The sequence below is a fragment of the Notamacropus eugenii genome, chromosome 5 (genome assembly GCF_028372415.1).
Source record: "Notamacropus eugenii isolate mMacEug1 chromosome 5, mMacEug1.pri_v2, whole genome shotgun sequence".
In the NCBI taxonomy this organism is placed as follows: Eukaryota; Metazoa; Chordata; class Mammalia; order Diprotodontia; family Macropodidae; genus Notamacropus; species Notamacropus eugenii.
This window is the reverse complement of record NC_092876.1, coordinates 320,189,900-320,314,453: the sequence shown is the minus strand read 5'-3', so window position 1 is coordinate 320,314,453 and position 124,554 is coordinate 320,189,900. Positions and strand designations below refer to the sequence as shown.

General features: G+C 36.6%; 1 protein-coding gene across 3 annotated transcripts; it reads right to left on the bottom strand.

Moving 5' to 3' along the window:
* Window positions 1-3,180: 3,180 nt before the first annotated feature.
* On the bottom strand, window positions 3,181-104,095 carry UGGT1 (UDP-glucose glycoprotein glucosyltransferase 1). Of its 3 annotated transcripts, none has more exons than XM_072613481.1 (41): window positions 103,842-104,095; window positions 90,906-91,035; window positions 76,773-76,855; window positions 73,719-73,849; window positions 72,576-72,688; window positions 69,238-69,412; window positions 68,069-68,165; window positions 67,039-67,117; window positions 64,627-64,727; window positions 63,406-63,505; window positions 62,042-62,102; window positions 60,607-60,698; window positions 59,116-59,266; window positions 54,372-54,491; window positions 52,883-52,968; window positions 47,843-47,978; window positions 46,278-46,409; window positions 44,221-44,385; window positions 42,343-42,463; window positions 38,241-38,339; window positions 37,531-37,554; window positions 36,941-37,035; window positions 34,860-35,066; window positions 33,947-34,078; window positions 30,071-30,201; window positions 28,205-28,300; window positions 25,417-25,519; window positions 24,188-24,267; window positions 23,338-23,527; window positions 19,894-20,052; window positions 19,283-19,368; window positions 15,945-16,029; window positions 15,359-15,447; window positions 14,830-14,934; window positions 11,993-12,077; window positions 9,983-10,165; window positions 8,404-8,564; window positions 7,672-7,786; window positions 5,800-5,916; window positions 5,055-5,223; window positions 3,181-4,007 (listed from the first exon to the last, which is right to left on the bottom strand). In XM_072613481.1, the coding sequence occupies exons 1-41, from the start codon at window positions 103,897-103,899 to the stop codon at window positions 3,982-3,984; spliced, it is 4,668 nt and encodes a 1,555-aa protein (XP_072469582.1). In that variant the 5' UTR covers window positions 103,900-104,095; the 3' UTR covers window positions 3,181-3,981. The 3 variants fall into 3 exon arrangements, with proteins under 3 accessions (XP_072469582.1, XP_072469580.1, XP_072469581.1); XM_072613479.1 differs by lacking the exon at window positions 103,842-104,095 and adding an exon at window positions 97,130-97,384; XM_072613480.1 differs by lacking the exons at window positions 37,531-37,554; window positions 103,842-104,095 and adding an exon at window positions 97,130-97,384.
* Between the last annotated feature and the right edge of the window lie 20,459 nt (window positions 104,096-124,554).

Genomic DNA, 124,554 nt, shown 5'->3' with positions numbered 1-124,554 from the left:
TTACTTTGGTAGTTTGGGCTGCCTTTTTCCATCAAATAGCTTATAAACTGTTATTCCAGACTTCCTATAAAGTAGTTCCATGAAATCCAGGTCTTTAAAAAACAAGTCACCCAAATGACAAAACAAACAGTGTTTAAGTGTGGCTTCACCATTCATTCTTATACCAAAAGACTACTACCAAGCGGTTTTTGCAACCATTGGACACTTCACCAATTAGTATGCTGCTGATACATTATCCAAACAAAATATACCAAGTGTTCCTAATTCTATCCTTTCAGGCTTAATTATCTTGAAAGACCTCATTCAGTCTAAAATGGATGTGGGCAAAGAAGTACAGAGATAGAACAGTAAACAAACGTGTACAGCTGGCATTTCAAACACATTGTTATAACCAGCAGCATCATTTAGGAAATGCTAGCCACCACCCTCAAACCAAATTGTCATCACTGTTTAAATTGGGGGAACTTAGTCCTCTTTGTCAGGGAACTACATCTGTATATTAACAATACTAATGACAATCATATTTATATAGCACTTTTAAGGTTTATGAAAAATAGTATCCCTGATTACTGCCATCCTTCTACTTGGGGCTCCTTACTCAATTTTTGGTCCTTCTATGAGCAAAAGTTGTTCAAAATCAATCAAATCCAGCTACTCCTAAGGAAACAAATACAGAGAGGTGAAATGACTTGCCCAAAGTCACAAAGGCAGTAGAAGTAGCATGGGAGTGATCTAAACCCAGGTCTTCTGCCTCCAAATCCAGTACTCTCTCCACCATACCACGCTGCCTCTCAAACTAGGATCATTGCCTTTGCTTTGCCTTAACATATTGATGTGTAGATAATGATGGGTAATCTAGCTAACCCAGTGACTAAAAAAAGGCAGTAGTATTTAACACATATATTTCTGCATTCCCATGGGGTGAGGTTGTATATCAGATAAATAGTGCCTTGAACAAAGTATTTGACCTTTGTTGATTTGATTTAAAATGTACTATTTTATCACATTTCAAAACTTTACCATTACTGTGGATAACCAACTTATTTAATTTTGATGAAAGGGGAAAGTGGTAGCTCAAAGTTAAGTCTATAATATGCACTAATATGAAATGCTCCACAGTCATCCGACATATATGCCACATGATTTTAAGATCTCAGTCAAATAAATACCACTGTTCATAGAACATAAGATAGTTATAAGCTAAATCATTTCTCTCCAGAACTATTCTGGAAAGAAAATTTTCCACATGTGGTATAACAATAGAAAAAAAAATAAATCAATTCCACACAAATGTTGGCTTTTCCTTTTTTCAAAAGCAGCTGCTGAACATTTCTATCACTAGTCCAAAAAAACCCACAAACCAGTATTTCCCTAACTTGAATGAGATTCAGTGTAATCAATCTCAATTTCTAAAGTGATCTATTTCCTAACCATTCTGCCATATCTTCCCCCTCCCTTTTTTTGGTGGCAAAGTCAAAGATGACTTTACCCTATTGTTCAAGTAACAGTAACATTTTCTGAGGTGTTGAGTATTAATCAAATATTTAAGCCGTGCTAAACAGCAAAAGAATGATTGGTTGGGAAGAACAAAACCTTTTCCAAGGCACCTTCTTGAATGTTAGGTAAACTATTCAACCATCTTTTTCTAACAAGGTGAATTATATACAGAGGTGATTAAGATGCATTTGCTTTAAATGAAAGTTTGTACTTCAGTCTCCTTTATGGGAAGCAATTATGTCAAAAGAAAACTTGGCTGGAAGACACTAGAATGAAACCTGGCACTCTTAAATAATCTTCAAGTGTAGATCCTCTCAAAAAAGTCATTACCATATAGAAGTTTTAAAAAATTAGTAACATGTTTACTTAATTATTTCCTACTGCCATACCAATTTTTTGAGGAGAATATATATATTTTTGGACATGATTTCCCCCCCAAGAGAGTAGGCTAAATAAAACTTAATGGAAGTACAGACAATTCTGCTTATTCAGAGCAAGAGTGATTAATCATTACCGGTCATAATCCTTCAAGTAAGTCTTCAGAAGCTCCAGGGGAAAGGGGTCATGTTGCAGCAACTTCTTGTGGCAGGTCTTGAGGACCTGGGTGTTACTTAATTAGGGTTCAAGTCATCAAATTCTCTCCTGCTCCTATACATTTTTAGGGGTAAAAGGAGGGAAGGATGCAAACAAGACAAACCAACTCACCCCAAAATGTTATTTTGAAAAGTGAATGGTAACTGCTAAATTCATTTTGATGGTGCAGATCCTTAATCCAGCTTTTCTTTCTGCACAAGGTAGGTAATGAGCTATTTTAGCAATTCTCCAAATTTCTATAAAACATGACTTTAATTTTTAGAAAGATTTCAAATAAAGCTGTGGCTGAAAATCAGCATCAGATTAGAGATGGCAGGTTTTCCATTTTAGAAAATAAAATTTAAAAACCTTTCTTAAGCAGGTGAAATATGTGCTTTTAATGGCAGGTCTGATAGCTCCTACCTCTCTTGGAATAAGCAATATGCACAACAGTGTCATGTTTGCATACAGCCCAGTGAGCTTCACCAGGAAACTTAAATACTGCCTTGCTTGGTACCCCACAGTTTATTCTGCCATGTCACACACGTGGCCCATTTGTCCCCAGGTCAATGGGTGGTCTTGAGATAGAGAAAAACACCAGGGTGATTCAGGGCTCTATAAAAATTAAGACATAGAAGGCATTAGCTTGACTGACCATGTTTAAGATTCTTTCATCTGATAATGTAGCCATGTGGATTCAAAGTCTTTGTCTTCTCAAGTATCATTTGCAGAGCATTAAAACAAAACAATAAACAAAAAGGAACACAAGGTAACATGCAAAGGGATGACAACAAGAATAACGAAGCTCTTGGGTAACAGACAACGAAATTTTGAAATGAACCTTTGACAAAAATATGGGCATCATCACTTAGTCTATTTAAATAAAATCCTACTGAGAAGTAGGGTGGATGAGCTGCCCAGAAGGCCTTCAGAATTCCCTCTTAATCCTATTATTGTAATAACCTGGTATATGATCATGGTGATTTCATGTACCTTGGTTTTGTTAAACATATCAGCTATAAGATTTGATTTTTTCCTCTGTCCCTGAAAACAAAACCAAAAACTATAAAAATGAAATTTATGAAACAATGGACCAAAAGGTTTACAGGGTTGGGGGATGGGACAACAACATTTTTATTTTTAAAAAGACACTGTGGTACTACCAGGTTAAAAGAGAGGGTGACCAACTTGCAAGTATATGCCACCCCAACCCCGAACCACCCCCAAAACGCTGGGTAGCCTCCCACTGAATTTAGCCTTTGTATGAAGCCAGTCCTGAGGAAACAGATGATCTGTGAATTCGGTCTCCATGACACAATATATGTGCTATTCAGAAACAGGGAACAAATCTCTGCAAACCTCAAACCACACAGATCATGTGAATACCACTCTTTCTTACAAGATAAAATCTGTTCAGGGCACAGTTCTACTCTACAGTACAGCTTGTAGAGCTTAGCTCCAGCAACAAACAAAAACTGAGGTAAGAACTCGTGCACTTTAGATGTCTTGCTCCCCATGACTAGGTATCGTGGGTGTTCTCTTGACTGAGGTGATGTGGATCCCAAAGAACATGTGTTCTGCTCATCTGCCGCTGTATTCTTCTAGTATTACTGGAAGGTAATTCTTCTAGGTTTCTGGCAGAAATCCCCAGAAGATTCATTCTCCAAAACTCTAGAATCTACAATCAGGTATTCTGCATCAGTACAAATCCAGTGAAATCTTAATTCCAATGATCTGGAGCCAAATAATTCATTTGGATACAGCAACCCAAAATTCCAGGATTTAAAAGACTTGGAAACATCCTCTTATCCAATTTATCAGCAGTTGTGTCGACATACCAGAAAAAAAACCTAGTATTTAATATAAAAATTGTCTTTCAAACAGTATTCACTTCATTTCTTCCTTTAGGGATCATAATTCTACATGTTCTGGAAGCCCTGTGGAAAAGGAGAAAAATTAAAATGAAGCAGGAAGTCTAAAGTCATCATTACATAGATCTGGCAGGCTCTTCAAATAGCATAATAAATTCTGATATATTAGGAAATTCCTCCAATAAAAGCTACAGCCCGTAATTTCTTATTTTTGCTTGTTATTTAAATCTTTAAAAGTAGGGTCCCAATTCTTGAGCTCAACTAATCAACAATTTTAAATTTTGCATTTATACATGTTGATAAAACTTCCTTAAATGGCCAATGAGCACAAAGTTACAAAAGCCACAGTCACAGTAAGACAAAATGCAAAGGCTATGTTTTGGCTGTGTATGGTATTTACTCCTTGGATTACACTCCATCACCTCTATGGTCCCAAGACCATCATCCCAGAGACAGCCTCAGCCTCACTATGCCTCTCCTGCTCTGACAGGACAACTGGAGGGTAGGGAAAAAGACTCCTCCCAAAGGCTCCCTTCCAAGAGGGCCATCAGCCCAACTATTTCTAATCAACTGCTCTCCCTGGATTCAACCCCATCACCATTATGGCCCCCTCCAGGTAGGCAGCTTCCTTCATTAGACAGTAAACACCTTGAGGGCAGGACCTTTCTTTTTCTTATTGGTATCCCCAGAATTTAGCACAGTGCCTGGTACACAGTAGAGGCTTAATAAATGTTTGCTAAATTGAATTACATATATGAATACACACATTTTTTTTTAAAGAACACTGCTTAGGGCAATTTTATACTGATTTGCAGAATTCTACTTAAATCCATTCATTACAATCTTTGGGAAAACAAAGAGGTAAAGCAGGTGCTCTTAGAGAAAATTTTAGATTAGGTAAATGCATCATTAAGTCAATCAAAAATAGCAACAAAAATTATAATATCACCATGTATTTATATAGCTCTTTATTCACATATAATTACTGCAGATGAATAGGTAAATTTTCATTATCTCTAACCACTGTAACACAATGTTCTAAATACTTAAAAGGAGCCCAAACATGAATCACCTTTAAAAGATTCTTGTCTAAAAGTAAGAGTATAAGATTACCTTCTATGCTTGGTTCTTTTGTCTCATTCTCTGGATGCCTGATTCCCATTTCCTTTTCTTTCTGGAAACGACCCTGTAACTGTTTGATTTCGAGATCATAGTCTTGCCACTCTGGGACAATCCGGACGGCCGCCTGCAGCTTTGGCTCTTTGGTCATTGGATTGTTACACTGGGAATGATGGACATTGGTATTAAAAAGAAGGAAACATAACATCTAGCTGAAAGGTTCAAAATATATGTCACAATCTAAAAAGTAGCTCTGTTTGGTCTTGAAGTTACCAAATATAAAACTTAAAATTGTGGAAGTAACAGGGTTAAGATAGACTACACAAAAAGAATGAGGCTATGGAATGGAGAAAGATAAAATTAACATAGGCCGAGATAATATGATGAAGGGGTCTGGTATCCAAGATAAAAGTCTTTTTTTCTGGGAAGAATGAAGAGCCACCTGGTTCAAATACTAAATCAGGGTACTTTTAGTTAGCACAGTTAGAGCAGTTTTCTCCCTTCTTCAGTAATCAATCAATTACAATAAATTATACTGGGTAACCATGATTCCTATCATCTCTAAACTGCAGGAAGAATAGTTATAATTGTAGTAAGACAGGCCTCTCCATACTGATCTGTATTAATACAAGTTATGAAACTATGGGAAAAAAACTGATCAAAAATAAACAAATTTTGTATTAAAACTATTTAGCTTTAGACAACATGAAATTAAAATGCAGTCATAACATCAGCTTACCAAATCAATTGTTTTTGCTTTTTTCTTGGAGGCATCATCACACCATGTTTCACACCAAAGCCATTCTTGCGGTAGTGATTTAATTGGCACCTGGTGTATCATGTTATTGGGTAAATCCTGTTTGGCGAACAAAATAAAATTTAAACAATTGCATCTAAACGATTAATGGAGGAAAAACTTAAAAACTTCTGGACCAGAAAACAGCAATAATGTTACTTGTAATTAACGTTTTAAATGATCACCCAATTGGAGATTCTTAAGCCTGGGGATGAAGGCTCTTAAGAGATCATCTAGTCTAACTCCCTCATTGATGATGAAATTTAGGATCAAGGTAAGTGAATTGTTCAAGGCCACAGAACCAGTGGCTGAGCTGGCTTACAGCCCAGATTAAGTGTGCTCAGTCAAATGCGTCTTCCATTATACCACAATTGAAGGTAAACTTCTTCATTTAGTAATCCCACCTTTAGATAGGGCTCAACTTAAGTCATCAAAAGACACAATACTATTTCAAAAAAATAAGCCCCACCAACCCTAGGGATAGAAATTCCATAAAATATCTATTAACACTAAACAAGCAGAAACCTAAAATTTAACACACACAAACCACGGAGTATCTTCTTGGCAGAACTTTCCTTTTGATTTAATGTGTCCACTTATAAGATATGTAGAGGTTTTTCTGGTACCTATAATTTTGTTCCTTATCCAAAAGTAGGAATTCATGGTTTTTTGTTGTCTTTTTAAAAAGAGACTTACACGGGTTTGTCTAGTTTTCTTGCTACCAGAAAAGACTGTACCCCATACCCATAAAGACACATATTCTACTGCCATCTCCTTCCGTAAAAATAGTAGTAGTAGTAGTAGTAGTAATCGTAGAAGTAGAAGTAATAAAAAATATAGCACTTTAAGATTTACAAAGTTTTCCTAACAACCCTGGAAGGAAAATAATACAAGTACCCTTATTCCAGCCTCACAAACTAGGAAATTAAGGTTGAGAAAAAAAACTGTAGGCCCAAGGCCATATAGTTATTAAGTATATAGGAGTCAGTCTTAAAAGCTAAGTCCCTCCAGAATCCCAGTCCCTCCAGAATTCCAGTCCACTATCTTTACATCATACCATGTTGCCTTTTAGAGCTATTTTAAGAATCTACCTCAGTAAACTGTTTTATTCTCAGGAATTACTTTACAGAGAGAAGTGAATGGAAGCTACTGTTCATGTACCATGTATCTACTAAACAATGACATGAGGTCTGGGACACTGACTAAAACACATTCAAAGCATAGCCTGACAATGAGCCACCTAAAGCTAGTCAACTGAAATTAGATTCCATTGTAAAGTACAAAATAGGAAAATTAAGGAGACACCTAAAGGAATCTGATATTAAATAAAAAATCCTATATTTTTATGACATAGGTAAAAAGTGACATGGTATCACATGCAAAGTCATTTAAACTGGTGATGGACCATATTTATACAGCTTTGCAGTAGATCATATTCCAAGAAAATAAATAATTTTGGGGGGGTAAACTAAACAAGCAGATGATCAGAAAGCCAACCTTCTCTCTACCCTCAATCCCCAACTTCAAATGACTCATTCTTGCCATATTGGAGGAGGAACACCAAGGAAAAACTGTTAGAGATAGCCTGTGATTAAAGCAACACTGTTTTCAGTCTCCTCTGTTCTCTCCTACTCTCATTCTGTTCCTTAAACTAAGACAACTCAGGAAGTTTTCAGAAAGATGTAACATGCCTCAACAAAAACCGGGGTAAAGTCTGGAGGGAGGAAAAGGGATACTTTAGCCTTGACCCAACATTCTAAGACCAAGCACATAGTTATGACAGAATATATTAAACCATAAAAAGAGATTATTTACCTGATCAAGATTTGAAAGGCTGTTGGGATCCTGACTCAGACCTTGGTATTGTCCCCGGAGTCTGTCTCCAGCAGCTATCTTCCTAAACTTCTTCAGATCCACAACATAGAGGGCACTAAGTACAGAAGACCCAGCTGTTAAAAGTCATGGAATATGTCAAAAGCACCAATTCAACCACATTCAAGAAATAAATGGCTTAGTGGCCAAACATTTGGACTTTGCTTCTGGAGAACAAAGATAGTCACAGGGGAGCTAAAGGTCACAAGTATTTATTATTTCAAAGGGGAATTTATTATTTCCAGAAGAAAAAAATAAAAATAATTCCCAAAGCAAAAAATTGTCACTATTGTCATCACTGTTGCTTATCATCATCATTGTCAAAAGACAACCAAACATCTTCAGACCAAAGATTTCTAGCAAGTATCAGCAATTCTGGTAATAACTATTGTAGTGAACCGAAACATAGCTGCTAGTCAAAGGTCCAAAGCATCGTGCTGATCGTCACAGTTGTGATGACATTGCCAATTCAGAATCAGAACAGAAAGCAATACAGTAATTCCTCTGATCTCAGGACAAAATGGAAGGATATTGGTTTCATTTTCCTACAGCAATATTTCTCTTCCTTCACATCTCTCCCCACCCCGCAAAAAAAATTCTTAGTCACCCTTTTGTGAGTATAGCAGCAGTTGCAATGGTGATTGAAAAAAATATGCAGAGTCACTTTCTCAGTACCTGATATGGTATTTCCGTCCAGATAAATGACTGGCCCAGTAGCCTGACTTCCAGAACCTGTACCCATTCATTTCTTTGCGGCTGTCACAAAATGGAGTATAACCATAAGGGGCACCATCCAAATTGAAATCTCTTAATTCCTTCAGATCTGTTCGAACAATCTTAAAAAAAAGAAAGCCAAAAGTCACATCTAAAAACACCTATAAAGCCGGTACAGATATCTAACAAATAAGTATCTTTGTGAAGCACAATCAATATTTGCAGGAGCCACAAACAGTTAAAAACTACTCCATGGTGGAGGCAGTGAACCTCAGAGGTTCCAAAGCGTTATAATAAGAGACCCCACCAATTCTAAATGAGGAAAAAGGAAGTCTGAGTTACTAAAACATCAGTATTATAGAATAACTGAAAATGAGTGGAAATTTTGCAATTTTCAAGCCTGTAAAATATCTCTGATAAAAATTAAAAGTGCCTCATGTTAACATGTAAGTTGTTTTGAAGTCTTTTCATGTATATATGCCAAGAGTTCTTAATATGGGGTCCATGAAATTGTTTTCAATCTTTTCATAACTGTATTTCAATATAATTTGTTTCCTTTGTGATTGTATCTATGTTATTTTATGTCTTTAAAAACATTCTGGAGGGGGTCCATGATATAAAAAACTTTTAAGAATGCCTAGAACATGCTGTGTCCTTAAGTACTATAATTTCTAGAGGGTAAGGACTCCACACCTTTTATTTCAAGACCTACAGTGGGTTTTCAATTACATACTGACCAAGTTTCCCTCATTTCTTTTTACATACCTCTGGCCTCTCCTCCTTAATCACTATCTATCCAACTCAAACAGAAAAAACTACATTAGCAAAGGAGGAGAGGAAGCAGAGAGAAGGAAGCCATGTAGAGGGTGAATGGGAAAGAAAAGCTCCATCATCTTTAGTGACAGGTTAAAGTGAGACTGATGGAAGTATTCAGAGGATACAGCAAATTAAAAAAAAATTTATGTACTGGGCTGCACCAGTAAGGGATTTAATATGACTCCAAAAGATGATAATACATGTATTTCATTCACAATTTTAAAAATAATTTGACTGAAAAAAAGTATGTTAATCACACATTAAACATTTTAGAGAACTCAAAAATCACTTACTATTCAAAATTCAGTTTTCCTTAATATGATAAGTTCTTTCATTTTTAGTTTCATTATTTTACTAGCAAATACTCAAATTTGCCAAAAGCCCCTCCTCCTTATGTTGTATGAGAAAGGCAGAGGGGTGGGGTGGGGTGGTTAATGGAGAGGTTGGTAAATAATAGTGCATTTGCTGTCCTGGTCTAAATTCTCTTTGGTGTGGACTCTTTTAATTGCGATCCAGAAAAATCCTCATTCTCTATAGATTATCTGCATCATTTATCAGTGCTCAGCAACCCAGCTGGGTAAGGTTAGGTTTTCATTATCCACACAAAACCTCTCCTTTACTAGAGTAGATAATCAGACTAGGGTAGATGATCAGAAGATGGTGGCAAACACCCTAAAACTCTTATTTCTTTCAATTTACCAAAGCTGGGGCCTCAATAGCTTACCTGATCAGCATCCACAAACAGGAATTTGTCAACAACTAGTGGGAAAAGTACATCCAGAAAGAGAATCTTGTAGCCCCAAATGATGCGCTGTTTTTCTGTCTGCTGATGAAGCCACCGAGGCCATTTATATTGAACAAGCTCATACTGAAAATTGTATTCCTTTGCCATGTATGGGATAAATTCCTTTTATAAGTAAAGGAAACATATTAAGTCATTTATTAGAATCCAGAATGTATGACTATTACATGGGTGAAACACATTTAACCAACAGAACTGTCTTCAAAATACTCCCCACCTTAATCCCCTACAGTTGTTTCAGGCAAACCAATTTTGGTCATAATTTGAAATTATGGAAATATCTAACAATTCTGAAGCCTTTTACATTAATTCCTTTAATACTTTAAGGCTGTACCTTTACTTTTCCAGTATGGGTATTTCCTCAATTAACACAGATTATAAGTCTTTTATAGTAGGCCATCTTAGTCTCTGCAACTAAAAAATTCATCACCTTGTGTTGGGACTGGAAGCTCAATTCCGTGTGGACAGTCTCGGGCAGGTAAAAGTGGGACTTCTAAATCTTAGAGTCTTACGAGGCCCTCCATGAACAGCGGGGGTTCGAGAAGGTCAGACCGAGCTAGCTCGGCTAGCTCGGGTATTTCCGCCTCTCCCCCGGAGATACCTGATGGGTGGAGTCTCCCTGCCCTTGAGGTCGTCCCGGATTGGAGCACACCTAGTTACCTAACAGCACGGTATTGAGATGCAAACTGTGTGGCTGAAGATTAAGTAGGATTGAGGAAGCCTAAAAGCTCTCTTAGCACGTGTGGAGCCAAAGAGAAAAGTAGGGCTCCGCTTCTTTTCTTTCCTCTCTCCCCTCCCCCTCTCTCCCCGCTTGTACTTCTACTTCCAATCCCTTAAGCTTAGCCTCCTTAGGAAATTTCCTCCTAAGGAAGACCCCCCTGCACTTGTAACTGAAACCCTGTAATAAAGCTCAACCCCTGTTTGACTCTGGAACGTCCTTTCTCTCATACGTGCATCCGGCGTGGCCAGCCGAAGACCTCGGGAGGTGAGGTAAGGAAGACTCGGGTAGCCCAATACAGGCCTCTAGGCTTGGCAACCTTGAGGTTAATCTGGGTGGCAAGTCAGTTCTCAGAGGGTAGACATAGTCTATTACAAGGCTTTATATTTAAAGCTTTGCCAGCTTAGTAAATTAATGCAAATTAAATTTAAATTATTTATTTTTTAGAAGAGTTATATGGTTGACTGAAATATGAACTTAAAGAAGGCATTCCACACTGGGAGATATTCCTATCTTATCCCCCAGGAAAATTGTGACTTGAATGGTTTTGATAAACATTAAGGTTTATCCTAGATCCAAGTCTGACCATGAGAGAATTACATGGCATTCCACATAATTTTTGATGTGGCAGTAAGTGGCCATGAAGGTTAGAATTGGTAAATTGTAAACAATTTAACATTCACTGGCACAACTACAGAGGTCAGATAAGTAATATGATTTCCACCTCCTGACATAAGAGTTTGTTTTGCTTATCTGTTACCAAGAAGGGACCAATAATAAGGATTTTAATGTTGGGGGGAGGAATGCAGGTTAGAGAACTGTGAGGGAAGAGGACTTCCTAAAAATGATGTACAGAACAGAACAGATGGAGGTTCAGAGCAAGATACAAAGAGGATATCTTAGAAACAGACAAGGAATTTATCATGTATGTTAAAAATGAAAATAAGCTAAACATAATGGAAACTGGTAGTTTCATATGCATTCTTTTTCTGTTTTTTGTATATGGAAATGCTCTTTTGGTGGAATTCCAGTAGAATGACAGAAAGTCAAAATTAAAGATAAACAAATAAACATATTTACTGGCCAAAATACCCTCTCCCCAAAAAAATCATGTTGAAAGTAAGTAAAGACTGAAGAAAGTAGGTAAAACAGCCCTTGGAGGTTTAGGGGTATCCCTGTTACAATAATATTTAGCTTTTCACTGATAAACAAACCTTGAATGTAGGTGACAAGTAATTCTTCAAGAACCAGAATTTCACACGCGTCTTAGTATTTTTCAGAACTGAGAGCATCATTATACTGTCAAACAAAAGCAAAAAAAACCAACAAAAAACACTTTATGCTGCTTTTGACATCAATACTATCAACTACCATTATCTAAAATAGACCATTAGATTTTGTACGAGGCGGTTATTTGACAGCTCAGTTAAGCAAAAGAAGACTGTTTAATCCAGAAAGCCTCCTAATCCCCCTATTAAATAATATCAGACTGAAAATGACTCTTATACTACACTAAACCAAACAGAAACTACCACCCAATCAAGTGAATAACCATTTTTCTACTAAAAAGAAAACCTCTGCAATTCTACTTGAATTATGGTATACTTTAAAAATACTTGTTTTATTCAAGTGGGAGGAAGAGATGTATAGCACAATACAAACATCAATCTCAGTGCCAAATTAGCAATTATCACAGCAACCACCCTCCACCAGATAAAAGGACAAAGCCACAGCAGCTTTTGGGGATAACTCAAACAATGGGCAACCACAACATAACTCTCCAAAAGTTTGCATGGAAAGAAGATTGGAAGGGAGCCAAATCTCCCACTCATTTGCATCAATGAAGAGCTTTCCCACATGGCTTTATAGCATTTCAACCTCCAATCAAATCTTGTGAGATGTTTAAAGAAAGTCAGCTCACAAACTTCAACAAGGAGATTTTTTTTTTAACTATTCAATTCAATTCCCTTCTTTGGCTTCAGTTTCTTCTTCTGTAAATTGATCTATAACATCCCTTTCAACTCTAAACAATTCTGATTCCTTTCTATGAAATTTAGCTTTTCTGAATGGTTACAAGGTAATGAGTATCATTGGACAGTATTCTTGTCAGCATAAACTGGGGAAGAAAAAAAAAAACCAAACCTTGATTGAGGTGAATGGACTGAGTTCAGGTCCAATTTTTGACAGTCACAATCTGTGTGACCTGGAGCAAGTCAACTTCTTTTCTCTAAACTTCTTTATTCATTCATAAGATGAGGATAAGAATACTTACATCATTCATCTCATGGTAGGAGGAACTTGCTCTTTGGTAAGCGCTGTATAAATTATGAGTAACCCATGAGCCATAGCATCTTTAATACTTCAATGACTGAACACATCTGATATTGATACTCCCCCTCCACCAAAGCAGAATGATATCCTTACAAAATTTAGTAGATAATTAGACTAAGGGTGAAAAATTCACCCAATATGAAGTGTCTATCGACCTGGTTAAGCTAGTCCTGGCACAACAGACATTACCAGTCCTGTTCAAAAATCTTTCCAGTTTGACAGGACCTATCAGAGCTCACATTCTAATATCAGAGTCTTTAAGAACCCTGGGTTACCTCCATGAAGCAATATGACATCAGAGAAGAATCCTAGTGGAAGTATTATGTGTATTATTATGTTTTTATTAAAGAAAAGAAGGTTTAAAAGACTTCTCCAATAACATTTTGATCATTTCAGTGCTAGGAACATTTGGAGCATGAATTAAGTTAAAATTAAGAATGACAGTTGGCATAACCTCATTTTCTAAGGCTTATGTGTTCTAATTAAAGCTCTCTAAAATAATATTCAGGCACACAGAAAGAGGGCAATCATTCTTCTAAGTTCTAACTATGACCAGCCTTTTCCCACTCCCTGTACCCAATCTTTCATACAACTTAGGCTTTGTAAGACAAGCAAACAGCATGTATAACATGTCCCAGGCCTCTACTTTCACCTCCCAATTCCTAATTTTAGCCAATACTTGGTAAACAGATATGTTAAGTGCTGGTGTAGTTATAATATGTATGTGACTATATACTTAAACTTTCCCTTACCTAAAGCAATTCCAAACAAATAAAATCATGCCTCACTGGAGATTTGAATTTGGGAAATGTTATAGATTTGACCATCTCCTCATCTTATTTAAGCCTACCTTAAAATTTTTGGTGGTTCCCAGTTCTGCATAACTCTTATGGATAGGTTGATTCATTTTTCTTGTCTCCTTTTCCATTTTTTTCAGAGATGAGATTCAAGTCTCTGAGTCCAATGAGGCTCCAAGCCTTGTCCTCTATCTATTGCACCATAATCACCCATTCCCACCCTTCTCATTTTAAAGAAGAAATGGAGCTCCAGAGAAGTGCTGCGAATTGATTATAAAACTATTAAGAGGCTTAATCTAGTTATAAATTTAGGTATTCAGACACCAAATTCAGCATTCTTTCTCCTATAGCACAATGTTTATCATGATCTCCTTAAGAGATGGCAACTGAACTGATGGAAAAAGGCTCCACCATGAATCACTCGAAGTAGTCTATTAAATGGTCTTATACTTGGTCCTCACCTCCACCTCTTAAGAGTCCCTAATAGCCTTGAAAGCTCAGATCAGAGATTACCTTTCACATGAGACATTTCCTCATCCCCCTGGTCACTAGAGCATGTTAAAAACTTACTGTGTATTTGCTTTGTATGTATTCCAGGTAAAATTTTATGTGTACAAACTGTCTCTCCTTATACAAAGTAAGCTGCTTGAAGAAGGGAATATTACATTTATGTCTTCTGTATAGCTAGTGCCTAGCATAGTGCTTATTACATAGATGCTTCATATCAGGTATGAAAGAAAAATTTATGGCCATAATCTCATAGTGTTTTACTTTACAGAAACACAAAGTACTAGTATCATAAAGAATTTGAGAGGTCATGTAGTTCAACGCATTGCCTGAATCTGTTCTTCTATGTTCTCAAAAGTATTCTCTGATAATCTATACACATGCACATGTACACACAAAAATCTGAAAAGACTAACCGAAGAAATCTTTCATATAGATGTCCAGATGCTACTGAGAAAATATTAATGACATCGTCTTTATCTGGTTTCACTTCTTCAGTCTTCTGACCCCCAGTAAAACCCCTAAAGTATAAAAATGGAGAAGAAGCAAAAAAACAATTAAGTTGCTGGTGCAGACATGCAATACACAAGAGAAATGATAAAGATATAATGCCATTTGAATGTGCTTTCCTATTCAACTTGCTTCTGGCTGGCAAGTTTCAGAATGGAAAAGATACTCAAGGGGATAATCCCCTAGAAGGCAGAAATCTTTCAATAGTAGAATAAACCATATAATGAGTCACCACAGAGGGAGCTGTCTATGTGGTACCATATGTCTCAAATAATCTTATGGAAAAAGAATCTAATCTAGTGGGAAAACATTAAATTATCCTACCTAAGCCCTAAAATTTGAGGGCAAAGAATCTGAAAGGCTCTACGATAGTAGTTTAGTGCACTTGTATAACCTGTTTTTACTTAAAAGCGGAAAAAAAGGGAAAAAATTTACCACTTAAGTGACTCCCAAAATCCAGACTCATTCTCATGATTTCCATCACTTAGTAAATCTTCATTCATCATGTCTGCCTTCTTCTGAACCTGTAAATATAAGCATATTATCAAAATTACTTAACCTATCTGTAAAGCAAAAAACTGATAATCATATTTTCCCCTGGAATAATTTCCAGGGAAATTATTTATATGAAATAAAGAGTGCAACGTAAAGCATTGGCTACTACATATGAACCAAAAAAAATATAAAAAGTTAGCAATTAAAATAACTATGGGTTCTCAGCGGGTGGGGCAGGGAGGGTAAAAATTTGGAACTCAAAATTTTTTTGAAAAAAACCATTAAGTAAATAATAATTTTGGAACAGGGGTTTGTCTTACATGAGACCTGGGTTGAATTAAGTACAAAATTCACAATGAATGTCTCCTAGTTTAAGTAAAAGAATGCTATCTATGGTATTTCTGTGGTTAACTTACAAGCGTCTGACTACAAGATGCAAGAAAGTCCTATCACATGTAAGACATAACCTTGTAACTGCCTCTGAAAGCTTACAGGAGAACGGCTATTTCTAGTTCTTCAAACTCACCTTGACTTTGATAATTTTGCTCTTAAAGTTGTTGAGAACAACCACAACTTCATCAGCATCAGGGGGAGAGTCTGTGCCATCGTGGCTTAAAAAAAAAGTTATTAAATATGGAAACATTCTTAGAACACAGAAGTATTGGGAAGGTCTTAGCATCTATATATTCCCCCTCCCCATATCTCTGCCTCCTTGACAACCTTCTAGTCCCATAAAAAATTCCACCTTCTAAAGGAAGCCTTTTCCAATCCCTCTCTAGATTACTCCCAATTTATTCTGTATATAACTTGTGTGTTGTCTGCCCCCATTACATTATGAGCCCCTTTAGAAAAGGGGCTATTTTTTGTCTTTCTTTCCATTCCGAGCACTGTGGCAGCATCTGGCACACTGGTGGCTGCTGATGTTCAGTCATTTTTCAGTCATGTCTGATTCTTCATGACCCCATCTGGGGTTTCCTTGGCAAAGGTATTACAGTGGTTTGCCATTTCCTTCTCCAGCTCATTTTGCAGATGAGGAAACTGAGGCAAACAGGATGAAGTGATTTGCTCAGGGTCACACAGTCAGTAAGTGTTTGGGGCTGGATCTGAATTCAGGAAGATTAGTTTTCCTGATTCCAGGCCACTGTGCCACGCAGCTATCTTGTCTACCACATAGTAGGAGTTTAATGAATACTTGCTGACTTGACTTGTCTAATTTCTAACGTCCCATTTCTTCTATGGGTTCTCAAGGAAGCCACTTATAGTACAACACAAGCATAGCTGTTATATTACTAAGCATAGTAACATATGCCGTATTATTGTAACCTGATAAGAGGCACTGAGTCCAGAGAATCTAATATGGATTTAAATATATTAAACAAACCTGTCTGTTAGGCTTACATCACTTCTTAAGTCTGTCACTGGTAAACTACACAAGTGGATTGCATTTCCCAATTCTGTTAGTACGTACAAACTATCCTCTTGGACTAGAACTAAGAAGTCATGTGACGTCGGTACTACATAACAGGAAACAAAATATGGTCTATGCATGGATGTATTGGGGAAGGAAGGAATAGGGCTTGGTTTTGCCTCCATGTGTCCAAATTACTTTCCTTATTGTCTTGTCTCAGTATCCAAAAATTCAGCCATTAAAAGTTTTTCCTTGGGTTAAGCTAGTTTCCAAAAGGATGACACCAACACAAGATCAAGCAAAATTTCAGTATATACGCTGTTATCTAGCACACAGACAGACCCTGAACAAATGGTACAGAGTGTAGGAAAAGGTACTATGGGGGACAGAGTCTGAAGCAGGGGACACTGTGACTAGGGGTGAGCAAGTACTGGGGGGGCACATACAGTAGGGTCAAACCTGGACAAATGAGGAAGAGAATGAAAGCTCTAGTTTTCCTGTAGAGGATAAGAATGGCAAAGAGAGACAGAGAAGGAAATGGCAAAAACAATCAGAAGGTAAACTTTAGGCTTTTTCACCATTTTTATATAAGTCTGGTCCTAAACTTTTAAAAAATGTGGTAAATATAAAATACTATATTCAGGCTAATTATATCTTTCTAATGATTAAAAATGAAGATATTCTTTACTGTTAGTGTCAAATACTATTTTCTATTCAGGAAATATCTTTATGGTAACACCTCTCAAATGCGTACTAAATAATACTACAGAATTTCTGAAGTTTAAAAAAAAAAAGCTACTTTCACTCTCAAGTAAGACTAAAAGAATTTAAATTAGACCTTGTGGAAAACCTCTCAAATATTCAGATATTCCTTGCAAAATACCTATTACAAACTATTTCCCAATTAACCAGGAATAAAGTACTTTTTCATGACATGGTATGGGTAGCTACTAGGTGCAGTGGATAGAGTGCCGGAATTGGAATCAAGAATACCTGAGTTCAAATCCTGCCCTGAACACTTCTAAGATGTGTGACCCTGGGCAAATTAAATTACTTAACCTTTCTCAGCCTCGGTTTCTCATCTGTAAAATGGGAATAATAATAGTACCCTCTTCAAAGTTATGAGGATAAAACGAGATAATCATCATAGAGTACTCTGCAAACGTGAAAGCGCTACATAAATAACAGTTAGTAGTAGTAATAGTAGCGGCTGTAACACCAGCAGCAAGAACAGAAACAGCAACGAGAACTCCAGACTCTTCATCAGAAGACTCAAGTGTAAGGTCTAGCTCTGCCCCTAATTTGCTATGCATGCGACACTGAGAAGATCCCCGAACTTCTGTGAACTTCCACGTCTAAAAAGTACAAGAGATGGTACTTACTACTTTCCTCACAGAGTTGTTATGGGGAAAATGTTTCAGTTGAAAAGGACTATATAAGTCTGAGCCACCAAGAGAAGTGGTCATTAAGATAAGTGTTAGAATTTGTCTTTAATTACGGCTCATACTGCACCTTAAAATGAACACCTAAATGTTGCCCAACGTTTCAAGGTTTTGGGGGCTCTATATTTATCAGATGATGGCTAATATACCCAATTACAATTCAGTCAAGCTCAGAGAATGCTGAGAAGCATGAAATAATTTATATGGACTGAGACAAAGTAAAGTTAGCAGGACCAGCAAAATAGTAAGTGCAATGACTATAATAATGTAAATGCAAAGAGAACAGCAAAACCGGGCAACATAATTATACTGCCCAAGCTCGGACGTAAAGAAGGGATGACAAAATGAACCTCCCTTCTTTCTTTGAAGAGATGAGGGATTATGGCTGTGGACCTTTACATATATTGTCAAGACTCAACTGACATGGTGAGTAGTTTTGCCGAACTGCCTGTCCCCCCACTCTGCTTTTAATTCTCTGCTACAAGAGATGGCTCTCTGAATTGTGAAGGGAAGAGGGATATTTTTTGTTTTAACATTCCTTTCATTTCAGGATATATCAATTCAATTCTTTAAAAAGAAAAAAAGTCAAGGGTATGTCTTATCTCATTTACTCTGTGATTTGCAAATTACATATTATAGAGACATGCTTTTCAAAGCATGCTTTGAAAAATCTGACATTTATTCTTTTTTTTCCCTCTTTCTGCTCAAATTACTCACTTCTCTCTTGCTAGTATTTTTTATCCTTTAAATACAATGATTATGGGATACTGGTAACATAGATGACTCTGTATGGAATGAAACCTGACTATGCCTACATCCCATGTCTTCATTTCACTGTGCCTTGACTCCCTGCATATTTAATTATCTGCTGAAAAATATTTAAACCTAGCAGGCAATATTAACTATAATATCTATTGATCAGCTATTTTTGTGAGTGAATGATAGACTACCTTTAAATAAATGTTCATAAGAATTAACTTCTTAAGCAAATGCAAATGTGTTCATAGGTCCTACCTATAGATTCTGTAAATGTCTTCAGATCGTCCTTTCCTGAGTCTGAGAATCCAGGCTCCTGGATTGGCTTTTAATTGAAAGTAGCCCTGTAACAAGAAGAGAAATCAATTATCAGTACACTTGGAAATACCAAAAGACCGTTTCATAGAGATATTTACCTCTATCAAAAACAGTAGTTTCTTATACCTTATTAGAGAAACTAATATGTATTAGTGCTAATCTCAAAAATCTACATCTAAGTAACTCATGGCAAAACACCCATTCCAAGCCTACAATCATCCTGACATCTGTGTTTCTGAGGAGAAAAAATACAAATAAACAAAGTTTGCCATTGAAAAGAAAATGGCTATCAAATGTTAAGAGCTGTGAAGAGGTAACCTGAACTTGTCTTTCTGAGTTGCCACAGATCATTTGTGAAACTTCAGAATCCAAAGTATTATTACAGCCCATAGCTGGTACAGTAAAAAATTGGAGTTTTTACAAGTTCCTGTGACATTCAAATTTCCTGAACAAATTTACCACTAATCTAATGACTGATAAGGCAAATTTAGCATTAATTATAAATTTTAACCATGCCGCATATTTCAGAAATTCTGATCCTTCCTACTTACCAGATTGGCCATAACTATGGTATCAACAATAACTGGGTTTGCCGAAGTTCCCAGTGTAAACTGGAGTCCCCGTGGAGGCTGTCCAGTTGTGATGTCATAGCAGTGTCCTTCCAATAAGAGATACTCTAGCTCATACTCTGCAGCTACTACACTATCCACCTGTCAAAAAAGGAAGGGGATCATTTCAACATCTTTAAATTTGCCGTTTTTTCTTACAAATTATGGTTTCTTTATATGATGCCTATATGTTTCTGAATTAATTTACATAAAGGTTGTTAAAGCTGAGGAGATACTGTGTCAAACGTTGGCAGTGAGTAAACAAGTATTAAACACCTAAGAAGTACCAAAAATTGCTTAGTCACTGCTACGAGAGGTATAATTTCTGCATTCAAAAAGTTAATAATCTAGTTATGGAAAGAAGTCAGAGAAAAATAACAACATGAGGCAGTATAAGTACTAAATGAGTAGTACATAAAATGAGTACTGGAAATACAGACAGCTCCAGCTTAAGGGATCAGGGAAGGTTTCATGGAAAGAGAAGGATTTAAAACTATGCCTCAAAGAATAGATAGGATTTAGACAAGTGAAAAGGAGAAAATGCATAGCAGCAAGAACAGTATTAGCAAGGGCATGGATGTGAGAAAGCCCAGCGCAAGCTGACAGTAAGCAGACTGCCTGGGTAGAAGCAGCACAGTAAGGCAGACAGAGCTGGAAAGATCGATTAGGGTCACATTTGGGAGGGTTTTACATTCTAAGGGAAGGAGCTTAGATTTGCCTTTATAGGGATTAAAGAGCCACTGAAGATGTTTGCGTAGGTCTGGGAACTGATGAAAGCAATAATTTAAGATTAACATAGCAACGTGCCAGGATATAAGTGGAAGAAAGCAGACGTAAGGAGCCAACGGCGGGAGGAGGTTATTCCGAAGTGATAAAGAGATGAGCTAGGAGGACAGGAATGTCTATGAGGGAGGAAAGGATGTATACAACAGACATACACTGTGAAGAACTGATGGAATTTAGAATGACCAAATATGCAAGAGAGGCAAAGGGAAGAGAAAGTGAATCTGCGGGAATTTAAGTTACATAAGAACACAAGACAATAAGCAATTAGGGAAATGTAGGAATTCTCTGGTTATAACTTAAATACTAATGATCTAAAAGATAATGCCCTGAATGTATTTTATGGTACCATAGAGGCCTAAAATCATTTACTGTCTTCACCAAATGCCTCACTTGCTGGAAGGATCTGCCTGAGTGTTCCTTGGAGAAAACTTTCTATGAATGCAAGGATCTCTAATTACCAAGTGGTAGCTTTGTTCATGAAAGAGACTACACTGTGTAACTTCAAGTGATGAGGTTCTAATCCCAGCTTCATTAACATAGTGCTCTGCGACCCTGCCCAATGTCAATGTCCACATTAGAGCTTAAAATTCTAATCGAATACTAGGATTTATTGACCACAGTATAATGTGCGATGTATGAAGTGAGAGGCATCAGAAAATAGTGGGTAGAGCTGTCCTCAAAACCAGAAAGTCACTTACTAGCTGTGTGACCCTGGACAATTCACTTAACCCTGACTGACTCACAAAAACAAAACAAAAATAAAAACCAGGAAGACTTGAGTTGAAGTCCCACCTAGTTGTGTGACTTCTCAGACCTCTGAACAACTTTCTAAGACTCTAAGTTGTAGAAACAGTGTTGACTTAGGATGCATAAGAGCTAAGTAAACCTTAAGTCTTCCTTCAGGATGTCAGTGAATAGAGTTTATACTGAATTAAATACTACCTACAGTTGGAGTCTTAAAATTTTAATTAGGAGGTAGAAAAATGGAGAAGGTTCAAAAAGGAGAAGAAAACTGAAAAAGTGAAAAATAACTTCAATCCTACAAACATTTATTAAGTGCCTACTGTGTACAAGGAACTGTTTGAGTCACTTGTGATACAAAGTCACAGGAGATAGTCCGAATCTTCAAAAAGTTAACATTTTAGTGAGGGGGTTACAACAGTAACAGGGGATACACAAATAAATATAGTACATGGAAAACTGAAACGCACTAAAACCCTACGAAAATGACTACCCACTCTAAGTTCTTCTGGAAATAGGGATCATGTTTTCTAGTTTTAAAAATATCCTTCATAAGATCTAGTAGAGTAAAGTATGTGTGTATACACACACACACACATTATAGATACACACATTATATATACACATACACACATGCATACACATATACATATATGCATATATATACATGTGTGTGTGTGTGTGTGTGTGTGTATAGTAAATGCTTAATAAATAAAACTTAAAGAATCTAGGTTTATTTAGCCTAATGAGCTAAACTTAGCAGTAAATTCCAGTACTGGAAGGTAGATACTGGTCTACTATCATGTACTTCCAAAGAGGATAAACCAAATATATTTCATTTGCGTAAAAGATAATTAGGTGAGACATAATCACAAATATTCTGGCAATAAAGATTGTTATATACAGTACTAGAGTGGACTGATGAGGGAGTTAAAGTCCTTGGGGAGGGAAGAGGAATGAAAGAAAGAAGGAAAGAGGGGAGAAAAAGAGGAATGAAAGAAGGGAGAGAGCAAGTGAGGAAAGAAGGCAGGGAGACAGTGAGGAAGAGAAGAAGCATTTGTGAAGCATTTCCTCTGTAATATGCTATGTTGTTGTTGTTCTGGTTCAGTCTGACTGAACAGTCATGTCTGACTCTCCGTGACTCCGTGGACTTCTGTCCATGGTGTTTTCTCGGCAGAGACACTGGAGTGGTTTGCCATTTCCTTCTCCAGCTCATTTCACAGATGGGGAACTGAGGCAAACAGGGTTAAGTGACTTGCTCGGGGCCCCAGAGCTAATAAATGCCTGAGGCCAGATCTAAGGTCAGATCTTCCTGACTTCAGGAACAAATATCATTTGATCTTCACAACAATCTGGGGCGGTAGGTGCTATTATTATATCTATCAAGTAATATATAATGATAACTGCAAACAGTTGAGGAAACAGGCAAAGAGAGGTGAAGTGAGCTGCCCAGAATTGCACAGCTATAAGTGCCTGAGGCCAAATCTGAACTCAGGTCCTTCCTGACTCCAGGCCCCAGTGCTCTGTTGAATAGAGCAGCTAGTGGCTTCTTCCTGAATAGGCTGTCTTCTTATTTGTTTGTACTCCAAAAAGGACTGGATGTATTGAAAAAATTTCAATACCTTCTGAATCAAAAAGAATACCCCATGTAGAGAAATCTAGGATATTTAAAACCATTTACCTTGGATGGCTGCAATATATAGAAGCCTTTTGAGATAAACCTTCTTAGGTCTTTTTTGGTTTGAATGTTCTACAATTCTTAACTTATTCAATGAGCTATTTCTTGTTTTTATTATTCTATTAAATCTTAATCAACTTTTTACATGCATGGTAGACATTTAGGAGTAATGAAATACTTACCTCTTCTAAGTAAATATTGTCAAGGTCATAAGGTGTTCTGACAGATTCTACCATCCAACTCTCAGGGGTATTTAAATTCAGAGTAAATAGAGGAGATTGAGGCATATCCAAGAATTTGGCTATTGGACCCTTGGCAAAGCTGCTGTCAACAGTGAAAGAAATCTCTGGTTCTAAAACATAACGGTAAAAGCTGAAATTACAACAACAACAAAAAAAGATGTGTAAGAACTCAATTAGTACACGGCCTTTTCTACCTAGGTAAATAAAATGTATTCCAAATACACAAAAACTCAAAGTACAAACATTCATATATATGAATTGCTATACTCTACTATGTGAAGATGGAGAAGGGTTTGCCATTCCACTCAAAAAGGGCAAACTCTTTCAAGATTAGTTTCATTTCTATCTTTTCATGCATTCAGTGAAAAAAATGGATCACATTCCAAAAGGCAGACTTAAAAACAAACTGGAAATACAACTTGTTTATAACTTGAGGACCTTCTGCAGCTTAAGCTTTGAATATTTTCTATACATAAACATTAAATCTGATATTATTAGCTGAATGAACCAAAGATACTTTTGAGTCAAATTATTCTTAAAACTGTACCAAGTATCACTAATGAAAGGAAAGAAAATAGATGGGAAAATTGGATCACTAACCAAAAAGAGCCTACTTTGGAAGCCTTTAAGTCTTCCAAAATTATACTGAATTCTCAGAACCTCTGACTAGTGGAAATTAGGTTAATCCTCCACAATATGATGGTGATTTCTACTGTTGCTTCAAGAGATGGTGACTGATTGTGAACAGTGATCACTGCAAGGAGTTCCTTTGTCAAAAGGCTTGACTTACCTCTTTAAAGGCATATCTGAAAGTTTAGATTGGCAGTTCATAAACACTCTTAGATTCATATTTATCAGCTGGGTCAAAACCTAAAAGGAAATAAAATGGCAAAACAAAATTCTTGTTACAGAAAACATCTCTGACCTCAGGAAATAGGTTTTAATTTTTATTTTTTACAAAACTTTACAAACTGAGAGACACATTGAGTGGCAGAATTTTTCATTTTCAATCTACATAAGGAATAGAGCTGCCATGGACTATCTGGCAGGAACAAAGACATTTTCATAAAAAATTGTATTTAGCCTGACTCCCGCTATTGTTTTTATTATGCACAGAGCATAACTTCAAGTCACAAGAGAAGGAATAAGGAGGTTTACAGAAGATGATACACATCCCCATACAGATCATTTAAGTTTTAAGTCGCTGCCCCATGCTGAAAGTGAACCACAGATTTTCCCCACCCAAAGTTTAAAGAAGAATAAACATGAACATCTGTCAACATCTTTTTTTAAACCATAAAGGACAGTGAAACACTTAAAGGAAAAACGCACATTTTAAAAAAAGTTAATTGTACTAACTATAGTTTATCATTAAACAATATGCAATAAATGCTAGCTGGACTCCGTGACAAAATTTCTGAAATTAAAATTAGGTTTCTTTCCAATTTAGGGTATATAATACTACAATAAAAATATAGTAATATAGTAATTATTAAAGAGAAGTAAATAGGCAAGTAGCTTTCTGCTTACTTTAACTTTTATATCATGCAGTAAAACATGTCACAAATTTAATGAATAGCTTTTACTATTGCTAACTTTGGTTAAAAAACCAGCATAATTTTCCCACATTTTTTTTAAAATGCATAGGATGCATAAGATGACCCAAATTCATATTAATTTCAAAGCCCCATAAAGTTCTTTTTGATCTTAAGTACTCTTCTACACTCCCAAAAGCTCTTTTTGGAGTTTTCTAATACCATTCTGATCAAAATAAGTTAATATAGAATGGCCAAAGTACCAAAATAATTATAGGATGTGGAACAAATTATTTTAGCTAAAGATTATCTTTAAAGCACTATTGTTTTCAGGCATACCACCAGGAAATGAATGAATGAATGAATGAATGAATGAATGAATTAGTAAATAAGTAAATGAATAAATGAATGAATGGAGAAGGCATTTATTACACTTACTATGTGCCAGGCACTGTGCTAAAGAATATGCAAGAAAAGAATATACCATAAGGAGTGGAGCAAGTCTTTGAGCATCTCTGGTGACAGGGTCAACAATGGCCACTATATCAAAATATGTATCTTTTTCCTTTGGTTTCAGTTTAACAGCACTAAAAAAGAAAAATTGAGGGAAAAATCATTAGCCAGAAGCAAAGAGAATATAACGTTAAATGTCTGGACCTTTACTTCACATATTGGCTTTTCCCTCTATGAATCTTTATAGTATATAAAACTCCCACAAGACTGGCCAACCGCTGGGTCATACAAATGAGGCCATGAGCCTCATTTGACCTGTAGGCCATAGTATGCCAACTGCTGATCTAAACCGTTGAGCCTCAGGGGCTATGTTCTTTTGCATGATAAGGTATCAAACCACCTTCTTTCTACAGGCATGCAAAATTCTAACAATTTAGACTCACTATAAGTTAGCTTAAATGTTTTCAACTAAAAACCATGAGTAGGACTCAGGAGGTAAAGGGATGCATTTTTAGGTTTAAGAAAGCATCTAGAAGGTCTGTATTTATGTAGAGAAAGTAGAACATATACAGAACAGATTATCTACATGTATGAAGAAAAAGGCAGTGAACACAGCAAAGAGCCTTTGGGATTAATAAACTGTGGAAGGTTATAACTAGTTTGACTCTTGTTTTAAAATCCAAAAATCCTTTACTATTTCATTGGGCAGTATCAACCCAATAATCTTCAGTAATCACAACAACCTTCAGTAATCACAAAGTTAAGGAGAGTTAGAAGAAAAATCTGTTTTAATAGTTAATGCTGTTGGTTCAATTAGAACCCTGTTTGGAGGGAAGGGAAACAGCAAAGGGCTTGGGTAGGAGGGGTCTGGAGTTGAACATTTAAGAGGAGTGACAGTGACCTGTGCAGAGGTGCAGAGATGGAAGAAGTAACAGTGTAGACATACAAGAGACAATGGCACTTTGGAAAACGTAATGTACTCGATAAAATGATAGAAGGTAATAGATGAAGAAATATTAAAATATTATAATAAAATAAGGCATTCTATATTTAGACTTTATTCTCTATGCCATTTTCTGAGAATGGGAACGAAGAAGTAGAAGTTTCACGCAAAAGTGGATTCTTCATAAAAGGTAAGTGTGGCAGTAATATGTGGCAGTACAAAACGTATACCAGAAGTGGTGTTCTTAATGTAGCATGATCTACTGTCAAATGGTCCTCCTTCCTCTAAGGATGCAAAATCCTAACATTTTGAACTTATTCAGAATTGGCAAATTTATATTCAATTAAAAACTTCAAGTATGGCAAACAAAAGGTGTTTTGGGGGACTAGGCTAGCATATGACATAACTGCATGATAGCTAAGCTATATGTTAGTAGACACCTATGTGTGTATATATATATATATATATATATATATATATACATATATATATATATGCATATAGATACTGTCATATAGAATATATACTGATATATACATATCTATATGCAAATATAGATATACAACATATTTATATCTGTAAATAGATCAACAGATAACAGAAAAAATTAGTAATCTTTGTGAAATACATATAATAGAGAACTATAACTGATCTAGTCCTTGGTTTATATTCTAAAATCTTTGATTTCTTATTAAATGCTGCAAGAACTAGGAAGACTTAGCATCTGGTGATGCTAATTACAAAATTATGAAATTATGTAAAAATCAAATTCAGGCTGCCAAAGAAATTAGCTACCCTTATTCCATATTCCAATAAAGAATTGAAAAGTCCCTCCCTCTCATGTTCATGATGCTCATCCACCATAAGCATCCTCACGATGCTTATCTATGAATGAACAGTTTTACCATTTTGTGTTTGATAGTTAGTCAGAACCACTGATAAGCAGTGATTTTGAAAGTCCAGATAAACTAGACCAAAATGGAGAACTATCACGTTTAATAACTGCTAGCCAGGTAAAGATAAAAAAGTAGCTAGTACCAACACCAAGGGTCCTTCTCCTAACCCAATCCCTAACTGTCACACAGATTTCATCATAAAAATCAATGCAGTTCTACAACTTCTAATTAATCCTGAAATTTTTCCTTGCCTCCCCTTTTCCCTAGGTCAAACCAGATGTTATCTCAGCACACACAGAATACTTTTCCAGGATGTATCCAACCTTATTTCATAATAGTCCCTTTCAATATTTCTCTATTTAACAACCAAAATAGGTAACTGCATCTTCTACTGCATATCCTCACCCTGACCTCTACACATACCTTTTGCCAGGTTATCTCCCATGTATGCAATGGCGATTTCATTTCCCTTTCTTAAAGCCCAACTATGGGGCCACCTTCTCTAGAAACTTTTTTCTGACCCTCAATCCTACTCCAAAGGTAAAAATGGTCTCTCTTTTACGCTTATTTTACTCTATCAGTTATTTGGGTATTTAATATTCCTATCATTAGAATGAAAGATTCCTGAGATCAGAAGCCATACTATCCTCAGTAATTGCACAGTGACATTAGACAAAGTAAGCATTTGAAATCTGTTGAACTGAACTGACCAGATCTTTTGGTCGATTTTACTAAATTCTTTGTATTTTCTATGGGAAATGATACAAAATCATTTAAGGACAACTTTTAGAGTTGGTAGATGCTGGTAGATGATTAAGCTGAAAAGTAAGCACTTAATGACTTTCTTTTTCTGACGTAAGTCTATTCAAAGTCTACAATAAAAAAATCAAAGTGATGCATATTAAATTCAAAATCACATGGAATAAGAAAAGCAAACCTGTTCTAAGGTATGTACTGAAATGTCAACATGATTTTTATACCTGTGTCGGTCTTCAAAAAACTGATAGTCAATTCTGGCCTCTCCTTTAGGTTGGGCAGAGAGGAGAGCGTCCACTTTCATGACCAAGTCACTCGCCCTAAGAGAAATATGTTAGATGTTAGCATGCTTCTCTCATGGAAAGATTTTCAAATATACATCTATATGCAATCTGAAACATCAAGGGAAGTATAACAAACACTTCTACCAAGATTATTACTTAAAATAATCTGACGATATCTGTTCCATTTCTGAAATCAAGTTCAAAGAAACTAAACTGAACCATGAACCAAAACGGCAAACTATTATACTGAACCCAAAATGAATAATACTTTTTAAGTCCAAGTTTAATAGAAAATAGAAACATATTTAGAGAACCAATATGAAGTTGAACTGAATACAAAAATTTCCTAAAACTCTTGAACCAAACAAAACTGAGTAAAAAATGTTACAAACTGATGCTTTGCTTGGTTTAAGTCTCTGATTCTAACTTTAAATATAGGCATAATAGAATGTGGTCTCTTATAATTCACATGGTATCAGCGGGTACCTCAGTTATGTGTATTCTTCCCCTGGAATAGGGGCCAACATGCCAACAGACAATGAGTTCCCCTAAAGAACAATCTAACTATCTAAAAAACCTTTAGGATGGAACATGGCACAATTCCAGGATATCTCAAAGGACACCCTCTCTACTAAAAGGAATCTGTTACTAACAGAATTCTGCTAAAAGCACCCTAACTAGAATGCTGAGGAAAAGGAGTAATTCAAGGAAATCCAAGTATTCTCATCTGGTTGGTGGGTTGGTTGTTCAGTTGTGTCCAACTTTTCATGATGCCATCTGGGGTTTTCTTGGCATCTACTGGAGTGGGTTACTATTTCTTTCTCATTTGAAAGATAAAGGAACTGAGGCAAATAGGGTTAGGTGACTTGCCACAGGTCACACTGCTAGTAAATGTCTGAGATCAGATTTAAACTCAGGTCTTCCTCACTCCAGCACTCTATCCACTGTGCCACCTAGCTGCCCTCCCATCTGGTATATTTTGGAATCTGTGGTGATTAGAGAATCAACCTGGCTACTAGTGAACTTCAAGGACAACTCAGTTAGAAATGGATCTACCTCTGGTGGTTTGCGGACAAGGCAGTTTCATAGTCACACTGGTTAAAATGCAAAAACATTGCAAGGAACTTCCAAAGCCTCCTCAGTAGACAGAGGTATGGCCCAGGGGTATTCTACAAAGTATGCGACCAACTATAGCTAGAAATTGTTGGCATATTAAGCGCCATCTGAAAGGCATCTGTTTGTTAAAGTACCTTTCTTTATGACTGTTAAGGAAGAGGAGGAGTTCCTCACACATTACACAAACAACTTGACAAAGCAATGATTCCAGCAGCCACTGAAGTTAAGACTTAACTCTAACACTTTATCTTGAACGCTATACCATAGCATGAGAGAATGCAAAAATAATAGCAGAGAACCTTTTGAATTTTAGAGTCTGTCCTTAAACATTCACGATGCAATGGAAATTCAGCATCCATGAACATATGATCACATGGCTTCAGGATAGACAGTATATACCCGGTACAGAAAAACAACTTATTTTCTTCCACGTAGAAAAGAAAATAAGAAATTCAGTTCTCTATCTACTAAGATTTATACTGATTTTTTTTTCCCCAAAAGATTATCAAGTAAAATGTACAACTAGGGAGTATTACTGTATTTTTAAAATCTAGAAATAGAGCATGTTTTTATGACTAGCATATGCACAAAGTAGACATATACAAAAAAAAGATTTAGTAAGAAAATATCCTGTTAAGAGAAGCCCACTGTCTTAAGTTAATCTATTAGTTCCTTTCAACTCAAACTTACACATCTTCCTCTACTCGGAGCTGTTGAATGTGAGATTTGATTTTCTGCCCTGAGGTCTTCAGAATTATATTTTCTAGTAGATGGAAGTCATCTTGATTAAAAAGTTCCCCATCTTTCAATGGCCCAATAATCTGTGAAGAAAACAGAAGTACAGTGGTTAGTTGTATGATCTAAAGATGTTTGTAATGAGGAAATCTCAGCATGACACAGAACTGAAAAAACAAATAATGCAGTCACAGGCTGCAATGAGGAGAGCGCACTAACAACAGGAAGTTGAAGTCCCCCCATTGCCCTGGTCGTACAATATCTTTTATTTAGCCCTGGGCCCACGTTTTAAGAGGATTTCATCCCCTTTGCAGAGGTGTCACCAAGTGCTATAAATTGCACTTTTCTCTCTCTCCCCCCCCTCCACTTCACTCCATTATTCCACAAGCTGATGAATTCAATAATCACCTTTTATGAAGATGACAAATCTACATGGTGATCGTACATCAACTCCCATGGTTTCATCTATCATCTCTAGGCAGATGATTCTCCAATCATTTTGTCCTGCCCTAATCTCTTTATAACCTCCAGGTTTTTTTTTCTTTTTCAAATATATTTTTACCTATTTTGCTAAATATTTCCTATTACACTTAAAAAACATTTAACATTTTTTTTAAAATGCTGAATTTCACATTCTCTCCCTGTCTCTCAACCCTCCCCCAACCCATGGAGAAGGTAAGCAATATGATATTGATCATGGATGTGAAGTCATGCAAAACTTATTCCCATGTTAGCAATTTTGCAAAACACACACACACACACACACACACACACACACACGCACAGAAAAACAAGAAAACTAAAATAAATTTTTAAAAAATGTATACTTCTAGTACTTCATTGCAATACAAGGACTCAAAACATTCCCAATGGTCTCATAAGGCAAAATGTCTTCCACATCCAGAGAAAGAACAATGGAATTCAGCTGCAGAATGAAGCAGATCATTTTCTTCTGTATTATGTTTTGGTTTGTTTTATGATTTCTCCCATTATTTTAATTCTTTTAGGCAACATGAGTAAGGTGAAAATGTATTTAATAGGAATGTATGTGTTGAACCTGCATAAAATTGTATGCTGTCTCTGGGAAGGAAGGGGAGATAGAGGGGAAGAAGGGAGATGGAAGGGGAAAAATCTAAAATATATGGAAGTGATTGTAGAACACTGAAAACAAAAATAAATAAATAAAATGTATGCTTCAAGCTGCACTCGGAGTCTATCGGTTATCTCTCTAGAGGTGGATAGCTTTTTTTTTTTTTTTTGAAAATAATGAGTCCTTTGGAATTGAATGACCTCTAATCTTGCATCTCCAACTGCCTACAGGACACCTCGAACTAGATGTCTTGTAGACATCTTACTCTAAACACATCCAAAACTGAACTCATTATCCTTCCCCCAAAACTTTCGCTTCTTCTAATCTCCTATTACAGTTGAAGATACTATCATCCTCCCAGTGATTCAAGAACACAACGGAGGGTGTCATCCTCTACCCTTCACTCACCCTCATATCCAATCTGTTGCCAACGTCGGTTGATTTTATCTTCATAGCCTCCCCTACATACACTTCTTCTCTCCTCTGACACTACCAACAATCCTGGTCCAAGCTCTCATCTCTTCATACCTGGACTACTGCAGTAGCTTGCTGGATGGTTTCCTTGTCTCAAGTCTCTCTCCACTCCCATCTATCCTCCATTCAGCTGTCAAGCTGATCATACAAGTTTTGACCATGTTCCTCCCACCTCTCCAGTCTCCTTCAACTCCAATGGATTTCTATTGCCTCCAGGATCAAATATAAAATCCTCTGGCATTTACAACCCGATCCTTTCCTGCCTTTCCAGTCTCCTTTCTCCTTGAACCTCCATATCTACTGTGCAGTCCAGTGACATTGGCCTCAAACAAAACATCCCATCTCCCAAGCTTCAGGCATTTTTACCTGTTGTCCTCCATACCTAGAAAGCTCTCTCTTCTCTCATTTCTACCTCCATACTTCCCTGGTTTCATTCAGTTCTCAGATAAAATACTACTTTCTACAAGAAGCCTTTCCCAACCCTATTTAATGCTACTGCCTTCTGTGTGTTTATTATTATCAATTTATTTTATATATATATCTTATTTGTATGGGTTTATTTTCATGTCATCTCATTCATTACACTTGGAGTTTGTTAAGAGCAGGGACTATTTTCTGTCTCTTTTTGTATCCCCAGTGCTTAGCATAACTGGAACATAGTAGGAACTTAATAATTGTTTGTTGATTAACCTAATGACTACATTCCCAGCCCTCATCACACTCTTCAGCTGCAAAACTGCATCACAACTGCCTGTTGGAAATCTCCACCTAAATGGCCCAAAGGTATTTCAAATTCAACATGATAAAAATAGAATTATTACCTTTTCCTAACTTCCTTCTTTTTTTGAGGGTGTGATCACAAGATTGTAGAATCATGATTTATAATCAAAGGGATCTAAGAGACCAAGTCCAACCTTCTCACTTTTACAAATGAGGAAACAGAAGCATAAAGAAAAGTAACTTGCCCAGGGTCACATAACTGATAAGAATCTATGGTAGGATTTGAACCCAGATCTTTCTGATTATAAGTCCAACACTCTACACACTATTCTATACTTATGTTCTTTTTTTTTCCCTTCACACTTACATTCTTTCAGTAATTCAAGTAGGTTTATATCCCTGGAGGAACAATTAAATCTTCATTCTCACTCACCTCCCACATCTGACCAGCTGCCAAATCCTATCAATTTTTAGCATTTCTCATATTCATCTCTTTCTTTCCACTCTCACAGTTATCATGCTGGTATAGGCTCTCATCACCTCTCATTGTTACTTTTGCAATAACCTCCTAAATGGTCTCTCTGCCTCAAGTCTATCCCCTCTCCAATTCATTCTCCTCACAGGGGCCGAAGTTGCTTTTACTGAAGTGCAAGTCTGACCATGTCACTCCCCAACACAACAAATTTCAATGGATTTCAATAGATCCCATTTCCTTCGGGACATAAATTTCTATTTGGAATTTAAAACTCTTAACAACCTGGCCACAATGTACTTTTCTAGCCTTAATAAACATTACCTCCCTTTCACTAGACTTCAATCCAGCTGAACTAGTATTCTTGCTCTGTCTCACATAACACCCCACCTCCCACCTAGGGGACTTCTGGCCTGGAATGCACATGCCCATCAAGGACTCTTAGGTTCCCAGGTTCCTTTTAAAGCTCAGCTCAGGCAACACCTTCTCAGTGGAGCCCTACCTGTTCTTCCCAGCTACTCAGACCTCCCCCACAACACTATCCTTTACCCATTTTGAATACACATATTTATGTACAGGTTCTCTCTCCTGGCTAGACTAGATCCCTGAGAGCAACACTGTTTCATTTGTGTCCAGGCCATTGCCAAACCATGCCTTTCATACCCCTTTCATTAATACCATCCTCCCTGGATTCTGATAGGTAAGCTTTCACCTTATCTTTGTGACTCAGGCTTCCTCACACCTTCTCAGTCATTTCCAAATCATCTTTTTCCCCCAACACCCCCCTCCACATTTATGGTTTCTTGTGATGTGTTGTCTTCCCCTATTTAAGTGTGGGCTCCTTTCAGGTAGTGTCTGTCTTGCTTTCTTATATTTGTAGACCCAGGACATAGCACAATGCTTGGCACAAAGTGGCCTCTAAATAAATGCTTGTTGGTTAACACGCAACAATCATGTTTAGGAAGAAAGAAATGCTGTTTTGAAGAATTTATACACTTCAGAGGAGAACACTCCAACAATCTCACACTGTTCTACTTATAAATTGTGTGGTCCTCAATCTGGTTGAATTCCTTACCCGTCCATTGCTGATCACGGCCCTTTCTCCCCTCTTTAGCTTTAGAACCTCCGTACAGTACAGAGCATGAGACAAAATAAAATCCGCTTTGGAAGATTCAAAGGCATCTTTAAAAAGGCCAACATCCATGCCCTAAAAGAAAAATTAGGATTGCTTTTATTAAACAATCAAAATGAATAAACAGAAATTGGAGGAGAGATGTAAAAAAATCTTTTGGTTGAATAATTAACGAGGGAATATGATTCATTGTTACTATCACTAACACTATACAGCATATAATATAGTGGGCTCCTTCTAATAAGCCAGCAATTCTTGGTTATTTCTTTGTACAATTAAATTAATATTCTCAAAATTCATTGCCAAACTTAGTTTGTACATCTTGATCTTATCTGTTTTGTTTCAAATTAATTTCTTTTCTTAAGGAAATGTATACTTCAAGAACTGATATTTATTTTCAAAGCACTCTTAAAACCACAGACTTTTTAAATTTGTTAACTGGCAAAAAGTTGAACAGAGTAATTGATGAATTAATAACTTCACAGCATAAGTTCATATAACTAACACACTTAGAATTCACAAGCTTCTAGCTCCAAAAATCTATGATGGAAATGATACTTTTTTTGGTCCTATACATGTGCAAATCCAGTGTTCTGTTACAGTGATAAAGGCATTGCATTAAACAAAGGACTCTGGATGTACCTCATATACCCCGTGAGTTTCAGACATAAAAAGTGTTGCAAAATTTTTCTTTCCAGGAGGAATTCACACAATTTCAAAAATGGGCCCTCTGAGGCCAAGAATGAGAATTTTACAAGCTAATGTGATAATGAACAAGAGGCGTCAGCCCCTCAGGAGTTCATTGCGACAGTGAGTAATGCAATGGAACAAGTATAAAAAAGGCACAAAGACTTACTCCAACAGCAAATTCTGTAATGTCAACTCCTGCTGCCAGAGCTTCTGCAGTTTCGTCCTTGACCATTTTAGTGATGAAATTCTTGGCATAGTTAGAGGTTTGTGTTTGGAGAGCTGCCCAGAGAGCTCTGGAGATTCGAGTGTTCTCAAAACGTGGTTCTTCTCGAGGATTATTAATCATGCTAATTCGAACATTGTTACTGGATTTCTGTGTTAATAAAATCAGGGTTAAAAGTTATTCAGTGGATGTGACTGAACAAAAAGTGGCAATAATATTAGCACACTTTTGCAATATGCTACAAGTGATGACTAAAAAGAAAAGTAACTAGCAATCTGACTATTCTAAAAAAAAGGTTTAATATAACCAGAAAGAATTAGACATGGATTGTCTAATTCTAATCTATGTGACAAAGTTCAAGGGAATGAATAAAACACTTTATTTTCATGGAACAATTACTTTTAAAATCATTTTTCTCCTCATTTATAATCTTCTCATGTTCCAACATCTATACTTGTGTCTGTATTTACTCAGTGTCTGCTCACACATGTACTTCAAAGGACCTGTGATCTCAGCTTACACAGGTATTCCGTTCAACAGTGCAGATTACAAGTCATCCACTCCTTCTCTTCCTGTGGAACTTTTGTTCACATTCTCTCATAAAATCTCTCATAAAAAGTCGCACCTCCCCCCGCCCCGTGTTAACACAGGGAGAAGAGTAGTATCAGATCCTCTTATCTCTCACACTCATTATGTGGTTGCCCCACCTACTTTTCAGATTATACATTTCCTATACTTCTTGTGAACCAGTATTGACTAAAGTTCACTTATGCTTAGCAACACTGTTCATTGTTGTTTGGGTCGCCCACATTTTGATTCTTCCCAGTATGCAATACTTCATAATTCACAGCCATATAGCATCACGGGAAGAATACTTGTTTTAAAAAGATGTGATTTTGTTTCTGTGCGCAGGTTGGAATTGTTGAAAGCCATACACAATTTTCTCAAATGCAAACTCGTCTCTCTATCCCATTCTGTTCTGAGCCTACCCCACTGCCCACCTACTGTATCTAAGATTTAGGCAACGATGGATCAAATCAGTGGCCTGTCTATCCAATTACATATTACAGTCTGGAAACATATTTCTTCATCTACTTAGTTCTTGCTGTGTAGAAATAGGCACACACCTTAGTGTGTGAGTATTAATTGGGATTATGAATATCAAAAAGGAGGCTACATTATTCTATAGCTTGAAGCAAAATACTTTCCACAATCAGGAACATCTGGAGGACCTCATCAGTTGTAAACTCCCTCTTCCATCTGGATACTGTTTCACGTTTCATGATGGTGGGGAACTACATTAAGTGAGTGTGCCTCTTTTATGCTTTGCTTAACAATAGTAAGAAGGACACTGAACAAAGTTGCATGTCTTCTTATGCCAAATGAGGAATTTTTGACAGAGGGATCAATGTTATGCTTATATATCCATTCAAGGGTTCGTGGATACAGCCTGATCTGTCTTTTCTTATCTGCCTTATAGTTTAATGTCTTCAAAAATACGAGTCCTCTCTTCACCATACCAAATGCAATGAAACATTTGCATCACTAAACATAATGCTAATCACTGGATTTAAATAAATACTTTTAAGTTACTGAGGCTCTCATTATTTCTTTTTAATTTTTCTTTTTCATTTTAAAGGAACCTATTCTTTTGTGTAAGACTAGCAAACAGTAGTCTTTTCTCTCCTTCCCAGCTAATAGACAACTTTATGTAATACTGACATTCCTTTCACTCTACCAATAAGAAAATAAAAATCCTGTTTGCCTACAAACCCTGATATATTATAGGATTAGAAGATAAATGGAAAGGACTTTTGAGATCATTTAGGCCAATCCCCTCATCTGAACAATGAGAAAATAATGGCTTGCCCAAGATCAATCAAAGTACCAGAGTTAAGTATCAAACACAGGTCCTCTGCTGCCCAATTCAGTGCTGCTTCTGCTAAAAGCAAGACAAAAATGGGACCTTATTGAGAACAATTCTAGCCCTAAACAAAGTTATAAGAGAACCTGCACAGACTTGCCTGGTGCTTGATAGCATCATATAATAATTGTCTTCCAGAAGGGCTGTCAAAATCCCCAACAATCCAAAAGGTTACTGGTCTAATAAAAGAATCATCTGTGGAAAAATGAAAATAGTATTTGGAGGGACAAGAAATTTCATATGGTATAATATCGGTAAAGCACTGAAAAGCACATCTGAAACCCATGCAAGATTTTACAAAGTGCAAAGCTCTTAGTAAAGACAAAGTGAAAGTATTGGTACTTACATGCAAAAAGGTGAAAGAGTTTATATCCATACCGCTTAGTTCCAGACATGCACTGATTAATTCTATTAAAGTGTGTAATTAGCACCATTAGCACCTGAACTTACAAGGAACCTTTGAACTTGCAAGTAACATATTGTATTTTTAAAAAATTGCAGCCTTTTGATGTGTAATTAAACTTTACATTGATTTAAACAAAATTTAATTTCACTGCTATAAGGGTGTTGTTACCCACAGGTTCCAGGGCCCTCATTATAAAGTGTCAGTAAATTCCCAATTATGAGGGTCCCAGAAAAGATACAAGATACTTAAATAAAGGAATCTGAAGTTCTGAAATTATGAGTTACCATAGATCTCCTTGGAAGACATTCCTGGACAATAGGAAAGGACAAATGAGTGGGAGAGAACGAAATTTCACTTTGGAAATAATATCATAGCACAACTGAAGAAAAAGAATCTTAAATACAACTCCTTGGGTCCAAGATAAGAAGGGAGAGAGCCTTGAAAATTTCTTTATCAGTATTGGGAGTACAGCTCCATTATTCTAATTTGAAGAATTTACTTCTTCAGGGAGCCAGATGGCACATAAATTTCTGAATTTAAATATACATAGTTTGAAAACCAAATTGTCTCACTGAGGAATTCAGAACGAACAAAATTAGCTTTTCCAGCTGATACTTAGTATTGTGAAAAGACAGTAAGTGTGACAAGATCTTAAGAGAAACTTCCTCAGAAGGACAGTCATTTTCCAACCTCAAGGGAAGACTTTTATATCAGTATCTAAAGAATAAAACCTTACCTAAAACCCATAAATAATAAATACAAATAAAGCTTTCAATGACTGAGTTTCTCTAAATAATTCTGGGAAATAGATAATATCCTACCATAACGAATTAACCATTTTCAATCCATCAATCATTTTTCACAATGAATTCAAAACTACTATTTGAAATGCTACCAAATGAAATTTCATAGCATCTTTCCCAGGACATGATAAAAACTACTGTCACAATTACCAAACATATATTGGATCAAAGATAAGAACCAAAGTGATTACCTTTCTTTGTCAAATAAGTCATACTATTGGCTACAGCTGCAGTCTTATCTTGTGACTCCAAAAGAGAAAATCTAGCATAATCATCTACAAAAAAATTATCTGAAAAGGAAAACATAATAGAGATTTATACTATGATGTCACATACAAATATTTCTTACAGTGCTAATATCCAGTTAGTAACTTGATTGTCTTTAAACTTAGCAGAGGATTTTGGAGTTTATCTGATATCAGAAGTATAACATGCTTATAAAATAGTCTCTGCTTTCTCAGGGGGCTTTTCATTTAAGGTAAAATGAATACTAGAATACCATATTATACATACACAAACATCAATACATACTTGGGAGAAGAGAGAAAGAGACTTTAAATAGTGAGGAATCAGTGAGGGGTTTGGGGCATGGGAACAGTCTCAAGATTTGTTTGACTGTGGTATGTCAGGGATAGACACGTGGGGAGAGTAGAATCCATAACATCATTTCAGAAGGGATTATAAAACTAATCCTATTGTGGGGCAATGAGCTGGACTGGATAGGTAAGTGGATACTTCAGGCCAGCGAATTCTAAAAGCTCCTCTAATAACTAGAAGATCTGTTCCCCCCTCTCTCTAATCACTCACACATCCAATCAAGCACCACCCACCCTCCAAATGTCCTATTTCTTTTATCCCTTTTGAAATACTGTCCTTTCCTTCTTCATTCCCAAACTCCCCACCAAGTAGTATTCAACTTAGCCCTTCCAGGCCGTGCAGATGTATCAAAGGCTCCTTATACTGCTTGAAGTGAATTCCTAGGCTAGATCCCACTATGAAACTGAAAAGATGTGCAAGAAACTCCTTGGCTCAATTTTCCTCTGTAGAAATTTGGAGTTTTTGTAGATTCTTTTCTTCCCTAAGCTTCTGCAACTCCCAGTTATCTCCCTCTGTAAGAAGTCTATTAGGAAACATAACTACCTCCTATATATGAGACAGGCTAAATTAAGGAAAAATTAAACTCATTAACTCATTCATTTACCAAGGATTAACTGAATATTTACTAGTGGCCCCCAGAGAACATAAGCTCCTTGGGATCAGGAACCATTTTGTTCTCTTTGTACCCCCAGTGCTTAGCACAGAGCTTGGTACACCTAGTGGATGATTAATAAATGCTTGTTAATTGATTGTGTTACTTTAGAAAAAGTCGAGGAACTTGGAATGATGAAAAGGGTCAGATTTCCAATTTCACCACTCAGCTGTGTGGCTTAGAGAAAGTCACTTAATCTAATTAAACCTGCTACCTCATCTATAAAATGGAAATACTATTTTCATTACCTATCTCACAAGGTTATTGGGATAAAAGGACTTTATAATGAGCAGTAAAAATGAAGGATTATTATTGATATGATACTGTTTGTATATAAATTTTATTTTTACATATATATATGTATATGCAGAGAGAGACAGAGAGCTATCTTACATATACCAATCATTTTAATGAACAGAGGACTGGACATCATGACTTCTCAAAACTCTCCAAAACAGGAATTGTACCCAAGATAAAGCAGTTTCAGCTGTGTCCAGGGACTAGGACACCCAGAATCCTGAAAAAATATACTGATACTCAGTGACCCTGACCTCACTCAACATCTCTTCCCTAGCTTTCCCATGCTACTGGAAGAGAGGCTACATTGGCAGAGCAATAAGCTGGCAACAAAACCTGACCAAGAGATTGGGAGGACACTCCCAACTCACCCACCCATTTGAGGAGGTAGGTGGTTTCCAGGGGTCACACACTGCACAAAGTTTTGGACTTTTTCCATGTACTAATCAGTTGGTGTTGATTTTTTCCCCTCTAAAACATATGATGTTATTTATGCTGACTCTCTTAGGGATGGGAGGGATGTAAGAGAAGAAAGAGGGAGCAGGGAGAGGAACATTTGAGACAATTATGATGACATAAGAAACAGAACATATCAATAAAAACTTATTTTTTATAAAAAGAATGTTATACTGTACAAATGAATACACAAGTAAGTTTTATTGTATTACACTGCAGCTTGCAATGTGATCATTTTTACACTATAAAATCCTATTCCAATACTGTTAGTTCAGAAATTAGAAATCATTTCATAACGTCAGTCATTTTCTGAATGGGGTGTCTCAGAAGCTGAAATGAAGCACAGAGGGTAATGCACCTAAGTCTCTTGGGTGGCTCATTTTCAGGCTTCAAACTCACCTAAAATTTTAAGGACAAAGCTTCAATGTACATTTAGGTACTGTGTGATGACTCCTAGATCAGTAAAGGCTAGCAACGAGCTTGTGAAAATCAAATAATGACAAAACTGACTAGCCAAATACGAGGCAGAAACCATGGTCAATCAAGTCTCAATCAATACTCTATTCCTGTGTCTATCTGATACAATGCTAATCCATGCACACTGTAGAGCATCTGTCTTTAATAGGACATTGGAACATTTATTGCTATGAGCTCTGGAAGAAAAGCTTCTTCATTCACAAAGAAAAAAGGCATGCAAAAGTGCAGAAATCTATATTAGAGAAGTCACCATTCCTTGTTTTTAATTCAATGCTAAACTGAGAATAAGTGAAGTGAATTGGGCAATGGAAAACAATTTAACATAGCTAAGAACCATGTATGCTTTTGGAGTTAAAATATCAAAGTCTTTCTTTCATGATGTCCAGCTAAGAAACTTTCTTGTCCACCTGTGTTTAATGAAGTAGAAAGATTTACTTTTCAGTACATATTATACCCTTCCCTTCGTGACTTTATAACTCCATTATGATAGGATTACAACCAACTATCTGACTACAAAATTTCCAGACCTAGCAATTCCTGAGTTCCTGCTACTACAAGGCAAAAAGGAAGTAAGCTAATTTTCCTATAAAATCTCTCCTAGGCCTCTACACCCTTTCCAGGGGCTCCTACACTGTGGGACATAACTTCAATGTAATTTTCATCTTATTATTCTCTACTGAAAAAGGGTCAATCAACATATGATTATGTTCTCAAGTCTTCCTCAGAACAGAATTTTCTGTAGTTTAATTAAAATCAGTGGCAATAAAAAAACAAAACCTTAATTCATGTGGTAGAGGCAGCCACATCATATTCTGCCTCCCTGTACATACCTCTATTAAGAGTATAGGCATGGAGAGGTGGCCAGAAAGGCTAGGCTCCCCTTTGCCTTTTTTATTTAGGCATAAAACTGAAAAATTATACCTTGCTCTTCCATAAAGAGAAATCTCAAGTTTTGATAAGAATAAGAAGTAGAAAATATAATCATCTTACATGTGTATGTGTTCTTTTCACACAATGGAAAAACCATTTCCAGTGTAACTTCTCTATAAATCTATCAAAGTGAATCCTTTGTGGTTCTCTGAATGAGATTTCATAGCCACCATAATGACAAGTGATAAGTGTCCTCACAGTACTTCAAGATACCCTTTTAAGTTGGATATTAAAATGCTTAAGAGGACATCCAAGGAAGAAGCCAATGAAGCTAGGGTTAAAGTGAGGCCACAGTTCCTAAGAGGTGTTCAAACTGAATGTCCCATGTTTAGGTGTTCTGAGGGCCTCAGTGTAAGAACAGCAGAGGTACATGCCTCAGGGTGACAGGGAAAGGTAACAGGAACATAAAGAAAGGAACATTCCTAACATGCTGACTTTCAAGGAAGTCAACATTCTATTATATTTTATACATACACACGTATGCATATGCATATACTGTACGTATAATTCTATTAATTGGCATTTATACAGAACTGGATATTTTTGAAAAACAAGTCACTTGTTTTCTTTTTTTTTCCTTTTTTGGTGGCCTGAGTAGCAGAAGGGTACCATGATAAGGGGGAAAGGAGAGAGAGAAAAATCTTTGTAATTTAAAAGCTTAAAATATAGCTTTCACAAGTTTACAGGGGGAAGGGAGAAAGGAAAGACAGAAACCTGCTTCCTGCTCTCAGGCATCAATGATACTCTTGCTTTGTACTTTGAACTTTATAATTTTAGAGAAGCATCAATAAATATAACTTCAACTTAAAAGGTCCCTGGTTTAATCAAAGTAAGATTCTGAAAGTGTCTCTTATTCTAGAATTGTTAAAGAAGATGCCCCTTACTAGTTGCTGTTAAATCCAGATACTGCCGCTCAGCTGTCAAGATTCTAGAGTTGATTCGTGGAACAACATTGGGCTGGTTCATGATATATTCAACCACATCTTGATCATGAGACAGTTCACCCTAGAGAAAAGATAAAGACGAGTTAAAGTATTGCCATTATAATATGTTTACAAGAAAATCAAAGATGGCAAAATCTGATAAGTAACTTTTTTTGTATAAGTAAACTCCTTCTAGACTGTAACAGAATACAAATTCCACAGTGTGGAAAAATGTGGCCTCCTGCCCCAATTAAATCCATGTTTACTATAATGAAGACAAAAGAATTTAAAAGTAAGTAGTTCTTTAGTTTTTTAGTTTAGCTTTTCTCTGAAGGGGACAATCAAAGTACAAACTGAGGAGAACAGAAAGCTGTTGAGCTATGATCTTAGTCTTGAACTTTTTAAAGACTTGGTATGAATTTAATTGTCAATGTATTATATTTGGAGAAAAAATTCTCTGGCAAATGTCTTTTATTTTTAAGACAGAAAGAATGGCTAAAATCACCTCTGCTCCTAAATAAAGTATTCTCTTCCTTTCCTGACATATTTTATTAATTCAATACAATAATTATGTTCACTAATGAAATTCTTAAAAAAGTAGGATCTACAGTCATAGTGACATTTGCAAAATAGTTAAAAATTAGTATATTTTATGACTAATAGATTTTCTAAAAGAAAGAATAATAGAATTCAAATTGTACTTCAAATTCTGTTCAAGAATCTAGTTTAGCCTTTTCCTTTGGTAAGTGCTATTTCAATCTATTTAGCCCAATACCAAGAATAAATTCTTGAGGTAGCACAACCACAAGTACAATCTGTGAATTTGAATCTTCTCTCTTTTTAAAAAAAAAAAAATTTACTATCAAAAACTAAATAAACCTTTGCTGGACAGAGTGCAGGCATACATACACATTGGTTAATCATTTCAGATGAGCTGATCCAAATTAAAATAAGCCTGACCCAAACATTCTACAAGAGAAACAAGTAAAGAAAACGTATGACAATTAGAGGAAATTAGAGGCTATTATTCTAAACAATAAGTCAAATGCCTTAGAAATTTATTTCCTTTGAACTGTCATATTCCACAACACTGATATATATATATGTATGTATATAAAATGCAAGAATGAATATTTGAAGAGTTCCTACTATTTTACTGTGTTCTCTTAGAGTAGTGATAAGATTATTCCTCAAGTTTAGACTTCTGACTTTGAGCAATTAAACCAAATATCACCCAGTAGAGAATCATGAACTTATGCTTTTACCCTGAATGCAGTCCCTAAAAGAAAGCAATTGTTTGATGAAATAAATTGAATTATAATCATGCAGAGGAAATTCTAAGAGCTAGAACATATTCACCAAAATTTTACCTTACTTAGATTTGGTGAAGTCCACAGATTTTACTTGACAAGTTTTTTTTTTTATTTCAACACAACAATACTAGAAACAACAATTAAACCATTTCTGAAATATACTTGTGTCAACCATCATACTATATGAATTTTACGTTTAATCTTTAAATATTTTATAATTTCTAGGCAACTGTTCTAAATCAAAAAACTTGTATATAGTATGGAAAAATATATCCTTTGAGAAAACTAATATTTTTAGTGTGATAACTAATGCCAAATCCCATAGCATTTGCCATTTCAAATTCAACATTCTTAGTGAAAGCTCCTGAAGAGATTACCAGCAGCCATCCTGCTGGAAGTCTAAAAACAACTGCTACTGGGGTATGTAAAACTCCACTGCTTGAAGACTTTTATGGCAAACTACAAAAACTAGAACTTAATAAAGAGATCACACTGCATCCAAATCCAGCTCAGAATCTTCACATACCAAGTACACAGCTCTTTGAAAGATGCTTGTAGTCTCCAGGATTTTATGCATTGTAATTGTTTCTAGTTCATCTGCATCCAGCTGATCCTTTTCATATGGCATGCCATTAAACAGTACAACTGGCGGAGGCCCCACCCCTGTCTGCTCATAGTAAGCTCTTCCTTCCTATAAATAGAATAAATAAATATATGTGTATACATACACACGCACACACGCACACATGCACGCGCGCACACACACACACAAGAAGATAAGAAAGTTTTAGTCTTTTGTGAGGTAAAAGGAAAAAAAAGTCCTCATTCTACAAATATTCTAGGCAAAACAGACTATATGATAATAATCAAATCTTTAACCATATTTCCAGTTGCTTGAAATCATATTTCAATGAGACAAAAGGTAGTTAGCTATGTGTCAAGCAAGTAAAACCACTACCATTGCCCCTCCAACTTGGATGGAGACATCCCAGACCCAAACCATCAATCCTATTTCTAGCCTGCTCCTCACAGCCATCACTAAGGAAAGTACTCATTATTTGTCTGGAGGCAGTATTTGTGGTCTCTTAGGATGGATTTGAAAGTCAATGTGGTATAGCATAAAAGAGGCTGGGTTTTGGAGTTGGAAAGATCTGAGCACAAATCCTGCCTTTTGCTATATATTAGCTATACAACCAATGAACAACTCATTTACTTTCAGTGCCTCAAGCAACTCTCTCAGACTACAAGTTACACACAACTTGTTCATTGATATTAGCAGATGGAATTTATATGCAGTGTTTATTAAACCAGTGAATTCATAGGTCCAGACCTCCAGAGTGTGAGTACATTTTTTTGGTAGGCAAACTAGGGACGTCAATTTAATGCACATCTATTGAGGCATCAATTTTTTGCTCCTATTTATTTTCTTCTCATTTAATATAACTTTATTAAAACTTTTTAAAATGTATCATACATATTCAGGAACTTGCCAGTCTAAATACACTGATATTACACTGCACAATTTTGTGCTGTTCCACTTAGTCTCGAGTATTTTGTTTTTCTATTTTTGGGACATCTAACATATGCCATTATTGAAAAATGAATGAAGTTCACAGAGATCCAAGACAATGTAAATTTATCCTTTGTTTTTGGATCCCATGACATATGAAGGCAGAATGATGCAATAAACAGAGTACTAGAACTGAAGCCAGCAGTTCAAACCACATCTCTGATTTTACTATCTGTATGGCAGTGAGTAAATCATTTAATTTTGCTAAGCCTGAGTTTTATCATCAGTAAAAGGGAGACACTAATACCTGTGGTACCTAGTTCACCGGAAGACCAAATGTGAGGATCAAACGATTAAAAAAAATGCAAAACATTTTACAAACTGTAATTACATATAATACACATATGCACATTTGCATCTACAAATTGTAATACATATATGTAGATAGAGATGAACATCGATCAACCCATCTATCATAGTTCTTATTATCCGTATCCAAAGCACAAATGCTTTGGCACATTGCAGGTGATTTTGAAATGCTTATTGAATAACTAAATGAAAACAAGGAACTTTAAACAAAAAAATCTGTCCTTGTAACCTTAATTTTTTCCACTATTTTGCTACTTTACTTGTCTTAGCATAATACCTTCTTTCCACCCTAAGATTCATTCTTAGACTAAGACTGCACAATCACCAAAACAGCACATTCAGCTAAATCCTACATCAAATTCTATAATTCTTCTACACTAAGCTTTACCCACACTTGAAGATCTAATTTTTATTGAAACATTCAATAAAGAATGGTGCCAAAAGCCTTATCAATCTATATACTAAGGAAATTATCAACTCATTTTCACAAAACTGAGTATTTTCCATTTACAAACAATATTGTTCATGGCATCAGCTAAATCAGAATGGTCTCTTTTTTCTTCATAAGACTTACAAACAACATTTACACTGATACATGCAAACCCTAAAAAATTATCAAGTTTTCTGTCCTCTGTTATAAAATTCTTTTATGAAAGAAAAAGAAAATAAGCCAAATGAAAAAGAAACATCAATAAATCTTTTACCTTCCGATTTTGATCAAAGGCAGAGTCAATTCCCAAAATACTATTGATCTCCACATATGGATATTTCTTCTGCAGAACACTGACAACATGTTCAACTTTCACCTTTTCTCCAGTTTTTACTTTGTTATATATCTGAGGAAGAAAAAAAGCTTAGTTTTATACTTTAAAAATACCTAGTTAAAGTAAAATGAATACCATTCTCAGGCCAATTTTCTTTTAATAGTATAGTAGGAAAGTGAGAAAAGTGTTCCTTTTATATAAACATTTAAGTGATCCATTTTGAGGTTACTACTTAAGCTTAACTGTCCTTTCTCCCAATCTCCCTAAATGTTCCTTCTTTAAACTAAACACGAAAAATTTCCAAAATTACAAATTCAGTTTATGGAAACTGCTGTGTAATATAATTACATAAACCCCAACAAAATATACAGGTATAAAAAAACTGACCTATCTGCTTATGAAGTTTTTCTTCATTTCTCTGGAAATTAAAACTATACTTGTCTCTAAGTAAAAAAAACTTTCAAGCAAGATTCGTAGAAATTATTTATAAATTTATTCCCGTTAGGAACCTTTTAAAGTGTCAACGCTAAACTAATTTTAATGAATCTGTAAACTATAAATATCTGAACATTAAACCACCACGACCCTTAAAAATAAGCTGTGGAAAAAGCCAAAGTAATGGTTTATATGCTATGGACATGTCCCAATTAAGTTAATGATAAACTACAAACAATAGTTATAGATGCCTTCCTTTTAGATACTTAAAATGAGGAAAAAACGAGGAAAACAAATCATAAAGATTTTGTTTATAAATGAGCAAATATACACATTTGACATCATGTCTAAAATGCCAACTGGCTGAGGAAAGCCAGTGTGAGAAAATGAATTCTGGCTTTGATAAGGTAAGTAAGTGAGTAAAGTATGAACTTATAAAGAAAAATGATACCAAGATACCAAGCAGGGGCAGAAACTATTTATTTTTTGTCTTTGTGTCCCAAGCACTCAGTATGTGTCAAAATGCCTGCTGACTTGTATTTGTCATTTTACTATTGCAGTAAGCATTCGGATTGTTAGGCAAATGTGAGGCCAGCAATATTCTACCTTTATACATCAGGTATTCTGACATTTCTCAAAATACATTATTTATTAGCCTGAATTATCTATTGGGAAAAAAGCCACAGAATGCCACCACCAAATATGCCACAGTCAAATACGATCAGTACTTTTTATTCCCTTACGGAAAAAAGTATAAGGTGGTATCTTACAAATGGATGAACCTTCAAAAAGGAAGGTACCCTTCTTATCAGAAGAGGAGCATTTTATATTTTTCTCACCTGTAAAGTGTGGGCATTGGACTAGACAATTTCTAAAACTATGATCTTAGATTCCTGTATGGAGGAGTGGCTCATGTGTGCATTTCTATAAGAACAATTACTTCACATGTAATTGTAAGAAAAGTAATATTTTCCTTTCCACATTCAAGAAATAAAGTATCCTATTATACTGCAGACTTAAAAAAATTATACATTAGACAACAAACTTTAACATCTTAAACAAATACCTACTGATATTAAAGTCTGGAAGGCGTGATAATCATCCACATCTTGGGCAACATAATTATAAGCTCTAAGAACGGCCACTCCAGCATCCTGCATCCCATCCACATCTTCAGAGTCATTAACTACAAAGATTAAACCAATTCTGTGGGGAGGGAAATAAATATTTATCTCAAGGAAGTCAAATATTTTTAAAGTCTATCTTTTATATCAAATTCAAGGATTGCAACTAACCAATAATGAAAATATGTCCTTAAAAAAACTTACTGGGAATGAATTAAATATGTCATTACATACTGTGCCACATTCAAAGCCAGGGTTAGACTTGGAAGGGAGAGGAACAGAGAGGAAAGAAATATAATTGTGCAAAGTTTGGGGGAACAGGGAATATTTATTAAAGCTGCAAATGTACAAAAAGTATAGCTCTGAGGGATCTTCCCCTGGGATACACAGAATTTTAAAGGGAGAGAGCTCAGCAACTGAGCTACATTGGGATGAGGATGGGATTAAATTTTGAATTCTCAGAATACAAGAACAATTTCCATTTAGAAAGCAAAAATGTAGTTCTCTACAGGAAGTAATCTCATGTTGGGAATGCTGTTTAACAGTAATATAACATAAGGCTTACTCTGTGCCAGGTATCATGCTAAGGCAAGCACTTCATAATTATCCCATTTGCTCCTCATAATAACCCTGGGAAGTAGGTGCTATCATTATCTCCATTTTACAGCTAAGGAAACTGAGACAAAGTAACCCGCCCAGGGCCAGACAGCTGGCAATTGTCTGAGGTCACATCTGAACTCGGGCCTTCCTGACTCACGCTGCTCCCCGGCTGCCCTGTTTAAAGTTAAACCATACAGCTATCAAAGGGAAAGTTGCTCTGGTTGTGTCTCCTCTAAAAGCAATTCTATTAAAAAATAACAACTACTGGATTCATGTGGTGCTTTTAACATTTCAGAGCACTTTTTCAAGTATTATCTCAATAGGGTCTCACAAAAGTTCTATGAAGCAGGTATGGTGAAAAATATATCATCCTATTTGATAGATGAAGAAACTGACCCTGTCCCTTGTCTAAGGCTGGATGGTAGAACTTCGGTGGTGGAAGAGCCAAGCCTAGAACCTCAGACTTCAGATTCCTCGTCCTCTAAATTTTCCCAAATAACACTCCTGTAATGATGGGGGTAACCTACAAAAGATCATGTGTACAGAGGTCCAGTGGCAAGGATGTTAGACTTGGAGTCAGAGGGTCTAGGCTCAAATCCTGGCTCTGTCACTCACTCCCTATGTTACAGCAGACAAACTATTTACCCATGGAGCCATACTTTTCTAGCCTGTAAAATGAGGTTGGACTAAACAATCTCTAAATCTATGATCCTAAACATGTGAACAGAAGAGTAGCACCTTTGTGCATTTTCATTAAAAAAAAAAAAAAAACTTTATGTGGTAACAGGAATATTTGATTTTATACAAATAAAGTAATTTAATGTAGGATTGGCATAAGCAATGGTGGTATTTCCAGCAAATAAGAAAAGCAAATTCTAATGATTTTATATACTATTATATGCTTGTTCCTAGTTAAAGATAACCATTATATAAGAGGTTGAGCAGACAAATACTTTCTCAACTTTAAAAGAAATATTCTTATTTGCAACAAATAACTATTTCCTTAAATAAGACATTGTTGGGATTTTTACAGTCAAGTTCTCTGACATCATGATTTCACGTATCTCTAAACGATGAAAGTAAAACAGTTAGCTCCAGCCCTACTGAAAACTTTTTGGGATGAACACAGACATAAAAATGTACATTTCACAGTAGTTCAGTGGGAAAAAAACATAACTACTAACATAGTATAATTGAATCATATAAGAGTTGCAAAAGTAATCAGGAAGCTAAGCTTGGAATGAGACAATTTCCTGCCCACTTAAAACTGCTATAATTTTGTCCAATCCCTTACTCTATCACATAAAATGAATATTATAGAACAAGGATAAAACTCACCTTACAGAGTTTCTATATTACAGTTAAAGAAATGCAGTCTACATTACACTGCAAGGTGGGTCTCATATTTTGATCTACAGCACAAATCAAATCCATAATGTGGCAAAGCTCTTTGCAAACACATTTTATTGGATTGTTAAGTTTCACACCAAATAAGAAAGAATGAAAACCTCACAGAGAAGTCACATTTGTGAAAAATAAAATGTGAATCAATTTATATAGCAATTAGTGACTTAAGGAACACATGCAAAATACCACACTTTATTCTGCCAAAAATGTGCTGACAATAAGAAGTGTGGTTCAACTGTTACCTCAAGTTAGCATGCCTAAACCTTCACCAGATTTTTTTATTTCCCACAAGTTCAACTCTAACCTGTTTTTTATATCCAACCCCTCACAAAAATCCTGTTGATTCAGTTTTAAAATACTGAATTTATGCTGTGGCTCATTTGTCACCTCTAACACCAAATACAAACTCCTCACTTTAGCATTTGAAGCACTCCACAATCTGATCCCAATTTCCTTTCCAGGCTTTTAATATATTACTCTCATAAACTCTACTTTCCAACTAAACTGACTCTGCTGTTCCTCAACACAAGATATTCCAATCCATTTCATAACCTGGTACCTTTGCATAAATTTAACACCATAGCTTAGAACAGTGACTCCTCACCTCTATGTCTAAGAATCCCTGGTTTTCCTCAAAGTTCAAAATACCACCTCATAACAAGGATCTTTCTTGATTCCCCAATCTCCTAGTGCCTCCATTCCCAAAAAGCATCTTCTATTTTGAGTATAATTATATGTAAACATGTCATCTCCTCCAATAGAAAGTAAGCTCCATGAAGTCAGGAGCTGTTTCATTTTTGTCTTTGTAGTGCTAGGGCCCTAGAACAATGCTTGCAAATCATGGGCACTTAAAAATGATTAATGTCCTTTCTTTTCTTCACTCCCATAGAGTTATCTCACCATACCTTGCATTATAAGTATTTATATGTGAATTTTCTCCCTATTAAACTGTAATCTCTATAAGCAAAAATTCATTAAATAACACATACCCTTTGGCCAACCTCCATAAGACTACCAGTCTGTACCCCCAAAGAGATCCAAAAGAAGTTATATATATACAAAAATGTTTATAACGGTTCTTTTCCTAACAGTCAAAAATGGGAAACAAAAGAGCTATCTTCCTACTGGAGAAGGTCTAAATGAATCATGGCATGTGAATGTAATAGACTACTGAGTGCCAAAAGATATGAAGAAATGGATGGTTTCAAAGGAAATAGGGAGGCCCCTTTGAACTAACAAAGTGACCAGAACAAGGTGATTTATACAATTTATACAATGACCACAAAATTACAGGGAAGACTTTAAAATTCTAATTAGTAACCACTCCCTGATAAGAACTGTTTGTTATAGTTAGGCAGGTCACCTTTCATCTATTCTACATGTAGCTTTTATGTTCCTAATTATTTACATGTTGTCTCTCCAACTACACTGTAAGCTCCTTCAGGGCATTTCTTTGTGTCTTCCAGCACTTACCACAGTACTTACTAAGTGCTTACTAAGAACTCTGCTGACAGGCTGGCTTGCTCAAACAGTAAGGGCAGCTGGATGGTATAGCAGACTGAGCATTAGATCCGAAGTCAGACACTTATCTCTGTGACACTGAGCAAGTCCCAAACTCTCAGCCTCAATTTCCTCATATGTAAAATGAGAATGATAGCACCCACCTGCCAGGGTTGTCAAAAAGATCAAATGATATATTTATTATTGTTGTTATTACTAATACTACTCCAACTAGCTGAATGCTTCATTTCAATAAAGACTGACTTCAGTGAATGTGCCTAGAAGAGTGTGGCGAGTGATCCTTTTGGCCTTTCCCTCGTACTTTTCCTGTGATAGGCCACTGCTTCACTTCAGCTAATACATCGATACAGCAGCTATCTGTATCCATCTGACAAAGCCCCACTTCTGCTTTTCTGCATCAAATGTGCCATTTTCTTTAAGGCCCAGCCAGTTCAAGCCCTATTTCTTTCACAAAGCCTTTCCAAACTGCTCCAACCTACAATGTCATTCCTGATGCTTGTTTTTCTGTTAACATAAACACCTATAGCACCTGGGAGTGTGTGAGTCAGGAAATAATTTTAAAATCACCCTTTACAGTTTTATTTTTTCACATGTGTAATCTGCTTTTTCCCAAATGAATGCTAACTTCCTGGGAGGCACAGACTATATCTTTTATTCCTATGTTATCACCAAGGGTATGTGCTAGTGCTATGCACCCGGCTCAGGAAGAGAAAGTGAGGCTGGTGACCTTACACAGCTTTTCCTCATTCAAAACAAAGTCAAGTGCAAGTCATGTCATCATTTCTCTGATGTCATGGTCCTCTTCAAAATGAAGGATGAACACAAGGCACACAAATAGAGGGTTCAACAAGAGCTTGATTTAGATTACGCATCTTACCTTCATGTTGTCTAAAAAATTAAACTTTAGCCAATCTAACCATGTGGGTATTAATAAAAAGAAAATCCAATAATGTGTACAGTTAAAGAAAGTATTTCTTAAAAATAATATACTAGAAAACTAGATATGTAAGCTACCTATTCACCAAACTGACTTTTTTTTTCCAGTAGAAGCTTCTAGATAAACATAATTCATTGTTAATTTGACAGGTCTCTGCAAATGGGTATGAACAATATATTTAGTCCTATAGAAACCAAGAAATTCCTTGATCTGTTGCAAATATAATAATATCTTTTGTGATGTGAATATCTACGAAAAAGAAGGCTAAGCCTAGGAAACATTTTCAGATAGGTTATTTTTCAACCATCCAATGATAACAAGCTTTTGCTCAAAAAAATATGAAATATTGTGTGCCAAAAAAGACATTCATTTACTTCATCAATGACCAATTAATCACAATTCATTAAACACATTATTTTCATACCTTTAGGTATAAGATTTTAATCAAATCATTTAAGAATGAGAAACAAAATTTCAACCCAGATATGCATATACAAAAATCAGCAACATAGTATTATTACCTTAGTGGTATATGATTACTGAGGAACATTTCAGCTACATTTATCAATTCTACTGCAGTTTCATGAGCTGGATCAATTATGATAATCTGCAGACAATGAAAAATTTAAAAAAGAATTAGTGAAATAGCATTTATACATAAGTCATTATGTGACTGAAAATATTACTATAACTTTATAATTAAAGATGGCCTTTCTCCAGAATTACTTTTCATCACACATCTCAGAAGGCAAGAAAATAGAAATCACTACCATTTTCCATTCACGAAAAAAACACAAAAAAGAAACTTTTGCAAGGGCAAGGTAAGATGATCATAGGAGTCAAAGCTGCAAGAAAACCTTCAGATTATTTGGTTCCACATCTACATTTTTGCAGATAAATAAACTAGGGTTCAAGAGGGGAACTTGTACAAAATCACATTAAGTAATAAATAGAAGATTCTAGACTTAGAACCAAACCCTTTGTCTTTAAATCATGCTCTTTTCACTGCAACATTTCCCAAGGCCACAAATGTATCCCAGATTGAGTCCTATATTTCAGTCCTTTATCCAACTTTTTCAGCTTAAAAAACAAATTATATTTATGCCCCACAAAAGGCAATTATTCATTAAATATTCATCTGCTACCAAATAACCAGAGTGTAGAGGGCAAAGAGTAAAATAGAAGGCAGGTAGACTTTGGCTAAGAAGTTCAGAAGCAGTTTCAGGAATAGAATATGTAAAATGAGAAGACTTTGGTCAAAAGATATGGGTTCCCATCTACATTTTAGGGAAATTTTATTTGCTAATCGAAAAAATAGCTTTCTGGCTACTATTCTAGGGAAGGAGAGGGCAATGTGAGAGAGCAACAGAATTAAGGGGAAAAAACCCTAATAAGATCCCCTGATTTCTCTCCTTACAAATATGGAGATGGTGCAAAAGTATAAATAATTATTAGAAATTGAAGCACATCATTGGAAAAATTAATTATTAAAGGGGAAAAATTCATTTTTCAAAAAAAGTAAGTTCTACCAAAAAAAAAAAAAAGACAGAGGATAGAAATATCTCACAATCCTCCTAGAACTAAAAATTATGGAGAATTAGAAGTACTTTCCAAGTGAAATTATTATAATGCAATCTCCATAATATATATGCTTCTTCTGAGTTACAAAAAGGACTATATTTTCTTCACAATGGGAAAGGTTAAGACACCGCATTTGCATACTTCATAGTACTGATTTAAAGCAATATTTCCAGCCAACAATAACTACAACTCTATGCCAACATTTATAATCCCGAAAGTTATCATTTTTCTCAAAATCCTTTAAATATGAATATCTTTTTAAAAGCATCAAGTAAAAAGAGGCAGGAACAGAGGAAAAGAATCTCTACATTTAAGAGACAGAGAAGTTTAAGGGAAGAAGAATCAAAGGAAGGCCAATGAAATCTACTGTGCCCTAAATAAACAAATGGATGAATGAACAAATAAACAAATAAATAGCACATTGCTTACAAAATTGTGGAAGTTTTTTCTGATTTGTCTGATAACGCCAGGAAAGGTAGGTCGAAGGAGCTCCTGTAGACTGGAAGGCCAAGAACCATACCTACTATCAACCTCAAGGTTGTTGATCCACTGAAAAAAAAGAAAAAACCTAGATTTCACAATTGTTAACCTATAAGAATTTGCAATAAGCTTCACAAGAATCATCTTAAAGAGAAAAAATATTTTTAAAAAGAAAACAGCAACCTAAGGACCTTCTGATGAGGAATTTAGTAATATAAATAAAAAACTAAGTATGAAAGGTAAGTCATTCCAACAAGCTGTCAAATCAGAACTCAAGTACTGGGCAGTCATCAAAATTGACCACATGAAATTGGAAAGTTTACATGCAGACACGCGCGTACATGCAGACACGCGCGTACATGCAGACACGCGCGTACATGCACACGTGCACGTGCGCACACACACACGCGCACACACACACACACACACACACACACACACACACACACACACACACACACACACACACACCAAAAGCAGCTAAAAAGAGAATGGAAATAGTTAATTTAGAAAAAAACATTTTTGTTCCAAGCTTCTCTGATAAAGGTCTCATTTCCAAGACAGTTGAGGAACTAATTCAAATTTATTGGAATCAAAAACAATCCTCCATTTCATAAATGATCAAAGGATACATACAGATAGGTAGTTTTTAAAGGAAGAAATCCAAGCTGACAACAATCAAGTGGGAAAAAAAAAGGCTCCAAATCATTAATAATCCAAGAAATGTAAATTAAAATAACTTTGGGGTTCCACCTCACACCCAACAGACTGGCAAAGGTAACAAAAATGGAAAATGACTAAAGGGGTTGCAGTAAAACAGGTACATTAAAGCACTTTTAGTGGAGCTGTGAATTGGTACAACCATTTTGGAAAGTAATTTGGAACTATGCCCAAAAAGTCACTATGCACTCTCTTTGAACAATACAAATAATTGCTCTATACCTTGAAGAGATCAAAGAAAGGGGACAAGGCCCCTTACATACAAAAATATGTATAGCATCTCTTTTTTTAATGGTGAATAACAAGAAACTAAGTAAGTGCTCATCAACTGAAGAATGGTTGAACAAATTATGGTATGTGAATGCTATGGAATACGATAATGCTGTTAAAGCACTGTCCAAATTGATGATTTCTATGTAGTAATTCGAAGTGATAATAGCACAACATGGAAAACATTACATAGTAACTTTATAAACGCAAAAAACTTTTAAATACTCAAGATCTCTGACTAATGCAATTGATGATCAGGACATTCTATGCTACCTACCTCCTGGCAGAGAGGTGACATATTCAATATGCAGAATAGAACACTGAGAGAACTGGAATTACTTGACTATACATATCTGTTTAAAAAAAGGGGGGGGAGGTGTTTTCTTTTAACATGGGGGACAATGGGGAGCCAGGCAGAAAGGAGAATGGGAAGCTAGAAAAGAGAGAAAATAAATGTATCCTAAATATAAAAGAAACAAAAAGATCGGAAAAATCTTTGCCATAAAGATGTGATAAAAATCTTTCATTCATAATCAATGATTGACAAACATTTTAAAAGTTTCATCTTCTTCGTTCCTAAGAGGTAAAAGGATACATAAAAATTGGTCCTCAAAAGTAAAAATTGTTTTAACTAATGGCCATCTGAAAAACTTCAAACCCTCTAATAATCAAAAAATACAAATTACAACAATTTGGATACCACCTTACACTCATTAAATTGTTTAAAGTAATTAAGATGATAATAATATTCACTGTTGGAAGGGATGCAGAGAAACAGGCACATTGCAGCATGGGTATAAATTGGTGCAATCATTTTGAAAGTAGTATGACAATATAAGAGGTAGATGGTGCAATGTGTACATAGTACCTGACTTAAATTCAGAAAGAACTAGGTTCAATTCCACTCGGATATAAATTAGATTCAAGATCCAAGGCAAGTCATTAAACCTCTATGTAACTCACGCAACTTCTGAGAACTTGTCTTAAGTCACAGACAGGTTGCAATCTGCATTGGTTGAAGGAATTCCCAGTTTGCCAAACTAATGGAGATCACAGATCCTGCACCATTCAAATTATCATACTTTAAGGGAAGGTTTTTAAAACTGATCATATCTTCCAGTTCAGTAATTCTACTATTTCTATTATTGAAATGAGAAAAAAAAGGTCTATCTGTGCAAAAATATTCACAGTTAACAGTACACATAAAAGAAAAAAACCGGAAATAATTCATATGGCTACTAATTGGGGAATGGCTCAACAAATAGTTGGCAAAAAAATGACAGCTACTAAGAAAATTATGCATATGAGCATGTTAGCCAGAAATCATTACTCATACATAATGAAATATTATTGTGCCATGAGAAATTACAACAAAATAAGATTATCAAAAATGCAAAGAATTATAAAGGAATGCATAAGAGAGCAGAGATCAGAATATAAACATTATTGATATAATAGAACAAGATCTTTGAAATTTTGATAAGAAGTTATTCAGAAGGGAACACAGAAGCAAGATATTCCCAATAATATTCTGCCAAATTCAATATAGACTTTAAAAACAAACTAAATTGTTCAAATGTTTTTGTATCTGAACATTTGCTTTTATTGATGGTTATTAAGTTAGAATAAAAATAGTATAGACTTAATTTCAACAAAAAACAAATTTAAAACAAAAACAAAACCAGTGATTATAACCCAACGTATATTCACATGATTTAAATTTTAATTTCTCTCCTGAAGGTAACTTATTTTTAATACAGTTATAAACATATAAGTCCTTCTTCAAGTTATGCCTTTTCACCTCACATTAAAATATGGCTTCAATATCATTTCATATTTATCATCTTTTTCTAATACAACATAAAAACCCTGAAGACACAGGCTGTTTTCTTTTTTGTCTTTATATCTTAAACACTTAGCACACGTAAGAGGCAAGCAATAAACATTTGTTTAATTGAATTGAGCTTTTTAAAATGGAACAATAATATTTCATTATGTTGACCTATAACAATACGTTCATTCATTCCCTAACCATTGGACAAATCGGTAGCTTCCAGATTTTTACTAGTACAAATAAAGCAACTATGAATATTTTTGTACAGACATACTTATTTTTCCCCAATCTCATACTGACGTTTTGTTGTGGGTTATTTTTTTGTGTGTGGCCTCAGAGCTAGCTATTTTATCTTTCCATTTGTTTGATCAAATTTTGTCTCAACAACAGAGATATAATTTTTCTTTTTCTACATTGATTCTTTAATATCTGAATTATGATATGGCACATAAAAAATATGCTTGTTATTTCCCCCAATTAGATTGTAAGCTCCTTGAAGGCAGGGACTTACTTCTGCCTTATTTTTATATCCCAGTCCTGGCACATAGTAAGTGCTTAATAAATGTTTATTGATTGACTGAAAGTGAGGGTATGATTTGCTAAATGAGATCCAGCCTAATAGCTCTCTCTTCAGTTCTAGGCCCAAACTGCAGTTCATCTGAAGTATCAATCTACTCTTTATAAATATATACTGGAGAGTATATATAGTATATATAAGCTCCCTACCCAACTTCATGCTGTAATTTGGCCAGTATCTGTATCCATTCCTTTTTTTCATTCTGGTCTGAGCAATTAAAAGAATGTCTTTGAAATAATAATGGCCTTCACTGAGAAGGCATTATGGTCTTCCAGGGCTTAAAGGGCCTCTCTACTATACTCACTGCTTCCTGTAAGCACTATGCATTCTACATGATACTGGTAAATTCCTTAGGAGAATATATGTATCTTTGTGTTGTTACCCGGGTTATAGTTTTTAAAAAAACACTCACTTTTATGTTTGTAAAGTAGATTCAAATGTGAAGTAAAAAAAAATGCTCTAAAAACCCCATAGTTTCTAGTGACTTGAGTATTAGACTTGCCTACAGACCTTTAGAGTACTCGTATTTCACTTTGAAAGTTACCATTCTATACAGATTGAAGCATACTTTTTTGACTTAATTTTTCTTGAGTTTTTTTCTTGTCAATGCTTTCTTTCACAACATGACTATTATGAATGTTTTGCATGACTACATATGTATAACCTATATGGAATTGCTTGCCTTCTGAATGGGGGGTAGGTAGTGAGGAGGGAGGAAGGGAGAGAATTTGGAACTCAAAGTTTTAAAAAGAAATGTTAAAATTTGTTTTTACATGCAATTGGGGGAAAATAAAATACTAAACAAAAGTTTTAAAAAATTAAAAAAAGAAAATTACCATTCTATAAACACATTTATTAAATAAAATGTCAAGATCTTTTAGGAGCTTCAGCTCAAGGTGTCCAAAACAAACAATTGCTCCTACCCTCTGTCCTTGGGTGACAAAACCTCAGGGCAGTTTCTGGGGATAAGGCCTAAAGGCAACCAACACACAAAGTCTATATTCTCTTCCAAGAAACCCTTAGACAGGACTCCCTGAACATCAGGTATCTCTAAATCAAGTTATAAACTGTGGGATGAAGAACAAATATTATATGTTTAGGATATGTTAATAGCCTACTTTGGTATATATGAATTTGAGTAATGAAAAATAAAACCGGCCCCAAGAATTTTAACACATAGTTAATTTATAGTAATAGAGTAAATGGGGTAGCAATTTTTTATGAGAGAAAAATCAAGGAAAAAATGTTAATGATACTTGAATAATATATTTGAGAATTAAAAGAGTCCTCACTGAGATAGCAGGGCTTCTGATATCCACAGCGTAGTCTGCATCTGATGGCTGGATGTTCAGTTTCAAAATATTGTGCAGAGATAAGTCTTCTATTCCTAGTCTGTGCAGGCCCTCCATAACACGCGCCTCATTCCTCAACACATCAAACAAGCTGAAATAAATTATAGAACTGTGATTATTCCCAGAAACACCTGAAGGCTGCTGAGGTTCTAATCCTGGCAGGCAAACTAAAATAGATAGTGGTAGAATCTATACCATAGATGGTTTAAATTTTTTAGAAGTGATTAGAATCTTTATTCTTTTATTACTTCAATACTTTTAAAGGCTTGTGATGTTAATACTAGTGTGTGTCCTCACTCCACTGACTAAGAATGTACAATCCTATGAATATACATGGCTGAAAAGTCTGTCAGTTGGCAGTCAACTCACTGGTGAAACCCCTCTTAACAACGTAAGACAGAAACTGAGTCCATGTGTCAGGGCCCTTTTTGAAACCTTTCCTGCTACTTAGTAACATCTGACAGAACTTTCACTTCAGTGGTATCAGTTTCAAAAACCTAGCCAGGGCTTTAGTGAAATAGCCTTTGGGTCATTCTATCAAAATATACAAATCTAATGCATTCACCACTTTATCAAAGTACTTTTGTCTTTTGTTTATAAGAACTAATATTTAACTTGAGTTAAATACTCACTCAATTGTGTGTATATGCTTTCCATATTGATAACCTAAGACAAAAAGTGCTAATGGGATTAAGCTCCTTAAAATATATACATTTTACTGACTTTCTATGACCATCTATAACATCATCATATGGGCCTTGTAGCTTAATTTTGACAACACAGGTGTTTACTATAAATAATGGCATCCTACAAATCATTACTAACTTTGGGGTTTAATACTAAGGACTCAAGATTTATTATTTAAAAGTTTATGAGTCAAAGGATAAATTCGAATTTAGAAATATGGGTTGATGCAAATCAAGAGTAAATTGGAATATAGCTGTAAGGAAAAAATTCAGCACAATTTGGTAATTAACAGAATATTACTGGATAACACTTTAGAGACCATGAACAGCAATATTTTTGGAAACATTCCATTAATATGAAACAAAAACATTTTTTTCCAGAAAAGTCACATCAATGGGCCTTCACTGGAGAAGGAAGTTCTATTCCACACAGACCTTTTGGCCAAGATGACCAATACAAATATTTAGTGGTAAGAAGGCAAGGGTTTACTTTTTATCCATATGGATATCATAACTACATTTATGCAGATCAACTGCAGGTGATGGTGTGTTACCAAAGAGCAATATTTCATGTATAAAATCACACAGAAAACTGCCTATATCCAATTATCCTTTGAGTAAGTCTCATCTAACACTGGAAGCCTTTTAATACATAGTCAATAAAGTTAACACCTGAGCCACAATTCTATTAAGACTTGTAGAATGGAATATTTTTTCAGAGAATGAAGAATGCTGATGTCCATACCTAAATATGTCCTGTGTGTCTAAATCAATGTGTAATCCATTGATGAACAGGGCAGACTCTCCAGGCTGTAATCCTAATGTTCCTTTGAAGTACTGAAAATTTAGAAGGAAAAAAAGATTGTTGACATGCAAAAGGACATTCAAAAGAACTTCTGCCAATTTTGTGTCTTCTTTTCTACCATTGCCTTTTAGCTCTGAGGGGAACTTTAATCTTGTTTCCTACAATTTTTAGGGAATTGGGACACAGTACTGAGTCTCTTCTTCATCATAAGAAGTCAAATTAAAGGGGATAAACAGGGTGGGGGGGACGATGAAAGGGAGGGCATGGGGAGGAGGGTGCAATTTGAAGTTGACACTCACGGGGAGGGACATGATCAAAAGAGAGAATAGAAGTAATTTGAGGCAGGATAGGATGGAGGGAAATACAGTTAGTCTTATACAACACGACTATTATGGAAGTCATTTGCAAAACTACACAGATTTGGCCTATATTGAATTGCTTGCCTTCCAAAGGGAGGGGGTGCGGAGGGAGGGAGGAAAAGAAGTTGGAACTCAAAGTTTTAGGAATAACTGTCGAGTACTGTTCTTGCCGCTAGGAAAGAAGAAATACAGGTAAAGGGGTATAGAAAGTTATTTGGCCCAACAGGACAGAGGAGAGGATGGCGACAAGGGCAGAGAGGAATGATGGAGGAGAGAGCGGAGTGGTGATGGGGGCAATTGGAATACTCGGTGTTTTGGGGTGGGGGGAGGGGACAAGGGGGGAGAAAATTTGGAGCCCAAAAATTCTGTGAAAATGAATGTTAAAAGTTAAATAAATAAAAAATAAAATAAAATAAAAAAAGAAATCAAATTAATTGAAAATCCCAATAATATGGATAAGTCTTGTGTTTAACAGGAACAGCTTCTACTTCTTAATAAAAGGCAGTGATGGAAGGTGATGGCTTTCTCTCCACAGCCACCAGCTATTTTGTCCTGCTAGGGTTAGCAGAGGAACTATAGTACATCTGAATTACTCAAATCTCAGTGAAACAATTTCAGTAGGCACTAATTACATTACTGAATTATTTTACTAATTAAATCAACTATTATTTTACTAATTAAATCAAATGTAGTTTATATAACAGACTAAAGACTTCAAATGAGTTTCATCACTTCTTCCACTACAAAAGTGGATGGGACAATGGCCACTACCAAATTCTTTGGATGAAAGACCTTAAGTCAAGGTAAAGTTGAAATCAAAATACAAAAAAAAACTTAATTCACAGCACTGGGTTTTAGAAGGAAGAAAATGGGGAGGTATTTGGAAAACCCTTGGTGTAGCACCCAGACAAAACAGATAGTAAATTCAACATTTATTTACTCTGAAAGAGATCTCCCATCTCATTCACCACCCACCACCAAGAAAGTAGAAGCTAATGTGTTCTGGTAGATGCTACCTTTTGGTTCTCTTCCACTTCAGTTCTGAGTTCTTGATTAACAGCGGTTTTCGTTATTGCTCTAAGGAAACAAAAAAGTCAATATGGTGCTTAGATCAACATTAAATACAAATTTGCTCATGGAAAGGGGTTAGATTTTGAAGAACACACTGCTAAGTGCTAAGGAAATTATTCCTAAAAGGGTTTTTTAAAAATACAATCCTTAAAAATGATTATGTACCCCCTTGCTATTTAATAGCACATTTTTCTCTACTTCCAAAAGAAAAAGCATAATAAAGAATTCTAAAAGATGTGTGGTTGCTTCCAGACTCTTGGCTAAAAACAGAATAATACTACTGCCAACAACACAAGTTACCTCTAATGCCTATAAAGTGAATGAAAAACTTCAAGGAACAAGTTTTGCATTGTATTTAAGTACTCACTAGTGGTGTTCATGGGTTCAATTCAATATCTATGAATGATATGATTGAGAATTAACTGTGAGATTTATGAAATGAGCTTTGCCAGGCAATTCTTTAAAAAGAAAAAGCTCCAAAATATCTCATATCAGAGCTCAACACAACTTAGCACTAACCTTATAATGATTTTAAATAGTAATACAATGTATAAGGAAACTAACTTTGATCCTTTGGTAAAATACTTCAGCAGGAATATGAAACAAAAGACTAATGTTTATTAGGTATGAAAAGTGAGTACTTCAGAATTTTGATACAAATTTAAATACAGCTTCAGAATTAAGAAAAATGTACACATTACTACATATAAACACTGATAATCTGATTCAAATGTAGAAAAATAATGTAGATTAAACACAGTAGGGAGTTTTGGGGAGCACCAACTAATATTTCTGAAATATTGCTTCTACATTAATGTAAAAGAATAGTGTCTGGTTTGATTCAACATGGAAAAACTTATGTTGAACAATTATTAGCACACTTAGCAAGTAAAGGAGAGAAAATGGAAATTAGAAAATAAGAGTCTTGCTCATTTTTCTTCATCTTCATTTCCTCCCTTTCAAGATACAATATTGTTTCAGTCAAAATGTCATTTTAACTTTTTAGACTTCACATAAATATTTTAATGCTTTTGTAAGGAAGTAGGCATACATCATGTAAGAATTGTTCATAGCAAAATTTATTCCATGAATCTCCCCTAGAACTTCATACACATTTCTGTTTTAAACACTAATCTAAGCAAATCTTAGAAAAGACATTTTAAAACCTTGCACTGATGCAGTGCTCTGGTTTTCTAAATTCTATTACATTTAGTAAACTTCACTTTGAATTTTAACAAAATGAGATGACAGGTTATCATTGGATACTATGTTAAAGGGGGACATTTCCCTGTGCTTTCTTCTGTATTACCTAGCTTTGGTAGGAAAATTCTGACTGAGATCCTTTAGAACCACCAAAGCTACCTCAAGAGGTGCAGCCAGGACTCGGGCAGCAGTCTGGAAACTTAGATCTGAAAAATAAGGAAAAGAAAAGAAATAAAGAATAAAGTCTAAGCCAAATGCTAAAATGTAACTGTTGTTACACAATATATTGATGTTCACACGCAGATAAATACACACACACACACACACACACACACACACACACACTTTATAACTGACAAACTTTTCATACTCTTTTGTTGGTAAAACACAAGACTTTCAAATAAAGTCATTCAAAAGGATGGTATTTTAGAGACACAACTCCAAGTTTAATCTATTTCACAGCACTTTTTGGTTCCTTTAGGATCTAGCTACTGAAAAACAGTATTCTGTAAATCACTTTATACCTTGAATACTGCTGAGACAGAACCTAAACTAGGAGTGGGGAACCTGTAGCCTTGAGGCCACATGTGGCCCTCTACGCCCTCAGGTGCAGTCTTTTGACTGAGCCTAAGTTTTACAGAACAAATCCTTTTATTAAGGAGATTTGTTCTGTGAAGTTTTGATTCAGTCAAAGGGCCGTACTTGAGGACCTAGAGGGTCACATGTGGCCATGAGACCACAGATTTCGCATCTCTATCCCAAACCATCCATTAGATTTATAACATTTCTAAAACTAGGGTTTATCAGAACTTCTGGGAAATAATGATTTGAAAAAAGTAAAAATTTGCTGAACAGCTAAAAGTGAAAGAAAATGAACAAGGAGAAAAAACTTATACCATAAAAGTGACATTTTATACCCTTCCAAAAGTGAGAAATATTTTTTAAGAATAGAGCTACTAGTTGACTCAAAAGCCAATGGAAAATCTAGCAATATAAATAATTCATAAATGTCACATGCTTAAATTTTAGCACACTAAAAAAAATTTACTTACTGTGAATGTGGCTGAATTTCTAACTAATCTACACATCCTAAAATTTTCTACATTATCTCTATACCTCTCTCCAACTATTTGGTCCCAGGGCTACATTTTACATATGCCTTTTCATTATTTATCATGGTTATTAAAACTCATTTCAAAATTTCTGATCAATTCTAATACCATAGGGGAAATGTCAGATATGTTTAAATATCCATATTGTATGTTTCCTCTATTAGAAAATTAAACCAAATTACAAGTAGGATATAATTTCATTAGATTGGCATTACCCTGCAACTGCCAAACTTTCAGAGGTGCCATTTCATTGGTACTTTCCACAAGATGCTTCCGGAGTTCCTTTAACTGGTCCTTCATATCAGGATGCAGTTCTCTGACAAAAACAGGAGGAAAATCAGATTCAAAGTGCCAATTATCTCTTATTCATTCAAAATATATTTGCATACAAACATAACATAAAATTTATGCTAACATCGGGTATGGGAGTGTTGTTTTTTTAAGCCTGCATTCAATTTTATGACTAAAAGTGATCAAATGGTGATATAATTCCCTCTACCCATTTCTTTCCTATTTGTAACTTACTACTAAAAGTTAACACAAAATTCAAAAAGACATGAAAAAGATATACAATTGCAAGACTCATAAAAATGCTCTTTCAACAAACACAATTTTCATCAACTGGGTTGATATTAAACAGAAATAAAGTTGGGGCTACTGGGTTTCCTTCCATTTGTGTCCTAAGGAATATCAGCTCTTATAGCTGATCATCTAAAGCTTATATATAAGCAAGGGAAATTGCATTTAGTCCAAGATTCACTTGCCAAGTCCTTATACTAGCCCTTTTTTACCTAACTACAAGAAAAAGTTTGTATTATCTTAGCAGGTGGAAGTGAAGCCAATTTGTACTCCAATATACAGAACTGAAAAAATTAATTTATTGTACTATCTGGGTCCCTCAGTTCCAACTGGTTGACTTCTACAGTAGTTCCTCTACTGTTCATAATAAAACTATCAAGTAATTGCTATTTGTATTTGTATTTCATCCATGTCATCCCTCTTTCCAAAAAGGTGGATTGCAATCCATCCACATGTTCCCACATAGGCAGCTCCTATCCATAACATAAAATCCATTATGAGAAGTGTACCCAACATAGTGCGAAATTCTTCTCCATCTTTTGACATTATGTGGACCCAATGGGGCCACATGTGAAGTATCCTTCTGATATCCCTCATTCTTGCTATGTGATAAGTCCATAGGAAAAAGTCAAGTTGATGAAGAATACCTATGTCATTTAAGAAGCTTTAATTTCAAATGAATAAGCTACTCAGTAAGAAGGGGTCACTTATATTCTCTACAGTTTTCACAATGCACCTTTATAAGTAATCAATAATCAGACTACCAAGGAAAAAGAAGCTTGCTGAATCATTTTTCAAAAATATTTTGATCTTGACCACATAAAGGTTTAATCAGTGCTAAGGCTAAACAAAAATTTTAAAGTATACATACAATAGGTCAGAAATCATCTGTTAGTGACTTAGTCATATATAACTAGCAAATGTTAAAGCTAAAGTAAATAAATCATTTACACTAGCCATTATCAAAGATGATTCCTACTTCATCTCTTTTTTCCACACCTAAGAAAATGGAAATTATATATGGTATAGTGGCAAGAACACAAGTTTTGGTCTCAAATCTTGTGTCATTTAGTAAGGTACATAACCTTAGAAAAGTCACTTGACTTCTCTGGACCTCAATTTTCACATCCATAAAATGGAATACTCAGCAAAATGGCATTTGAGGTCCTTTCCAGATCTTACATCTGTGATCCTACAAAAAATGTATAAAGCCTGGACAAAATTTTACAGAGTTCTGATTAAGTCACACATAATTACCAAGTTATGACAGACATGGCAATAAAGTTTGTATTGTTCTATAAGGTCCCTTATGTGACCTTCAAATAAATGCCTGTGGGTTGGAGTATACTTAGAATTATGAAATCATAGTAGTAAGAGCTAGAAGAAACCTCAAAGATAATCATCTAACCCAGTCCCTTCATTTTACAGATAAAGACCATTTCTACAAAAGAGCATTTTTCTTGGATTTAAAGCTTATAAAATCATAGTTAATCCCTGTAATTCCCCAAATGACTTTGTTTTTATATTTCTGGCAGCTACCATCACTTCCTCAAGCTAAAATAACTGTTTCCCGGACAAAAAATTGGGGGAAATAGTTCAATTTCTCCTAATATTCATCATGAGATTGAGTCATGCTGATATGAAACCAAGTCATAGATCCAGAGCACAAAATCAGGCAGACACATAATATTGTATATGCCTTAGTGATTATGCTTTACATTCAATCAAAACATAAACAGAATCATTACAATGTGCACAGTAGCAATCTCATTTTGGACTGCATGCAAGAAAGCTTGTCATGGGTCTCTCTGTAGGTTGATGCTTATTCCCTCGCCTCTTTCTATCTGCATGCTTAGTGCTCAACACAAAGCATTACAAAGAATAAGCAATTACTATTTTTATTAAAATCCACTCATTGAAGGATCCTGAAAGTTAGACAAGATAAATAGGCCAAAGATGAAATTCTATGAACTTACAATGGTTGGAAAGCAAGCAACTAACAAATTTTGACCAAGGAGATTATTTCTGATTAAATCTGGTGATCATACCTTAATCTTCCAAAAAGGAATCCTTGAACTTCATCAATTGGGTCATTTTCACCTATTACTGTAGCATTAGTATCAGTTCCTACAAAAGCACAAATTATCATACATATTACCACTCACTAATACTGATATTATCATATATTTTGTTTGGTGTACAAAAAATTCAACCTGAGACTATGAAAATGATAACATATAGTGTTATTTTTTTGTTAGTTTTTCAAATTTAGCTAGTCCTAATACATATTTTTTGGAAAATATTTTTCAGTTGTTTTCTGTTATTGATAAAGTAAGAATAGGCTTTTTCTACTCAAATATTAGAAAATTTTACAAATGAAATACAACATTCATAAACTTGAAAGAAATATGGGAAGCCTCCAAAATCAAAACCAGCAAAGCTTTTTCACTAAACCAGCTAAACAAAAGAAAATGCACGTTAATATTGATAGTGAATATAAAAGTTTGCATTATTTACTGTATTGTTTTTCCAATGAAGTTATTAGATGAATCACATCTTTACTATTTCTTGATGTGATTTTTAAAAAAAAGAAGAGACTTTTTAGATGATACTTTTCAGCCTTCCCCTTTCCTTCTAAAAGGAATTATTTAATTTAAACCATGCAAATAAGGAAATGAAGAAGATAAAAAAATAAAGTGAGTGGGGAGTGGCATAAGAAAACATATCCACATGCAGTCTGGATGAAAGTAAATATTTTTCTTACAAATGAAAAAAAGGAAGTGAGAAAGGTACAGAAAAAAATGGATTCACACTGTTCAGCATTCCCTCCATTAACTAATTAAAGTGTGATAGGGAGAAGTTGTGAAAGGCATCTCATCTAACATTCTTGGCCAGAAAGATGTCATTTATTACATAAAATACTCCGACAAGAGTGGAAAGAAAATTTCAAGGAGTAAGGTTTAGGTCTCTACAAAGGATTTAGAAGAAAAAATTTTCAAAGACCAAAATGGTTTAGAACTTTAGGTTACAAAAAGCAGAGAAACAGGACAACTTTTGTTCTTATTTTTAAGAATTCACCTTTCACCTGAGTATCATCCTTGGCCTTGTACTCTGTGCTCTTGATAGCCAATTCCACACCATACCCCGAAAGGTAGACTCTTTCTTTACTAGGATTCTGAAAGTAAAATTGGTACCTCCATTATTATCACATCTTTTGAACTTGTCTCCTAAAATAGGAAATGTCATTATGTAACAACACACAGGTATACATATATGCATGTGTAGATACACATACATGTATACAAATGTGCATGTATATACATATACCTTGTACAGGGTAGTGTCTTAAAAAATATGAGTTAAATAGACACAATTGCAATCTTATAAACGGGCCACGTTCTAGAAGTTCATAAATAAACTGCTTAGAATGCATAACACATTTTGCCATAGAATCACAATATTACAAAAAAACAATTGGATCCCTAGAATAATGCAAAATAGCCCATCTGACCTATAACATATCAATTAAATATAACCACTATTTATAACATTTTTTAATAGGATACTCATTCAGATATTCCACCTCAGATGCCAGGAACATATTCTCCTCTCTCTCTCAACTGAGGCAGTAGGAGTGAGACTCCAAAGATTTTAGTGGAAGCAGTAAAAGGAAGTCCCAAGCATTCTCAGCCGGAGCATAAAGAGAATTGATGGGCATCAATTAGAGCTGTCAGGAGGAGGCCAGTCTCAAGCTGAGGCAGTCAATTATACATGAGATGCTTGTAAGTTGGAAAATCAATGTACAAATGTGTTGATATGAAAAAATACTTTAAAAACAATTAGCTAAATGCTCCAAATGGTATAAAATCATTAAACTTAATTTAACCTCATTTTTCAATATTATTTTGGAGCCAAAAAAATTGAGAAAATGGAATTGTCAAGAACTATGGGAAATATCAGTTCACTAACGAATTATAATTTAGAAAATGCTATTTACGGGTTTTTTTGGAATAAAAATGCAATAACTTCTTCATTTGGCCACCCTGAACACTATTTTCTTTTTAATTTTTATTGGAAAGGCAAGCAATCCTTCTACACAAATGTATAAAGAAAATATAAATAGGTGTGATGAAAATGAAAATACTAAAGCGTGATTGAAATAATTAAATGGATGCAAAAGAACATAAATATACATGCCAGGCTGAACAAACAGCCAATAAAAGTTTAAAAATAGTAACAATACTTACTGATACATAGTGTCTGAGAACATAATTGATTTTCCCTGCACTGCTTTTTGCTACAAGTTGATGGTGGAAATTATAAAATTCTTTAGAGCCAATCTCTGAGTAGAATATCACCACCGGGCTTCCAGGATTTAAGGACGGATATCTGTGATCCCCTTTGAACAAATTTGGTTTGGGTCTGGGAATAAACATCAAAAGTTGTGATAAGACAATTCAAATCAACTCCATTTCTGCAAAAGAGTTTAATTACTATTATTGACTTTAAGTATTTTAATACCAAGAGCATGAGAAAAAAAATCCCTCTTTCTACTCCTTCTAGTGTTTGTTTTTATCATGAATGACTGTTGCATTATTATCACTGCCTTTCCTACATCTGCTGCTATAATCATTTGGGTTTTTTTGTTTATATATATTGTATGATGTTGACAGTATTTATGAATATTAACTAGGCTTACATGTGACATAAAGCCCATATGACTTCAAAAAAATCACAGAATGTAAGAAATGAAACAGACCTCAGAGTTGTCACTGCAAGCAGCTTGGTGGATAGAACGCTAGGGTCTGCCATCAGAAAGACCCAAACTCAAATCTGGCCTCAAACACTTAACCTGTGTTTGCCTCAATTTCTTCAGCTGTAAAATGGACAGAATAATATACCTACCTCCCAGAGTTGCTGTGAAGAACAAATGAGATAACAATGGCAAAGTGTGCTAAGTGTGCTAAAACTAACTGTAAAGTGCCTGGCACACAGTAAGCACTATATAAATGCTGGTTATTATTATATTCTAGTCCAATTTATATACCAAATGAATCTCTACTACAATAACTGACAAGTGGTCATCAAACCTCTGTTTGAAGACCCCAAAGGAAGGGGAATCCACCACCTCCTGGGGCAGCCCATTCCACGTTTGGAAAGATGCAATTATTAGGAAGTTTATCCTAATATCTCAAGCCTAAATTTAACTCTTTGCAAACTCCATTGCTCCTGATTCTGAATTCTGTGACTCAAGAGGACAAACTTCCACATAACAGACCTTCAAACATTTTATAGCTATCAAAGTGACTTTCCTAAAGCATAGGTCTGACCAGGTAAATCCCCCATATTCAATAAACGCCAGTGGTTTCCTATTAACTGATAAATCAAATATGAAACTCCCCTATTTGGTATTTATAGCCCGTTACAACCTGGTTCCATTACATATTATTGTACTGGATGGTGCCCATCCCCAGAATGTACGCCTTCCTCACTTATACCTCCCAGAATCCTTTCCTTCAAGGTTCAGTTCTGGCCACACCTTCTACACTAAACCTTTTCTTTTCTCCCAGCTTGTGCAAGTGCCTTTCCCTGATAATTACCTGCTATCTATTTTGTACATGTCAAAATACGGTTTTTCCCCTTGCTAGATATGCTCTTTGAGGGAAAGGACTATTTTGTTTTTACCTTTTTACCCCCAGCAGCTAGCACACCTGGTGCTTAAGAAATGCTTGCTGACTGACAAGAACAAAGGAAAACAAACAGACCATTTGGTGAGAACTAGTATGAAGGAGAGTAATCTGTAAACAAGTCTATAAAGGTAAGGTAGAGCCAAATTGTGAGGGCTTTAAATGCCAAACAGAAAAAAAATCCTATTTTGTCCTGGAGGCAACAAGTAGATATTTATAGTTCTTAAGCAGGCCAGTAAGGGACATGTCAGGCCTGTAGTTTAGAGACGTCAATATGGCAACTGTGAGGATGACTGATTAGGAACAGGGACATCAATAAGGAGACAGAAGTGATAAAAGCATGAACTAGGGAGATGATTGTGAAGGTGAGAGAAGGGGAAGAATTTGAGAGATGTTGTAAAGTTAAAGGCCACAAGACTTAGCAACTGACTGGATATAAGATGTGAGGAAGAAAAAAATAGACAAAGATGACTACAAAGAAGCAAACCTGGGTCATCTGAAAGATGGTGGGAGTCTGGACAGAAAAAAGAATGTTTGAAAAGGTGACAAATCTGGGGAGAAATGTAATGAATTCTATTAATGTGTTAGTAAAGGGTTTTGTTTTTCTCCTGTTCTTGACAGGAGGTTAGAATGGGGACAGGAGGGTGAAAAGGAAAATTTTGACTGATCAGAGTAAATAAATTTTTTTTAATTTTAAAAAGGAAATATGAGTTCTGTTGAGGTTGAGATGTCTATAGAATATACAGTGGGAGATGTCCAATAGGTCAATGCTTAATAGTTGGTGATGATGCAAGACTGTAACAGAAGAGAGAAGACAGGACTAAATGTATAAATTTAGGAACCTTCTGCAAAGAGAGCATGGCTGAATCCATGAAAGCTGAGGAATTTAGAGAGTATATGGGAAGGAGAAAAGAGACCCCTAGGACAGAGTCCTGCAGGACTCTCAAAAACCAGAAGAGGGCATGGATGAGGATACTACAGAGGAAATGGAGACTCTCTCATTTTAAAAATAAGGAAACTAGGTCCCAGGAAGATTAGGCAAGTTTTCTAAGACTGTCAACGATATAATCTAGCTCCAAACAAAGAATGAAATCAAAGTTACCGCTCATATTTTAAAAAATATTAAAGTCAAACAAAATAATGAATTTCTATTACTGAACATATGAACAATTTGAGAGAACTGTCTCAACATTTCATTAATATGCAGCCAATACCCATTTTGACATTTCAATACCTAAGGCATATATAATAAACATAACACCATAAGTGAATAAGATTACAATTAAAAACTAGCAGAAGATAAGGGAACTCGATGCCCCAGAGACATAGTAAAATATCTACCTCCAATTTAGCTTTCACAAATAACCTAACTGTGGGAAAAATAATTTTTTAATTACTGACATAATATTCTAATAAAATTTGAATTATTTAATTTAAATTATCTAGATTTAATTTAAATTATTTAAATAGTCTTAATTGTTTGAAAACTAGATTTTTATAGAATATTATCACAAACATCCCCAATTTGTAGTGCTTCTTAAAAAATGCAAATTTTTCAAATGAAGTTAATAAACAAACTTCGTACATAGTCCTAAGATACAAATAATAGTGTAATGGTCAATGAATACTAGAGACATTAAATAAAAAAGAATAAATTTTAAAATAAAAATAACACATAACACATATGAGAATGCCACTTGGTGTAATGAGTAAGACACTGCACTTGAAATCAGGAAGACCTGGATTTCAATTAAACCTCTCTGTGTCTCAGTTTCTTCACCTATAAAGGGAGAGGTTTGGACTTGGTCTCCAAGGTTCTTTTCAGCTCTAAAATCTATGATCTATGGTCCTAAGATTACATGTTATTGATAGGAAAATTTTAGAGACACACACTCTACCTTTTAGATGCTGTCTGTAAAAGTGCTCCAAGTGTGTCAAAATCACAAGCTGTCTCTCCATGCACTGAAAAGAATGAGTGACAACCTTTTGGTGGAGGTTCATCAGCTGCTATCTGCCAGGTAAAATAAGAGTAATTTTTAAAAGTAATTTCTAGCCAAAGAGAAAAAATAAAATAGTCCAACTATGGATGCAATCCTACTTCTTCCAAACACCCAACCCCATTATTTAAATTCAAAGGTGCTATCTTTCTAAAACTGTTTCTTCATTTGCAAAATGAGGGGATTAGGGTATATTATTTTGAAAGTCTCTTCCAGTTCTAACATTCTATGACTCTGATTCAATGTCTCAAACAGTAACAAGATATCTGCAAAATGGAGTCTAACTTGAAAATGTTAAAAACATCAATTTTAACTTCGAAGGTACAGGCAATTCACTTTAGGTAAATGAGCCATGAAATGTAATATGAATGCAAATGGAAAGAATGATAAATGTCCTAAAAAAATGAGCTGTGGCAAGCAGAAAAGGGACCAAAAGAAGGGTAAGTGGAAAAGGTTTAATTATGTAAAGAGTATAATGAAATGTTCTAAGAGAAAGACAAAACAAGATGCACAAATTCAATGGATGTATAATGACAGACATAAATATAAGGGTTTAATGAGATATCATGTCTGCAAGTTTAATTAAATGTGGGTTCACATACTTGGATGTAATGAGATAGGAAAAGGAAAAGGTATTATGAGATCCCTTATACTTCTGTAAATTAATCTGTTTACCAAAAAATGACATAGCTAAACAGAAATAAAGGGAAGTGAGCAAAGGAATGGCACATTCACAAAGCTATTTGTCTTAGAAATTTAGGAGTGTGGCATTTTGGAATAGGGATAATTTAGGTGAAATATATTCTGCTTTTTTCATCCAAAATGGGTGAGACAGAATTCCCAAACAGAATTTACGATTTAACAACTACAAATAAGGGTCATTATATACAAACAAGAAGTTAGTTTAAACAAGAGATCCCAAGCAGGCATTTTGTATGTCGTCAATGTATAGATTAACCAATTAACATCTACTCAATGTTCAGATTGATGATATCATGATTCTGCTGGAATAATTGTTCTATAAAGGTACTGGTATGTACTAACCTGTTGGAAGGCTTGAACGGTAGCTGAATAGGAGCGAAGAGACAGAGAAAATTTCAGCAAGTTCTGCTGAAGAGGTGACAGATAATGAAATGCTGTCTTCAACAGTTCATGATAATAGGAATAATCAGTACCTGTCAAAGAAGAAAACAAAGAATCAAAAATTATACATGATTACAAATGATCAATTCAATTACTATACCTAAAAATTATTTTAAAAAACAAAATATCTAAGTTATCCCAGGATTGTGATATTAGGACTATGCTATCTAATCAACCCACAAGCATTTATTAAGCACCTACTATGTTGCTCAATAAGAATCTAATAAGTGCCTACTATGTGCAAGGTACTATGCAAGGTTCTGAGGAAACAAAGACAAAAAGGAATCAATCCCTGTTCTCAGGAAGCTCATATTCCATCAGAGGAAATGTATAAGTAAATAAGGGCATAAAATGATACAAAATAAATTCAAGGTAACTTTGGGCAATAGCACTGGCATCTGAGGTAATAAAAGAAAAGCTTCATGTAGAAAGTGGTACTTAAGCTAATTCTTGAAATAAACAAGGTTTTCCAAGAAGCTGAAATGAGGAGGAAACATATTCCAGGCATAGGGCAGAGCCAATGCAAAAGCATAGAGACAAGAGAAAGGGTATCTTCAAAAGGAACAGCAAGAATGCCAGCCTGACTGGATGGTAATATGAAGGAAGACAAGTAACACACAACTATAAAGATATGTTGGGACCAGGTAATGAAGAAGTTTGAATGCCAAACACAAGTTTATATTTAATCAAAGGAACAACAAGGAGATAATAGGGAGCATTTAGTAAAGGACTGGTAGGGTCAAACTTAGAACAAGAAAATCACTTTGGCAATTGTATGAAGGACAGACTGAAAAGGGGAGAGACTTGACTTAAGAGGATATGAAGCTATGGAAACAGTCTAGGTAAGAAGTGATGAAGGCTCAAACTAAGAGAGTGATCACAGGAATAGAGAGAAAAGACAAGATCTGGCAAACTAGTTGTCTATGTGATGTAAGGGGTCAAAGACAATACTAGTACTGGGTTATTGGAAAGATGGTAGTACAGAAACAGAAAAAAAACAAAGTGTGACCAAAGCTACAGAGGGAGACTAGAGCTGAATATAAAGATGAAAGTCATCTGCATAGACACAATAATCATACAGCCATGACAGCTGATGTCACTATATGAAGAAGAAAAGAAAAGAGCTCAAGACAGAGCTCACAGTTACGAAGCATGACATGGATGAAAATCTAGAAGCCAGAGCCAAACATGTAGGAGGAAAATCAAGAGACAGCAGTCATAAAAACCCACGGAGGAGAAAGTGTCCAGGAAGAAAGGGTTCCACAGGCAAAGTCAAAGGCAGCAGAAAGGTCAAGAGGAGAAGGACTGAGAAAAGGAAAACAGATGTGGTCATTAATAAAGCATCAAAAACCTTGAAGAGAAACTTTTCAGTTAACAGACAAGGTCTGCAAAGAAGTTCATGGAAGAAACATGTATAGACAGCTTTTGCTAGTAGTTTGATTGTGAAAGAGAAGACCTATATGAGATGACAGTTTGAAGGTATAGACATTTTTTTTTCTCCAGGAATGAGGTTTGGGTGGATTCCTAGGCAACAGGAAAAGAGTGAAGAGTAAAGAGGGGGAAAAATTGTGGGTTACCGTAATGAAGAAAAGGGAAATGGATGGAATCAAGGTAACATGAAGAGCAGCTATCCTTGGGAGGAAGAAAGATCACCTCTTTAAGGAGGCAAAGGAAGAGAGACTAGGAGATTAATCAGGTCTAAGAGATGTAGAGAAAGGAAGAAGGAGCTCATAGAAAATGGCCTCTATTCTGAGAAAGTTCTTAGTAGACAGTGGAAGAAAGAAAGTAGATATAATGAATGAAAGGGAAAAAGTACAAGAGTAATGGCTATTTTTAAAGTTTTGGAGAAAGTTTTGCAATGGAAATTAAGGCAATTTACAACATGACTAATATGGAAATGTCTGGTATGACTACACATGTATAACCGATATCAAATTATTCACCTTCTCAATGAAGGGGGTAGAGATGGAGCAAAAGGATTTGGAACTCAAAATTTTAAAAACAATTTTGTTGAAAATTGTTTTTATATGTAATTGGGGAAAAACAAAATATTAAATAAAAAGAAATAAGAAACATCAAAAGAAAAAGAAGACCTCAGCATTTGATAAATAAGAGCTATTCTTTTATTTTTAAAAAGTTTTCCTGCTTCGTTCAAGGAAATGAAACATTTCTATAACCAGCTTCTATCAGCCAAAAGTGCCATGAGTAATATAGACATATTATAGTTATTAATTATAACACAACTCACTTTAAATTTCATTACGAAGCACAATTATATAAATTTGGCCCAATAAAAAGCAAACTGATTTTTGAGAATTCAAAACAATTCTAGCTCGTTCTAAGTTATAAAAGTAAAATCTGAAGATACATATTTCAAACATTTTAATATCCCTAAAGACTGTTAAAGTTTAGACCATATCTTTTCAGAGCTGAATTTGGTATTCTGCCACTCAAGTTCTTGATGAGCTTTTTAGCTGGTAGAAAGAATACTTATATTCATAAGTATACATAATGGAACACATTATGCATAACATTAATAATGAGCACAATGGTGATAAGTGATCAACTAAACAATTAGTTCACAAATTAAGATGAGTTTTCTCTTACTATATTTCCTAGACCAAAGGCTGAATCATGTTCAAGTCAAAATTTGTTATTTACTGAAATAACCTACAATAAATTTCATCATCAGAAAATATTTAAACTTTTTTTTTTTGCTTTAGCCATTCAGGACAAAAGTACTAAGACAAAGAAATCACTTCTAACACAATTGCTAAGAATTGTATCTAACCTATTATTACTCTGTCCTAACTCTACTACTTCTCAACTTAAGTCATTTAACAACAAAAAATTTTTTTTACCTTCTACACTTCATATACAACAAAGGAAATCACAGTATAAAGAGAAAGAACAGACAAAAAAAAAAAGTCAAAGCAGTATTTACTGCAATTTTACCATCATGATTCGTTGATCCAATATTTTCACTGGCTTCTACAAAATTCCAAAATTTCTCTTGACTGTCTTCTGCTAAAAATTCACTGGGAGAAAAGCAGGAAATGTCAAAAGGAGGGGAAAAAAATCTTTAAAATCAACCAGCAAAACTATAGTAATAAAGAAAGCAAAACAATTAACAAAGTTGATAGTTTCCTAATTCAGATTCTAATGCAAGTAAATGAAACCAATGAATGACTCAGTAACTGTTTACAAAGTTTGGAATAAGAGAAGAGTAGAAATGTCTGAAGTCAGTCGAAAAGTCCATTAAAAAAGAAAGTTTAAAAAGCTCCAGATATTCAAAAACATTGTCAAGTAGAAACATGAGATAAAGGATAAGAAACATTCAATTCCAGTAATGGCGCTGTGTACTGAATTTGCTGGGAGACCTAAGACAAGATAAACATCTGAGTTTCTTAAATTTCTTGGAATGTAATACTATAGTATGTACAATATGGAAACTCTTCCAGTCAGTATTTTGCTTCACATTTTAAAAATCTTACTTTAATGCCTCATTGTGAACACCAGGTAACACCAACAGAAGGCAGTCTCTAACAGCTTCTACCATGCTGGAAGATGCTTTAAATATGATCCAATAAATCAGCAAGTACTTATCAAGGACCTACTATATGCCACACACCATACTAGGCACTGCAGAATACATATAGAAGGAATAAAAAGATCTCTACTCACAATAAGCTTATATATTCTAATAAAAAGTACATATAAAAATGTATATTTATATATATAATATACATACTATAACAGATATGTATGTATAAACACACATACATATACATATGTATGTATTCATGTGAGTAGGTATGTGTGTATGTAATCAGATATAAGCAAAAAATCAAATCTGTTTTTCCAAGACCTATCTAAGTACAGAAAGGTTCATATTCATAAATTCTTTGGTCATGGCAACCTATAAAACCTTATGGTTTAAAAACCTCAAAAATACTTGGTCTTATTCCACCCCCTTCTGTTTTTGCAATGAGGGTGACAAAGCAGTGGGGAAAGAGGATGCATGACATTAAAAATCTGAGTTTTTATGCCATTTATAAATATTAACTTAGACACTGTCAGATGACTGTCTAATAACCAAAGACTAGGCATCCCACATCAGGAACTAGATGATATAAATCATGATATTCTTGCTATAAATGAATCCAGAAAAGGAATTTGCATCCAAAAGGAAGGAGAGTTCATAGGTTCTCCCTGAAAAGAGAAATAAGGGAGTTGACCTAGTTGGTTTTATCATGGAACAAAAAGAAACAAGAAACATCATTTCATAGGACATTTGATCATCTTGTTTTGCAAGATTCATGATTAAATACTTGCAAGAATACCACCATGAAAATAATTACAGCAAATGTCCTTGTGGAAGATGATGGAGTATTAACCCTTTATTTAAAAAAAACACAACCTATAAGCCTCTCAAAACTGAATCAAGATATATTTTTAAATTTTAGTAACTCAGAGTACTCTGGTAAGAACATAGAGTAAGTCAGAAAACTTTCAGTTCTCCAAATTTCTTCCACAAAAAAAACCAGAACATTACCTCAGAGCATCAGAAATAAACATGGGGTAAAGCAGTTGTCCTCCTAAGACAATTTGAGAAGACCCCAGGAAAGGCCACGCCTTCAGTGGTGGGGGTAAGTGTAAACACCTTCAAACCTACCCTACAGAATCAAGAAACAAGCCCTGGGGACAGCTGAGTTGAGAGGCAGCCTCCATCTTAGAAATGTCTGGGTCTGACGGCTGAGTAGGAAAAGACTGAAGGACTTTCTACTGCTGAGGGACATCAAGCACAGCTGTGCTAGCCTGGGTTGGGCAGCCACTGAGGGGCGGGGACCCTGTTGGCTGTGGGCATGTGGGCACTTAGAAGAGAACAGAGTTCCTGGTTTCAGTTCCAAGGCAGAGGGGACAGCTGTAGTTTGTAGCCATCCAAGTGACCACAGGGAGCAAGAGCATGTGCAGGACAGTGTGGCTGGGGGCCCCAGCTGTGGCTTAGGAATGGGGAGGAAAGCCCAAGCTTTTTGAGAAGATAACAGTAAGGACCTGAAGCTTAGGGTATCACTCTCCATATCTTGGGACTACAATTTGATTACACTAATAGCTGCTAAATACAAAATAAAACAAAAAATAAAGAAAGAAAAATGAGCAAAGGAGAAAGAACCCAACCATAGAGAGCCACTATGGGGATAGAGAAGATCTGGTTTCAAATTCAGAGGATGATAATGGAGCTTAGAAAGCCACTTCTTTTTCAATGAGAAACATCAAATGTCCCATGCACAAAAAGAGTTCTTGGAAGAACTTAAAAAAGGACTTTAAAAAAAAGTCAAATAAGAGAGATCAAGGAAAAATGAGAGAAAAATAAAAGCAATTCAAGAAAATGAAGAAAACTATAAAAAAGGAAGTCAACCAACTGGAAATAGAGAATCAAAAATTTAAGGAAGAAAATAATTCCTTGAAAACTAGAATTGGGCAAGGAGAAGCTAATGACATTTTAAGACACCAAGAAATCATAAGACAAAATAAAAGAATGAAAAATAGAAGAGAAAGTGACACACCTCATCAGAAAAACAAGTGATCTGGAGAACAAATCAAAGAGAATAGTCAGACTACCTGAAAATTATGATTAAAAAAAATCTTCAAAAAAAAGATTACAAGAAATTATCACAAAAAAATTGCTCTTAAATTCTAGAACAAGAGGGCAAAGTAGAAAGAGGGAAAAAAAAAAAAATCTACCAATCGCTACCTGAAAGAGATCCCAGGAAGAAAACACAGGAATATCATAGCCAAGTTTCAAAGCTCCCAGGCTAAGGAGAAAATACCGGAAGCAACAAGGTAAAAACTATTCAAATATGGAGTTATAATAAGGATTATAAAAAACCTAGCAGCTAATACAGGACTGTAGGTCTTGAAAAACTATATTCTACAGAGCAAGGGGTCATGGGGTTATAACCAAGGATAACTTACCCAGCAAAATTAAGTAGAATCCTGAATGGAAAAAAAATAAACATTTCACAAACTCAAAGACTTTCAGGTTTTTGTGACAAAATCCAAGAACTTAAGGAAAATTTCAACATATGACATCCAAGACAAATATAAGGTAAACATTAAAGAACAATTATAAGGGACTCAATAAGGTAAAAATGCTTATTTTCTATATGTAAAAATATTAGCATCACTCTTATGATTGTAATCACTATTTGGGCAGTTTGAAAAAGGCATGGGCTGTGCTGAGTATGATGGTATGATTGTAAAAAAATAAAACTGTGTAGGGAGGGATAAAAAGGAGCAATTATCTCATACAAATGAGGCATAAAAGAAAAAAACTGACACAGAAGAAGCTGGTGGGGGGAGAACAGGTAGTGCTGGAATCTTACTGTCATCAGGAATAGGTTAAAGAGTGAACAATGGCAGGGTGGAGCTAAGATGGTGGGGTAGAAAGATGCATATACACTAGCTCTTTCCCCACAGCCCATAAAATACCTGCAAAGAAAGACTCTCAACAAATTCAAGAGCAGCAGAAGCCACAGAACAACAGAGTGGAGGAGATTTCTAGTCCAGGGTGACCTGAAAGGCTGACAGGAAAGGTCTGTCGCACTGGACGTGGAGCAGAACCCAGCCCAGCCTTGGCCGCACAGCACTGGGAGGAGCAGAACCGTGCAGCCTTCAGGGATAGAATCCTCTGCAGCAGCACAGATCCCTCAACCCACAGGTGCCAAAGGTCAGTGAAAGGGAAAAGAAAGCAGGGTGTCCCCATAGCTCCTCAGGCAGCAGCAGCAGAGGCAGGGGCTCCCAAGGCAGGCAGCAGCCCGCATCCAGGCCTCATCATAAAATCCCTGGGGGAACTGAGCCCTGTGTGGCAGCCCTGTCCCCACTTAAACCTCCTAGGGGAATTGAGCAGTTCATCTGAATCTCAGCCCTGAGTGGTGGCCCTGCCCCCTCCTAAACCTCTTGGGGGAATTGAGCAGCTCATCTGAATCTCAGCCCCGCAGTGCTGGCTTGGTGAAACTGCAGGCAAGGTGGTTGTGGAGAAGAAACTCTACTATTTGCAGATTCTGGGCACAAAAGTTTTTGGTTGTTCCCAGACCAGTGTACAAGCTTGATTGGGCCACCCTGAAGGAACTGAGATCTTACAGATCCTCAGAGTATACCCTACTCTTGACAAAGGACCCAAAAGTCAAGTAACTGGTTGGGAAAATGCCCAAAAAAGGCAAAAAAATAAACCTATAGAAGGTTACTTTCCTGGTAAACAGATATCTTCTCCCATCCTTTCAGATGAGGAAGACCAATGATTACCATCAGGGAAAGACATAAAAGTCAAGGCTTCTGTATCCCAAACAACCAAAATAAATATTCAGTGGTCTCAGGCCATGGAAGAGCTCAGAAAGGATTTTGAAAATCAAGTTAGAGAGGTGGAGGAAAAATTGGGAAGAGAGAGAGATGCAAGAAAATTATGAAAAGCGAGACAACAACTTGCTAAAGGAGACCCAAAAAATGCTGAAGAAAATAACACCTTTAAAAATAGGCTAACTCAATTGGAAAAAGAAGTTTAAAAAGCCAATGAGGAGAAGAATGCTTTAAAAAGCAGAATTAGCCAAATGGAAAAGAAGGTTCAAAAGCTAACTGAACAAAATAGTTCTTTAAAAATCAGAATGGAACAGATGGAGGCCAATGACTTTATGAGAAACCAAGAAATCACAAAACAAAACCAAAAGAATGAAAAAAAATGGAAGATAATGTGAAATATCTCATTGGAAAAACAACTGACCTGGAAAATAAATCTAGGAGAGACAATTTAAAAATTATGGGACTACCTGAAAGCCATGATCAAGTAAAGAGCCTAGATATCAACTTTCATGAAATTATCAAGGAAAACCATCCTGATATTCTAGAACCAGAGGGCAAAATCAATAATGAAAGAATCCACCGATCACCTCCTGAAAGAGATACAAAAAGAGAAACTCCTAGGAACATTGTAGCCAAATTTCAGAGTTACCAGGTCAAGGAGAAAATATTGCAAGCAGCTAGAAAGAAACAGTTTGAGTACTGTGGAAATACAAGAAGGATAACACAAGATCTAGCAGCTTCTACATTAAGGGATCGAAGGGCGTGGAATAGGATATTCCATAAGTCAAGGGAACTGGGATTAAAACCAAGAATCACCTACCCAGAAAAACTGAGTATAATACTTCAAGGAAATAAATAGTCATTCAATGATATAGAAGACTTTCAAGCATTTTTGATGAAAAGACCAGAGCTGAAAAGAAAATCTGACTTTCAAACACAAGAATCAAGAGAAGCATGAAAAGGTAAACAGGAAAGAGAAATCATAAAACTTTCTAAAGCTGAACTGTTTACATTCCTACATGAAAAGATAATATTTGTAACTCTTGAGACTTTTCTCAGTATTTGGGTAGGTGGACAGATTATACACTTACACATACATACACACACACACACACACACACACACACACACACACACAGTACAGGTTGAGTTGAATCAGAAGAAATGATATCCATAAAAAAATAAAATTAAATTAAGTGGTGAGAGAGGAAAATACTGGGAGGAGAAAGGAAGAAATGAAATGCAGCAGGCTATCACTCATAAAAGAGATAAGAAAAATCTTGTTCAATGGAGGAGAAAAGGGAGGAGGTAAAAGGGGAAAAGCGTAGCTTACTCTCTTCACATACAGCTTAAGTGGGGAATAACACGCTCACTAAATTTGGTATGAAAATCTATCTTACGCTACAGGAAGCAGGGGAGGAGGTGACAAGTGGGGTGAGGGAGATGATAGAAGGGAGGGCAAATGGGAGAAATCTGTAAACACTTTTGGGAAGGGACAAGGTCAAATGAGAGAACAGAAAAATAGGAGGGGACAGAGTAGGATGGAGGGCAACATAGTTAGTCTTATACAAGATGACTATTATGGAAGTCTTTTGCAAAATGACACATATATAGCCTGTATTGAATTGTTTGGCTTCTCAGTGGGGATGGGTAGGGAAGGAGGGAGAGAAGTTGGAATTCCAAGTATTAGAAACAAATGTTGAGAATTATTATTGCATATAACTGAGAAATAAGAAATACAGGTAATGGGGTATAGAAATTTATCTTGCCCTACAAGAAAAGAGAGAAGATGGGGATAAGGGAAGGGTGGGGTGTGAGAGAAGGGAGGGTACATTGAGGGAAGGGTAATCAGAATGCAAGGTATTTTGGGGTGTGGAGAGGGAAGAGATGGGGAGAAAAATTGGAACTCAAAATCTTGTGGAAATGAATGCCAAAATCTAAAAATAAATAAACAAATCTAAAAGATAAAATAAAATAAATATGCGTTGGCTGATCTAGAACAAATATTGAAAAAACAGACAATGAATTGGATCCAGAGTTGAACAAGCAGAAGACATTGGACTGGAAAGACTTCAGTGCTTTTCATGATGCCAAGATTCTCGCTGAAACAAAAGTTCATCTATTTCTAATCAAATCAATTCAAGAAACATTTGTTAAGTATTTTTACTGTGCAAGGCACTGTGCTTGGTACAAAGACAAAAAAACTGTACCTACTCTCAAGGAGCTCACATTCAACAGGGGATTCTTTTTCTTTTTTTTTTTTTAACAACACTATTCTTCTGGTTATGCTGTATTGCTTTGAGTCATGGAATTCCATAGGCCCTGCAGAATTAAAGTTGAGGGTCACCCAAGGAGCAAAGGAGAGTTACACAATGGGTTGTAACACATTATAAATGAAGATATAAAGGAAAAACAACATAAAAGATGTTAGATAAATGTATTCACGGAAAAAGAGAAGAGCTGGTCACTCAGGGAGAGAATAAGGTATAACTGATAATTAGCCCATGTGCTCCCCTACAACATACAAACTGTCCAGAGCCAATAATAGTTAACATTTATACAGCACTACTATGTAGCAGGCACAATGCTAAGGACTTTACAAATATTATCTCATTTTATACTTCTTAGAAGATGGACCTTGGGAGATTTAGGCACCCCAGGGAAAGATACATGGGATGACAAGTTGCACAGGATTAGTAGGCATGATGAATGGGTTACAATCTGAATAGGTAGAGAGAATAATTTATATCAATGATACCACAGATTATCTAAGTATTGAAGTTTCAATACAAATTTTCAAGCATATATCTTGACTTGATATTGATATAATAACCATAATTTATTTGTAGAATTAAATATTTTCTTTATGCTTGTTTCAACTTTAAACTCACCTAAAATGGCTTTCAAAATCTCCTTCATATTAATGAAACAATCTAAAAATCACTAAAAGAAAATGCAAAACTTGGGTTTAATCAAACTTTATTTGAACCAATATTCACTTTTTAAGACTGGATCTTGTCATGGGTTAGCTAGTTTAAAGCTAACTGACTTTTTTCTCCTACCAAGGAAGAATATTATTTACATGATAGTGATCTGTCACTTTCTAAAAGCAATTTTGCAGCAACCTTCAAGTCTTAACTTCATTTTACCTAGAAAAAAGAATACTTTCCCACAACCTGTCAAAACTAGGGAGTACAAATCTCATTCTACTCCATCACTATATCCAAATACACAGGAAAAATAAAGAACATTTTCTCCCCGGCAATTCAAACAGTTTCCCTATAAAAAGGCTTTTTATAGTAATCATCAAAAATATTCATTTACTAAGAAAAGCCTCCTTGAGTATAGCACCATTTTAACCATTGTACCAAACAGGTTTAACACAATTCCTATCATCCAAGTGTTTACAATATAAAAAATAACAAGGAGTCAGAAATAGTAAGGATCTGTAAAGAAACATACTTACTACGCAAATAAAGTGAATAAATATTTATTCATTGTATTAGTAAGCACCCAAGCATACACTTGAGAGCCTGCTGTACAGGTTTCTAGATCTGCTTTTCTAAAAGGAAAGCAACTTTTGAGGGGTCAATAATCTACTTTAATTACATTCAACAACAGTAAATACAAGCAGAGACAGAAAGACCAAAAGACAGGACTTTTAACTGTCTAACCATAAGCAATACAAACATCACAGATCAACAGACAGAACCAACTGTCTGACTATTACATACATACATAGTTACCAAAGAGAGAAGCACCAACATCTGGGTTTTCATAGCCAGGGGCCTCCTTAACACCTACCCAGAGTCTCATCTGGCACATGAACCTTCTTCCAAAGAGTAAGCCCCAAAGTAAAACCTCACCTCAGAGTATGTATACACTTTTCAGAGGCAGAGGCACAAACCTGTGATCCAGTGCCTTAGTGGAAACAAAAGGTATGGGCCTCCCTACAAAACAAGCCTCTCCTAATCAGGCTTCCCTTAATAGGCTTCACCTGAGGTCTATTACCGGGCAGGGAAGATCTTTAACTCTTCCCCCATTCACCATTAATATTACATCTATGTACAAGCAAAGAAGGTATAAAGTAGCAGTTCATAAAGAGGGCATGATAACGAGATATAAGATCTGAAGATTGGCAGTATGCTATCAGAATAAAAAATAAATATCTATCATACAATTATAGAAGATATTTTCTGATAATTTTATTTTTTGTTTACCTCAAACAAATATGGTTTATGTATTCTAAAGTCTTATGAGTATTAAATGCCATAAAGGACTAAGAAAATTAGCTTCTAGGTACTCTGGAACAGAACTTTCCAAAATTAGAGTCTAGAGTTGTTTAGGGAGAAGAGACCAATACATGATTATAAGGAACCCTTCCAAGACTTTAAAATATACTACAAACCATTACCATCAACATTATCTGTCAAAAAACAGAGAAACAGATCAATGACACAGAACAGAGATATCAGGCAGTCAAATACATATAGAAGACTATTATATATTTTCTTTATATAGGAAACAGAAATTGGTATACTTAGAAAGACCAATTAGCATTCTGGAAGGAAACTTCTATATCTCACAGCATATTCCTCAGTGAATTCCAGCTAAATGAGATGAGAGACTTAAGTGTAAGAAAAGGATTTTAATATTGAATTTTTTTTTTTAAAGGGGCAAAGTGCTTATCTCAGTTGTGTGATCAAGTGACTCCCTCCCCTTCCCTTCCTTAAATAGAGGATACTAGTAGGGATAAGATGGCTAAATATAAAAAAATTTTCTACAACTATAATAAAAATCTAAAAATAGGAAATAAAAATTAAATGTCTAAAATACAGGAAGAACTATTAAAAAATTTACAAAGGCAGTTCCCAATCCCCATTAAATAGTTAAGGGATATGAACACAGATTGTTAATACTTGGAAAAGTGCTCAGCCTCAGAGATGGAAATTAGAATAACTTTGAGATACCTCCAAAATTGGCAAAAATAATTGAGAACAACAAAACTCTAAATTGGTGAGGTTATGGATTAATTGATACACTCATTTATTAGTAGTACAATTATAAATTATCAGAATCTTTTGAGAATGTAACCTGACAATGTATCCTAAAAAAATTACAAAAATATCCTTTTAATCCATCCTTTGACATTGTTGGGAACATACCCTTAGAATGTTATCCAAAAGGAAAAAAAAAGAGCTACTATTTCAAAGATTTTTAAAGCAGTATAATTCACAATTGCAAAAACAACCAAAAAAATCCAGAAGCATTTTTTAGTATGTTGATTAGTTTGGTGTATTGATAATGCACTTTTTGCTTACTGTTAATATAATTTTGCTTCTTAATGGGAAGATCTTTCCCATCCATTAATAGGTCCATGTGACCTGCTTAAGTCACATGGAAGTCTGAGTCACATGAGTCTAAGTCACATGGAACAGGAAGGAGAAGAGCAGGAAGAGGTGGAGCTAGAGCAGAGCTGAGAGGAAATTAGTCAGAGAGCAGTCAGAATTAGGAAGGATACAGGCAAGTAGTCAGCTGGCTAGTTGCAAGTGAGAGTTTGCTTGCGATTTGTTTAATGGAGCTGGTTTGTGGGAAGCCCAGCAGGGGAAAGGCTTCGGGATGGTGTTGTTCTCTGCATTGTTATTGTGTACAGATACTATGTTACCATGATGGATTTGGCTCTCTGCTGTCTGAATAAATATTTTGGTTCTATCTTCCATGTGGACAGTCTGTTGTATTTCACAATTCAGAACTGCACCGGGATATTCATAGCCGCCATAGGCATTGAGTATCCTGTTAGCGTTACATGTGGCTGTTACTTTTTTTCAAATCTGTATTTGCTCATGTAAGAGGAAGAGGTTTATACATTAGGAAATGAAGGTAAATTATAAGCAAAAGATATCCATAAAACTGGACGTACACCCAATGTCCAATAATAGAACAGTTAGATCAATTCTGACACACTGATAGAATGGAATAGTATGACGAATATAAAGGAATCTAGAAGGACCTTTATGATAAAACAAGAAAAAAAAAGCAGAAACAAAAGAATAGAATAACACACTATTATAATAAGGAAAAACAAATGGGAAAGAGGCTAAGAATTCTTGGCAGACTTAAATGCAACATTTTATATAGTGAAATTCATATGTTTAAATTTAAGTAGTTGCAAGCAAGTTTAACTGTTTGTATTGATACTTAATATTTATAATAAATCTTTTAAAAGGGATCTCTAACTCTCATAGCTATCCAATTAAAGTAATATGGCGATCTCCACCCACTCATTAAAAGATAGTCAAACATAAACCTAAAGTATTACTTTTACCATCTGCTTTTAACATTGTTCCTAGTATAATGAAATAGCTTCTCTGGAACCTAAATATCTTCTTTATTATATACAGTGTAATAATTAACTCATACACAAATATGGACATAAAAACTGACACGAACTTTTCTACTTTTCTACAAGGTTTATCATAGAAAAAGGTGTTTTAAATTAAGCCTTAAGTTATAGCTGACAAATTTCAATATGATCTAGTCCAAATTATGACTCCATGATACTTATTCTGAAAAAATTTTTTAAAAAAAGGAAAATTGTCTGGTATCCTTTATAAGCAATTATTTTAAAAGCTGAATTTAAAAAAGGGACCAAGTGCTACCTTACCAGAGCACATTTTCTTAGGATTTGAAATGTCAGTTAGGAGGAGACTAACTAGCCTGAAAGCTGTCTTTCCTTACAAGGATGTTAAAAAGAACTTATTTACATTACATTTCTAACTAGTATATTTCTTCTTCTGCAGTAAAGACAAAAGTCTCTCACAACATACCCAGAGTTCTTGGAGAGACTAAGACAAAAAACCTGAGGGCTTTTCTTTTCAGTTTCAGAAATTAAAACCGGGCCATTCTCTAGAGATGGGATAACTCTGAATGAACAAAGTTCATCCACTGAACTTTCAAATTCAACCAGCCGGATCACTATCTCAGTTTAAAAGTGGGTGAAGTTGAAATAGGGGATGCCAGAGTAAAGATAATTGGAGAAATTACTGTGGGGAGAGGGGAAGAAAAAAAGGCATAAAGAATATCTATGACAGGAAAAAAAATAAAGAAGATACAGGTTTCTAGAAACTGGAAACGGCAAATATATAAAAGTACCAAGAATGACAATCACAACATAATCCCTTCTTAATACCTTAAAGGATAAGCCCAAAATAGTGATAGATGACAATATGAAAATATGAAAAAATTTCTGGCCAGGCTAGGCACAGTCTACAAACAGTGGGTATCAAGTGGTTTGGGACTATCCAGCAGCTAATGTTCTTTTTAAATTTATGTTAAGGCATTTCAAAAACTCAAAAAGGCTTTTGGGTTCACTTCAGAAGCAAAAAAAGTCTTAGGAACACAATATTTTATAAATAAGTTTTTTTTCCCAAGTTTCTTAGAAAAAATGGCTACAAGGCACTATTTAGTATATGGAGGCTACATTGACTGAGTAAAAATATGAGTTAATGAAACGCAAGTTCACCATAAGTTTTAAGCATATTATCAAGAAACATTGGATAATTGAATAGTGATAAAGATTATCAACAAGATGTTAGCCAATTTCACTCATTTGAAATTAGACAAAGTCCTTAAAATTATAATATAAACAATCAGGAAAAGAAGTAATCCAGTTATGCCAAGAACATTTAGGGACCTTAAGTTAGTCACTTATATTAACACTCTATTAAGAGTGTTTTCCAAACGAATTTGTCCAAAGAACACTCTCTGCCTGTACAATTCTACTGACAGCAGACAAAAATGTTGGTCTAGGGAACTTGAGGGTTATAATACACGAAGGATAAAAGGATGTTGGGAAAATTATCAAACAAAATAAAGTCAAGCACTTTTTATAATGAAAAATTATAACAAGTATTTTTACCCCATATACAATTTCACAATAACTGTTTTATAGAGGGAAAAATATCAACATCAAAACTTGCTCACAAAAACTATTCAATACACATGCCAAAGAACACCAGAGTCTCACTGAGCACTATTTGAAAAATGTTTATAAGAACATTTTACATCTAATATACCTTCTGTATATGAAGGGCTCAAACCCTTCCAAAAATTTTATGCATTGGTTCTTTCTTCATTATCATATATTCCACATATGTCTTCTTCTGTACCATCGAGGCATCGAGGTAGCCTTGGATTCTTGAAGGTTATGCCAGTGATATACAATTTCTGGCAGATTCTACCCAACTAGACGGGCACTGAGAACAGTGCCTGGGAAAGACTATGCTTGCTATCCAAAGACCTGGCTAAGTTTGGTAAGACCAGTCACCAGCAAGCTAGTCAGCAGGTGATTAATTCTAAATTTTGAATTCATGAAACAAAAATAAAAGTTATAAATCTGATACAACCCTTCCTTCAGCTTCTTCAGTGACATCAGTGGAACAGTGAGAAAGGAGGTGGAAGGTGTTGGGGGGTGAGGGAAGGATAGGGCTGCTAAAAAAAAAAAAACACATTTGTGAGACTAAATATAAACATTAGTTTAACTACTGGAGGTCAAAATATGAGATCTTTGACTCACAAAAGCTGAGGAACTGCTGGAGAAACTATCTACCATCAAATACTAAAAGATCTGAAAGAAGGCCTTCAGTATGTTAGGCCAAAACTCTGTAAGACTTATTTATGGGAGGCATGGCCAAGAATCACACAGGATGAAAAAGCATGGAAGGGTTATGATCTGTAGCAGAAGTTCCCATATAATGAGATGTTCCATTGAAATATCATAGAATCACTATGACATGTAGAGAATAAGTATGCATTATCACACTACAACTGAGAAGGGTGAGGGGCAAGAGAGTTAAGTAAGCAACTGACTTGGGACCACGTACCAAGTCTGAAGGACTTCCAAAAAAGCCAATTAGTGTTTTCTCCTTTGTCAAGCAAGCTGTCCCCTACATTAAAAAAAACCCACAGTATTTCATAATAAGTCTTTCAAATTTTTCTGGGATTAAGGGGAAATGTAAAAATAACAAAAAAGTTTAAGCTGAGAAGAAACTATAATGATCACTTCAAAATATAGCCAACAATAAGAATCCCAAGGTTTTAGTGAAATAAAGTGACTACAACATTAACAATTCACAATCTTCCTTCCACCACACTGAGCCCCACTAAAGTGGCAACATGCCTACATTTCTCTTTTTACTTGTTTCATTCCCATCAAAAACGGGCTTTCTGTAAAATTTAATGATACTGCTTAGTACTAAGCACACAGAGAGCAGAGGGAAGGAACCCAAAAAGCACTGGAATTAAACATAATTAAACAATTGGGAATGAACTAAATTCACTCAATTTTCCTTTGTTCATTATGACCTCCCAAGTCTTTATGCTACAATACCGTTCCTTGTCCATCTTTTCAAACCTTCTTTATCAACTATTTTCTCAGAAAATGTTTTCCAAATAGGAGTCACTGACATAAAATTCTTTCTAACCTTTAGTTACAATGTAAATAATCTAATTTATTCAATACCTTTACTTCATATATTGTATTAATATCTATGCCACATCACTTCTTCCACAAAGCAGTAACCAATTTCTTTTGTATAGCATAGCTCTACACTGAGAAGGTACTTAATAAATGCTTTTGATGATGATAATTCCAGAATGATTTATTGTACATCCATTGTCAAATTTATTTTCTGTTTAACTCAGATAGGTCAAAGAACTAACCATGCTTCTTACCTTGCTTCTAGTAATAACGGAGTAGAAAACCATTTTGTAGTAAGAGATGTCGTAATAGCTTTAGAATCTGCCTTTGCTGAGGAGATAAACAGGCACAGTGCAATCAGAATTTCCATTCTGGAGTTAATACCTAAGTGGGGGGAAAAAGCATCAGATTTAATTTTAAAATCATATTTTTTAAATGTTAAGTCTTTTAAGAAGGAAAAAGTACCAAAAGTGAAGGCAAAACAAGGGAATGACTGTGAAGGATGGCATGCAACACAGTATAGTATTTAGCATGTACAAGATGGTCAACAAAGGATCAATAATTGACATAGTCAAACCTAAAATATTTCTTATGTGGTTCTCTTAATTAACAGCTTTTAAAATAATACAGGCATTTCCTAACATAACTTCCTCACTCTACTCCAGAAGACACTTCCAAATAGCAAAGAAAAACAATTCAGCAAAACCAACCAAAATAACCATGTCTGACCCATCATGACCCTTTCCACAATGGTAATCTCCCATCTTTCTACCAAGGGCAATGCATAATTCATACTGTTTGCTAGGACCATAATTAATCATTGCAATTAATTTTAGTTCAGAGAACTTTTAGTGAAGTAAACAAATAAACAAGCATTTATTAAGCACCTACTATACATGTGCTATGCACTAAACATGGAGGACACAGACTTGGGAGAGGCTTGTTGCAGAAAGCGAGGTTATTCTAAATGAGACTTGAAGGAGGAAACTAGGACAATCAGTGAAAATGCCCAGACTCAGGACATGGAGTGTCCTGTAAAAGAGTCTCTGTATCAGAGAATAAGGGGAAGAGGAGAGGGAGGGGACATAAAGTGTAAAAAAAGGAAGAAGGGGCCAGGTTATCTCTTAGAACTTTCCAGATAACTCTCCACCTTCCATCAGCAGCTACCATCACCCAGGAAAAACTGATTAACAGAACTCTCATCACCATGCTAATTAACTCAGTTTTGATATTCCCCACCTTTTTCAACTCCTTCAGTTGCCTTTCCCCTCATATTGGAGGGCTGGAAGATGGAACAATAAACTCCTTCCAAAGCCTTCCTTTGTAGAGGGCTCTGAAGTTTCTAAACTTTCCAGTTAACTCTCCATTTTTCCTTCAGCAACATTTTTGGTTTCAGGAACATTATGCCCAAGCACCAGGGTACTACCTGATAGCCCAACCTTCCCCTCGCCTTTTCAGCTTCCTTTTGTGTGTTGTCTTGCCCCATTAGAATTAAGCTCCTTTAGATTAAGGAATGCCTGGCACATAGTAGACACTTCATAAAAATTTAACAAATTGATTTTAAGGGTTTTAAATCCAGAGGATCTTATGTTTGATTCTAAAAGTTAATAGGAAGCCTCTAGAATGGGGCTGGGGGAGGGGAGAAAGTGACAAGGTCAAACCTGCTTAAGATCACTTTGGCAGCTGAGCAGAAAGTAGACCAGGTGGAGGAACAGGGAGAGACTTAAGGCAAGGAAACCGACAAGATCTTTTGCTACTGTTTTCATTTACATGTTGTTGTCATTAACAAGAGTATTTTTTAGTGCTGTGACATCACTTAATTTCAAAGGGATACTATGAAATACCAACTATAAATATGAAAAGGATTATCAGGAGCACAATGAACTTAGGCCACCTTATCTATCATTTTAATTTTGATAACGATGGAAAAACAAGGCTAAAATAAACAAAAATTTTAATGAATAGATCTACAGTGGTGGAATAAAAGAAGTAAACTTTAGAGACAGAAGGGCTATTAATAACAGTCTAGTCCAACCTCTTCATTTTACAACAAAAATAACAAGAAACAAACTTAGGAAAACTATTTGCAGAAGGCAAGAAATATATAGTCAGAGGATTAGAAAACAGGTACAATGAATCTCAGGCAGGTTTCATTATATCATGGCATCCTAGTAGAAAGTATGCAGAGATTTTAAGAAGGTAATATTCCTGGATTATTCTTGCTACAATTTCCCCTACTCTAAAGAGCTTCATTATTAGGTAAGAGTTTACTAATAGCACCCTAGTCAACATTCCCCATACAATGTGTATCTTCATGGTCGTAAAATAATTCACTCAATTATAAAAGTTCAAAGGAAAACTAGTAAATAGTCATGACGATATATGAGATGCATTATGGCATTCTTTCTTGGTCTAGTGACATGAGATAAGTATAGTCAGAACTAAATCTCCTAATCCAGAAACTTGACTATGGTACACATAGCAAAATTATTTTTACACATGGATGACGTGACTTCAGACAAACATTGGTTATGACCTCACTCTCTCAACAGTTACATTTTGTTAATATCCTACTTCAAGTGGCAGCCATCTAATAAATATTCAGTTATAAAATATATATATATATATATATATATATATATATATATATATATATATAAAATAACTAAACTAAATTCTACAAAAACAAAACCAAATTCTACAAAATGAAGATGGGAAGCTTAAGTAAAAATCTAATACTACAATGCAATAAATTCAAAATTAGTATTTTCATTAGGAGCTTAATATTTTAATTTCTTAGCATTCATTGCCCCATTTTTTTAAAATGGTGAATGGCATGTATTGTTTTATTATTTTTTCTTTCTAAAATAACTTTATAACACTCTCATGAAATGGCCAAAGATAATCTGAGATTTTGAAAAATCTGGGCTAGCAATCACTGTAACAGATAGAATCTGAAAAAAAAAAATACACAAAAGAAACTGAAAAAAGACAGTGCTCACAGAATTAGATGTCTGAAAACAAAACCCAAGAGAAAGTGAAAGGATAAAACAGCACTACAAAAAACTGTTTAAATAAAAGTTTATCAATTTTACTTGATTTAAAGAATATATATCTCCTCCAAAGTGTATTTTTCCACTGATATTTCCTCAGACAGAAACAAATATCATGATTTCAAAATACACTCCTTATGACAAAAAAAAAAAAAAAAAAGCAATTTCCCAAATGTCACTATTAATTCAAAAGCAATAGCTACATCATTTATCCTTTTGGAGCTTCTCTTGGTATAAGATGAGAGTAGCTAGTCTAAACCTAATTTCTGCCACACTGCAATGTAGTTTTCCCAGGAGATTTCATCAAATAATGAGTCCTTACTCTTGTAATTGGGGGGGCGGGGGGGGGGGAGGAGGGTCCTTCTGGTTTCTCAAACATTAGGCTATTAGGTTCACTTGCTTCTGAAAATTATATTCTGTAATTCTGCTAAGATTATTTCAATGAATTTTAGTTGACTCTCTAGGGTTCTCAAAGTACACTATCACATCATCTGCAAAAAACCAGTAATTGTTTCTTCTTCACCTGTGCTTATTCTCTTAAGTAGGTTTTCTTGCAGTGCTATACCTAGCATTACTAGCACTGTGTCAAAGAGCAATAACAATAGACATATTTGCTTTGCCACTGATCTTACTGAAAAGATCTCTAGCTTAGATCTAATTCAACAAACATTTATGAAGCATCTACTATGTGCCAGGCACTGTGGTAAGTGCTGGAGATACAAAAAGAGGCAAAAGGCTGCCTCTGCTTTCAAGGACCTTACAATCTAATAAGGGAGTCAATGTGCAAACAAATATATGCAAAGTAAGCCATGTACTTTGGAGTAGCTAGGTTAGTACAGTGTGGATGGAGTGTCAGACCTAGAGTCAGGAAGACCTAAGTTAAATATGCCCTTAGAAACTGTCTAGCTGTGTGATCCTGGGCAAATCACTCAACCCTGTTTCTGTCAGTTTCCTCATCTGTAAAATGAGCTGGAGAAAGAAAAGGCAAAGCAGTATCTTTGAGAAGAAAACCCTAAATGTAGTCACAAAGAGTTGGATACAACTGAAATGAATGAACCACAAAAAAGCTACATACAGGATAAATATGAAATATTTTAAAACAGGAAAACACTGGAAATAAGAGGGGTGGGGGAAGGTTTCCTGTAGAAGGTAGGATTTTAGTTGGCCCTTAAAGGAAGCCAGGAAGGTCAATAGTCGGAACAGAAAAGGGAGAGCATTCTAGACATAGGAAACAGCCAAACGGAATGCCCAGGAATAAGAGATGAAAGTATCTTTTTTTGTAGAATGGCCAGGAGGCCAGTATCACTGCAATGAAGAGGAAGTGTTGGGAAGTAAGGTGTAACAAGACTGGAAAGGAGGGAGCTAAGCTATGAAGGTTTTTGAATGCTAGAGCATTTCACATTTGCCTCTAGAAGAAATAAGAAGTCACTGGATCTCATGGGGTATGGGGCAGGGATGACATGATCAGATTTTCTCTTTGGGAAAATCACTTTAGTGGCTGAATGGAGGATGGATTGGAATGGGGAAAGATTTGAGACAAGCAGATCATGTTTGTAGGCAGAAGGAAAGGAAATACACACACATATAACCTATAGCAAATTGCTTACTATTTTAGGAAGAAGAGGGAGAGGTAAGGAGGAAGAAAATTTGGAATTCAAAATTTTATAAAAATGAATGCTAAAAATTGTTTTTATACATAATTGGAAAAAATAAAGTACTATTTTAAAAAAGGAAATAAGTGAAAGAGTGGTGAGGACACAGAAAACAATCCATTGGAGGTGATGGAATAGAACAAGATCACTTAAACAAGAAAAGGGGTTAGCTTTGGTAAGGAGATCACTTCATCATGTGAAACAGGAATGAAGAAGAGAGTAGCAGAAGCCATCTAAGTAAAAGAAAATGGAGTTAATAGTGAATGGCCTCAATTTTTTCTGTAAAACATGAGAAAAGGTTCACAGCTGAGAGAGTGGGGGAATGGGGAACCATGGGAGGTTTGAGGAGGGATGAAAAGGTTTAGAAGAGGTGTTGAGTAGAGTGGGATAGTGAGTTGATAAAGAAGACACAGAAGACTTACCTAGCAGCAGTGAGGACCTAATTGAGATAATATAACATAAATTTATACTGGACCTAGTCAGAACAGTATGTGATTTCACCCACTTTCATTTAGCAGCATATGTGCAGGCAAGAAAGCAACAGTGGGAGTGATCCAACGCTGAGGTCTGGTTGGGCATAATCTGAGATATGATAAGGGGGCTAGGGACTCAAGAGAACAAGAGAGCGTAGAGTTGAATTAGTTCACCAAGGGCTCACGATGAGGAAAAGCAGAGAAAGTGGCTAGTGCAGGAGATGGCCCAGGAGAGAAATGAGGACTCAAGGGACTGGAGATCACAGTATGAAAGAAGAGTAGGATTATATAAGAGGAGAGAGGAATGAGAGGAAGGGAGGGAGAAAGAGGGTGGGAAATAGGGGGAGAGAGAGAGATTGAGAGAGAAGTGTGAAAAGCCAATGGATTATGGTAGGATAAGAAATTTCAGAATTCCTAAAAGTGGACTGAGTGATGACAAGATCAAGGGAAGGAATAACCATCTTTGTGTGTGGCTGATATGAGGTAGAAGATTAGCTCATAGGAGGTGAGTAGGTTGAGGAACTGAGTGGTTAGTATATTTGAGGGAAAAATCAATATCTATGCTGAAGTTCCATGAGGCCAGAACTGAGAAGCAGAAGAAAATTGTATAGAACTGACTGAGGAAGGAAGGAGAGTGATCTGGAGGTCTGTAAACAACAGCTACAAGGATTTTGATTGGGTGGTAAATATGGACCTCAAAGGAAGAAAGGTTACTAGGTGATGTCAACTGGTTGTTTGTTGTCCTTCGTCTTTGAAGAAGACCAAAATGACATCATCATTGTAAAGTGAAATTTCAGTGTGTCTGACTGTGGCTGATCAGACCAATGCGAGCTCAGAATGCTCTACCCCAGGTTGGGAACAGATAGTCCATATGGGTGTGTCTGCCCTTCCTTGCCAGAAGAAGACCATGCCATCAGAGAAATAATGACAAGACTTGCACTTGACTTTGTTTTGAGTGAGGGAGGGCTGTACAGGTCACCAGCCTCACTTCTCCTCCGGAGCCATCTGAATCCAGTGACCCAATATTCATCAGGATGACTGGAGATGACCCAAGATGGGGCAATTGGGGTTAAGTGACTTGCACAAGGTCACACAGCTAGTCAGTGTCAAGTGTCTGAGGTGAGATTTGAACTCAGGTCCTCCTGACTCCTGTACTGGTGGTCTATCCACTGTACCACCTTGCTGCCCTAAGAATGTCCTCAGCTGTCCGTATGAATATTTGGGGTGGATATTCTAAATTTGCGCATCCTGCATTTACTTTGTGCTATCTCAATTCTGCTTTGCTCAAAGAGTACAGTACCTTTTCTTATGTGGGCACGCCATGCTGAGTAGTCCTGTGCCAGTGTCTCCCATGTTGCACAGTCAAATCCAAAGTTCTTGAAAGACCTTGAGAGCATCCTTATATCGTTTCTTTTGGCCACGTGATCACCTGCCCCATGCGAGTTCTCCATAAAAATAGTCTTTTTGGCAAGCAGACATTTTGCATTCAAACAACGTGACCAGCCCATGGGAGTTGCACCCTCTGAAGCATAGTTTGAATACTTGGCAGTTCAGCTCAAGCAAAGACTTCAGTGTCTGGTACCTTATCCTGCCAGGTGATCCTCAGAATCTTCCTAAGACAGTGCAAATGGAAATGATTCAGTTTCCTGGCATGGCACTGGTAGACCATCCATGTTTCACAAGCATATAACAATAAGGGCAGCACAACAACTCTGTAGAGCTTCAGTTTGGTAGTCAGTCTAATACCTCTTCTCTCTCAAACCTTTCTTCAGAGCCTCCCAAACACTGAGCTAGCTCTGGCAACGCACGCATCAACCTCATTGTCAATGTGTACCTCCCTGCAAAGTACACTACATAGGCAAATGAACTTATCCACAACACTCAAAACTTCTCCATTTATTGTAACTGATGGTTCCACGCATGGATGGTGTGGTGGTGGCTGATAGAGCACCTGTGTTTTTTTGGTGTTAATTATTAGGTCAAAATTAACACAGGCAGCAGAGAATTGATCCGTACTTTGTTGCACCTCAACTTCAGAGGCTGCATTAAGTGCACAATCAACCGCAAACAGAAAATCATGCACCATCACTCCCTCCACTTTGGTCTTGGCTTGTAACCTTTTCAAATTGAAGAACTTAACATCAAAAAGGTAGTTGACCTTGAAGCCGTGTGCATCCTCAATGAAAGCATTTGTCAACCTGGCTGAAAACATCATGCTAAAAAGTATGGGAGCAAGCACACAGCCCTGTTTCACTCCACTGGTGACTGGGGAGGCATGAAAGCTTTGTCCATTATCCAGAACCTGGACAAACATGCCATCATGAAATTAACGTACAATATTGATGAACTTCTCCAGGCAACCAAATTTTGACATAATTTTCCATAAGCCCTCAAGACTAACAGTATCAAAGGCCTTGGTCAGATCTACAAATGTTGTGTACAAACTTCTGTTCTGCTCCTGGCATTTCTCCTAGAGTTGTCGGGCAACAAACACCATATTGACTGTTCCTCAGCCCTTTCTGAAGCCACACTGGTTCTCAGGTATATGACCCTCTTCCAGGTGAAGGATGAGTCTATTAAGGAGGACTCTAGCAAGAACTGTGCCAGCAATGACTAAGAAAGAGATGCCCCTGTGATTGTCGTAGGATAATCTATTCCCTTTACCTTTATAGAGATGGACAATGGAGGCATCCTTGAATTCCTGGGGGATAACCTCTTCTTGCCATGTAACCTGGAAAATTTCAGTCAGCTTTTGGATGAGCAATGGTCCCCCTATCTTGTAAATCTCAGCTGGAATAGAATCAGCACCAGGTGCTCAAACCTCTTCTTCAGTTGGAAGTTCAGCTAAGGAGGGATTGACTTCAACTGAGGTAAATGGTCAATGGCCTCGGCATTGACTGATGATGGTCTGTTGGGAACACTATGGAAGTGTTCAGCCCATCTCTCTAGGATCATGTCCTTATCACTAATCAATGTGGCTCCATCAGCACTGAGTAGTTGTGATGCACCATAGTTTTTTGGTCCACAAATAGCTTTCAGGGAATCATAAAAGTGCTTTGGATTGTTACTATCAGCATAAAACTGAATTTCATCTGCCTTCTTACTGAGCCAGAAATCTTGCATCTCTCTAAGCTTTGCTTGTACTTTGCTCCTGATGAAATTAAATGCTGCCTTCTTAAAAGTGGATGAACTATCCTGCCGATAAATCCTGTGGAGTTCTCATTTTTCATTTAGCAGCTTCTGAATTTCTCCATCATTTTCATCAAACCAGTCTTGGTGTTTGCGAGTGTTCTGACCCAGATGAGCAAATGCAGGGCTGTACACCAAATCTCTGAGAGCTGCCCACTCCTTTTCTGCTCCACTGTTGCCAACTGTGCATTGGCTCAACTTTCCCTCCAAGTCAACAACAAACTGTTCATTCTCAGAGAAGAGCTCTAATTTGCTGACATTAATTCTTCTGGTAGTCATTCTGCCTTGGGGGGTGGCACTTTTGATGAATGCAAATATTTAGCTTGGAAAGGATAAGTCTATGATCAGTCCAACACTCTGCACCACACATTGCCTTTGTCACTCTCACATCTTGTCTATCTCTTCTCCTTGCAATCACATAATCTATTAGATGTTAGTGTTTGCTGCGAGGGTGCACTCATGAAGTTTTATTGCATTTAGGTAAATGGAAGACAGTGTTGGTGATGAGAAGGTCACGCGTTGCACAAGTCTTCAGCAGTAAATGACCATTGCTGTTGCTGTTTCCAACTCCACTCCTCCCTAGTACTCCCTGCCAAGTCTGGTAGTCTGGGCCTACTCTAGCATTAAAGTCACCCAGAATTATAAGCTTGTCCTCTTATGGCACATTGAGGATAAGGGTTTCTAGGTCTTCATAAAATTTTTCTTTGACTTCATCAGGGTTTGCCATGATAGGAGTATAGGCACTGATGACACTGGGACGGTGTTTTCCTGCGAGTGACAATAGCATTGTCATGAGCCTGTCATTCAATCAATAAAAGCTAGTAGATAGAATGAGTGGAAAAAGAATAAATTTAAGATGAAAGGAAGTTTGTTGCCTATGGAACAGGCAGGTATTCCAGAGAGCATGACAGAAGGATTGGATGGAGTTAGGATAAAACTTTGGTGCAAAAGTGTTGAGGAAGGTGGAAGTGAAAATATCAGGTTGTAGGGAAGGTAGAGTAGGATTTGGATAATGATCTACAGGAATTCAGAGTTACTGGCATGTCAAGGGTATGACCTGGTGTGAAAATGTTCATCATTAAATGGAGAACACACAGGTACAGCAGGAGGTAGGAGGCTTGAAGTCAAAGGGAGGGTTGCTTTTCCTTGCACTGGAGATTCTCCACATTCTATTAAGAAACTGGGCTGGCAGCAGGGGAAGGAAAATACCTTGAACTGGTACAAATTTTAAAGTGGTTGACTTAGAAGGTCATTGTTTTAGATACGTACTATTTACCATGTTAAGGAAAGGTCCATTTATTTCTTGCTTCCTAATATTTTTAGCAGAAATAAGTGCTGTATTTTATCAAAGGCTTTTTTCTTTTTCCACATCTACTGATACAATCATAATTTTATTATTCTTGTTTTTTATGTAGTCAATTATGTCATTAATACATGACAAATTTATATGTCCTAAAATAAAAACATAACTAGCTTAAATGAAACCAGAAAGATTACACTATAATTAGAGGTTGTAAACAGTGACATTATACCATTTGCTTGAAGATTCAATTCAACAAAGGACAAGGTACTTACCATGTACAAGGCTTTGTGGTAGGCCTGGAATAATGGGGAAGAAACAATAGCCCAGAAATGAAAGTCTGGAAATGTAACCTTAAAAAGTTGGTACAATACTCTGATGAGACTAAAGAAAAAAGAAAAGGACCTATATGTACAAAAATATTTAAAGCAGATCTTTTTGAAGTGGCAAAGAATTGGAAACCAAAGCAATGTCCATCTATTAGGGAACAGCTAAATAAGTTACAAAACAAGAACGTGATGGAATTAAGAAACGATGAAGGGAATGGTTTCAGAAAAATCTGGTTTAAGTCTCATATGAACTGATCCAAAGTGAGGTGAGCAGAATGAGAACAATTTACATAGTAATAGCAATACTGTAAAGATAATCACCTGGAAAAGAAGATCCAGAACAATTCCAAAGGACTCATGATGAGAAATGCTGTCTACCTCCAGATAGAAAACTGATGAACTCAGTGCAGACTGAGATGTATATTTTTCCTCTTTCTTTTTGTCTTTTTTTTTCCTTTTTCCTGAGCATAGTTAACATAGAAATGCTTTCCCACAACTTTGTATGTAGAATGGGTGTTGTATTTCTTGCATTCTCAGTGGTTGGGGGAGAGGGGAGAGGAAAGAACAGAATTCAGAACTGAAAATAAAATTGAATTTTTAAAGTCAATATATACTAATGAGGAAGCTGAAAGTCCTAAGGTGGTTACCATCACTGGCACTCAGATCCTTTTAGAGTACTCATGGGTTCAGAAAGGGTAAAAGAAGCCCAAGTTGTGCTAACTGAGAAAATAGTTGGAGAAAATGGGGAAAACAAATTTGGACTAAAAAAACTAAAAGATGGGCGATTATAACTGACATCGAGGGGTCAAATGAGACAGACAATCTATGGAAATTTTTAAAAGGAAGTTCAAGCTAGGACTTGGTATAGTGGGAGGGGGAAGGGGAATGGAAATGGGATAAACTATTAAGAAAGCATGGAGACTGGGGTTAGGGGGAAAATATGAGGGTAGTGAAAAATGGACAGCTTTTTGGAATAAAATTGTATTAATGCTTTAAATTTGTGCCATACTGAACGAAGAAAATAAATCTACATATCAATAATTTATCTATTCTATATACAGAAACCCTGGTACTACAATAAAAACAGTCCATATGCTTTAAGGAAGTAAGATAGGAAGAGGGGAGGGGGGAAAAGAAATGAATAGAAAAGGTATGAATTATAGAGTATCAGTTCTCAGAGGAGAGACTGCCCCACTCTTGATTCTCCAACAAAAAGTCAGCAAAAATCTGTTAGAGGAGAGATGGAAAGGGAAAGTTGCTACTATCACAGAAGACACACATACAGTTAAAAGCTTGGCAAAAACAAACCAAAAAAGAAAAAAACAGGTAGCCTACTAAGTAATTTTTTTTCCTCTCAAAAGCTCTTGAAGTATAGGTGACAAGTGCAATCTTAGAAACATAAAGCTTTCTTGTCAATCAATAACTTGCAATTTGACACAGCAGAATTGAGAACACTACAGTGGTATGGCCTCCTAAATGCAAAGCAGTAACAAATTCTGGGCCTAGCCAGATCACTTTTATCAGTTTTATATAAACAGCTATTTAACATTAATAATATGTGGAGTGCTTTGAATTTCTAGAAAAATGTAAGTATAAAAATTTAATAGTACAATTATGGTGAATTTTATTTAAACAGTAGAGCCAAATCATACAGATACAACTTAGTTTCATTGTATTAAATAGGTTTTAACATAGATGAAGGAAGCCAAATGAAGAAAGAGAAAGCTATAGTGAGGGTTACCATAATTTTGGTTTTCTGAGAATAAAAATGGCATCTGTTTTGTTGGAGAATCAGAATAACGGGCAACAACCATTTATTAAGATGTCTTAACAATTTCAACGAAAAACGAAAGTTACATGCTTTGCACTTCTACAAACATATATTAACAGCCACTGAAAATAAGACTCAATTGCTGTACAAAGTGCTGCTTGTTTAGCGTAACTGACTACTGGTGGTACTATGCATTAAGAGGAATTCTAAAGACTGTGCAAGCAGAATGGGAAGTGCAATCATCATGCAACTGCAGGCCTTCAAAAATTCTTTATGAAAAGTTGACACTTTTTACAAGGCCATTCTGAGATCAAAACTGCAACACTCCTGTTATAAGAATGAAAATCTCCCTTTGTGTCTGAACTTATGAAATAATAATATGGAACTTGAGATAACAGAAAAGCTATGCTAACCTCCAAACTTGGCAAAAGATGCAAAATGCGATTAAGTTTATATCTGAACCAACAGACAAGACCAGATCACAGAAATGACTACCTTTGGCAGCGCAAACCTTGAGCCTCTGCCAGGTCATTGCAATATGAAAACGAAACCTCATTATCCAGCATCTGGCTAACAAACTACGGGATTAAAGAAACAATATGCATGCCCTGTTTTTATTTAAGGCCTCATCAATTCCAAAGGTTAGAGACCTTTTCAAGTCCTGCCCTCAAACCTCTGGTATTCGCTGTTTGCTTACATAAAGTGTGGTCTAAAATAAAGTAGGGAAGGGGATAGATCAGGAAAGTCTGAATTCAAACTGTGACTCGGACCCTTGTCTGGGTGACACGGGAAAAGTCACTTAACCTCTCTCAGCCTCAGTTTACTTATCTGTACAACGGGGACAGTAACAGCCCGCACCTCACAGGCTTGTTATCAAGTTCAGAGGCAACAACACCGGCAAGTGCTCTGCAACCCTTAAAGAGCTAGAGAAATGTCAGCCAACAGCTTTCCCCACTTTTGTACTTTTATCGTACTTTCAACAGTGGACATCAAACAAAGCTCCCTCAAAGGGCTTGCGATGTTAAACACTCGATGTTAACAGCGAACAACTAACTTAAACACAGTACTGAGGTGGCTCGAAACATTTCCCCGGAAAGCTTGCCCTCCGGCCAGAACTGGAGAAGAGCCGGGAAGCCATCACCAACTCCACCTCACAACTGGGTAAACTGAGGCACGGAGCCGGCACAGGCTCAAGGTGACCCAGCAGACTCCGCCCGCCGCCTGGGGAGCACGTGCACGGACGCTCCGGCGGGCTCCCTCCGCGACGCCCATTCTGCGGAGATCAGAAACTGAGGCCAGCAGCCGGGCCGCCCAAGTCGCCGGCCCTGCCCCGGCCCGCAGGCCTCGCTCCCCGCTCCTCGCCCAGCCCCCTCCCGATCGGCCGCGGCCCTCGCATCGCCTCCCACCCGCCCTCCCCACGTACCTGTCAGCCGGCGCGCAACTGCGGCACCGCAGCCGCCTCCTGCCCTCCTCCTGTCCATCCCGGAGCCGGACTCACGCTCCGCCCGCGACCACGACGGCGCTGGGGGGGCGGGAGCTGCTGCGGCTGCCGCTCCAGTGAGCGGCTGACACGCTCCGCTCCGCTCCCGTCCTGTCCCGCCCCACTCTGCCCCGGCCAGCCGCACCGGCTGCTCTCTGAGACCGGCCTCACACGGCAGCTAACAGCCCGGGTCGCCGACCACCTAAACTTCCGCTTCCGCGTGTCCGGAAGACTTCCGGCCATCGAGTGACAGCACGGGGCCCAAGGTTGCCAGAGCGTCGCTCGGCCGCCATCTTCCATCCGGGAACGTTCGCGCCCTTTATCCGCTTCTGAGCCCCGCAGGCGGCTTCACTCTGGCCGCAGAGGTCCTGGGCTCGCCTTCTCTGCGTCTGCACGGCTGTGGCCTCCCTTCCCCCCACCGGCCTGTGTGTGGAGATCGGCTCCCCTTGCGAGATTTCGCCGCGTTTTCTGGCCCGAGCAGAGCGACGGAAGGGATAAGGGTGCCCGGCCTCGGAGCCCACCCCAGCCGCCGGCCTCCCCTCCCTGCCCGGCCGCTCCTCGGTCAGCCCGGCCCCCGGGGCTAGAGTTTGCTGGGCTTTATAGTTAACTCATCTAAGAGTGGGATAGTGGAAGCACCTGCCTCCCAAGGTCATTGAGGATTAAATGAAGCGTTTGTGCCAAGCACGGTGCCAACTGCTGTGGATACAAAGCAAGGCAAAAAGCGTGATCCCTGCCCTCCCCCAATGGGGGAGACGACCCGCCTACCGCCACGTCCAAAGAGGATAAAAGAGGGCTACCTTCAGAAGGGAGGCACCGAGATTGAAGGAGGACGGGGAGAGGCGCCTTGCAGAAAGTGGGGCTCCAGCAGAGGCTTGAGAAGCCGGGGGTCAGGCTGTGAAAACTCAGGCGATCCGGAGACCCTGCCAACTGTAAAGTGCTTTATAAAGGCTCTCCTTATTATCATCATCAGTGTGAAAGAAAGCTTCCATCCCAGTTGCCTGATTGGCAGTTGTCTTGGCCAAAGTTAAATGCACTGACGCGGCTTTGTTTTTAACCTGGGAGCTTTCTCACAGCCAGTCTAGGGTGAAATAAGTATTTCTGAGCACAAAAGGGAGACGGAGTGGCATTCTTCTGACAGTTATGTCATGGAGAAGGTTGATAGTGTGCTCTTTTAGGTGAAGAAAGTTAAAGCTAGTTAAATACAGCCAAACCGAAGAGCTAAGTCAGGAGTAGAGGACTTGGTAATGACATAGGGCTCTCCTCACAGTAAGAGTTTGATAGAAGTAATGTCACAGATCCTCATCTTCCAAAGTAAAACTGAGGGCCAGGGATAAAAATTTATTTGCCCAGGGCACTAAGAGAACCAGGGCTAAGTATAGTCCCATTTCCCTTTAACCAGCATTTAAGAAACTTACCAGCCTAGAATGAAAGGGAAGACAAACAAAAGCAATGAATAGGAAATGGCCGTGAGAGCTGATGATCATTTAATGTAAATTTAATAACCTCAATAAGGTCCAGAACCTGAATTAACCAACCAGAAGAAGCCTGGACCAAACAGCTTCTTTGTTCTCTCTTCCTGTTTGAAGTCAACAGGGCCAGATGGGGCTGACTAAAGAGCATTCTTTATGAGACCCTTAACCCCAGATACTATCTTGAATAATGGGATTTTTTCCATATCTTAATATTTTCTGGACATATACTATGTTATGGCATGTTAATGATAAATCATGGGTCGTAATTTCAATTGACATTTTGCCAACTCACTTATTGCTTTTACCACCTATTCAATTAAGAAAATTCCTTTCTCATAAAATGGTTAATCATATTATGGGAATCATAAATTTAAGTGACATAGACATGCTGAGTTGGGAATTGCCCTAAAACATATGATTAGTCATTCTTGTATCAGACAGAAGTTTCCTTCTGGCTCCATGATCATGTATCTGCTAGCTCTAATGGAATAAACAAGATGAATTTATATATCACCAAGCCTGTTTGCCTCTTTCAATCAAACAGCATAAAAATAAGCAATAAAGATTGAGAGAAGGGGTCAGTCCTTATGATGTGTTTTGGGGTACTAGGAACTGGGAGATGCAAGGGTATAGGACAGGTCTCCCTCCAAAGAATTTGACCACTCAAGCCTTCCTCCAATGAGGGTAGTGAGGTTTTATTATACACAGATGGGCAGCGAGATTTTCAGTAAATGTGCAGTATTTGTGACAGCAATACAAGCGAGCAAGATTCCTACTGAATCTGTAAAATTTAATGAGGGTAAGATTGATATGTGTACACAGTAGAAGACTATGGGAAGGTCTGGATGGAATCAAGGAGTAGCAAGTAGCCTGGAGTGGACCAGGTACGGACAATGAAAGGAATTAAATGGTAGGGCCATAATGAAAGGACAGTTAAAAGGTGAATACCAGGGACTGGGTTTGATGGGGTGCTTGGGTGCATGTGCTTGGACCCCAGTCCTAAAATCACATTTCTCCCTAGCCTCAAAACACTGTCCCAAGCAGTTTCTCCCTATCCCAAGAACAACCTGCCCAGTTATCTCCCTGCTACAGTAGCCAGTTGCACCTATAGAACTTATTAGTGTGAACCAGCTGTGTACTGGCTGAACTGGCTGTGCACTGGGTTATAGTGACATTTACTACTCACTGACCAATCATATGAATCCTAGATTTAGACATACATATACTCCCTTACATTTATCTTGTCTGACAAGACATTAATGAGAGCAGCCTAGTATTCCTTAGTCAGTCTTGATTGTTAGTTGACTTAGTGACATTTCAGGCCTAAAACCACACCTCCATGTACCCTGCCCTGGGGCTATTTCCCAATGAACTCTGGGTAAAATACCTGCACAGTCCATACTAAAAGTGCATGTTCCTTTAAGAACTAATCACTCCTTAACCAGTCCCCAATCCTACCCTGAATTACCTAATTAGCATATTTGGCACATATTTTACTATAGAATATCCTATATAAACTTTGCCTGTACGCCTATAGGGTTACAGGTTCTCTAAGAACTCTTGCCCACTGAAAAGCTGTTACCACCCTGACCTTAACAATGTTTGAGTCCATGAATTCTTTTCCAGATGGCTCACGAAGGGAACTACAGTCTTGGGATTCCTGTACCTCTATGTCTCCAGCCCTCATTAGGTTCAGGGTCTCTGTTACTAAAATGTATGAGAAAGTTCAAGAACTGAAGGACTTCCTCTTCTGGGGGCTCAGGTTCCATCACCCATCACTGGGGGTTTGGGACACACACACACACACACACACACACACACACACACACACACACACACACTGGGACAGGAAAGAAACTAAAATAGCTTAGTCCGAGAATCACATTCTATGTTGTTATTGAGTCATTTCAGTTGTGTCCAACTTGCCAAAGATACTAGAGTGGTTTAGCCATTTCCTTCTCCAGCTCATTTTATAGATAAGGAACTGAGGCAAACATGGTTAAGTGACTTGCCCAGGGTCACACTGCTACTAAATAAGGCCACATTTGAACTCAGGTCCTAACTCCAGGGCTCTATCCACTGCACCCCCTAGCTGCCTCACTAGATTTTATAGTTCCCTCCAAAAAGAACCTGGTTTGTTCATTGTAAGTTTTTAATAGAACCAGGACCAGAATTCAGTTCTCCTAACGTTATAAGCCAATTCTTGCTCCACTGATGCTTAAGGAAAGGATTGTGAAAGATGCAACCACCTTCTGGTTAAGTGATGTAATCAAAACAATCTAGACTGAAAAGCAGCTTATCTGAGCTAGCAATATTTTCCTATGGAACCCCAGTGGAAAATGAGGAAAATCATTGAGTGGTCACTTGAGTTGTATAATAAAGTAGAAGAGGAACAGTGAAAAAAATGTATCTATTAACTTATGAAAAATAATTATGAGAACGTAAGATCCTCTACCAAGAGACATCTTATTCAGTGAGTTAAAATGATTTTTTGGGTGCCTGAATGCATAGTAAGCCCTTAATGTTTATTGAGTGACAACTAAGCAGTAGAACTAAATTTAGATCTAATCATGAAAAAAAGTGATGAAAAAAGAAAAGGAAGAGGTGAAGTACAGCAGTTAGGCAGACAAATTGAAGGAAAATAGGAATGAATAAACCCAAAGGTAATTTAAAAATGTAATCAGTAGACAAGTCTGAGGTTTGTGAAAGATTGCTAAGACTTGTTCTCCACAACATTGTTTTGCTTTAGTTCCCCTTTTTCCCTTAGTACTGGCCATGTTAGGAGAACTACCCAAAAGAAAACTTTTGAGACTTTGCCCTTCTAGAAGGGAAAAGAAAGCCCTAGGATTTCTGTTTTATCTTCTTCTGGACCCTTTTGTTTAATTTGTTTTTACTTACTTTCCCTTTTCCCCCTTTAGTACAGCCAGTGCCTGGAGGACTGTAAAAACCCAAGAAAGATTTGCACTCTTAGTTCAGGTTTGATGTTGAGATGAAATAAGGAAGATGACCAGGAAGCTGTCTCATTGAAACTGAGGTCAATAAAATCCCAGGGACAATTTGTCTTCTTTTAGGTAAAGTTTTCCCGAAAAATTGTGTCAGTAAAACACTGTTCTAGAAGGACCTTGCCACAAAATTGTATGTGGTAAAATCTGGTCATCTGTGACCATAAAAAGTTTCAGCTATATAGAGTCCTTTGCCTACATGCAAGTCATCACACTCTAATTAAGGGAAGCATTCCAGATGCACACAGTTTCTTCATGTCCCAGATAAAATCCCACACTCTACAGGAAACCCTTCCCAGACTTCCTTAATTCTACTACCTTCCCTCTGTTGATTGTTTCCTATTCTGTGTACAGCTTTGCTTATATATGTTTATGTGCTTCTTATCTTCCCCCATTAGATTATGAACTCCTTGAGAATAAGGACTGTAAAAAGGGACATTATGGTATCTTGTTTTGCTTCTACAAATGTTCTTGAAAAATAGTAAAACTCTTAGGCTGATGGGAGCTTGTGATAAGATAAACATGCATAACCTATTTTGTAAGGACGATGTGTGAGTGTATCTTGGCTTCAGGGGGAAACTAGAAGGATGGGGGTGTGACAAACAGCTCAGAACCTAGAGGTTGTATCCAAGTCACATGTATCCTCGCTACCATGCCTATGTAATCTGCATTAGGAGGGAATGTAGGGAAATAAAGTGAGGAATTTGAAGTAACCATAACTCAAACAGGAAGGACAGAACTGTGTAGCTTCACTCCTGCTTCTGTGTCAGTGGGGGGTTCCTAATGAGCACCACACCTGCTTCCTCTGGAGAAGGGTAATAAATGTCTTCCTCTGCCCGCTCTGTCTCTGAATTCTTTCAGAGAGAATGGGTCTATAGCATGGGTCTTCCAGAGGGCACTCTGGGAAGGGAAGCAATGGGCAGCAGCCGCTCTTCCTGAGCTTGGGCTAACTCCTTCCCCTTGCCTGGGAAGTCTTGTGATCCCCAAACCACATTTCTCATAGACACTTACTTTTCTCTGTATCTTCAGTCCTTAGCATAGTGCCATAGTAGGTACTTAATGTTTATTGCCTATCTAAAGCAGTCTTCTCTTTAAAGCTTTTAATTTTTACCCCTAACCTAAACTTTCAACAATATAATTTTTAAAAAGTCTGGGGGAACATGATAAAGATACTTTGTCCATTTTCACTGTCCTTTGTTTTGAAGCTAAGTGTCATAGTAGATAGAGTGACTAGACTTGAATTGAAGAAGACCTGAATTCAAGTATTGCCTCAGCTGCCTTACTAGCTTTGTGATTCTTGATAAGTTGCCTCAATTTTTAGCCTCAATTTCTTCATCTGCAAAATGATGATAATAATAGCATTTATGTCATTGTTGTGTTATTGTGAAGATTGAATAAGTTAATACGTGTGAAACACATTGCAAACGTTAAAGCATTATATTATCATAAACTGTGATTTCTCTCCATGCTTCTGGAACATATTTTTGGTAATTGTGTATTGCCATGCTTTTCTTCTGAATGACTTCACGTATGCTTTAAGCTTTTCTTTCATTATGCTCCTTGCAAATAAGGAATATATTTTACCTTTGTATCCCCAGGATTTAACACAATGACTAGCACTTTGTAAGAACTTCATAAATGCTTATTGACTGACCTGCAGCTCTGCTTCTAATCATGTGAGTTTACCATTCCTTGGGGAGTTAGCTTTCTTCACCACTGGAAGCTTGTTACCCTTTATTTTCTATAACTAAAATAATAACTTTTCAAAGTGAAAGTCACTATTTGAGAACATTACATGAAGTGTAATTGTTTTAGTTTTGGTAGGAAGTTAACTTTTTCTATACTGCAAACTATTTCACAAGAGTCTCACAAGAAAGTCTCACTTCTTAAGTCACATTCAGTTCTGATATCTCTTTGGTTTCATGTGAATGAAAGGTATGTAGAAACTATAAAAATACTGAGTTAGTTAGAAGGGAATAAATATATAGCACCTACTATGTGCCAGGTACTGTACTAAGCTAAAGAAATGCTAAGTGATGCTACTGAATTTCTGGAAATGCCTTCCTTTCTTCCTTTTTTTCCTCTGCCCCTTTGCTAATTCAAAGATCCCAGTTTTATGCTAAATATTATATGAAGTGCAGAGTTAGTTGGAAGGGACCATTAAGGGATACTGCTGAAATCTAGTAAAATTATGGTATACTGATTTTTCTTTCTCTTTTTCTGTAAATTTAGAATTCCCTATTTGAGGAAAGACAAACATTTTCAAAATGAATCCATTTTCCTCCTATTTCCTCATGTGTGAAAATATGCAAAAAATACCAAGATAGATATTGGGGCAGTTTGGCAAGAAAAAAACCATTGTACTTTTATCAACAATAACAACTTACTTTCAAATCTGTTCTACCAGTTCTGTCGAAAGAATTCTCATCCTTCCTAAGGCTATTTGCCCTTTAAATTATTCCTATTATTATTGATACACCTCTCCATAGAATGATGTATTCTTCTCTATTTCCTGACATCTTTCATGTTCTTTAAGGAGAACATGGATTTTGATCATCATCTGTTCACAGATAATAATCCTTTTAATTCTTTAAGTTCTAATTATTTTTAATTAGTCAAGAATGGGTTCTTTGGAACTTCAGACCTGTGGAAAATGAGTTAGCAGAAGTTGGCATGTAATAGAAGACAATATAATGGATAAAGCACAGCAGATTCCAGTTTAAATCCACCTCAAACACTTCCTAGTGGTGTGATCACAGACAAATAACTTAAATTTTCAGAGCCTTGGTGTCTTTTCTGTAAAATAAAGATAATATATTTACACTGCCCATCAGGATTGTGGGGGAAACACTTCACAAAATGCAAAGATTTAAATAAATGCAATTTAATTACATTTTATTGAGGTTTTTTTTTTTGTTTTCTAAAAATTTTGACCGTGTACTTCGGTATTTAGAAAGAAACAGAACAAAATCTTGTTTTGCCTTCTTCTTTTGTATTCATTAATTCATAGGCACTGATGTGCCTAAGGATTACAAGATATTGAATATATTTGTGGGATGTTCCTACCTTGGCAGTATCAGGTGATTTTGTACACATTGGAAGCACTGAATTTAGTTGAAGTTGCTTTAGTTTCAGTGGTCCAATTGGCCCGATATGCTAGTTAAAGGATTAAGTGTACCTCTGGTTTGAAATATAGCTATTGCTAGATTCAGACATTTTATTGGTTCAAAATTCAGGGCTTGTATTTTTCTTGTTTCCCTAATGAATTCAAAGTTTTTTCTGCTTTGCCACATAATAGCCAGTATTCTACGTGGCAAAAAAGAATTTCATGGTCACTGCCCATCTCATTACTTTTTTCATGATTTGATATTTATAAGATTAACCATGTCAGTGATATCTTGTAACATGTTGTGCACTTCTGGTTCCAATTTGTTGCAATGGCATGCCCATGAGTGATACTGTGAATGAATTTCTCATATAAGTGCTGGCTCTGTAATCTTATCAGTTATCTTTCCAGTCAAAGCATCTGTTTTATCGGAGGCTACACTTATGGAGTTTTCCTATAAAATCTAGTTTTTATTGAAGGATTTACTGTTAAAACTATTTCTTCTCTGGCACAGCTTTCTTTTACTGCTTTTTCCCAAAAAAGTAACTCTTTTGTGTTTCATTAAGATAACATAAGCTGAGATATGTTAGGATATACTTCCTTCCAACAATATAACAAACATCCCAGATGATACAATTTGCTCTTATACTGTATTCTCCGAATCTTCACAAAATTTTCAGTGCATTTTACAATAGTTCATGTAAATTTTTCCAGGTTTTTCTGAAATCTGCTTGCTCCTCATTTCTTATACAATATTAGTATTCCATTACATTCATATGCCTCTGCTTGTTCAGTCTCTCCTCTCAATTTCTAATTCTTTGCCACCACAAACAGATCTGCTATAAATATCTTTGTACATGTGGGTCTCTTTCCCTCTCTTATGCTGTCCTTGGGAAATAGACCTGGAAGTGCTATTGCTGTATCAAAGGGTATGTGCAGTTTTATAGCCCTTTTGGCACAGTTCCAAAAGCAATTACACTTTAATAAGACACAGAGACAAGCTACAAAAAGTGGCAGGAGGTACAGAGGCGACAGTGCAGCTCAGGGACAGGGGAATGAGAAGGTGAAGGCAACTGTTTGAGGAAGAGGACAGGGAGGGGGAGAAGCAGTGAATATTACTCATGTAACCATGGATTAAAGTGAGGATCATTAGGCAGGTTGGACCTAATGGAGATGGAAGAGTAGTCAGCAGGATAAGAGTTTGAGGTCTCATTTTATAGGGGGGGAGGGGAGGAATAATTCCTATCTGTGGTATTAGTTCATTAACATATCATCCCAAAGTTATTGCTAAAACTTCAAAGTTATCAGCTCACATTATCTGTACCTTTTTGATGTTCTGTTGGTCTGGAGCCTTGCAGGTCTGGAATTTGTCTAGAATTTACATATCATAGGATTAGAACTTTGACAAGTAGCCCCTAGATGGTTTTCTCCCTGATTTGGCACATATTGCCAGGATGTAAATTTTAGTTAATATATATAAATATTTAGTTAATGATAATAAAATCTGTAAATTATGCGCCTTTGATCTTTGGAACATTTTGTACATGACTTCCAGGTTCCACTCTGCAGTCTTATTTCCTGCTAAAACTTGCTGATCAAAAGGTAAGGGGGTGCTCAGGAGACCAGAATAAGATACAATGTTAACATATAACTATTAAGCAACCTTAAAAGCGTCTTCTAAATATTTAGCATTTAGATTAGTAAATTTTTACAAAGTACTTAACTGAGTTATTACTAAACATTGCTTATCCTCTTGTTCTGGATACTTAGTTTTAAATTTTCTTACTAATTGTAATGAATAGATGTATGTTTTCATTCAACCTATTCCAAGCCCGTATTCTAGTTATGTGCTTTCTTCAATATTACTCATGGTAGATTGGGGATACATAGTGACAGAGTGACCAAGAAGCTTGGGTACACCAAGAAGCTTTGTTGCCCACATCAGCTCCTCAGAGCCAAGAGAAACGATTCATATTGCTATGTAATCTGCCTTCTCTGAAGAGAAGTCTAGCTAGTATTTTATAATCTCCATATCACAAAATACATTCTCTGCATAATTACTAGATTTTAGCTATTTGAAACTAATTTCAAAATTGTACAAACTGCAACAACAGAGGAGGAAGGACAAGTGGGGCATGCAGCTAGGTTGCACAGTGGATAGCGCATCAACCCAGGAGTCAGAAGGACTTGAATTCAGATCTGGCCTCAGACACTTACTAGCTATTTGACCCTGGGTAAGTTACTTAACACCAATTACCTCAAACAACAACAACCCTACAGCTGACTTGGATTGATAAGGTGAGAAAGGTAGGTACAAGCTCATTAGACAAAGGTGACCATCTTTTGTGTTTCTACATAATATTTTTAAGTCACTGTTTTCTAAACCCATTTAAGTTTCTAGTGAATTCAGATATCATTAAGAAAGTCTTCTCTTTATATGAATGAATAAAATAGGATTATTTAGCACTTACTATGTGCAAGCACTATGGTAAGCACTGAGATGGAAAAACAAAGACAATACTTATAATAGGGGAAGACAAAACATATAGGGAAGTGGTGGCCAGGAAAAGATATTTAGTTTTGGAAAGTTAGAGGGACATCACCTTCTTGGTCCTGGACAAGGATATTTCTTAATGTAGCCTAAGATTGCATTAGCAGTCTTGACCACCATATCATTCAGTCAGTGAATTCATACTGAACTTGCTGTCCACTAAAACCCTTGTTTGTTTTTTAAACTGCTATCCACCTTCCCCCCTCCCCAACTCCTCCCAGAACCTTGGAGATTCAAACTCCAAAGGACAGAAATCAACAAAGGCTGCAATAGCACCAGCATTGTAAAATTCTATATTGCTGGGCCAGAGAACTGAGAAACAGAGAGAATGGGACAGGCTCGTTTTTGTGGGAGTACAAGAGTTTTGTCCCCCAAAGGTAACTTGGGGTAGAGGCATAGGCTGCTGAACCATGACTTGATGGGCATGGGAGGAGATTCAAATACTTTGAGATTCAGTCAACAGGGAAACCACTATCAGAAGGGAAGGAGTCAGAAAATAAACTGTAGGAGGAAAAAATAGGAAAAGACTGAAATTGCCAATGATTTCATGAGGAAGAAAGTTCAAAGACCTTGAGCTTAAGCATTAAGAACAGAAGGAAATATGGGCTCCAGATCTAGTACATGAGTTCAGGTTTCTATGAATAAGTACTAAAATGTAGGAAAATGATTCAGCACTTGATGAAACCAAGCACCCTTTGGATTTTGGGGAGAACACAGAACACACTGTTCCTGATTGACTTAAAAGAGAAACAAGACTTCTGAGAACAGAACTTATGCCTCTCATAAAGGAAATAATTGTCAGAATACAAAAATTTGAATCAAATGTGTCAACCTGAAATTTTGGTTAAAAAAGGCAAACAGGTTTAAATGCATATTGTTTATTTCCTTAAAGCTAGTGGTTATATGATCATCGTGTTGACAGAGGAAGAGATATTCTCTGAGTTTACTTCAGAGAACAAAGAGACTGTTAGGTTCAGGCTCTTCTTAATTCAAGCTCTGACCCTTATTAAAGTCCAAAATTTATATTAAATGATTATCATTCCCTCCTTTTGGTCAAAGGCCAGCTGAAGGCTTCACCTGTAGACCAACGAAGGTGTAGAGAAACCTCTAAATAACCAGTCCTGAGTATTCAAGGGCTCAGAAAGGGAGGGAGTTGATCTTCCTGCAGGTCTGGTCTGGTCTGGACTCTTGGGAAAGCTGTCTACATCTGATGTCATCTTAATTCAGGTACTTTTGAAATTGGACAGCAAGGTCAGCTCAGAAGGAGGGGCAATGGAAGTGACAGATGGATCCAAGAGTCTATACAGAAAACCTGACAGGGACTCCCAGAAAACATATGATTTGATAATTGAGATGAAACAGTACAACAAAGTTAACATGGCTAAAGGTACATAGATATAGTTCAGTTTCCCAGCCACACAGGGCTAGGTTGAAACAACACAATACAATTTTTCTCACAGTTCACAAAATTGCATTTTTACATTAAGTCAAGTACAGGTTAAAACTTAGATGGCTCACAGTAGAGTAGTTTGGAAAAAGGAGATTTACATACCACCAAGATAAACAAGAAAATTAAACATGAACCGTACAAATAAATGCAATCATTATTTCCAATGTTAATTAGCATTAAGTTCCTTGTATCCCAGTAATCCATTCTTAATGTCCATTTAAACAACACTTTTTGAATCCCAGATTTCTCGTGTAATTATCTAGTGTCTAGGCTTTATTCTTGGGACAATTAAAAAAAAAGTTCTACTTCTCTGGTTCAGATCTAAAATTCTGACAATATAAATCAGTGAAATCTCTTAAAATTGGTTCTCCATTTTTTTTTGAGACTTCAGAGAATTTCACTTTATATTATTTGCTGTTTCTGTCTTTACCTATATCCTGTACCTGGAATGGGAATCTTTTAAAATGTGAGGGTTCAACCATAAAAATGAACTCACTCTTTACTACTACCTTATACAATTTTTGTGCAAAAATTCAGATTTGAGATCTTATTACCAAAACATGATAAGTTCTAGAAGGCAATCATATACATCTGTATATAAATCTTAGAGGAATCAGTCTGATCCTATTGCTTTTCCTCAAAATTTGCTATTTCATTTAATTAGACATCTATCACCTTACATGTTTGTCTTATTACTTGGTCTAATCATTTCCTCCTTTGGAGGATGTTATCTCTATATTATATTTATTTACTTGGCCAGGAATATAGGTTAAAATTGTAAGCTATTCATTCTTGCATCCCATTATAGTAACTCAGAGATGTTCCAATTTCCATTTATTGTTTAATAGACTTAGTATTATACTTACAGCACTTCTTGATAATAGAGATTTTCTATAAAAGAAAAAGAGGGACAATGTCATATATGTTAACAGAAAGAGAGAACTTCCTCGGAGGGGCAGAGCCAAGATGGTGGAATAGAAAGACACCAAGGCAGGCTCTCCCCACACAGCCCATAAAATACCTGTAGAGAGGGCAACAAATTTTGGAGCAGCAAAAGTGGAGAATAACAGAGTGGAGGAGATTTCCAGCCCAGGGTGACCTGAAAGGACCATGGGAAACATCTGTTGCACTAGATGGACACACAGCAGAGCCCAGCCCAGCCTTGGCCTGCTCACAAACAGCCCTTGGGGGCAGAATGTCTAGTCTCAGAATGCCCAGTCCCAGTAGCAGCAGGTTCACAGATCCCTCAACCCACAGGGCCAAAGGTCAGTGACAGGGTTTTTTCCACTGGCCAGGAAGGGAGAAGGGCCTTCCCATAACTCCAACCTCAGGCTGCGGCCCCACAGGCTACACTGGGCAGGTGGTGGGCACTTCCTACCTCAGCCCCTACAGCAGCCCACATCCATTGCTGGATTGTAAAAACCCCTGGGGGCACTGAGGAGCTAATTGTTACCTCAGTCCTGTGTAGAGGCCCAGAGGGAGCTGGTCTTCCTCTCTCACTGAATGGCAGCCCTACCCCCACAGCTTGACTGAATCCCACCCCCACAGTGCAGGCTTGGTGGAACTGGAGGCCAGGTGGCTGTGGAGAGGAAACTGCTAAGATTCTGGGCACAGAAATCCCTCACTGCTCCCAGACCAGTGTCTGCTTGATTGTGCCACTTTGGAGGAACTGAGATCTTACAGATTCCCCGCTCTGGACAAAGGACCCAAGAGTCAAGTAACTGGTTGGGAAAATGCTCAAAAAAGGGAAAAAAATAAGACTATAGAAGGTTACTTTCTTGGTGAACAGATATCTTCTCCCATCCTTTCAGATGAGGAAGAACAATGCTTACCATCAGGGAAAAACTTAAAAGTCAAGGCTTTTGTATCCCAAACATCCAAAATAAATATTCAATGGTCTCAGGCCATGGAAGAGCTCAAAAAAGATTTTGAAAATCAAGTAAGTGAGGTGGAGGAAAAACTGGGAAGAGAAATGAGAGAGATGCAAGAATTGCTGCCCCTACACTTCTCCTACATTCTCCTCTCTATATCTCATCTGGGATGAGAGTTGTTAACATGAATCCTTGTAGCTGTTAAAAATCCCCATTCTGAGATACTCTAAAATTCTGGGAAGGAATGGGGAATGCTAAGTGATCAGAATTGGGAAGGGGTACTTTACTTAAGGTGAGCTCCTGGAGCTACTCACAATCTTAGGAGTTCTTTTCTAATAATTCCAAATGATCAGTTTAATGTGTAGGAAATCCTTAAGGAAAAGGGGGAGAAGGAGGAATCAAGGAATAGTGTAGAGGAGGAGCAGAGTTTGGAGGAGAAAGAGGGGATGGGGTTTTTGGGAAAGAGGGGAGAGTGAGATGAAGGGAATTAGTCAGTATGGAGGACAGTGTTGAAGCAGCTTTGGGAGCCTTAAGGGAAGATACTCCTGCTTTTTATTCTCCCTCAGCCATTTCAGCAAGCCCAAGATGAAACATTCCCATTGTTGGCTAGATGTTTTGTTGACTTTTAAACTTAATTTGGTTTTAAGATAAAGTAACTTTGACAGCCAACATAATTTAGGGCTATCTTTAGTTAATTGACACTAGTGCTAGTAATACCTGTGTTAATTTTTCCTGAGATCAATCAGTACAGGGGATCTATAAAGAGTTGAGCTAGCTTTCAGATGAATTTTGATATTATTTTATCCAGCTCTAGAAAATAATTATCTGATAGTTTAATTGGTATGGCACTAAATAAGTAAATTAATTTAGGTGGAATTGTCATTTTTATTATATTGTCTTGGCCTACCCATGCAAAACTGATGTTTTTCCACTTACTTAGATCTGACTTTATTTATGCAAAAAGTGTCTTGTAGTTGTATTCATATAATCCCTGTGTTTGTTTTGGCAGGTAAACTCCCAAATATTTTATAGTGTCTATCCTAGCATTAAATGGGATTTCTCTTTCTATCTCTTGCTGTTAGACTTTGTTATTAAAATATAGAAATGCAGAAGATTTGTGTGGGTTTATTTTGTAACCTGCAACTTTGCCAAAGTTGTTTATTATTTCAAGTAGTTTTTTACTTGAATCTCTGGGATTCTCTAAGTAGATCATCATATCATCTGCAAAGAGTGATAACTTAGTTTCTTCTTTGCCTGTTCTTATTCCTTCAATTTCTTTCTCTTGTCTAATTGCTACAGCTAACATTTCTACTACCATATTGAATAACAGTGGTGAATAATAGTTGTTTCATGCCTGATCTTATTGGAATGCATCTAGCTTATCTCCATTGTATGTAATGCTTGTTGATGGTTTTAGGTAGATGCTACTTATTATTTTATGGAAAGTTCCCTTTATTCCTATGTTCTCCAGCATTTTTAATAAGAATGGGTATTGTACTTTGTTGAAAGCTTTTCTGCATCTTTTGAGATACTCATTTGGTTTTTGTTAGTTTTGTTGTTGATATAATCAATAATGCTAATAGTTTTCCTAATATTGAACCAGCCCTGCATTTCTAGTATGAATCCTACCTGATTATAATGTATTATTTCATGATAAGATGCTGTATTCATTTTGCTAAAATCTTATTTAAAATTTTTGCATCCATATTCATTAGAGAAATTGGTCTATACTTTTCTTTCTCTGTTTTATCTCTTCCTGGTTTAGGTATCAAAACCATATTTGTATCATAAAAAGAATTTGGGAGGACTCATTTTTCTTTTTTTTTTTATTTAACTTTTGACATTTATTTTCACACAATTTTGGGTTACAAATTTTCTCCCCTTTTATCCCCTCCCCCCCCAAACCCGAGCTTTCTAATTGCCCCTGTGACCTATCTGCTCTCTCCTCTCTCCTCCCTCCCTGCCCTTGTCTCCGTCTTCTCTTTTGTCCTGTAGGGCCAGATAGCTTTACCTGTATTTCTTGTTACCCAGTGGTAAGAACATTACATTTTGTCCTAACACTTTGAGTTCCAACCTCTTTAGCTCCCTCCCTCTCCACCCCTTCCCCTTGGAAGACAGGCAATTTAATATAGGCCATATCTGTTTAGTTTTGCAAATGATTTCCATACTAGTTGTGTTGTATAGGACTAACTATATTTCCCTCCATCCTATCCTGTCCCCCTTTACTTCTATTTTCTTATGGTCCTTTCCCTCCCCATGAGTGTCGACCTCGGATTGCATTCTCCTCCCCATGCCCTCCCCTCCATCCTCCCCCCCCACCCTGCTTGTGCCCCTGTCCCCCACTCTCCTGTATTATGAGATAGGTTTTCCTATCAAAATGAGTGTGCATTTTATTCTTTCCTTTAGTGGAATGTGATGAGAGTAGACCTCATGTTTTTCTCTTGCCTCCCCTCTTTATCCCACCACTAATAAGTCTTTTGCTTGCCTCTTTTATGAGAGATAATTTGCCCCATATAACTTCTCCCTTTCTCCTCCCAATATTTCTCTCTCACTGCTTGATTTCATTTTTTTTTTTAAGATATGATCCCATCCTCTTCAATTCACTCTGTGCACTCTGTCTCTATGTATGTGTGCGTGTATGCATGTGTGTGTGTGTGTACTCCCACCCAGTACCCAGATACTGAAATGTTTCAAGAGTTACAGATATTGTCTTTCCATGTAGGAATGTAAACAGTTCAACTTTAGTAAGTCCCTTATGACTTCTCTTTGCTGTTCACCTTTTCATGGTTCTCTTCATTCCTGTGTTAGAAAGTCAAATTTTCTTTCCAGCTCTGGTCTTTTCATCAGGAAAATTTGAAAGTTCTCTATTTCATTGAAAGACCATTTTTTCTCCTGAAGTATTATACTCAGTTTTGCTGGGTAGGTGATTCTTGGCTTCAGTCCTAGTTCCTTTGACTTCTGGAATATCCTATTCCATTCCCTTCTATCCCTCAATGTAGAGGGTGCCAGATCTTGTGCTATCCTGATTGTATTTCCACAATACTTGAATTGTTTCTTTCTAGCTGCTTGCAATATTTTCTCTTTCACCTGGGAATTCTGGAATTTGGCCACAATGCTCCTAGGAGTTTCTCTTTTTGGATCTCTTTCATGCGGTGTTCTGCAGATTTCTTGAATATTTATTTTGCCTTCTGGTTCTAGAATCTCAGGGCAGTTTTCCTTGATAATTTCATGGAAGATGAGGCTCTTCTTTTCATCATGGTTTTCAGGTAGTCCCAGAATTTTTACATTGTCTCTCCTGATTCTATTTTCCAGGTCAGTTGTTTTTCCAATAAGATATTTCACATTATCTTCCATTTTTCGAATCTGCGCGGTATGTTCTGAGATATCTGTCTTTCTCATAAAGTCCTTAGCGTCCATCCGTACCATTCCAGTTTTGAAAGATCTATTTTCTTCAGTGAGCTTTTGAATCTCCTTTTCCATTTGGTTAATTCTGTTTTTGAAAGCATTCTTCTCCTCATTGGCCCCTTGCACCTCCCTTGCCAGCTGAGTTAGGCTAGTTCTCAAGGTGCCAATTTCTTCAAGATTTTTTTGGTTCTCCTTTAGCAGGGAGCTGATCTGCTTTTCATGCTTCTCCCTCATCCCTCTCATTTCCCTTCCCAGTCTTTCCTCCACCTCTCTAACTTGATTTTCAAAATTCCTCTTGAGCTCTTCCATGGCCTGAGCCCATTGGGTGGGCTGGGACACAGAATCCTCGATTTCTGCGTCTTTGCCTGATGGCAAGCATTGTTCCTCCCCATCAGAAAGGAAGGGAGGAAGTGTCTTTTCTCCGATAAAGTACCCTTCAATAGTTTTATTTCTTTTCCCTTTTCTTGGCATTCTCTCCAACCGGTGGCCTGACCTCTGAATGTTCTCCTCACACCCACCTCGCCTCCTGGTCCTCCCAGACAGCGTTTGGGGACTGAGATTCAAATGCTGCTTCCTGCCTTAGGGTTTTTGGCGGGGGCAGGGCTGCTATTCAGTGTTAAATTAAGTTCAGGTGCTGAGGTCAGGGGCAGGGCCACCTCTCTGGCTCAGTTCCCTCAGGGGGTTTATGCACAGACCTTCCACAATGGATCCAGGCTCCCACCCGTTTGGGGAGCCCCTGTCTGTAGCCGCCTCTCAGCTTCTATCTCCTGGGGGGGCCCGAGCCATGGGGGCACCCCATTCCCCTCTCAACCCGCCAAAGAGACTCTCTTACCTACCCCCGTCAGTCACCTGTTGGTGGGGGGGCTTGTGCCGCCGCTGGGGAACCCGTCTCTGGAGCCTTCTCGGATCTGTACCTCTTGGAGCCGCCAGGTCCGGGCTGGGCTCCGTGTCTGCAGTGCGAGGGACCTTTTGCGAGAGGTTTGCAGGTCTCTCTGTGGGTGGGGGGACCCGCGTGGCCACTGGAGATCCCGTTCCCGTAACCCTCTCGGATATTTTCCTCACGGTGTCGTGGCCGCGGCAGGGCTGCACTCTGCTCCCCGTCCCGGAGCCCAGTCCTCGGCGCGAAGGACCCCCCCGCGAGAGGTTTGCTGGTCTCTCCAGAGCAGAAATCTCCCTCGCTCCAATATTCCATGGTCTCTGGGTGCAGAATTCGCCCTGGCTTGGTCCCCTCTAGCTGTTCTGTGGTTTGTGGGTTCGGAGCTATGTGTATGTGCATCTTTCTACTTCGCCATCTTGGCTCTGCCCCCCTCATTTTTCCCCAATTTTCAAAAATAGTCTATATAGTATTGGAATTAACTGTTTAAATGTTTGATAGAATTCACTTGTAAATCTATCTCGCCCTGGAGATTTTTTCCTAGGGAGTTTGTTGATGGCTTGTTCTATTTCTTTTTCTGAGATGGGGTTGTTTAAGTATTCAGCTTCTTCTGTTAATCTGAGCAATTTGTATTTTTTAAAATACTCATCCATCTCATTTAGATTGTAGAATTTGTGGGCATAAAGTTGGGCAAAATAATTTCTAATTATTGTTTTAATTTCCCCCTCATTGGAGGTGAGTTCACCCCTTTCATTTTTGATATTAGTAATTTGATTTTCTTCTTTCCTTTTTTAAATCAAATTGACCAAAGGCTTATCAATTTTATTAGTTTTTTCATAAAACCAACTATTGGTTTTATTTATTAATTCAATAGTTTTCTTAATTTCAATTTTATTAATCTCTCCTTTGGTTTTCAGTATTCCTAATTTGGTGTTTACTTGGGGATTTTCAATTTGTTCTTTTTCTAGTTTTTTCAGCTGCATGCCCAGGTCATTGATCTCCTCTTTCTCTATTTTATTTATGTAGGCATTCAAAGATATAAAATTTCTCCTAAGAACTGCTTTTGCAGTATCCCATAAGATTGGTAGGTTGTCTGATTATTGCCATTCTCTTGAATGAAGTTGTTGATTGTTTCTATGATTTCTTCTTTATCCCACTCCTTCTTTAGGATTAGATTATTTAGTTTCCAATTGATTTTTGGTTTATCTTTCCATGGTCTTTTATTACATATAATTTTTATTGCATTATGATCTGAGAAGGATGCATTGATTATCTCTGCCTTTTTGCACTGGATTGTGAAGTTTTTATGTCCTAGTACATGGTCAGTTTTTGTATATGTGCCATGTATTGCTGAGAAAAAGGTATATTCCTTTCTATTCCCATTCAATTTTCTCCAGAGATCTATCATATTTACCTTATCCAGAGTTTTATTTACCTCCTTAACCTCTTTCTTGTTTATTTTGAGATTAGATTTATCAAGTTCAGAGAGGGGGAGGTTGATGTCCCCCATTAGTATAGTTTTGCTGTCAATTTCTTCCTTCAACTCCCCCAACTTCTCCTCTAAGAATTTGGATGCTATACCACTTGGAGCATATATATTTAGTAATGATATTGCTTCATTGTCTATGGTGCCTTTTAGTAGGATATAGTTTCTTCCTTCCTTATCTCTTTTGATTAGAACTATTTCTGCTTTTGCTTTGTCTGTGATTAGGATTGCTACCACTGCTCTTCTTACATCAGCTGAAGCACAATATATTCCGCTCCAACCTTTGACCTTTACCCTGTGTGTATCCCCCCATTTCAAATGGGTTTCTTGTAAACAACATATTGTTGGTTTATGGTTTTTAATCCATTCCACTATCCATCTCCATTTTATGGGAGAGTTCATTCCATTCACATTCACAGTTATGATTTTATGATTACAATCTGTGTATTTCCCTCCATCCTCTTTCCCATCACTTGTGCTTTTAGCTCTTCCATCTCCCTTCCCCTCCTCAATAGTTTTCACTTATCACCACCACCTCCTGCAGCCTTCCCTTCCTTCTTTTAGCCCCCCTCCCTTTTACTCCCCTTTACCCTTACTGCTTCTTCCCTCCGTTTTAGTTTCCCCTCCCCTTTCTTCTCCCTTCCTCTCCTACTGCCTATAGAGCTAGTTAGAATTATATACTTAAGTTTATTGTTCCCTCCTTGAACCAAATTGATGAGAGTACCTCTCAAACAATGCTCATCTCCCTCCCCTCTTTCCCTCTACTATAATTTTGTACTTCTTCCTGTGATGTAATTTACCATTTTCTGCTTCCTCCTTTTCACACCTCCTGATACAATCCCTTCACATGCTTAAATCATATTTTTAGCATGATATCATTTACTTTATACCCGTTCCCTCTATGTATATCCCTTGTATATTTCATTACAGATGTACAATTCTCAAGATTAACAGGTATCATCTTCCCTTATAGGGAGGTAAACAGTTTGCCCAAATTGAGTAACAAGTTTTTTTTCCTCTTTGTTTACCTTTTTATGCCTCTCTTGAGACCTACATTTGAAGATTGAATTTTCTGTTAAGCTCTGGCATTTTTGTCAGGAAGGTCTGGAAATCCCTTACTTCGTTGAATGACCATCTCCTTACCTGAACTTTTCTGGGTAGTTGATCCTTGATTGTAGTCCCATCATCTTTGCTTTACGGAATATTGGATTCCAATTCCTTCAATCTTTTAATGTCTGAGCTAGCTTTAAAGGGAAATTTCAGACTTCAATCAAACTAGTGGCAGTCCTTTGGAAGCTGGGAATAGGAGGACTTACCCAACCCCATAAGGGTTTAAAACTTCAGGAAAAAAAGAATCCTGAGGTGCCTAAATCTTTGGCTTTGGCAAGGTGGGGAGCTGTTCCATTCTAATACATCAGTTCCAATCTGAGTCATGGCAC

Bases quoted from the DNA above. Each gene is read 5' to 3' on its own strand.
- UGGT1 (XM_072613479.1), bottom strand. From the start codon at position 97,337: ATGGGCTGGTCACGTTGTTTGAATGCAAAATGTCTGCTTGCCAAAAAG. The intron at 72,689-73,718 runs GTTAGTACATAC...TTTACCTGGCAG, and splicing joins CCGTTCAAGCCTTCCAACAG to ATAGCAGCTGATGAACCTCC. The intron at 15,448-15,944 runs GTGAGTTTGAAG...TTATATTTACAG, and splicing joins GCAAAATTATCAAAGTCAAG to GTTCAGAAGAAGGCAGACAT.